Here is a 144,179-nt window from a genome sequence, read left to right as displayed (position 1 = left end):
TTTTTTATCTTCCTTTCCCAGGTGTGGCATCTGTCACTCTGGATACAATACATGGGAGCGTAATGGGTATGGAAAGAAGCATTGTACTTCTGGCACTCTCAGCACAAATGGAAGATATGTGGTAGTCCCCACTATGAGAAGACATGACTGTGATACAAGTTTACAATTACTTGGTTTTCCAACTTCAGTGGGAACTCACCAACAAACTCTCATTGGAGAAAAACATGATTACCAGGAATATGGAAATTCATCTGTCTCTGCTGGTTCACTGTGCATATGTAATGTGGCTCACAGTATAAGAAAATGTTATAAATGCAATCCGTGTGGTCAGACCCTGAGTTCTTCAAGTTCTCTTCAAAGATGTGAAAAATCTCATGTGGGAAGAGAAAATAATAAATGTGAGTCATCTACTAAATGCTTTAGGCTTAACAGGCATCGTCAAACACACCAAAGAACCAATAATGAAGAGGCTCTCTATGAATGTAGTGAACATGATAAACCCTTTATATCTGATTGCTCTTTAGAAAAACACCAAAAAACTCATTTGGAAGGAAAATCCTATGAGTATAATCAAAGGAATAAAGCCTTTGCATGTGACAGTCTTCAGCATCAAGTACAGAGAATTCAAACTCCAGAAAAATGCTATGAATATAATCAATGTAGTAAAGCCTTTATACAGATGAGTGATCATTACAGACATGATTCCCTTCATACTGGAGCGAAACCATATGAATATAATCAATGTAATAAAGCCTTTGCAGAGATGAGAAATCTTAACAGTCATGAAAGATTTCATACAAGAGAAAAACCCTGTTTATATAATCAATGTGTTAAAGCCTTTACAAGAAAGAATAGTCTTCACAGTCATGAACGAATTCATACTGGAAAGAAACTCTATGAGTGTAATGAATGTGGTAAAACATTTGCACAAAAGAGGAATCTTCAAAGTCATGAAAGAATTCATACTGGAGAGAAACCATTTCAATGTGATCAATGTGGTAAAGTCTTTGCACAGAAGAGTCATCTTGTATGTCATGAAAGAATTCATACTGGAGAGAAACCGCATGAATGTAATCAATGTGGTAAGGCCTTTGCACTGAAGAGTTATCTTCTCCAACATGAAAGAATTCATACTGGGAAGAAACCCTATGAATGTAATCAATGTGGTAAAGCCTTTGTACAGAAGAATAACCTTCTAGCTCATGAAAGAATTCATACTGGAGAAAAGCCATATAAATGTAATCAATGTGGTAAAACCTTTGCACATAAGATTTCTCTTCAATGTCATGAAAGAATTCATACTGGAGAGAAACCCTATGAATGTAATCAATGTGGTAAAGCCTTTACACAGAAGAGTTATCTTCTCACCCATGAAAGACTGCATACTGGAGAGAAACCCTACAAGTGTAACCAATGTGGTAAAGCCTTTGCAGTGAAGAGTCGTCTTCACAATCATGAAAAAAATCATACTGGAAACAAACTGTATAAATGTGTCCAATGTGGTGTAGGCTTTGCACAGAAGAATGCTCTTCAAATTCATAAAATAATTCATATAGGAGAGAAACCTTATGAATGTAGTCAATATAGCAAAGCCTTGGTACAGAAGAGTAGCCTTCTAAGTCATGAAAGAACTCATACTGGACAGTAACATATGAATGTAATCAATGTGGTAATTTTAGATGTAAGCTGCCATGTGGGTGCTGGAAACTGAATTGTGTTTTCTACAAGAATTACTTGCATGGAGTCCAGTTTCATATGGGTTCACGTCCCAAAGAATAGATCAAGCATCAGTCGAGGATGGAGACTGCCATGATCTGAGCATGAAGCAATATGGCAGCTGCTTCATTGAAAAACCACTACACATTTTATGCTCTATAACTGAATCTTAGTTTAACTCAAGCAGGTTAAAAACAGACTTAATGATTCCAGGATAAAAGTAGCCATCATCATCATTACAGCATTTTTCCTGGGGCAAAAAGTGATAAATTCAGCAAGTATCTTCATTCCTTTCTGGATGTGAGCCCATTGTTTCCCTTCATAGTTGCTTTCATCCTTGGAACTAGGTGTATCCAGTTAATAAATCTTTAAGTTCTATTTTTGGTATAATCAGGGGAACATAATGGGGCTTCTTGTTTGGGAGTAGGAATAGTAATCACATTGTGTGGTTCCATGGTGGTGGGATTTTTCCAAGAATTTTGTTTAAAGAGACTACCTTGCCTATGTATATGTTCCCATCTTCCAGTGTAGCCAGCAAAAGAAATTTCCCACAGTAAAAGGCATAAGGAAACTCCACAACATATAGTGAGAATTATTAAAATTTAAATAAAAATGATGCTGGAGAATTAAGATTGGCAAAGAGGAAATGCTGGAACTTTGTCAAACAGCAATGGTCACTGTGCAGTCCACGCCAGGTGGTAAACTGCTAAACAATTTCTCATCCCTTTTCATTTCTTTTAAGATTCATTTTATTATTGTTACCTTTGTGAGTCAACATTAACAATATACTTTGAAACCAGATGTCAGCTTGTGTAACCCAGTTCTTCCTTTCTACCATGTGGGTTCTGAGGACCACACCAGGTCCATCAGTCTTGGTAACAAGCACATTTACCTGCTGATTCATGCCATGATGAACACTGAGCACTGATACTTTTTTGTTAACCGTTGAATTTTTGTTTGTTTGTTTGTTTTTTAAAACAGGCTGATGAAATTGAGGCTGACCTTGAACTTCAGACCTTTTTGCTTCCACCTCCAGTTACTGGGATGATAGGTTTTACTTCTATGCCCTGTGTATGCAGAGGTCTTTTGTGTGCTGAGCAAGTATTCTATCCAGTGACCACCATTTGATATGAAAACATTGACATAACTGAGTTTTTCATATACAGGTCTACACTGAGAACCTGCCTCAAAACCAAACCAAAACTGCAAACATAAACTTTTGTTAAAATAAACTCTGTGTGTGTGTGTGTGTGTGTGTGTGTGTGTGTGTGTGTGTGTGTGTGTGTGTGTTGTGAGATGGAATCTCAGTTGCCTAGACTGGCCTAGAACTCACTGTAGCCCTAGAATCCTGCCCCTTGGCCTCGGCTTCCTAAGTACCAGGAGAACAGGGCTCGACTAGGGAGTGAAGAAGCCAGAGCACAGAGTGGACTACCTGTGTGTCCTGGGGCTCACAGGTAGTAGCCAGAGGTGCTTGACAAGATCAGAGTATTTCTAGGGTTGGATTATATTCCATAACCTTGCTTGAAATGGAATGCCAGCATTTCAGCATGGAAGGATGGGAAGAGGCCCATGTTTCAATCCTCTTTGAGGTCGAAGTGTCCTGAGAGTCTCATGTGCGTTAGGGCCACAAATGCAGTGTGAGGCATTGCTTATGAAGAGATAGATATACACTACCAAGACCATGGTCATGGCTCAGTTGTACCTTCAGTGGCCTCATAGAGATGGTGAGTAAGCATGCCAGGGCTAGAGCTGTGCCCAGGAGTCCCTGAACAAGGACAAGGAAATGGTGGAAAAGAGACTTCCTTCTTGCTCACTGGTGGAGCACACTAAGCTGAGATTACACAAAATTGAAAATCCTCCCAGGTGGTAAAGTATTGCAAACTCCTTCCACTTCCACATGGGAAACAAACATAGAAGGAAGGCAGTCGTGGCTAGAGCAATTCTGGGTATTGTTGTAACTGGTTATTGTAACTATGGTAACAATTGTGCTGCACTTACATCTGTCTGAATAACAGGCATAGGGAGGTGAAGTCACTCAAAGGCGAAAGACAAAAAATGGACAATTAGCAGGATTTGAACCCGTGTATCCCATGTGTACTCTTATAAAGTTTTTAAGACTGCATGTATTTATTAATATAGGAGGGAGGGCATGCATGTGTGGGAATCAGAGGACAACTTACCTGATTCCATTTTCTCCTTCAACCATGTTGTTCCCAGGGAAGGAACTCAGATAGAAAAACAGGCTTGGCAGCAAGTATCTTTACCACCAGAATCATCTCACTAGCCCTCAGTTGTATCATTTTGTGTGAATGTGCATGTGTGGAGGTCACAGGTCAATACTGGGCATTTCATAATTGATATTATTCTCCAAGTTGACTTTATGAGTTATTGGGTATTGAAAGGCATCTCCGGACTCTAGAATTCCCGAAGATGTGCCATTTGAGACCATAAGGACAGGGGAGCCATTATGGCTTTCTATCTGAGCCAAATAGACAAAGTATTTGCTGACCTGAAGTTCAGCCAGTGGACAGTGCCTGGTTTATTTGTGCTGTGAGTACACAGGGCCTTGAGTCATTAAAAGATAATCTGTGTTTTTGATTGTGGTAACAAATCACATCCTCATAAATTCATGGCTGTATTGTCCACATATTGCTTTAATTTTCCTGTTTGTTCTTCTGGCCCTATATATCCCACCCCTTTTGTACTTTGTTTTACTTGAGATCAAGTTCAAATCCCTAGAAGCTGAATATTTCCCTCCTGAAGAGGCCAATCTATATGCCATGATTTGAAGAACATCAAAACATGATCTGTTATCCTGTCAAGGGTAACAAAATAATTGTTTGAATTCTTACCTTCCCAAACATTTAAATGAGGAACATTTTCAGCACCTGGGGTATTCAAACACAAGTTCTGAGATGGATCAGCTCCTGTCCTGAATCTGGTACCCTGTAATGAGTTCCAGTGAAAAGTTCCCTGTTTGCATCCTGTATCAGGGTGGCCACTCCTAAAAACCCTGTCCCCTCCAGATTATAGAATTTGCCAAAGAAGTCTTTCTGCTAAATGACACTTTGAAGGTGCAGCAGGTTATCCTGGCTAGCTCTTGGAGGAGGAGGCACTGAGAGGCCAAATGTCAGTCTTGCTGCAGAGAATCTAGTTGCTACTGGCTCTGTGGAAAACAGTGAGGTGTTGGGACATAGAGAAAACTGTCTCTGTGCAAAGAGGGAATGCTTGCTGGATCTAGCCTGGGCCAGATGCCTCAGGGACATATCCCTGCTGCAGCCATCTATGACCACTGAAGTTTGGGTTTTGATTTGGGTGCAGAGGTGTGTGGTTGTGTCTTGCTATAGATTCAGCTTTTGCAAGCTCAGGGCTGTTGAGACACTCAACCATTCTGCCTCCATCATTCACCTCTGCAAGATAATTCCTATCGTGGACTCTAGGTGTCCAGCCCCTCGATAGTCCCCTCCCAGGGTCTGGGAAGAATCTATAACGAGCGATTATTACTCTTTAATGAGAAGAAATGAATGTATGTACATGATAGTCCTTAGTTCATACACTTTATTAGTCTGTGATAATTCTCTACATAGCTTCTATTCTGCTCTCATGTTTAGCTCCTTCCTTGCCTGATTTCTCTATATTTGTCTACTGTCCCCTCTAGGTTCTATCTTAATTCCCTCATCTAGTTCTGTCCCTTCTAGTTTCTCATCTATCTAGTTCTTTCCCCTATCAGCTCCTCTCCCATCTCCTGTCTCATCTGACTCTTCCTCATCTTGTTCTTCCCCATCTGACTTTTCCTTATCTTCCATCTCGTCCCTCTTGTCCTCTCTTCTAGCCCTTCAATCTACTTCTTCCCCATCTCAGTTTGTTCCTCTCAAGTTCTTACCCATCTAGTTCTTCCATTCTCTTTTCTCTTCTCTGACTTTTGCCCTGGAAGTCCCGGTATATAAAGGGAGGGTCCAAGCTAAATTGTGTAAAGTTATTACTTAATGTCCACCTCTCCTAGGTGGTGTCTCCTTGTGGAATTTACCATAAGTCAGGAGACTTGCATGTGGGCTGTTATCATTGTTAACCACATGCGACTAACAATGGATGCCCACCTGGGTGGTGTTTCCTGTAGTCCTTGAAAGTGTCTAAGGCAGATAATCTGATTCCAGAGAAAGCCTTTCCTGAGGCTGTTCTCCAAATACCTGGAATGTGTTTGTCCAGAGAGTGATCGGTCTACATTGTTAGTCCTTCTTAGGGGAAAGTTAATTGGAAAAACTATGAAGGCACACATGATTTTCAAAACAGAAGACAGCTGATATATAACAAGCCAAATAACACCAAAAACTCCTTGGGATTTGGCTTCCTCTGGAGGAATTCCCTGATTCCTCCAGAAGTGGCTTTGCCATAACCAGCTGAGTTCTTAGGATATTCCTGCGGCCCGCTGAAAAAGCCTTAGGGACCACCTTCCTCAGCCTGCTGGATGATTACCAGGACTCCTGTACTGGGAGATCAGCCTGGACTTCACCAATGTTGCTCAGCTAGTCCCATCTCACCATGACTCCCTACACTCTCCCTGTGAATCCCAGACTCTGCAACACTTCACATGTTACAACTTCTGATGTGCCACCAATATCACAAGTATACACCAGGGAGTGTAAGCTCACTGTGAAAGGGAAAAATAACCAGCGTGGAACATGGGGGTGATGGCAGGAGGGTTGTAGATGGACTTAGTAGATAGTTTTGAGCTTCTGGACCAAAAGTCAGTATGGCAGTGAACATGAGTACAGTGCAATATTTAACAAAGGCAGGGAATGTTATGGATAGAACATTCTGCATAGAATGCCCATCAATTTTTTCTAGAGATAATTCAAAAATGTCTGAGCCTTCTGGAGTATGCGGAAAGTGTGGCATAGGCTGTCATTGTACTTCTGAATTGAGATCATGAAGGGACAGACATGGTAACCCTTTGACATTGGGAAATGTTCTGAGTGGGCATTTTGGAGGCTCCAATATCAAATTTGATCCAATCATTATCTGTCAGTATCAGAACCCCCAAAGTTACATTACACAGTGGTTTATTAACTTCAGATTTTTACATGCCCATAAAAACAGACAATAGGTACAGAGAGATACTGTATAGTACAAAGAACTTCTGAATTGAATTAGTTTGTATATGTGTGCTATTTATTCAGTCTTGTGTAGATCATTTATTCTTCATGTTGATCTTTTTTTATTTTTTCTGTTGTTGATACCATTAACAGCTAGATATTTTATTGGACTTTTGTTGAATCTATACCCTGTAGCTAGAGTTTTCCTGCCTTGCCCACAGTCAGCACAAATCTTTGTCACCCGCCAGTCCCACAGCCGCTCAGACCCAACCAAGTAAACACAGAGACTTATATTGCTTACAAACTGTATGGCCGTGGCAGGCTTCTTGCTAACTGTTCTTATAGCTTAAATTAATCCATTTCCACAAATCTATACCTTGCCACGTGGCTGGTGGCTTACCGGCGTCTTCACATGCTGCTGGTCATGGCGGCGGCTGCAGTGTCTCTCCGCCTCAGCCTTCCGCTTCCCAGAATTCTCCTCTCTCCTTGTCCCACCTACTTCCTGCCTGGCCACTGGCCAACCAGTGTTTTATTTATTGACCAATGAGAGCAATTTGACATACAGACTGTCCCACAGCACTTCCCCTTTCTTTTTTTTTTTTAAAAGGAAGGTTTTAAGTTTTACACATCTCCAAAGTCAGCTTGGTATATTTGGGAATTTGGGCGTAGCTTCTCTTACTACTTCCTGCTGGAAGGGGGTGCTGTATCTTATGGGGACACAAAGAAAATTTTAGGATCACGGAGTAGTCCGTGAGACCGTATCGTCTGAGCCAGTTGCCTTGAAACGATTCTGGATGCTGGATCATCTGGGCCATGGTGTCATCGGAGACCTTTCAGGTGGTCTTGGCTGGTCAAACCTGATGTATCTTAATGTGGAACAAATCCATAGCCTCTGGCTTTCTGTGGAAACAAAAGCAGAGCCTCCTTTCCAAAGCAACATATCCTTACATCCAAATTTTGAAGTTAAGGTACCTTTCAAATACACATTTTGGCATAACTCAACAGCTTTTGCAATCAAATGTTTTTCTTCAGTTACGAATATCAAAGAGAACATAATCCAGATTCTCTGTGTGGTAGCCATCTTTATGTGGCTTATTTTTTATATTACCTTAAGCCTATTGCTTTAAACTGCAGCCTTTTAAGCCTGAAACGGCGCTGTGGCTGCTGGCTCCGCCCACTTCAGCTTTCCAACATGGCGGTGGTACGTTTTCCGCCAGCTCTGGGAGCCATCAACTAACTCTCAGAAATAGTGGGTCTATGCTTCTTATCAAAGCAGCGTTTAGCCCAGAAACCTCTTTTTGTTTTGTACTAGCAAAGGCTAAATCCACCATGCAGCTTAATGTGCCACTTGCAGAGGCCTCATTCCCGCCATACTGCAGATCGAGCGCACACGCCAGGAACCCGCCAGTAACTCAAACCGGCAACTGCTGCTCATTTGAGAGAGACAATTAGGAAGCTGTTTTTAGCTCCGTTTTAGAATCTTTTCTCAGGTTTTAGGTGGAAACTCTTGCCAACACGTTGGGCGCCATTTGTAGCTAGAGTTTTCCTGCCTTGCCCACAGTCAGCACAAATCTTTGTCACCCGCCAGTCCCACAGCCGCTCAGACCCAACCAAGTAAACACAGAGACTTATATTGCTTACAAACTGTATGGCCGTGGCAGGCTTCTTGCTAACTGTTCTTATAGCTTAAATTAATCCATTTCCACAAATCTATACCTTGCCACGTGGCTGGTGGCTTACCGGCGTCTTCACATGCTGCTGGTCATGGCGGCGGCTGCAGTGTCTCTCCGCCTCAGCCTTCCGCTTCCCAGAATTCTCCTCTCTCCTTGTCCCACCTACTTCCTGCCTGGCCACTGGCCAACCAGTGTTTTATTTATTGACCAATGAGAGCAATTTGACATACAGACTGTCCCACAGCAATACCCCAAATTTGTACTGACATAGTAATGAAGCTTTCTGTGTACAGTCATGGAATTTTATCCTTTTACCTACTTCCTTGATTCTTTTAATTAGTAATTTATAGTTTTACCTAGAGATATTTGTCACATTTCTGTTTCTCTGGCTGTTTATCCATGGTGACGTTTAAGAGATTTGTGTGTTTTTTTAATCTACTGAATTTCCTTATTTTATTTCAACTGTATGGGTGTTTTGCATCCATGTATGCATGTTCTCCTCGAGTGTTTGGTGTGCACAGAAGACAGAAGAGGGCATCAGATCCTCTGCAAGACGATGTAGGCATGATTGTGCATCACCATGTTAGATCTGGGGATGAAACTCATGTCTTTTCCAAGAGCAATATGTGGCCTTCACTGCTGAGCCATTTCTCTACTCCTAAACTTGACAGATTATCAGAATTGTGTGTGTGTGCATGCAGAATCTCACCGTGAAAACTGAGTGTTCAGAGAGTTGAGGTTTGATTAAAATTGGGTGTTTTGTCGCTGGAGATGATTCAGTAGGTATCAGATTGTCATGTAGGCAAAGATTGTCCCCTTTCATTGTAAATCTCCACAAGACTGACCACAAATAACCACTGTGTAGAATAAATACTAGTCTGTCTTGAAATCTCTTCTCCCAATGCCATTAATCTAAACCTCTTCTATTTAGCCTCCTTCAGAAAGCAGGGCCCAAAGTGACCACATTCTTTGTCACAATACCACTGGAATGGTCTCTATGGCACTTACTGATATTCTCCACTCACTTCTCTTGAGCAGGACCATCATTGTCTACATTTTTCTCTGCACCTCTGCCTCCAAGCTCTTTCTAATATGGCCCACTATCCCTCCCTTAAAACATTCAGCCACTTTCCTAATCCAAAGTGCCAAAGTCCACAGTCCACCAACAACCATCATTCTGGATTGAGTGTAGTTGTTCTTGTTGGGGCCCCATCCTCCTTCTGGAGACTTCAGAGATTGCTATTGGAAAAACTTAATTTTTATCAAAATGAAAGTTTGGATTTAAAGATGACATGACATGTAAGAAAGGATTCTGAGAAATCAAGAGTAAGAGAAAGGACCCATTCAGTATTCTTTATGAATTTTATTCTCTTGCTTTTGGGATAATGGTTATTAATCTCTCCCAAAAGGTTACTGCAGGCTCTCTGCCAGTATTCATTATCTTTCCATAGTGATGAAATTTCCTCATTAGTTAAAGGTACTCCAATTTCTGTTGGGTGCATTCCTGTCAACTGGTGAAGTCTTAATTTACCTTTTTGAATCAAATCAGGGATCTTTTCTATATAAGTCTTTAATTTCTTATTTGGTTTACGTGGTAGGAATATCCATTCCAATATAATATCTTCCCTCTGCATCAAAATACCTGTGGGGGAATGTCTGGATGGGGAAAATGACAAGAATGCATTTAAGTTCTGGATCTACATGATCCACATGTGCTTCTGGAATTGTCTTTTCTACTAGAGCCAATTCCTTCTCAACTTCGGCTGATAATTCTATTGGACTATTTAATTCTTTGTCCTCTTCTAGAGTATTATTAGCCAAATTTTGTAGTCCATCTTTGGGTATTCCCACGATACCCAGTAACTTGGAAATGCTTCCTAACAACTTTTGAAAATCCTTAAGAGTCTTCAGTCGATCTCCCCTTAGTTGTACCTTTTGGGGTCTATTTTTTGTAGCTCTATCTTATATAATAAGTAATTAGTAGAAATCTACTCTTTGTATTTTTTTCAGGAGCAATTTCCAGTTCCCAGCGAAGCAAAACTTTTTTTTTTTACTTCTTCAGAAATGCTTTCTAATGTGTCTAACTTTGGATTGGCTAATAGGATATCATTCATATCCTATTAATATAAATTATGGATTGTGGAAACTTTACATGAATTATCTCTAATTGTTTTTGCACAAAATATTGGCACAAGGTAGGGCTGTTTAACATTCCCTGTGGGAGGACCTTCCATTGATATCACAGTATAATTAGGGACTTTGAAGGCAATTTTTTTCTCTTTCATTTTCTTTTAAGGGTATGGTAAAGAAACAGTCTTTTAAGTCAATAACTATTATATGTCATTCTTTGGGTAGCAGATAGGTCAAGGGCATCCCAGTCTGTAGGGAGCCCATTGGCTGAATTACTTTGTGAATAGCTCTCAGATCTGTCAGCATTCTCCAATTACCAGACTTTTTTAAAATGACAAATACAGGAGAGTTCCAAGGGCTGGTAGATTCTTCAATGTGTTGAGCATTTAACTGCTCTTGAACCAGCTGTTCTAAAGCTTGTAACTTCTCTCTTCAAAAGCCATTGTCCAACCCAGACAGGTTTATTAGTTAGCCATTTTAAAGGTAAGGCAGTTGGTAGTTCTGGGAGTTCAACAGCATTTGTGCTCTGTTTGTGTACAGATTGAATAGTTGGTGACTTTTTTTATAGCATGTTATGATGTTATTCCTAGGAACATGTGTTGATCTGTATTCCTTTTCTGAGAGTGTAGGAATTTTAATCTGGGTATTCCACTGTTGTAACAGATCTCGGCCCCAAGGATTTACTGCTACATTTGCTACATATGTCTTCAGCCTTTCTCTCTGTCCTTCTGGCCCTATGCATTCAACCTATCTCAAATTCTGTTTTATCTGAGATAGGATTCCATTCCCTAGAAGTTGGACATCTACCTCTTTAAGAGGCCAATTCCAATGCCATGGTTTTGGTATAATTATAATCACAGCTGTACCTGTGTCTACCAGGCCCTCCAGAACCAGGCCATTAATTTGAATTGTAAGCTTTGGTCTTGGTTCATTTATGAAAGTCAGCCAAAATATTTGTTTTGTTTTGTTTTTTGGAAATTGTGATTTATCTATCAGAGGTGTTTTATCATGCATTGCAGTATTGATTTTTACATTAGGCATTGGTTTATTCAGTTGTCCTGGAGAGGAATTTCTTGCACAGTGGCTGGAAAGGTTTGTAGCATGTTTGATTTTGGGGCCTTTAAGAGGCCCCCTGTGATGACAGGTTGTTGTGTGTTTACCCACCAACCCCACAGCTCTCCATGGTTTTCTTGAGTGTGAGCAGCAGGAAATAGTAGATAGAAGGAATTATATTGTGGAGAATATTGCGGAGATAAGTAGAAAATAAAGGATAGCCTCAAGAGGGCCTGGAACCCTTTCCAATGGGCCCTGACTATCTCTGCCTCAGGGTATTTATAGAGACACCAAGGGGGTGGAGCAAACCCTCCCCCAGATCAGCCAAGTGCAGACCATCTCAGACACCTGTACTGAGGCCTGTGGTCCTAATCATCCTCTATGTGGACATGCTGGGTAAAGCCACAAGGAACCCAAAAATGGGCTCCCACAGGTCCCCCTTTCTGAATATATAAAAAATAACTAATTATTAATGGCTTACAGCAAACTCCAAGCTGTTACACCTCTCAGTATGGAGTAGAGGATGATAAAGATGGCATTTCTCTTTTGAATTAGGTCCAAGTTGACTACAGCAGTCTTAGCTGCCTCAAGCCCTTTCTAAACCAAAAACTCTTAAGTCAACTACAAACTTAAAGAATCCCTTAGCTTCATGATTACCATTAACAGGTTAATATAAATAATGCTATACATAGTCACAATCTCCCAATCTTACAACACAAAGCAAACTCCTAACAGAATCATTTGAATTAGCATATATGGTGCAATATATAGTTAATAATTTTTTCACTCTTACAACTTTAACTCTTAATCATTTGAATTTTCTTGCTAACAGAACATAGGAAAAACTTCAGTGTATTCACATCAAACTTAAATATTTCCTTAACTCCACAAAACCAGTGTGCATTAATATCAATAGGTTAAACATAATTTCTGCAAACATACATTCAACCTTAATTCACTCATAACTCCTTCTTTATATTTTTTAAAGAAAATCTCAAACCTAGTTAGAGGAACTGAAACTTACACAATTTATATAAACCCATATTGAAATGCAGTATTCCCAATCTAACCATTAACACTTTGAAAACTTTTAGCAAAACATCCAAAAGCAGTTTCATAAAACTCTTTACACTTTAAAAATAGTCTTAGTATACCCCACTTGCATTTCTTACTAACAAAACATGACATTAATCCATTCAAAAAATTTTTTTAATTAAGTAGACTAAGGAATATTAACTCTCCCTTTTCTTTATAATTTTTTTTAAGTAAAATCACAAGCTTAGTTAGAAAACCCAAACTTTTCCATTTATAACACAAAAACAGTTCGATAAGTCATTCCATTTTTACATAAACAGTTTCACAAAACAATTGCATTTTAAACACAGAACAATTCATGGATCACCAGCATATATGCATACACAAAACTGCATCTTGAGCAAGGTAGAAACAATAAATTTCTTCATTTAAACAGTTCCATTTTTAACCCAATTCCAGAAAACAGTTCTTTGGTTATTATTATAAGTAAACTCAAAATTGTCCCATTGCAATGAAATCTCTGTTGTTCATTTCATCTCTTAAGTCCCAAAATTCAAATGATAAATTCTGGTACTAGCCTTCCAAATATGAAGAAATCCATAATTAAAATCTTTTTGTAGTCTTATCTCATTTTAAGTTCCAAAAGTTCAAAGAAGAAATAAATTCTAGTATCAGGCTTTCACTTCCAAATATGAAGAGACATTTATGAGCAAAACTTTTGCAGTTACCAATTTTAGTTCAAACAAGCTTCTCTACAACTTTTGCTCTCACAGACAGAGACCTTTCTAGGTAAAGTAGTATTCTAAACCACACCATTTTTGATGTTAGCTCAGGTTTTTCTGTGTTGCATTGATATTCCACAGATCTCAGCTCCAGATGCCTTGTGCTGGTTCTGGCGTCCACCATTCTTAGCTTCTTAGCGGCTTCTGGAGCTTTTGAAACCATTGAGACTGCCTACTTTGCAGTCTACTAGACACTACCTTCTGTGTCTCAGGTTCTTTTATCATATACATTAAGCATAGATTCACACTCAATATTTACACTTTCACAAACTCACATATAACATGTGCTTAAGCATAAACTCACACTCAACATTTACACATTTTTACAAACTCACATAGAACATATTAACATCTACTTATTTATACTCTTTAAGGAAAGTATAGAAATACTTTAGCAAATACATTTCTTATTACTTCTTATATACTTCTTATATTCATTCCATCTTCTTATTTAAACTTACATTTACAAGTGGTATCTTACAAGTTTATTGCTACATGTCTTAAAACTACCTTAGATACTTCTTGCACGCTTATATTCTTAAAGGAACTCTATAGATCTATTTTACAAACTTATATAGGGCTACCATTAGCATATATCTAATTTAGCAAACACCCAAAGATTTCTTAACACAGAGATCTAACAAGAGAATAATTTCTACAAACTCACATATCTTATTTTCATCTTTTTCTACTTCTTACTCTTAATTATTATCACTATCTCTATTAGAAAGATTCTCTTAACTAGACAGGAAGTATGTACATCATTTCTAATGTTTAGAGTTTATAGTCAGCTTTGCTATACAACACTGGGATTCAGTGAGTGTTGTCATTATAGAGTTGTGATACTTGTTGCTAGGGGACTGTAACATTCTCGGGAACAAGCCACACCCCAAAGTTGCCAGTTCTCTCAGCCATTCCTGAACCGGCAGAGATGCACTGTCAGCGGTAAATGGATTTAGCTAGAGGCTGTCCCTTCACCCAAATTCATAATAGCTCCCCTAAGTGCTTCAATTCAGACAAATGTTTCTATTACAGCAGTACTTTTGGTTTGTTCTACAGAAAAACTTCACTTCACGCTGAGGGTGAAATTACCTTATTTAGCTACTGTAATGCTCTTCGCCAAAGACTGCACAGCTATTAGGTGATATAAAGTATTTTTCTAAAGGAGCTAGTAAAGCCAAAATCGGCACAGCTCAGAACTCTATTTCCTCACTGTTTGCATTAAACCATGACAAAACCTCAGAAACACTAATTGAGCCACTTTCGTTCTGGTTCCTTTATAGGTTTTTTGCTTTTGCAATGGGAGATGTGAACAAGCATTTTACATTTTCAACTATGGGACATTGGGAGGTTTCTGGTCTTTCCTAAGCTGGCCAACAGATGACTCTCCTTCATTTGACACTGGCCCCAAATCAGAACTGCACCTGCCTCATTAGCCGGCTTTGAGGCTGGCATTTCTGATCACAACTTTCCTAGGGCCTTATGTTTGCCTTAGTCAGTCAGTGAAAAAAAAAAAAACAAACAAACAAACAAAAAAAAAAAACATTTACAACAGAACTTTTCAATAGCTCCTTCAGAGACATTTTCTCCCACTGATAGATCTTTATCATATTTTACTTGTTTCTTTCCCCTCCTGTAAATGTAACCAACTGTCTTATTAAATAAGAAACACAGAACCAATGCAAAGAAGAAAGCCAAGAGATCAAAGCTACTGCCTTACCCGCCTGCTGCAGCTAGCCTCTTCAGCCAAGAGACCTCTCCCTAGAAGACCTACTTCCTGTGTGTTTATCTTTGTATAGTGTTTCTGTTCTGCTTTCTCTTTGGCTGTAAACCCAACCACATGACTGCCTCATCACTGCCTGTCTGTTCAGACTTCCAGGTCTTCTATGGTTGGTATTGACATTAAAGGCATATGTCTCCAATGCTGGCTGTATCCTTGAACACACAGAGATCTACCTAGCTCTGCCTACCAAGTGCTGGGATTAAAGCCGTGCACCACCAATGCCCAGCTTTTGCTATGGGTCTAATAGCTCTGACCCCTGGGCAACTTTATTTATTAACATACAATTAAAATCACATTTCAGTACAAATAAAATATCACCATATTTCTCCTTTTATATTTTAATAAAAAGAAAAATGGAAAAAGGTTATAACTAACATAAGAAAAACTATATACAAAAGTACAATAACTATATACAATATATACAAATAATAAATACCTAAACAATGTCTAGTCACTTGGTATTTGACAAATTCAGAGAAAATAATTCCATTATCTATCCTATTTTTGTAAGTCCAAAATGTACCTAATTCACTTTCTATCCTAACTATTCTTCAAGTATAACTAACTAATCTTCAACTCCCTCAGAGATCCATGATGGAAAATAATATTACCTAACAAAAGTAAAAACAGCAAGTGCATGCAAGCAACTTTCAAAAAATTTGTGAGTTGACAGAAACAGCTAGCTGCCTGGACATTCACCCAAGGTTTCTCCACAGTGTTGGTGCATCATCTTCAGCCTATGGGCTTAGCATATCTGACAGACTCATTTGTGAAGTAGGGTGTACACAAGGTCAATAGTTCGACCTCACATTGGGTGAGAGCAGTCCATGTACCAGAAACACCTGAATTCTACTAGTGTCCTGTTATGATTCAGGATTTTAAATTCTGGAAATTGTTGATGTTTTTTGAATTTAGCTGTCCATTCTTCTTGCCTGTGTATATGTGGCTTCATCTCAGCATCCCGTTCTTCACATCCCTCTATTAAATGCCAGTCTACTATTGAGAGGTGTGAGCTTAGTTACTCTTCAAGAATAACTGTTTCAGCTGCTGTTCCATTGCACAACAGAAGCCATCGGCCCACTGCCTGTTCAGCTGCCTTCAAAGAAAAGGGCACTGTACCTTTTCCGGGTTGCAAAGGCCATTTCAGGGATGGTGCCATATTGTCCTGGCCTCAGAAGATGCCTTTTGATAAAGCCATAACCACACTTGTTTTGGAAAGAATCAGTAGTTCTTTGTTTCATTTCCTGTCTGTCCATTTTGTCCTGTTTTTTCAAGGATACTATGTTGTCCAGTGGCTAACTTTTGCCACAATGAAAGTTAACTCCATGTGCAGTTTCTACAATGCCCATATTTTCTCTGAAGTAGATTGGTACTGCCAGGAGCTGACGTGTCTCAGAGTCATAACAACAACAAAAAATTTCTAAGTTATTAAAACATTTTAAATGCCATATTCTGTAGGTCTGTGAAGGGTTTGCAGATGACCTGTCTGTATAAAATATATCTGCTCAATTTTTAAAACATACCTAATATGGCTACAAGTTCTATTATACTGTCTAACTACTAACTGTCATTTCTTTATATCCTAATAGGTTGTAATAATAACATTTAAGGATCAGAAAATTGCATTACATTGTTAAATGAATGATATTAGTACAAAAGAAATATACATATAGCATTTTCTAACAATATCAATTTCAATATATATAATTTGCATACAATATAAAACAATCCAATCCAATGTAAAGTATTTAAAACTAGTAATTGTCTTTTTCTTTTTCTTTTCTTTTTTTTTTTTTAACAAGAACCTTACATCTAATCTTTGGTTAGCCTTTTTCCTAACCTCTCAGGAGAACTCAGCTAGGTCTACCTCCAGCAACCAGGGTCCAGGAACCAAAGAGCTGTCCTATCTGGATCTCAGGTCTTCAGTGTCCTCTCTCAGCACCACCTTGTAGGCATGACAATTACCTAAGCCTCAATGGGGGTTGGAGCTTCCAGATCAAAGCTGGAATGACTACCCTCTACAATAATCTAATTTTATTGATTGAATTTTTGATATAACTCCCCAGTGATCTCCTAGGAGATTTGAAAACATACAATTATGGTTTCATTTTTTTTGGCCATCATATTATCAAGAATGGGGGAGCCCATTTTCGGGTTCCTCGTGGCTTTACTCAGCATGTCCGCATTAAGGATGATTAGAACCACAGGCCTGAGTGCAGGTGTCTGAGATGGTCTGCACTTTGCTGTGCTGGGGGAGGAGATCTTTTGCTCCTCCCCTTGGTGTCTCTATAAAAACCCTGGCACAGAGACAGTCAGGGCCCGTTGGAAAAGGTTCCAGGCCCTCTCGAAGCTATTCTTTATTTTCTGTCTGTTTATCTCCACAATAAATCCTTCTATCTAGTATTTCCTGCTGTCCACACTCAAGAAAACTTTGGGAAGCTGTTGGTGGGTAAACAGCTCACACAAGCTGTGTGTGAGGGGTTGGTGGTTAAACACTCCACACAAGAAGAAATCCTTTAAAAACTTTCTTGATTTCAATTTACTCCTGTTTTTAAAAATGTGTCCATGTTTGTTCATGTTGTTTGTTATCACTCATTTTTTGTTATTTTGTACAAAAATGTAAATTTCAAAAAACCATTTGATAATAAAACACTATAAAATTTCTTTTTCTAAAGGATCTATTTATTAGATATAATTTCTTATTTTCCTAGTGAGTTATTAGATAGATGCATAATTTCATCAACAACCAGCTATTCACTATACCTGATTTTAAGCCAACTTTTTTTTTTAGTTAATTGTTTGAGGCCTAAGATGAGAACATATATAGAAGGGCAAAACTTGTTTTTAAAATGAATCTTATTTCTCCTCGGCAAGACTACAAGTTAGCTTTGAGCACTTTAAAGGATTTGATCCTCATATGGTGATTGGTCATTACATGTCTTAATTATCTTTAACAGTTTACAACAAGCTTGTAGCTTTCATAAGATTAAGATTTTATAATTTTAGACAGAGGTCTCTAAGTTAACTCTTCTTAGTTTGAATATAACTTTGTAACCTTAGGAATTTATCTTTGTATAAAACTCCATTCTAATCTAAAATAATTGGGAGATTTGCTGTTGCTTCTCAAGTTTGAAAGAAGATGTAATAATGAACAGAGGACACATTAGCACTAAGGAATGTCAGAGTTGCCGCCCTTTTCCAGTAACAGTCAGAGCTGCTCCTGGCTTTCCTCCTATACATGTTTCTCCTGTTAGTGTTTTCATGAGATGGAGGTGCCACAGGTTCAGTATTACTGTCATGCTTCAATAAGGTTTTATTTATTTATTTATTTATTATTTATTTATTTATTTATTTATTATTTTATAGCAAGGAAACTGAGGGGAAGCAACACATTGAGCCTTTTTTCCACTTTTTGTCTCCTTTCCATTCCTGTTCCCAAACAACGAAGGTTTCATCCATTCCAACTTTCTGTTAAGTAGACTTCAGACTCAAGTAACTCATTCCAAATGTTTCCTCCTACTATATCCTTTCTACATTCAGAATCCTTCTGCAACTTTCTTTTTCTTTCACACTAGCCCTCTCTCATTTTTTTAAGTAGCTATATGTATTAATTTTGTGACTTGATAATTCCACAAATGTATGCTTATATGGAACCATTATATTGCCTTTCTATATATAAAACTTGTAAAATATTTTACATATTAACTATAGTTTTGCCTCCATGCCCTCCTCCCATTACCTCTCCCTACTCCCAATATTCCCCTTTTCCCATCCACTTCTCTCTGTTTTAATTCAGAAAGGGACAAGACACCTATGGTCTTAAACAAAAAATAGTACATCAACTTGAGGCAAGTCTGAGCTCCTTCCATGGAATAATGCTCTTTCAGGTAATTCAACAAGAGGAACAGGTTCCCAAAGCTATCTAAGCACCAGAGACAGGTCCTGATCTCATTGCTAGGAACCTTACAAATAGACCAAACTACACAGCTATCATACACATGCAGAGGGCCTAGGTTGGTCCCATAAAGGCTCGCTAATTGTTGGTCCAGAGTTTATAAGTTCCTACCAGCTCAGGTCAGCAGTCTCTGTAGGTTTCTCCAACATGACCTTGATCCCCCCCAAACCCAGGCTTTCTTCAGGAAAATTCCTGGCACTTGTTCTAGTGCTTGCCTGTGGATCTCTGCATCTCTTCCATCAGTTATTGCATAAAGGCTCTCTGATGACAATTAGGGTGGTCACCAATCTGGTCACAGTACATGGCCAGTTCAGGCACCCTCTATACTATTGCTAAGGGTCTTAGCTGACATCATCCTTGTGCATTCCTGGGAAAATTCATCACCATGTGGATCAAACACCTCAACATAAATCCAGTAACAACCAACTTGATAGAAGAAAAGGTAGGAAGTAGCCTTGAATGCATTGGCATAGAAGCTACTACCTGATTACAACACTAGTGACACAGACGATGAGATCAACAGTTAATAAATGGTGCTCCCTGAAAGTCAAAAGCTTCTGTAAAGTAAAGGACACTGTCAGTGAGATAAAACAGCATCTTACAGAATGGAAAAAGATCTTCACCAACTCCACATCTGAAAGAGGGCTGATCTCCAAAATATGTAAAGAACTCAAGAAACTAGACATGAAAATACCTTTTCACGCTGAGAATGTGTATTTTGGTTTCTTTACTGCACCCATTTTCATTCATGGTACACTATAAAAGGATCAGTAAAGTTGCCAGCCTCTATATGGACTATAATGAGGCATAAAAGTTTTATTTTGATACTAAAAGAGCTGCAATACAAAACCATTTTAAGGCAAAATCCTAACAGGGATGGAACATATATTCCTACTCGTATGAAAGTTACTCACTTATTGTAACCTGTTAGGGATGCCAGTTAATGGTCAGTCACCTTTAATCCAATTGAAATGTAAAGTCTTAGTCTTATGAAAGCTCCTAACTTATTGTAATTTTTAGAGATAATTAAGAAATATAAGTTAATGGTTAGTCACCTTTTAAATGATAAAATTCTTAAATATTCTCAGAACTATACTTATAGTCATTCTATGCACTAATATAATTAATTATAAGAATAAGCCTTATTTAGCCCCATGTATATATTTTCAAAGTTAATCCTAAAATAAGTGACTAGAAGCAAGCAAAGTTTCTCTACTCAGACATACCTAATAGACATACCTAATAGGTTCTCAAATGCTTCAGAGATCTGCAGAATATGGCATTTAAAATGTGTAAGCTCTTGAGGCCAGCCTGGTCTACAGAGTGAGTTCCAGAGCAGGCACCAAAACTACACAGAGAAACCCCATCTTGAAAAACTAAAGAAAAAAAAAGTTTAAGCTCCTTATTAAGATAGAATTGCACCAACATAGATGGACCCATTAAGCTATCTGAAGAATATAGATAGCACAGGTCAACTCTGTCTGGATTGTGGTAGCACTAACTGCTAATGGACATATCTTTCCCTCCTGCTTATTCCTAAATAACCACTCAGAGGCTTATATTAATGATAAACATTTAGCTGATGGCTCAGACATATTATTAGCTAGCACTTACATTTAAATAAACCCATTCCTATTCATTGATGTATATTTGCAGGTTCTGCCCTGACCCCACCCTTCCTCATTCAGTACTTAGTTTGAATGGATTGCCTAACCTTATTCTGCCTGGCATTGGGACAAAATAGCTTTATTTATCAACCAACAAGAGCAACACATATTCACAGCATGCAGAAAGACCATCCCACAGCAACTAACCACTAGGAAAACTGCTCTATGCCTTACCTGCTGTCAGGTCTCTGCTCAAACTGAATATTTTTGGATTCATTGCCGTTCTTTGCCTAGTAAAAATAATGTCACTCCCGCAAGTTGCTCCTCCACAGAACAAAATTTCAGACTTGTGTCTGACAGCCAAAGCAATGTGTATTGTGGGAATTCATTCCATTTAGCCAATGGCTTTGGCCCACAAGAGATAGGCTGTGGCTTTGTCTGCATATGTGACCCCTTAGGAGCTGAGGGAGAGTTGTCATTTATATTCTTGGATCATCAAGACTGGGTCAGGTGGTGGAGAATGGCTTTCAGTTGGTCCCCATTGGTCTTGAGGTGATTGGAATCTGGTTCAGCAGCAGATCAAAAGTGTGTCTACCTTGCTTTGTATTAGTGAGTCTGTATTCCCATTGCACCCCTTAATAAATTGAGATATATACATTTGTGGGCTCTTGCTACACCTATGCTGTCTTGTATGACAGCTGAAGACCTAAAACTACTGTCCCCACTGAAACTGTGGAGACTACTACAGTGCTGTGGGATATCTTTCTGTGTGCCATGAATATATGTTGCTCTGATTGGTTGATAAATAAAGCTGTTTAGCCTATGGCAAGGTAGCTTAGAAGCAGGCAGGAAATCCAGGAAGAGACAGGAGGAAGAAAGGCAGAGGCAGAGGAGCCATCCTGCTGTCCAGGGAGCAGCATGTAATGGCACACAGGAAAATCCATGGAACAGTGGCAACATAGAGATTAATAGAAATGGGCTGAGTTCAGTTATAAGAGCTAGATAGCAAGAAAATTGAGTCATAGGTCATGGCCATACAGTTCATAATTAATATGAGCCTATGAGTAATTATTTTATAAGTGGCTGTGGGACTGCAGGCTAGGTGGGACTGGAGAAATCTTTCCACTACACTGCAGATTATGGTAACCTGTATAGATAAAGGGTCACTCTCATTTTATTTGATACATAGATCATTTAGATTATATTTCCAGTTATAATGTATCCTAGTTAAATCTCTGAGGATATTGACTGACTAGGTTTATCAGCAGCAAGCACCCAGCTGCTTTCCCAAGGCTTCAGCTGCCTTCTCTGTTCTCTTCATATGTAAAAATATGCCCACAGGCTTCACTTTCCTGGAGTTACTAATGAGTCTAGTCACCATTTACCCTGTTATCAGACTCCAAAGGAGAGAAACTCACAAAACCTATTTCAGTGTAATTTTTGCTTTTTTAAAAAAGGATAATTGTGTAACAATGACCTCTGTCTCATTGTGAATGTTTGGAATGAAAAAGGTGTAACATTTGAAGCTTAAGTTTTGAAGATCTTTGAAATGTTTTAAGGAAGGGGTTTTGAATTGTGTAAATGCAAGTTTATATAAGGTGTGAAGATGTCAAAGTTTAAATTATGATAAGATATTGATGTAAGGGATATAAAAAGAATGAATAATGCTTCAAATTTCTGTCTCTCACCATGCTACATTTATGTTAAGACTTCAAAGCTCAAAGTCTTATTAATCAATGCTGTTCTGATAAGCTATTAATCTAGCCCTGGGAAAGCTTTGCTTCTATTGTTAGAGTCACAAGCTTGAGATTTTAAATTCCATTTGGATGTTTTTGAGGTACAGACTTAAAAGTTCTTCTTATTGAGCTAAAACACCAGAATAATCTACATACATCCAGACTTCTGGATAGAGAGAAGAGACCCTGCTTTTTTTCATATTTAAAATCAAGATCAAGTGAGCTATTGCCCTTCTGCTCCACAGAATGTTCCTGTCCTCTCTGAGATCACCTTAAAGAGTGAGTGTTCATGCTTTTAACCCTGAATTATTTTGGATCCCCAAGGTTTTACCATGACATAAGGGCGTGAGTCTACTGTGCTTCCTACAATGTGATATTAGTACATATTACAGATAGTAGTAATGCTAACATATCTACAACTTGTGCCTCTTTATATAAATTTTAAAAAGTCTTGTAAGCTTCAGGTCATCTACTTTCACCCACCTCTCACATGTCAAATGGACTCAAGACAAATGCTCTTGTCAATCAATGGCCTGCTTCCCCACCTGACTATTCCTGAGGGTGGAATCTTCCCCTTTCTCTGGTCTTGGGACTCCCCTCCCAGAATGACAAGGACTGTGGACCTAAAGGTTTCAAATGGACACCTAAGAAACAAATTTCCCCCTAACCTCCTCAGCTTTATCTTCTGTTGCTAATATGTGTCTCTTCCAGCAGATTTCCAAGAAATCAAATGCTGCAGACTGCTCTAACTGCTGCCTGATTTTCTATCAACAAAAGGCTGGGATGTTAAGTTTCAAGCTTGGGAAAACCAGCTGAGGTGACTATTTATCATAGCATATCTGCATTTGGTCACCAGTTTCTCCCAGAATCTTTCAGTCTCTACCTGTTACAGGGTATGGCTGGCATACTGAACCCCCTACCCTGAACTCTTCTGCCCAGAGGCTGGGCTATCCTCCCCCCAGAGGCTCTTCCATATGTAATTTAGACATTTTGTTCACCTGTCTCTTTTGTATGTTTGGCCTCCTGACTGCTCCACCCGGTTCCCATCTCTTCTCCTCTCCTCCCACTCTCTTTACATGTCCCAGCTCAGTGTGATTTTATCCACTCTGGCCTCCCTCAGATATTCCTGTCTCTGGCTATGCTCTCCCACACAACTACAGTAAACTTTCTCCTCCACCATCCTTAGGAGCACTCATGTCCTTTTCTTTTGATTCTTTTTCTCATTCAAGCACACCCAATGATACAGTTCAAAATTATAAAATTTGCTTCATTAGTTCATATACCATGAAATTAAGCATTCATTTAAGCATTAACTAAAGGATCAGGAGAAGAGATCTGAGTTTTAGTCAGATCTTGTGAAAGGAGAAGTCCCAAAGCTCCATGGCTGGTATGGAAGTCTAATGGTCTAGAAACGATTTGGTCTTTGTGGCCAAGATGTGTCCAGAAGAAAATTCCCTCTCTCCCCTTTATAAAAACTCTTTGACAGGGACTTTAGTGCCAGAGTCCAGCTCTGTCGAGGTTCAGGTCCAAAATTGGAGGTGTGGAGTTGGTGAGGGAAGCAGACTGACAGAATCTGAGGGTGAATCTCAACAGCTGCTGTTTATTTCATTAGTAACTGTGCAGAATTACTAGAAGTCATGCAGAGTGGAGCAGCCCTTTAATCTAGCACTGTAAAGCAGAGGCAAACTTTTCTTTATGATTCTTATGCCAGTCTGGTCAGCAGATCAAGTTCCTGTCCAGTCAGGGCTGCAGAGTGTGACCCTGATAAAAAAATGAAATAATAGTATGATATAAAAATAAGTATTCTTAATTTGCTTTACTTATTTTCACTAATGATGCAGAAGTAAGAGAAAACAAATCTATTGACTGTAACACGAATCTTAAAAGGTCTTATTAATAAAAACAAAGCCAGAGCTAAGTATTGGGGTGAAAACAGAAAGATCTGAGAAACAGAACAAGCCACATCCAACCTCACGTTGCCAATTCCTCAGCTGATCTTGTTTGCTCAGACTGAAAGCTTCTGAGTCCTCATGGGAATGGATCTCAGTTGAACTGCTGCTGAAAGCTAAAAGCTTAAAAAGACTAGTTTATGGTGATCTTTTATTTAAAATGTTTTTAGTATGTTAATAAATAAAGTTGCCCGGGGGTCAGTGCTATTAGCAAGCCATAGGAACGCAGGTCAGTGGTTGTGTATGCTTGTAATCCCAACACTTGGTAGGCAGAGGTAGGTAAGTCTCTATATTCAGGGATACAGCCAGTATTGGATACACATGCCTTTAATCTCAATACCAAACATTGAAAACCTGGAGGTCTATACAGACAGGCCGTGATGAGGGGGTCATGTGTTTGGGTTTACAACCAATGAGAAGACTGAACAGAAACTCTATATAAAGACTTTAACACAGGTAGTAGCTCTGGTTCACGAGAGGTAGGACCACCACAGGAGGAAAGGTAAGGTTTTAGCTCTTAGCTCTGACCTCTTGGCTTTCTTCTTTGCATTGGCACTGTGTTTCTTATTTAAAAAGACGGTTGGTTACATCTACATTAGTTCCTGATTCATTCCTTATATACCTTTCTGCTTCCTGCCATCACTTCCTGGGATTAAAGCCATGTGTCACCATTCCTGGCTCTATCCAGTGTGGCTTTGAATTCACAGAGATCTGGATGGATCTCTGCCTCTGGAAGGCTAGGATTAAAGGGTTGTGTGCTCTCATTTTCTGGCCTCTATGTCTATGTAGTGGCTGTTCTATTTTCTGACTCCAGATAAGGTTATTAGGGTGCACAATATATTGGGGACACAATATCACCACAATAGACTCCTATGTCAAATGGGCAATTATACATATATATGCTTATTTAAATATATAAATTATATATTATTTAGTCATTAGACTATTGAGGTTCTCTAGTAAATATCATTATAAGTAAAAAAGCTCACTCTGATCCCATAGTTTTACTTCTCTAAATCCTGTATTTACATTGATAGGCCATTTCCACAGAATAATAGTTTGAGTGCATATTAGTGTATCGTTTTTTTAATTACATTTTTTTTTACACAAATGAAAATCATAGCACGTTTTCTATAGCACATCTGAGGTATTGTTAGTTCAGAAAGTGGCAGGTTTTCTTTGTCCTTTCTCAGTTCATAGCAAAACCTAATTCCCCAGAAAAGAGTCCTCCTGAGGGCAGGAAGAGTTCAGGGAAGACTTTGCAGTCTTCAATGTCAATTTCTGCATGAATGTCAATCTCTTCAGGTCTGGGGCAGTTCAAGCACCTGGGGTGAAAGCCAGGGATGCCAATCCTTGGTCTTCCTCACTTCACAGCACTGTCCCTAAGGGAGCTGTTCAGATCACTCAGGCCTCAGTAGCCAGTCAGGAACTCCAGATGGACTGTCAATCAGAATGGGGAGGGCACTTCCGGTCCGCCCTGCAGGATGGTTTGTGGCTGGGTGATTAAAGGTGGATCTTCTGTTCTGTGTGCTGGGCTGTGATAACTGCCATAAGGAGAGAGTGTGAGCATGTAATCTGTCATGGTGAGTGAGTGGCCACCATCCCTAATGGGGAGAAGCCTCGGGAGCCAGTCAGGGGTCGCCCGCCCCCCCCACCCCCCGCCCGGGGCTGTGGAAATGACCTCAGGATGCAGTGTCTGGAGTGATTCCCTTTGGTCCCCTGAGGTCCCTGCAACTCCCAGGCAAAAGCGGGACCTCTGAGTGATTTATTGCTGGTTTTGGCACCTTCACAGAGCATGGGGGAGTGTGAGCTTTTGTGCGGAAATACCCTAGTCACTATGCAAAGCATGGTGATCATGGTGATCATTTTTTTATTTCATTCAGTAAAATCTGTCGCCAGAGAGGGCAGATTTGCTAACTTCCAGAGCCTTGGTCACTCTAGTGTCTTCTAAAAGTTCTGCAGTTGGCACTGAAAATTCAGGTGTAGGATCCGTCTGCAGTTAATTCTGTGCAGGTGTAAAGTCTGTGTCATTAACACATTTGCATGTAGATGTCAGGGTCGTCAGGTCACGTGTGTCAGTAAGGCCAGACTTACTATGATTCCTGGCCTCATGTGGCAAAATTGACTCTATATTTGTTGTGGTTTTATCATGTTCTGTTGATCTCTTTATTCTTTGCCAGACTACACAGTCCCCCCAACACACACACCATATGTTTTTTCTGTGTAGCCTAGGCTGTCCTGGAACTCACTCTGTAGATCAGGCTGGCCTCAAACATCCAAGTGCTTCGTTAAACAGTGTATGCTGCCACCACCGCCCAGTTCAGTGCAGTCTTTATTTCAATTTCATTCAAAGTTGGAAGTCAGATGGTGTCACAGTGTTTATGTACTGTTTATTCAGTCGTGTGTTGATCAAGTTTTCATTAATGATGACATTTTCTCATGTAATTTTTGTTTCTCATGCAATTTAGTTTGTAGCATAAATTGTTAGAGTTTAATTGAACTTTGCTGTATCTGTAGCTCAAATTCTGCATTGTCATAATATAATAGTGACATGATAGACACATGGTTGCTTTCTACTCAAGGTTAGTCCTGCTCCCTGCTAAGGCAGCCCATCCTCCATTAGGCACAGTTCCCAGTGGGATCCCCAACTCTCCATGGTTAAATCGTACTGTTTTACCCTTTCCTAAAAAGACTCTTTAATTAGGTTTGCATGCATGTAGGATGAGATGGTCCTTGTATCCTAGGCAGGTAAGCCCCATGCAGCTAGGGAACAGAGGAAAGAATTCCATGGCTCCAACAAGAGACAGCTGAATCCATTGACGAGTTTCACCAACTGATTGTAACAGTTGAAGCCAGTTGTTGTCATCCAGGTCTTTCACCTTCTCCTTAGTCCCCAAACACAAGATGTTGCTTGGCCCCATTTTCTCCCAAATGAGTCTGATCTAGGCTGTGATCAGACAGATGTGTGACTCTCCATGTTTCCTGGACTGAAGTCTTTTGGGTTTAATTTGTTAAAATGTTTAAATCAGTGGTAGTGTTGCTTGCTATTAATCCCAGCACTTGAGATGCAGAGCCAGACAGATCTGTGAGTCTGAGGCCTGCCTGGTCTACAGAGTGAGTTCCTAGGACAGCCAGGTCTGTTACATAGAGAAACCCTGTCTGGAAAAACAAAAACAAAGAGTTCCCTTGGACATATTCTTTCACAGCAAGGGAAAAGTCAGTAAGATAGGTTATGTAGTATTTTGTTATATTATGCCTGTATTCTCCACATGCCCTGGGAAATCAAGTCAGGCTAAATGAAAGAGTAATGTGCTGTGGAATATTATCTTAACTGGACAAAGATTTGTTACCTTTGTTTATGATGTGGAATATTATCTCATGTGAAGATGTTATATGTGTACCTGCTGCATTTGTTTAATGATGCAAGGATGTGTTACATTTGTTTATCCTGCATTTGTTTAATTATGAAGAGATGTGTTGCTGTTTCACCATGCCTGTCTAAGGCACCTGAGTGATCTAATAAAAAGCTGAATGGCCAATACCTGGGCGGAAGAGGGATACACAGGTGGGCAGAGAGAATAAACAGGAGCAGAATCTATGCTCCAGAAGAAAGAGAGGGAGGAAGAAAGGAGAGAATCAGGTGGAAAGAGAGGGACACACCCAGGGCCAGGAGCCTGGCAGCCCCCAGGTAGACATGGAGACAGCAGGAAAGATATACAGAAAGAATGAAAGGCACAAAGCCTGGGGGCGTAAGGCAGATAAAGAGAAACAGGTTAATTTAAGTTGAAAGAGCTAGCCAGAGGTGAACCTCGGCTAGGCCAAGCATTCAAATCTAATAATAAGTCTCTATGCCATGGTGTGGGAGCTTGCTGGTGTCTACCTTAAAAGTACCTGGTACATTTGGTGTTTCAGTGTGGAGCACGGAATTTCCACATACAGCCTGAGAAAGGTGGGAAAAAAACAGTAAAAAGAAAACAACAACAACAAAAAACCCTGATCCAGTTCCTTTAAGAGGTTCTGCCATAGAAAAAGCATTTAAAGAGCCCTTTTCACCTGGACAATCAAACAGTATTGGACTATCACATAATATGGGGATCTTTGAAATCAGACTAAATGCATTGTGCATCATGATTTGACTGTGAACCTGTCATGACCTGTGTCAAAAGGTTGAGGGTTGAATGAAAAATCTTCCAGGTAGTGTGCTGACTTTGAGCATTTGTCTTTGGTGTGAGCCTTCATTGGTGACATACAATAACAATTGGCAACTTCTCCTTAGGAAGAGGATCCTTGTAGATGAACGGTCTTGTTAAATAAGAAACCCAGAGCCAATGCAGAGATGAAAGCCCAAGAGGTCAGAGCTAAGAACCTTACCCTTCACTGCTGCTGTGGTCCTCTTCAGCCAGAGAGCTACTTCCTGTCTGTCTTTATAATAGACTTTCTATTCTGCCTTCTCCTTCATCATAAACCCAACCACATGACCTCTTCACTGCCTGTGAACTACTCCAGGTCCTCTATGGTTGGTATTGAGATTAAAGGCGTGTGTCTCCATGCTGGCTATATCCTTGACCAAACAGAGATCTACCTAGCTCTGCCTCCCAAGAGCTGGGATTAAAGGCATACACCACCAATGCCCAGTTTCTGCTCTGGCAAAAGAGCTATTAGCTCTGACCCTCAGGCAACTTTATTTATTAACATACAAATAAAATCATATTTCTTCTTTTCTATTTTAATAAAAAGGAAAAAGGTTATAACTAACATAAGAAAAACTATATACAAAAGTATGATAACTATATACCATATGTACAGTAACAAATACCTAAACAGTGTCTAGTCCATTTGTATTTGAAATATTCAGAGAAAATAATTCCATTATCTGTCCTATTTTGGTAAGTCCAAAATGTACTTAATTCACTTTCTATCCTAACTAATCTTCAACTATAACTAACTAATCTTCAACTATAACTAACTAATCTTCAACTATAATGAACTAATCTTCAAGTCCCTCAGAGACCCAAGAAAGAAATAATATTACCTAATAAAAAATAAAGACAGGAAGTTCATGCAAGCAGCTTCAAAAAAATGTGAGTTGACAGAAACAGCCAGCTGCCTGGACAGTCACCCAAGGTTTCTCCACAGCATTGGGGCATCATCTCCAGCCCATAGGCTTAGTGTATCTGAGAGATTCATTTGTGAAGCAGGATGTACACAAGGTCAATAGTTCGACCTCACATTGGGTGAGAGCAGTCCATGTACCAGAAACACCTGGATTCCACTAGTGTCCTGTTATGATTCAGGATTTTAAATTCTGGAAATTGTTGATGTTTTTTTATTTCAGCTGTTCATTCTTCTTGACTATGTGTGTGTGTGGCTTCATCTCAGCATCCCGTTCTTCTCCATATCCTTCTATTAAATGCCAGTCTACTATTGAGAGGTGTGAGCTTAGTTACTCTTCAAGAATAACTGTTTCAGCTGTCATTCCAGTGCACATCAGAAGCCATCAGCCCACTGCCTGTTCAGCTGCCTTTGAAGAAAAGGGCACTGTACATTTTCTGGATTGCGAAGGCCACTTCAGGGAAGGTGCCATATTGTCCTGGCCTCAGAAGATGCCTTTTGATAAAGCCATAACCACACTTGTTTTGGCAAGAATCAGTAGTCCTTTGTTTCGTGTCCTGTCTGTCCATTTTGTCCTCTTGTCAGCAGTTGTTTCAAGGATACTTTGTTGTCCAGTGGCTAATTTTTGCCACAATGAAAGTTAACTCCATATGCAGTTTCTTCAATGCCCATATTTTCTCTGAAGTAGATTGGTACTGCCAAGAGTTGGCATGTCTCATAGTAATAACAAAAAAAATTTTTTCTAAGTTATTAAAACATTTTAAATGCCATATTCTGTAGGTCTCTGAAGGGTTTGAAGATGACCTGTCTATCTGAAATATATCTGCTCAATCTTGAAAACATACCTAATATGACTATAAGTTCTATTGTAATGTCTCATTACTAACTTTCATTTCTTTATATCCTAATAGTTGGTAATAATAACATTCAAGAATCAGCAATTTGCATTACATTGTTAAATGAATGGTATAAGTACAGTATCTTGAACAAAATTAGAAATATACATATAGCATTTTCTAACAATATCAACTTCAATATATATAATTTGTATACAATATAAAAAAACAAATCCAATGTAAAGTATTTAAAACTAGTAATTGTCGTTTTCTTTTTTTTTTTTAAAAATGACCTTAAATCTAATCTCCTTTGCTTAGCCCCTTTTTAATCATTAACAACAACTTGTAACCAACCCTCCTAAACAATGAAAATTATCCCAGACCCAAAATCCATTAAAAGGCCAAAAAACCCACCCACCCCACACCACCTCTTTGGGAATGTGGGCATCGTATTCTTAAAATTACTTCCTGCTGGGTATGGGTGAAGGCATCTTTATCCTGAAAAGAAAAATTGTGGGTTAATTGTCAAATTCTAGGGAAGGTAGCTATATCCTTCGTTATCCAGTCTGTGCATAGTGCCAAAGTTCAGGGTTTATCTCAAGTCCTTATTCAAGTAATCTTTGAAACTGGATCATCTCAGCTAGTCCTCTCAAAATTGCTCTGAGCACTTTCTAGTCCAAAGCTGATCTGTAGATGATGTTTGTCAGCTTAGTGATATTATAGTCCACGTGGGATTGTTGTTGTTGTGGGGCCCCATCTTCCTCCTGGAGACTTCAGTTGACGTTAGGCCTGGCCATGATTTCCTGCAGAAAACTGATAAGAGACTCGAACACAAAGACATATATATGCAGCTAATTGAAGCCTTATTTCTAGAATTAGTTAGTACTCTGTATGACCATTCATATCTTAACAAAGTTTAAAATGTATATATATGTACATATATGTATATTAATGTTGTAAATTTTGATATAAAATTCATACTTTAAGAAAAGTTTAAAGAATTAGAATAGAATCAAAGAGTTGAGATTAGTAGTAGACTAGTCTTTTAATTAATTTAGTTTTTTTCCTGTCCCATAGCAGAAGATGTCTCTTTTCTTCTGGCATGATACAGGGAGTTTGCATTTTCCTTTTAACAACATGCTTGAGTTTAAAAAAGGAGAGAGCCATTCTCAAACTCCAAAGTCAGCTTTCAATTTTAATTGAACTGGGACTACAAGAAGACCAATAGTGTTAAATGTCTTTAGAGAAGAGCAGAAACAAACATTTAGGAAGACATATAAAATTGTATAGATGATATACTATGAGGGACTATGGTGTTCCAGCCCCTCAATAGTCCCCTCCCAGGGTCTGGGAAGAATCTACAACCAGCTGATAATTAATCTTTGATGAAAAGAAATGAATCTATGTACACAAAACTCCTTAGTTCATACATTTGATTATTCTGTGATAATTCTCTCTCTACACAGCTTCTATTCTGCTCTCATGTCTAGCTCCTTTTCTGCCTGATTTCTCTATATTTATCTACTGTCCCCTCTAGGTTCTATCTTAATTCCTTCATCTAGTTCTGTCCCTTCTAGGTTCTCATCTATCTAGTTCTTTCTCCTATCAGCTCCTCTCTCGTCTCCTTCTCTTGTTGCTAGAGTTTGCCGCCTTGCCCACAGTCAGGACAAATCTTTGTCACCCGCCAGTCCCACAGCCACCCAGACCCAACCAAGCAAACACAGAGACCCACATTGCTTACAAACTGTATGGCCGTGGCAGGCTTCTTGCTAACTGTGCTTATAGCTTAAATTAGTCCATTTCCATAAATCTATACCTTGCCACGTGGCTGGTGGCCCACCGGCATCTTCACATGCTGCTGGTCATGGCGGCATCTGGCAGTCAGTCCTTCTGCCTTCCTGTCCTTTTATTTCTCCTCTCTGTTAGTCCCGCCTATCCTTCCTGCCTAGCCACAGCCGATCAGGTTTTATTTATTGATCAATCAGAACAACTTGACATACAGACCATCCCCCAGCACAGCCAAGTGCAGACCATCTCAAACACCTGCACTCAGGGCCATGGTCCTAATCATCCTCTATGTGGACCTGCTGGGTAACGCCAGAAAGAACCCAAGAAGGGCTCCCACAGGACATACAGAACATCGCACAGCATTCTCTCTCACCTGGCTCTTCCTCATCTAGTTCTTCCCCATCTGGCTCTTCCTCATCTTCCATCTCGTTCCTCTAGTACTGTCTTCTAGCCCTTCAATCTAGTTTTTCCCCATCTCAGTTTGTTCCTCTCAAGTTCTTTCCCATCTAGTTCTTTCATTCTGTTTTCTCTTCTCTGACCTTTGCCATGGAAGTCCCGGTATATAAAGGGAGGGTCCGAGCTAAATTGTGTAAAGCTATTACTTAACATCCACCTCTCCTAGGCGGAGTCTCCTTGTGGAATTTACCTCAAGTCAGGAGAGTTGCCTGTGGGCTGCTATCATTGTTAGTCCTCCAACCTTGCCCCCGCCCCCCCCCCCGGAGTGTTTCCTGTAGTCCTTGAAAGTGGCTAAGGAAGATATCTGATTCCAGAAGAAGCCTTTCCTGAGGCTGTTCTCCAAATACCTGGAATGTGTACAGAGAGTGATCAGTCCACATTGTTAGCCCTTCTTAGGGAAAAGTCAATTGGGAAAACTATGAAGGCACACATGATTTTCATAACAGAATACAGCTGATATATAACAAGCCCAGTAACACCAAAAACTCCTTGGGATTTGGCTTCCTCTGGAGGAATTCCCTGATCCCTCCAAGTAGTGACTTTGCCATAACCAGCTGAGTTCTTATGATATATTCCTGTGGCCTGCAGCAATACACCAATAGGCCATTTTACTCTGTTTCCTCAGGTATATGATTTGTCCTTTTCTTCAGTTGTCTCATTTGTCCAGTGTTCTCCAGATTTCTTAACTTTCATTCTCCAAAAAGACAAAAATAAAAACCTTTCCCCAAGACTAATTTTGGGGACATTCCTTTTTGGCAAGTTATTATCTGATTAAATGTAGGCATGTGTTGCTGGTACAAGTTAGTTTAATTTGGATGTTCATGCTGGTTGATCAACTATCACCTCCTCTAATTAAGAGGTCTCTCTTGTTCCAATTGAACTTTTATCAATTTTGGTGGTATCCACAGCTTATCTTCTCCTGTAGAAACAAAAGCAAAACCTCATCCCCAACGTAACACATATCCTGGTTTTCATTCTGAGATCAGTACATCCTTAAAGTATATAGGCTGATTTAATTCTGTAGTTTTTTTCTATTATCCAATGTTTCTCTGCAGCTGCTGTTCCTTTCTCATTGACATTGAGAAAATTCAAAGTTAATAGAGCAATATGCAGTCTCTTTCTGGGGATTTTGTTACCCCTTTCTGTTTATTTAGCATATCCTTAAGAGTTCTGTTTGATCTTTCTATAATGGCTTGACCTGTAGGATTATGTGGTATGCCTGTAATATGCTTTATACTGTAATAAGCAAAAAACTATATCATTTTAACAGAGACATATGATGGAGCATTGTCAGTTTTGATTTGTGCAGGTATGTCTATGATGGCCATAACTTCTAGCAAATGAGTGATTACAGAATCAGCTTTGTCAGAATTCAAAGCAGTTGCCCATTGAAATCCTGAATAAGTCTCGATGGTATGGTGTACATATTTCAATTTTCCAAATTCTGCAAAGTGAAACACATCCATCTGCCAGATTTCATTCCTCTGAGTACCCTTTGGGTTACATCCTGCTTGGAATGGTGTTTGATTGTAGAAGAAACAAGTAGGACATTTCTTTACTATTTCTTTGGCTTGTTACCAGGTTATGGAAAAATCCTTTTTTAAACCTTTACTATTGACATGATGTTTGTAATGAAATTCTGAGTCTTCCACATTTCCTATCAATAATTTATCAGTCTCACTATTGCCTTGTGCTAGAGGGCCTGGCAGACCAGTATGGGATCAGATGTGAGTTATATGTAAAGGATGACTCCTTTTCCTGATTGTATCTTGTAATTGAATAAATAGTGAAGTTAATTCTCAAGCATCAGGGATAAATTCTGCAGTCTCAACATGTAACACCACTCTTTCAGCATACTGAGAGTCAGTTACTATGTTGAGAGGTTCTGAAAAATCCATTAATACCAACAAAATAGCATACAGTTCCAATTTTTGAACTGATTTATAAGAACTTTGAACCACTTTACTTAAAATTTCTGATTTGTAACCTGTCTTTCCTTGTTTGTTGGCATCTGTATAAAATGTAGAAACTCCAGATATGGGTTTTTCCTGTACAATTTGCGGCAAGATCCAACCAGCTCTCTTTATAAGATCAATTCTATTACTTTTTGGATATTTGCTGTTAATTTCTCCCAAAAAATTACTGCAAGCTCTTTGCCAAGGTTCACTTTCTGTCCATAATTTTTTAATGTCCTCCTTAGTTAAAGGTACCACAATTTCTGCTGGGTCTATTCCTCCTAATTAACCAAGTATCAATTTTCTTTTCCAAATCAAATCAGATATTTTTCCACGTAAGTTTTTAATTTTTATTCGGTTTATTTGGTAAAAATATCCATTCCAATATAATATCTTCCCTCTGCATTAATATTTCTGTTGGGGAATGCCTAGAAGGTAAAATAACCAAAGTGCAATCCAGCTTTGGATCAATATGATCCATGTGCCCTTCATGTACTTTCTTCTCTACCAAGCCAATTCTTTCTCAGCTTCAGGTGATAATTCTCTTGGACTATTTAAGTCCTTGTCACCTTCTAAGGTTTTGAACAAATTATTCAGTTCATCATTTTTTACCCCAACAATAGTTCATAGATGAGAAATGTCTCCAAATAATCTTTGAAAGCCATTAAGAGTGTGTAGTCTATCTTTCCTAATTTGCACCTTTTGAGGTCTAATTTTTTGTAGCTCTATTTTATATCCTAAATAACTAATTGAATCTTCTCTTTGTATCTTTTCAGCAGCAATTTGTAATCCCCAGCAAGGCAAAATTTTCTTTATTTCTTCAAACATTTCTTTCTAAAGTATCTGCATTTGAGTCATCTAGTAAAATATCATCCATACAATGATAAATTATGGATATAGGGATTTTTTTACATATCACTTTCAATGCCTGTTTAACAAAATATTGGCACAAAGTTGGGCTATTCAACGTTCCCTGTGGGAGGACTCTCCATTGAAATCTTTTAACCTGTTGAGAATTATTGTAAGTAGGCACTGTGAAGGCAAATCTTTCTCTGTGTTTTTCTTGTAAGGGTATTGAAAAGAAACAGTCTTTTAAATCAATAACTATGAGAGGCTATCCTATGGAAATCCCATTGGCTGAATTACCTTGTTAATTGCTCTAAGATCTGTTACCATTCTCCATTTACCAGATTTCTTTTTAATAACAAATACAGGAGAATTCCAAGGGCTGGTTGATTCTTCAATATGTTGATCATACCAGCTTCTTCTACCAGCTCTTCTAAAGCCTGGAGGTTCTCTGTTGTTAAAGGCCATTGCTGGACCCATACAGGCTTGTCTGTTAACCATTTTAAAGGCAGAGCTGTTGGTGTCTTTGGAAGATCATCAGTTGTTGTGCCCTGTTCTTGTATAATATGGATGGCTGGTGACCACTCATTAGAATAATATCTTCTAATATTTCTCTCAGAAACATGTGCTAGTTTATGATTTGTTTCTGAGATTGGAGGGATGTTATTCTGAGTATTCCATTGTTGCAACAGGTCTTGACCCTACAGGTTCATAGCTATGTTACCCACATATGGTTGTAATTTTCTTCTCTGTCCTCCTGGACCTATACATTAGAGCCATCTTGCACTCTGTTTCACTTGAGATAATGTTCCAATTCCTAACACTTGAACATTTACCTCCTGAAGAGGCCAAGTTGGATGCCAAAATTCTGGTGCAATTATGGTAATATCAGCACCTGTGTCTACCAGAGCAGACAACAAAACACCATTTATTCTTACTGTTAATTTTGGTCTTTGTTCATTTATTGTGGTGGTATTGTGTTCCCCAAAATATTGTTTACCTTAATAAACTTATCTGGGGTCAGAGAACAGAAAAGCCACTAGGTAGGCAGTGATAGCACACACCTTTAATCCTAGCATTCCAGAGGCAGAAATCCATCTGGGATCTCTGTGAGTTCAAGGCCACATTGGAAACATTGAGGCATGGTGACTCATGCCTTTAATCCCAGAAAGCGAGCATTTAATCCTAGGGAGTGATGGTAGAAAGCAGAAAGGTATATAAGGCACGAGGACCAGAAACTAGAAGCATTTATCTCGTTAAGCATTTGGCTTGTTAAGCTTTCAGGCTTTGACACAACACAATTCAGCTGAGAGCCATTGGGATGAGGACACAGAAGCTTCCAGTCTGAGGAAACAGGACCAGCTGACCATCCGGTGAGGTGAGATAGCTTTGGATTGTTCTGTCTCTCTGACCTTCCAGTATTCACCCCATAACTGGCCCTGGGTTTGATTTTATTAATAAGAACTTTTAAGATTCATGCTACAATTTATAGAAGTTTGCCAAAATTTTTTCTTTATGTTTTCTCCTGAATTTTCTATTCTCTCTGTTTCATCATCCTGACCAGCATGACTTATTCCAATAGGCATTTGTTTATTTAATTGCTCTGAGTAGGGGTTTTCTCTGTGACTGCAGGAATGGTCTGAACTGGATTTGCTCTGGGGACCTGCCTGAGGCCCCTCTGGTAGTTTCCAAAAGAACAAGGCAAAATATTACCTTGCCTGTCCCTTGGTGATCTACATTCATTGGTCCAGTGTTTTCCTTTACCACACCTTCTGCATACTCCAGAAGGAAGGGGCATTCTGTTGCCATTATTCCTTGAAGAAACATTGTTTCTAGGAATGCCCTGTTTACAGTCCCTTTTCAAATGTCCTTGCTTTCCACATCCAAAACATCTAACATTCCTCAAACCTTTTGAAATTGCTTCTCCTACCCACATATCATCTTGGTCATGAGCCTCTACATTAACTATGTCTCTAATCCAATCTTCCAAGAGTACAGATCTTGCTTTTAACAGCCTGATTATTCTCTTGCATGCTGCATTTGCTTTCTCAAAAGCCAGAGACTCAATTATTATCTGACTAGCTTCTGAATCCTGGACCATTCTCTTTACTGCTGAAGCCAGTCTTTGTAAGAAATCTGTGAAAGATTCTTTTGGGCCCTCTATAACCTTTGTAAATGACTCAGTTTTCTTCCCTGGTTCCTCAACTCTGTCCCATGCATTCAAGGCTGCCATTTGACATAGAATTAAGTTTTGGATATCATATAAACATTGTGTTTGTACTGCAGCATATTGGCCTTCTCCAACAAGCTGATCCTGGAAGACTTGTATTCCTTTATGCCTCCATTGTTTTTCTATGTTTGCAGCCTCCTCTTTGAACCACATTTGCCACTGGAGCTGTTGTACAGGTTCCAGAACAGCATGTGCCAGCTCCTGCCAGTCCTGTGGTATAATCTTATTATAAGTTGACGGCATGTTTAACATTTGCTTTACATATGGGGAATGCATGCCATAAGATATTATTGTCTACTTAAACCTTTGTAAATCTAACATTTGAATTGGAGTCCAAATATTTTGTGTATTCACTTGATCAGCTAACTGCTGTATGGTTCCTGGATAAATTAAGGGTGACTGTGTGAAAACAGGCTTTCTTTCTGTAACCTTATGATCCAATCTTGAAACAACTTCACTGTTAATTTCTTCTGACTGAATTTGAGTTTCTCTGTAATTTATTTTAACAGGTTTTCCTAAAACTTTTATCCTGGCACTTAAATTGACTATCTTTTTAAATATTAATATGAGGATAAGAAAAATAATAAAGTGCATAATTTGATCAACATTAATCTTCTCATATAGTTGTTCCATTGTCAGACTGCCTATTTAAACAAAGCCCAATTTTCTTCCAATGTACACATAAAACCCATTTTTTTTTTTGTTTTTTCAAGACAGGGTTTCTCTATGTAGCTTTGCACCTTTCCTGGAACTCGCTTGGTAGACTAGGCTGGCCTCGAACTCACAGAGATCTGCCTGCCTCTGCCTCCCGAGTGCTGGGATTAAAGGCGAGCACCACCACCGCCTGGCAAAACCCATTTTTTTAAATGTAAAAAAATAATTTCTCTTTTAAATAGTTTTCTTTAAAATATCTGATATCTTAAATGACTTACCAAGTCTGCATAGAAAGGTAGAAATCCGAGGAAATTTCAAAACAGCTACCTAGTGTCTAAGGTGTGATTCCAAAGAAAGAGAGAGAGAGAGAGAGAGAGAGAGAGAGAGAGAGAGAGAGAGAGAGAGAGAGAGAGAAGCAAGAAAGTGTAGCAACAAGTAGTTCTGGCTAAAAGTTTAAATCCAGCCTGGGCTCTGGCTTTCTTAAACTCTGACCACAGCAATTAGTGGTAGCTCTGGCAGGGCAAGCCTGAGTTGTTTGTAGCACCAGCTTTAAGCAAGTAGCTCCAGCTGTGGGTAACTGCTTGGGGCTATAGTCAGTGTGGCCTGAGACTAAACTGACCTGGGCCTGAGCTAGGGAGCCAGGCCGCCTAGGCGGGAAACTGGACCTGCTGCCAAGCCAAGCCAAGTGGTATTTAATGAATTGTTGCCCCATGGGTGCCAAATGTAGATGAACGGTCTTGTTAAATAAGAAACCCAGAGCCAATGCAGAGATGAAAGCCCAAGAGGTCAGAGCTAAGAACCTTACCCTTCACTGCTGCTGTTGTCCTCTTCAGCAAGAGAGCTACTTCCTGTCTGTTTGTGATTTTTATAAACTTTCTCTTCTGACTTCTCATTGGTCATAAACCCAACCACATGACCTCTTTACTGCCTGTGAACTACTCCAGGTCTTCTATGGTTGGTATTGAGATTAAAGGCATGTGTCTCCATGCTGGCTGTATCTTTGAATACACAGAGATCCACCTAGCTCTGCCTCCCAAGAGCTGGGATTAAAGACGTGCACCACCACTGCTGAGTTTCTGCTCTGGCTTGCTATTAGCTCTGATGCCCAGGCAACATTATTTATTAACATACAAATAAAATCACATTTCAGTACAATTAAAATACCACCATAGATCCTTTATGGAGGACTATAGTCTCACCATATATCTTTGTTTTGTTGAAAGTGAGCAGCCCCCTTCCTTCTCATGTAGGCATGCCATCAGCAACAGTAGAGACTCCATTCTGAAATAATGTAAGGTAAAGTAGAAGCAATTGCTTTTCCTTGCCAATCCATATTTCATGCCTGATATTTTCATGTTTATATTTTTGGCAGATTGAATCAGGTTTTTGTACATGTCAGGCATTTGCTCTTGTGCTGAACTTTAGCCCTGTAATGACTTAGAACTTTGGCATTGGTTTCATTTTTCAGAGCAAAAATCCATTCATTCATGAAATTAATAGTGATCTCCTGAATCACTGAATTGTCAATGTGTAACATTGTCCCTACCTTTGTGTATGTTTTTATATTTTTACATTATTTTCAAATGTGTGATCATATCTGTTGACCCATCCGTATATACTCCTTCCCTTTTGGTGTTTGTTTTACTGTTTTAGGATCAGCATTTACTTTACTAATATTCTTGAGAACTCATTAATCTTTCAGACAGCAACTGAATAAAAATGCTTTGCTTCTTGGGAATTATTAGTTTTACCTGTTAACAGACAAATATAGAACTGGCATGAATGTTTAACTCTAGGGAGAAATTTTGAGTGAGGCCTGAGTGCTTTCTGTTTTTTTTTTTTTTTTTTTTTTTTGTTAGAGACAGGGTCTCACTATGTACCTTTGTCTGTCCTGGCAATCTCTGAATAAACCAGGCAGGCTTGGAAATCACAAATTTCACCTGTCTCTGCCTCCTGAGGGTTGGGATTAGAGTTGTGCACCACCCACCCTTATTGCCCATCCTTTCTTGAAGTTAATTTTGATAAAGTTCTGCTGATGTATACTAAATAGTGTTACTCTGTTTGCATGTCTCTCTGTATAAATCCCTAGGCATTTCTCCTGCTGTGCCGTAATCTATTCTGTGGACAGTGGAATGGAAGGTGTCATTCTCTCTTGATGTTTCCTTTCAAAATGAGTTGGTGACTGCATTTGCTATTGACTGACCCATGTCAGAGAATGTATCAAGCACATGGAATTATGTAAATATATTCTCAATGAAGTGTACATTTGCAATGCAGTCAGTCTCACCATTTCTATTATGTACATATATGGGATACTTTAGGATGCAGTGACCTATGAGGATGTGCATGTGAACTTCACTCATGAAGAGTGGGCTTTGCTGGATCCTTCCCAGAAGAGTGTCTACAAAGATGTGATGCTGGAAACCTACTGGAGCCTCACTATTGTAGGTAAGAATGTGAGCTTTCTGTCAGTTTTTAACTTAAGGGAAGAAGCCTTTCTTGGAGATTGGTGATCTCCTATAGTTTTGAATGTTAAAGAAGAAAAACATCTGGTGAATATATTGGGCATTGTTCTAAGGTTCTTGAAAGACATTAATTTCAATTGTTCCTAATTTCCAGTAATATATCACATTTTCTGGTACTGTATTTTAGGGTACAAATGGGAAGACCACAATATTGAAGAACATTATCAAAATTCTCCAAGACATGGCAAGTAATTTTCAAGTGTAAGCTGATATATATGTATGTCTGTGATAAGTACTGGATTCCTGGTTGCTGGGTTCCTCTTTCACTGATGCAATAAGTCAAATCAAACCAAATTAATAAATCCAGATTTAATAAATAGAGCATAGTAAAGCAGAGCACTCCAGGGTCTCTCAAGAAGGCATGAGACAGAAGAGGAGAGCACCCATGGCAGCTCTATGGGCCAGGTCTTAAATAGCCAGTAGGCATGGGCATGGTCCCAGGCATCTCTGGGGGGAGGAGCTGCCAAAGGTGGGCTTTCTGGAATGAGGCCCCCTCAGCTGGAGATTCTGAACAACACAAATTTTTGGTTATGTATGTGTAGCAGGTTTTTTAACAATTCTTATTATTAAAATCAGACCTGAGGCCAGTTATTGGGCTGAATGCTTGTTGATCAGATGCAGAACAAGCCACAGCTATTTCACCTTGCCAGTTCCTCAGCTGTTCCTATATTCTCAGACTGGAAGTGTCTGTTTCCTCATTCCAGTGGCTCTCAGCTGAACTGCTGCTCCAAAACCTGAAAGCTTAATGAGCCAAAATGCTTAACCAGGCCAAATGTTTCTAGCTTCTAGTCTTCACACAGTATATACCTTTCTGCTTTCTCCCACCACTCTCTGGGATTAAAGGCTTGCTTTCTGGGATTAAAGGCGTGATGAGTCACCATGCCTGTCTGTATTTTTTAACACATGGATTTCTGCCTCTGGAATGCTAGGATTAAAGGTGTGTGCTACTCCTACCTATCCATTATGTTTAATATTGTGGCTCCTCTGTCCCTGACCCCCGATAAGTTTATTTGCATGCACAATATTTGGGGGAATACAATACCACATATATGGGTGCAGGTTCAAGTCTGTCTACTTACTGTTAGCATGGGACCATGTGTGTCAGAAGGAGTTGGGAGTCAGGTGGGCCCATGCTCAGCTGGGGTATGGGTGGAGAAGCATTTGGATAGCTGCCATCCAGGAGACCTCATGCATCTGTTCTTGAGGCAGAGAATGCAGGTTGCTAGGAGAAAAACAATAGCTTTTTATCACTGGCCTTATGAACAGGGATCCCATTGGTAGTAGGAAGAATGATAGAAAGAATGGAACTGAGAAGTGTCCTGATTGTACAGAAGAGTCAAGGGTGAATGAGTGAGGCATGAGGGCAGATATGCCCTTAATTGGGACATCTTGGAAAACAAGGTTTGAGTTGCTGGGTAGGTGCCCACTTGTGTCTGTAGAGGTGGTACCAGCAGTGAAGTCCCTGGAGCTTGGGGAGATGGCATGCTAAATCAGGGATGATGTTTTCCAGGAGTACTGGAGTCATAGCATCTGCTGTTTTTCTGGAGGTTGGGAGAGCACCCATCCTGCAAATGTGTCAGGAAGAGTTAAGAGATATGGAGCCTTTTTATGAGCAGGCATGTGGGTGAAATCCACCTGTTAGTATTTGTCCAGTTGGCATCCTTGGTTGGTGGTTGGCACCCTCAGAGCTGTTCTAGGAACTGGTGTATCTGCAGGTCCCCTGGGGGTTTGGCCTTGGCCCTGGCAGGAGGAGTGAACCTACAGAATATGCTCCAAAATGGTTGGGGTGAAAAATAGGCTCTGGAAACAGAAATTAACTTCCATTAAGTCAGACTTCTTTATAAAGTTCCAGGGCCCTTTTCCCAGGAACCTTCAGGTGTCTGTAAAACTACTGGAGCAGATTTACATCTTGGTGTCATAGTACAAAGCTATGGATTTAGGTTAAAAGGCATGAATAATTTTAAGTCTAAATTCACTGAAGAAAGGAGGTTGTGTGAGTGAAGGAGGAGGGAGTTGAACATGCCTGCAGGGTTCTAGATCCTCTCTAATGCTAACCTAGCTCTAAAAGCTGGAGCAGTAAAATCCACAGAAATTTAAGGACCCCTGAAAACTGTTTGTAATCAATGCTTTATTAGTTTGTCAAAACTGAATTTATCAAAGCTAAAACTTTGAACCTCTGAAGTTATATCTGAAACCAGTTTATCCTGTACCATGGAGTCTGGGAATGAGGTACACCTGTATGTGTTTTTAACAGGAAACATACTAATGAGCTACTAAGGTGCTTATAGGTTTGGGGTTGGTTATGGTGTTAAACTGGCAAATCTCTTAGTACCCTAGTCATCAAACACCATCAGATCTGAGAAGGATAAGTAAATGAGCAGGAGTGAGCAGGCTTTCCAGTTACCCAGGCAGTCCCAAGTCTTTCCATGTCCACTGGGTGACAAGTCCCAGAGGTAGCACTTGTTCAGATGCCAAGCTCAGAGGATCTGACAGATTCTCTGTAGAGTAGAAATTTGGGGAAATCAGCCTACCTGTCTTGGAAGATTTGCACAATTGTTCCCCCAATGTTCCAACTATTCATAGTCTGGAGATGATCTCAGCAGCAGTTAATGTTGTAAAGCAGCTTTTGTCTGTGTGGCTGGCTTTGTTACTTTTGAGGCAAGCCTCGAGGTGGAAGTTCTTCTGTGGCCATCCATCTTCTTGGAGAAGATACAGGATACTTCCAGGAGTTGGCATGTCTCTCCTAAAAAGCTTTTCTATTAGATGCCATATTCCCAGATCTCAGAGTGTTTGAGAATGGGGGAACAAAATCTATTAGGTATATCTAAATTAGACAAATGTTGTTTAGGTTTAACTTTGAGGGCATATGTAAGTTAAGTCTAAACATACAGTTTACCCAATTAGTTGTAGCTTACCAATGTTAGTAAAAGCCAGAAGATTCAGTCTGTAGTTTTCAGTGGTGATCCTAAGATATATCAGGCAAAACCAAGTTTTAACCTTGCAAACAATTTGTATGTTAATATCAATGATCAAAACCAGCATTGTTTTAAATCCTGTTTAATAATCCTTGTTTTTAGGACAGGACAGAAATTATCAAACAGAAATATATCCTAACCCAAATGATATTGGAGTCCTAATGTCTCCTTGGTGGGGCCAGTCCAAGTGGTTACCCTTACCAAAGATGATGGTGAAGTATTTCTTTAACCTCAATCAATATGGCAGCTGATGATGTTCTTCAGAACAGTTTTGATCTGGAGTCACAAGCCTTACAGATTTTAAAACATACCCAATTAGCAAGACACATTCAGGACACGTAAACTCAGGCATTCAAAACTAGTCAGAAACACACTTGTGTGGCCACACCATTCACACATTTCCACCACACATAAGAAGTAAACAGGATCATTAACAGAAACAATTTTTTTTTAATGAGTATCCTAGCAGTCCAGGCATCCTGATACCCGGATCCCAGGGAAGGCACTGCAGAGGGAAACTGAAAAACAGAGAAGCAACACATGCTGCCCAGTTGAGTAAGTCAGAGCAGCCGGTTGAGAATTTTGGAGAAAGATTTTTATGATGGCAGATGGTGTAGCAGAGTGTACTAAAGGAGAACAGTTTTAAGGTTGGAGTGGGCAATCAGAATTTTAGGGGTGGGGAGTATGGGAACAGGGACCCCCCTGGGCTGAAGCGAAGTTGTGGCAGTGGTGGTGGCAATGGTGGTGGTGGGCGTGAAATTGGTGGAGGCCGCAGTGAAGATGGTGGTGGAGGTGAAGGCAGTGGTAGTGGTGGAGATGATGGAGGTGGTGATGAAAGTCGTGGTGGTGGTGGAGGTGGTGGTGGAGGTGAAGGCAGTGGTAGTGGTGGTAGTGGTGGAGATGATGGAGGTGGTGATGAAAGTGGTGGTGGTGGTGGAGGTGGTGGAGGTTAGGGGTGGTGGTGACAGCATCTCTGGTGGGAGGGAGGAAGAAAGAGGAAGCAAACAGTTACACCAACAAGGAGGAGACATTTATGCAGTAGTTCAGGGTGTGAGAATAGACAGGAATACAGAGAATGGATGCATTGTGATGAGAATCCCAGTGTGACCAGATCATATTTCAGGAAGGAGAGAGGCTGGCAGACAAACAGTACTGGGGAAGGAAAGGAATGGGAGCATTAGAATCACAGTGTGGCCGATCTATATCCTGGGAACAGGATGCAGAGTAACAGGGAAGAGAGAGGAATGGGGGCAATATTCTTGCAGCCCCAATTTGTAAGAGACAACCCCAGAGTTTCTGGGGACTGAACTTGGACTTAGAAAGCATTCATTCACAAGCCATTTGCAGGGGATGTGGTTGTGAGGGCAGGTACACAAATCGCATCTTGGAGCTGTGTGTGGGGTGGACTCTGATGAAGTCTGTGTCACACAGGGGAATTCCAAGGGCAGCAACTGTTTCTTCCCTGAAACAGGCTGGAGTAGCCTGGCACTGCAGTGGCTCAGCAGGCAGTCTGGAAGTTGGAAGAGGTCCTGAACCTCTTAAGACATTTTTGTTTGGGAAGGGAGGCTAACTGAGCGGTTCATTCAGTGTGGCAAAAGTAGAATGGGGAGAGAGAATGAATGGCCTTCCACAGCCACACCACATGGTTGTGGAAGGACTACTCACCCTGGCCAGTGCACCAAAGATAAGTATTGAATCTCTGGTTGGTGGGTTCCTCCGTCACCAATGCAATAAGTCAAATCAAACTGAATTAACAGGGCAGCCCAAAGGAGAGCACTCTCAGGTGGCTCTCAGGAAAGCTGGAGTAAGATCATGAGAGCACCCATGGCAGATGTATGGGATGGGTCTTAAATAGCTGGTAGGCATGGTCCCAGACATCGCTGGGGGAGGAGCCATGGATGGCGGGCTTTCTGCAATGGGGCTGCCTGAGCAGGAGATTTCAAATAATTTGAAAAAATGTTAATATGCCCTGAATTTTTAATGAGAAGCAACTGTGTAAATAGGCATAGCTGTGTGAGGATTATTAAATTCTCACAACACCATTCACTCCAGTGTTAAGTAGCTGATCACTGTTTGCAAAGCATTCCTTTAAGTACAAGACAAGAAAACAAAGCCATAATAGATGTCACAATTTCAATCATAGCCATGTGAGAGGCATGCTGCAGAACTGTCCAACCAATTACCATCATGCCTTCCCATTATCATATCATTGATGAGGGATTAGTGTATGGCCAAGACCTTTTATAAGCAAAGCTTTGGTATTAAAGCTAGTGTTGCTCATATACTTGTAGTGATTGATTTAGCATAGTTTAGTGAGAGGAGCACTTTATGAGAGACTAGGAGGTTGTCTTGGTGTAGAAACATGAATCTCTTTTCCACATCTGTATGACACACAAAACATTTGACTATGGGAATGCAATGTGAAAATCCTTTATTTGTTATCTTCCTCTAGCAGGCATGTCATCTGTCACTCTGGATACAATCCATGTGAGCATAAGGGGTATGGAAAGAAGCATTGTATTTCTGGCACTCTCAGAACAACTGGAAGATATGTGGTAGTCCCCACTATGAGAAGACATGATGACTGTGTTGCAAGTTTACAATTAATTGGTTTTCCACGTTCATTGGGAATTCATCAACAAACTCTCATTGCAGAAAAACCTTATGAGTACCAGGAATATGGGAATTCACCTCTCTCTACTGGTTCACTGTGCATATGTAGTGTGGCTCACAGTATAAGAAAATGTTATAAATGCAATCAGTCTGGTCAGACCCTGAGTTGTTCAAGTTCTCTTCAAAGATGTGAAAAATCTCATGTGGGAAGAGAAAAAAATAGATGTGAGTCATTTACTAAAGGCTTTAGGCTTCACAGCCATCATCAAACACACCAAACAGACAATAACGAAGAGGTTCTCTATGAATGTAATCAACATTTTAAACCCTTTATATCTGATTGTTTTTCAGAAGTATACCACAGAACTCATTTGGAAGGAAAACCCTATGAGTATAATCAAAGGAATAAAGCCTTTGCATGTGACAGTCTTCAGCATCAAGTACATAGAATTCAAACTCCAGAGAAATGGTATGAATGTAATCAATGTAGTAAAGCCTTTGTGCAGATGAGTAGTCTTCAAAGACATGAAAGAATTCATACTGGAGAGAAACCCCATGAATGCAATCAATGTGGTAAAGCCTTTGCAATGAAGAGTTATCTTGTCAACCATGAAATAATTCATACTGGAGAGAAACCTTATGAATGTAATCAGTGTGGTAAAGCCTTTGCACAGAAGAGAATTCATACTGGACAGAAACCCTATGAATGTAATCAATGTGGTAAAGCCTTTGTACAGAAGAGTAACCTTCTAGATCATGAAAGAATTCATACTGGAGAGAAACCATATAAATGTTACCAATGTGGAAAAGCCTTTGCACAGAGGATTAATCTTCAAAGTCATGAAAGAATTCATACAGGAGAAAAACCCTATGAATGTAATCAATGTCGTAAAGCCTTTGCAACAAGAAGTTATCTTCTCAACCATGAAAGAGTTCATACTGGAGAGAAACCATATAAATGTGACCAATGTGATGAAGCCTTTGCACAGAAGAGTTATCTTCTCAACCCTGAAAGAATTCATACTGGAGAAAAACACTATGAATGTAATCAATGTGGTAAAGCCTTTGTACAGAAGAATAGCCTTGTAGGTCATGAAAGAATTCATAATGGGGAGAAATCCTATAAATGTGACCAATGTGGTAAATAAAGCATTTGCAAAGAAGAGTAATTTTCAAGTCATGAAAAAATTCATACTGGACATTACCATGTGGATGTAATCAATGTGGTAATTTCAGATGTGAGCTGATGTGAGCTGCCATGTGGGTGCTGGAAACTGAATTGTGTTTTCTACAAGAGGTACTTGCTGGAGTCCAGTGTCATAAGGCTTCAGGTCCCAAAGAAGAGATCACTCATTAGTAGAGGAAGGAGACTGCCATGATCTGAGCATGAAGCAGTATAGCTGCTGCTTTATTGAAAAACGACTATATATTTTATGCTCTATAACTGAATCTTAGTTTAGACTCAAGCAGGTTAAAAACAGACTTAATGATTCCAGGATAAAGGCAGCCACCAACCTCATTACAGCATTTTCCCCAAGGCAACAAGTGATAAATTCAGCAAGTATCTTAATGCCTTTCTGGATGTGATCCTATTTTTTTCTTTCATAGTTGCTTTCATCCTTGCAACTAGGTGTATCCAGTTAGTAAATCATTAATTTCTCTATTTTTGTTGTAATCAGGTGGACTCAATGGGGTTTCTTTGGGGGAGTAGGCATAGTAATCACATTGTGTGGTTCCTCGGTGGTGGGATTTTTTCCAAGAATTTTGTTTAAAGAGACTGCCTTTCTCTATGTATATGTTCCCATCATCCAGTGTAGCCAGCAAAGTGAATTTCCCACAGTAAAAGGCATAAGGAAACTCCACAACATATAGTGAGAATTATTAAAATTGAAATAAAAATGATGCTGGAGAATTAAGATTGGCAATCAGGAAATGCTGAAACTTTGTCAAACAGCAATGGTCATTGTGCAGTCCACGCCAGGTGGTAAACTGCTAAACAATTTCTCATCCCTTTTCATTTGTTTTAAGATTCTTTTTATTATTGTTACCTTTGTGGGTCCACATGAGTAGTATAGTTTGAAATCAGATGTCAGCCTGTGTGACCCAGTTCTTCCTTTCTTCCACGTCTGTTCTGAGGACCACACCAGGTCCATCAATATTGGCTGCAATCACTTTAACCTGATGAGCCATGCCATGATGAACTGTGATATTTTTTGCTAATCGTTGATTTTTTTGTTTGTTTTTTTAAACAGCCTGATGAAGTACAGGCTGACCTTAAACTTCAGCCCTTTCTGCTTCCACCTCCAGTTACTGGGATAATAGGCTTTACTTCTATGCCCAGTGTATGCAGAGGTCTTTTGTGTGATGAGCAAGTATTCCATCCAATGACCGCCATCTGATATGAAAACATTGATGTAGCTGCGTTTTTCATATACAAGTCTACACTGAGAACCTGCCTCAAAACCAAACCAAAACTGCAAACACAAACTTTTGTTAAAATAAACTGTATGTATGTGTTTTGAGATGGGGTCTATCTCAGTTTCCTAGACTGGCCTAGAACTCACACTGTATCCTGCCCCTTGGCTTGCCTTCCTAAGTACCAGGAGAACAGGGCTGGACTAGGGAGTGAGCAATCCAGAGCACAGAGTGGACTACCTGTGTATCTTGGGGCTCACAGGTAGTAGCCAGAGGTGCTTGACAAGATCAGAATGTTCCTAGGGTTGGGTTATATTCCAGAACCTTGCTTGAAATGGAATGCCAGCATTTCAGCATGGAAGGATGGGAAGAGGCCCAGGATTCAATCCTCTTTGGGGTAGAAATGTCCTAAGAGTCTCATGTAGACTAGGGCCACAAGTGCAGTGAGAGGCATTGCTTATGAAAAGAGAGATATACACTGTCGAGTCCATGGTCATGGCTTAGGTGCATCTTCAGTGGCCTCATATAGTGGGTGAGTGAGCATGCCAGGGCTAGAGCTGTGCCCAGGAGTCCATGGACAAGGAAAAGGAGAATGATGGAGAAGAGGCTTCCTTCTTGCTCATTAGTGGAGCACACTAAGCTGAGGTTACACAAAATTAAAAAACTTCCCAGGGTGCAAAGTATTGCAGAATCCGTCCACTTCTCACATGGGAAACTGAAACAGAGAAGGAAGAAAATCATGGCCAGAGCAATTCTGGGTATTGTTCCAATTAGTTATTGTAACTATAGTAACAATTGTGGTGCACTTACATCTGTCTGAATAACAGGCATAGGGTCGGGAAGTCACTCAACAAAGGTGAAAGACAATAAATGGACCATTAGTAGGATTTGAACCCATATATGCCATGTGTACTTGTATAAAATTTTTAAGTTTCCAAGTATTTATTAGTGTAGGGGCGAGAGAATGCATGTGTGGCAATCAGAGGACAACTTACCTGAGTCCATTTTCTCCTTCAACCATTTGGTTCCCAGGGATGGTTCTCTGATAGAACAGGTTTGGCAGCAAGTATCATTACCACCACAATCATGTCTCTAGCCCTCAGTTGTATCATTTTGTTTATGTTCTTTGTGTGAATGTGCATGTGTGGAGGTCACAGGTCAAAATTGGGCATTTCATAAATTGATATTATACTCCAAGTTGACTTTATCGTTATTGGGCATAGCATGGCATCTCCAGACTCTAGAATTCCCCAAGATGTTCCAATGGAGACCGTATGGACAGTGGAGGCATTGTGGCTTTCTATCTAGAGCCAAATAGATAAAGTATTTGCTGCCCTAAATTTGAGACAGTGGACAGTGACTGGTTTATTTGTGCTGTGAGTAAACAGGGCCTTGAGTCATTAAAAGATAATCTGTGTTTTTGATTGTGGTAACAAATCACACCCCCATAAATTCATGGCTGTATTGTCCACATATTGCTTTACTTTTCCTGTTTGTCATTCTGGCCCTATATATTCCACCCCTTTTGTACTTTGTTTTACCTGAGATCAAGTTCAAATCCCTAGGAGCTGAATATTTCCATCCTGAAGAGGCCAATGGATGCCATCATTTCATGAACATCAAAACATGATCTGTTATCCCTTCGAGAGTAACAAAGTAATTGTTTGTATGTTTTTCTTACCAAACATTTAAATGAGAAACATTTTCAGCACCTGGGGCATTCAAACACAAGTTCTGAGTTGGAACAGCTCCTGTCCTGAATCTGGTATCTTGTACTTAGTTCCAGTGAAGAGGTCCCTGGTTGCATCCTGGCTCAGGGTGACCGCTCATAAAACTGCTTCCCCCTTCAGATTACAGAACTTCCAAAGAAGCCTTTCTGCTAAAGGAGGCCTTGAGGTACAGCAGGCTATCCTGGCCAGGTCTGAGGAGGAGGAAGAGGAAGAGGAGGAGGTGAAGCCCTGAGAAGCCAAATCACAGACTTGCTGCAGACAATATAGTTATTACTGGCTCTATGGAGCATGGTCAGGTGATGGAACATAGTGAAAACCATCTCTGTACAGAGAGGGATAGTTTGCTGGGTCCAGCCTGGGCCAGGTGCCTCAGGGACATGTCCCTGCTTCAGCCATCTATGACCAATGAATGTGGGGATTTGATTTATGATCATAGTTGTGTGAATGTGTCTTGCTATAGATGCAGCTGATGCAAGCCCTGGCCTGTTGAGGAGACAGCTCAGCCATTCAGTCTCCATCATTGACCTCTGCAATATAAAACCTTAGGGACCACCTTTCTCGGCCTGCAGAATGATGACCAGGACTCCTGCACTGGGAGATCAGCCTGAACATTAACAATTGTGCTCAGCCAGCCCCATCACACCATGACTCCCTACACTCTTCCTGTGATTCCCATTACTCTGCAACACTTCACATGTTACAGCTTCTGATATGCCACTTACATCACAAGAATACACCAGGGAGTGTAAACTCACTGTGAAAGGGAAACATAACCAATGTGGAACATGGGGTGATTGCAGAAATATTGTAGATGGGCTTAGTAGATAGTTTTGAGCTTCTGGACCCAAAACTCAGTTATGACAATAAACATGAGTACAGAACAATATTTAAGAAATCCAGGAAATGTTGTGGCTCATGGGTAAAGCCCCTGCATAGAATGTGCATCATTTTTTCTAGAGATAATTAAAAAAGGTCTCAGCCTCCTGGAGTATGCAGAAGGTGTGGCAAAGGCTGGCTTGGTAATGCTGAATTCAGATATTGAAGGGACAGACAAGGTAAACCTTTGACATTGGGAAATGTTCTGAGTGGGACTTCTGAAGGCCCCAATATCAAATTTGATCTAGTCACTATCTGTCAGCATCAAAACTCCCAATGTCAGATTACACAGTGGTTTATTAACATCAAATTTATATATGCCCTTGAGAATAGACAATAGGCACAATGAGATAATGTATAGTACAAATAACTTTTTAATTAAATTAGTTTGTATATTTTAAAGATGAATTAACCTCAGAATGGAAACTGGGATATGTGTTCCATTGGGGAAGAAATTTTACCTTTGCTTTCACCGGAGAAAAATAGCGGGGAATACTATCAGGATTGATAAAGGTAAGGTTTGAATAGGAAGGACCTGCTCAATAAGAAGAGGTGACAGTTCATCAGCTTGGTCATTCAATCCAAACTAATATGAAGACTAATAAATGCCCCTCATGTGATCAGACAAGAAAAAATTTAAAAAAAAATTCAAATGATAATTTACCAACATCACACTTGTCTTACTGGCATGAAATGAAACATGGGTTTTCTTGTACCACATGTCTGAATTCCATGCTACAGTATTAGACTGTAGATTGTAACGTGACCCATGACATTTTGGACATCAGCTTTTGAGTTTTCTTCTTAAACAAAAAGGACAATTTTATTATTTGCTGTTAAAAATTACAGTTAAGAGATTTAAGATTTTTAAAGTAAATTCAAAGGGTTACTTCAGCTCAAACTGTTTTTCTAAATCTCTCAGAGTTAGATTGGGAGCTAAGATGTTTGAGAGAGCAGTGATAGCCCATGCTCTTTATCCCTGCAGAGACAGACAGATCTCTATAGCTTACTTGTTTCTTAAAGGGGTGGTAGTTCACCTTTTTAATGCCACTACTCAGGGTCAAAAGTCAGATACAATGTCTATAGGTTACTGTAATAAATCCTCTACAGAATTACTAGAAAGGCAGCTAATTTCCAATGGGGACAGGAACAAAGAGCAGCTTTTGTGGCTGCCTTTATGCTCTTCTCTGTGCATGCAACCTTGACCACTGTTTAACCAGATGGTATCCTGATGATAGATATCATCATATTTATTGCTTAATTGGCATCTATGGACTCTTCATAAAGCAAAAAGAGTCCACCTACATTTACCATATGGATTCTATTGCAAACACTTTCCATATAAGGAGAATAAATATCCTTTCAGAAAAAAAATCCACATTTTTTTTTGAGGCATGGAGAACCTGATAGTGAAGGCCAACTATCCTATGGTGATGTGGGCACTCCTTATAATGCTGGATTGGACCTCTTCAAAGTCTGAGTCCTCAGCATGGAAGGAAAGGTATTACAGTGGAAATAGTACATATCAGAATTCCTTAGACTAGGATATGGGTAGCACTGAAGAAATAGTTCAGAGCCTAAAGTGGTCACCCCTCCTCCAAGAGAGGCAACTATGAACTGCAGGAACCTACAGAATGGTCAAATCATTTGGCTAAGTCATGGTTTACTGATTGCTCATCAACCATTGATGGATCACAAACTAAAATAGAAAGTGTCAGCCTCTAGACTTGAGATGGAATGGCCAAGTTTGAGGAAGAAGACACCACAAAATCATTAAACCACAATTATATTTAGGACAAACAGCTAAAGAATGCCAAAGGAACATCTGCAGTTCACGGGGCCTGTGCAGTAGCATAGTTATATGGCAATCAAATGGAAAAGCACTCACTGGCAGGTGAATGGCAAAGACAGCTGGTTATGGGAGGCATGGATGGAAATGGCAGCACTGGGCAAAGAGGATCTATGAGGTTATGTGAGAGTTTCCATGATGACCCACGTGGTCTTATGAGGTTCCTTGAGGTCCCATGACTTCCCATGGTGACCAGTGAGGTCCTGTGGGTTTCTCCAAGGAAACATGAAATCCTTTGAGGTGGGTTTCATATCCTCATTTGTCAACACCGACTACATTTTTATTGTATCTATTTCTAAGGTTTTTCTGCTATTCTGTTAATGTCTTTATTATTTTCCAAATAGTACAGTCTTATTGTAGGTAAATGGGAAGTTTTCAAGCTATTTGATGTCACTATGTGTGCTATTTACTTAGTCTTGTGTAGATCATTTGTTCTTCATGGTGATCTTTTTTCATTTTTCTGTAGTTGAGAGCATTAGTAGTTAGATATTTTGTTGGACAATTGTTGAATCTATAGCTTAAATCTGTACTGACATAGTAATGAAGCTTCCTGTCTACAGTCATAGAAATCTATCCTTTTATCTAATTCCTTGATTCTTTTAATTACTAATTTATAGTTTTAGCTACAGATATTTGTCACATTTCTATGTTTCCCTGGCTGTTTATCCATGATGATGTATAAGAGATTTGGGGGTTGTGTTTTTAATTTACTGAATTTCCTTATTTCATTTCAACTGTATGGGTGTTTTACATCCATGTATGTATGTTCTTGACGAGTGTTTGGTGCCCATAAAAGACAAAAGAGGGCATCAGATCCTCTGCAGGAAGATGTAGGCATGATTGTGCATCACCATGTCAGATCTGGGGATGAAACTCATGTCTTCCCCAAGAGCAATATGTGGCCTTCACTGCTGAGCCATCTCTCCACTTCTAAACTTGACAGGTTATCAGAATTGTGTGTGTGTGTGCATGCAGATGCTCACACTGAAAACTGAGTGTTCAGAGAGTTGAAGTTTGATTAAAAGTGTGTGTTTTGTCGCTGGAGATGATTCAGTAGGTATCAGAGATTGATATGTTGGCAACGATTGTTCCCTTTCATTGTAAATCTTCACAAGACTGACCACAAATTACCACTGTGTAGAATAAATACTAGTCTGTCTTGAAATCTCTTCTCCCAATGCCATTAATCTAAACCTCTTCTATTTAGCCTCCTTCAGAAAGCAGGGCCCAAAGTGTCCACATTCTCTGTCACAATACCACTGGAATGGTCTCTATGGAACTTACTGATATTCTCCACTAACTTCTCTTGAGCAGACCATCATTGTCTACATTTTTCTCTGCACCTCTGCCTCCAAGCTCTTTCTAATATGGCCCACTATCCCTCCCTTAAAACATTCAGCCACTTTCCTAATCCAAAGTGCCAAGGTCCACAATCCACCAACAAGCAGCATGGTCTGGCCTGTCACAGCTGTACCCTGTTCCCTGCACCAGTTCCTGTCTCAGTCAGTGTTCTCTTCCTGTGAAGAGACAGCATGACTAAGGCAAGTATTTTAAAGAAAGCATTTCATTACAGTTTCAGATGTTTATTCTATTATCATCATGGTGAGGAGTGTGGCAGCACCCAGGGAGCCATGGTAGCTGATACTTCTACCTCCAGATCCACATGCAGCAGGAAAAGTGAAAAGCAGTGGGCCTGGCTGTGGCCCTTGAAAGCTCAAAGCTCATTCCCAGTGATAGACTTCCTCCACCAAGACCACACCTTCTCCAACAACACCTCACCCCCTAATTCCTCCTTAGTATCATCACTCCCTGATGTCTAAGCTTTCAGACATATGGGCTAAGGGAGGCCATTCTCATTCAACACACCACAGTACCTCTCTTTTTTATTGCATTTTTTGTACATAATGTCAATAATTTGTGTTTCCTACATTTCTGATGTCTCTCAGTCATTAGAAACTTCTTTTGATTTTCCACAAATTGCTATTTATTTCTTTTTAGAGCAAGTTTTCAGGTAGGTGTCTTAGTTTTGGATTATTTGCTGTGATGAGTCACCATGAGAAAAAATACATATTGGGGAGGAAACGGTTTATCTGGCTTACATTTCCATGTCATCAAAGGTAGTCAGCACAGGAACTCAAAGAGGGCAGAGATTTGGAGGAAAGAGCTGATGCAGAGGCCATGGAGGGGTGCTCCTTATTCTGTTGCTCTCCATGACCTGCCCAGGCTTCTTTCATATAGAACCCAGGAACACTAGGTTTGAAATATCCCCACTGACCGAACTGGCTGTTCCCTATCAATCACTAATTAAGAACAAGCCTTACAATCCAGCTTACTACCTGAGCATGCAGAGGAATTCGTTTTCAATATCGGTCCCTGGTTCCCAGGTGATTTCAGCCTGTATCAAGTTGACACCAAACAACCCAGTCCATTAGGCCAGATGTGCCTTGTCATTGAGAATTGCTTTGAACACATCAAACTGCATGTGTCACTCAGTGCTGGGAACAAAGGAATGCAGGTCAGCAAGGAGAGTGAGACAAGGGAATGAATGTCCTCATAAAGCCTCGGCCATCTTTTAAAACCTGTAAATTCTGATTAGCAGATTCCAGAGAGAGAATCTTTTTCTGTAAGCCTTCATTGCTATCTTTGATAGCCTCTAAATCCTGGTTAGCAGATTCCAGAGAAAGAATCCTTTTATGTGAGCCTTTATTGCTATCTTTTAAAGCTTGTAAATCCTGGTTACCAGAGTCCATGGAGAACATCTTTTTCTGTAAGCCTTCACTGCTATCTTTGAAAGCCTGTAAATCCTGGTAGCAGATTCCAGAGAGAGAATCTTTTTCTGTAAGCCTTCACTGCTATCTTTGAAAGCCTGTAAATCTTGATTAGCATATTCCAGAGAGAGAATCTTTTTCTGTAAGCCTTCATTGCTGTCTTTTAAAGCATGTATCAGTCCCAATAATGACTAATCTTTGTTCTTATTATTAAACCAGTGTTTGAACACTGTGTGAATTATTATGATGAAGGCCAAAATGGTACAGGCCAGATATGCCTTAGGAAGGTCATATATTTCCAGGAAAATGTCATTCATCATACAGGCAAAAAGGTTTTTAGGTTTTTGTGAGGTAGTGTTGTCGGCCATATTACAAGAATTACTCAAAATTTGTTAGTCAGTTTTAAGGTGTAATATTATCAAGTACTTTAACTTGAAATAAGTCGCTGGTTTGCCTATCTAACTTTCAGTGGTTTTGGGGCGTGTAGTAGCACTTTTCAGCCAGCAGGAGGCGTTGGCATAGCTCCAAAGCAGGTCCTGTTGAATGCCTTGGCAGGTGGCAGAGTGAGCACAGGCAGGAGGCAGTTCTTCTGGTGACTCCCTGGAGCTTCAGTGCATGGAGAATTCCAGGCTGAGGAGAGTTCCAGGCCACTCTAAGCCACTCTCTTCCACAGGACTTCCACAGGAGGTCTGCCAGCACGCATGGCTCCAAGCCCTCCTTGTGCCTAAGTAGGGTGCCAGCAGGGACAGTGCCAGTGTCTATTTTAACTAGGTGAAACTGTGGAAGCTTCAGAATAGGGCAGGGAGCCAGCACTCAAGGAGGAGGGGGGATGTCTCACTCACATCAGTTTCGTAAGTCTGGGAGTTAAACTTGCCTTAGAATTGAGAAGGGATTAGCTCTTTTTCAGAAATGAAATCATGTAGTTTTTCCTGGTTTTCCAGAGCTCTGCAGGTGATCCCCTGCTGCTTCAAGTGCCTGCCAGCCAGGGGAGGAAGATGAGGGTGGGAGCCACCCAGGCCGTTGGAATTTGTCCCAGGTGAGCACCAGATATTGGTGAAAGTATTAAGGCTATTCCCTGTAGTTAAAAGGGAGGTTTATTTTGTGGGGTAACTTACAAGTGAAGGGATAGGTAACAGGGTCTGGTAAAGGACACTGTCAGTGAGACAAAATAGCAGCTTACAGTATGGGAAAAGATCTTCACCAACTCCACATCTGAAAGAGGGCTGATCTCCAAAATATGTAAAGAACTCAAGAAACTAGACATGGAAATACCTTTTCATGCTCAGAATGTGTATATTGGTTTCTTTACTGCACCCATTTTCATTCATGGTACACTATAAAAGGATCAGTAAAGTTGCCAGCCTCTATATGGACTATACCAAGGTTAAAAGTTTTATTTTGATACTAAAGAGCCCCAATACAAAAACATTTTTAAGGCAAAAACCTAACAGGGATGGAACATATATTCCTACTCTTACAAAAGTTACTACTCACTTATTGTAAACTTTTAAGGATGATTATGAAATGCCAGTTAATGATCAGTCACCTTAAATACAATTGAAATGTAAAGTCCTAGTCTTATGAAAGCTCCTAACTTATTGTAACTTTTAGATAATTAAGAAATATAAGTTAATGGTTAGTCAACTTTTAAATGATAAAATTCTTTAATATGCTCAGAACTATACTTATAGTCATTCTACGCACTAATACAATTAATTATAAGAATAAGCCTTATTTAGCCTATTGTATACATTTTCAAAGTAAATCCTAAAACAAGTGACTAGAAGCAAGCAAAGTTTGTCTATGCAGACATACATAATAGACAGGTGGTTCTCAAATACTTCAGAGATCTGCAGAATATGGCATTTAAAATGTTTAAGCTCTTGAGGCCAGCCTGGTCTACAGAGTGAGTTCTAGGACAGGCACAAAAACTACACAGAGAAACCCTGTCTTGAAAAACTAAAAAAAAAAGTTTAGGCTCCCTATTGCAGATAGAATTGCCCCAACATAGAAGGAACAATTAAAGTATCCGAAGAATATAGTGAGCACAGGGCAACTCTGTCTAAATTGTGGTAGCACTAAAGTTAGTGGACGAATCTTTCCTGCCTGCCTGTTCCCAAGTAACCACTCAGAAGCTTATATTAATGATAAACATTTGGCTGAGGGCTCAGACATATTATTAGGTAGCTCTTAAACTTAAATTAACCCATTTATATCCATCGATGTATATTTGCATATTCTGCCCTGACCCCATTCTTCCACATCCAGTACTTAGTTTGATTGTAATGCCTAACCTTATTCTGCCTGGCATTGGGACAAAATAGCTTTATTTATCAACCAATAAGAGCAATACATATTCACAGCATGCAGAAAGACCATCTGTCAGCACCTAACCACTGGGAAAACTGTCCCACCCCTTATCTGCTATCAGGTCTCTGCTCAAACTGAATATTTTTGGATTCATTGCCATATTTTGTCTAGTAAAAGTAATGTCACTCCCCCATGTTGCTCCTCCACAGAACAAAATTTCAGACTTGTGTCTGGCAGCCAAAGCAATGTGTATTGTGGGAATTCATTCCATTTAGCCAATGGCTTTGGACTACAAGTCATAGGCTGTGGCTTTGTCTGCATATGTGACCCCTTAGGAGCTGAGGGAGAGTTGTCATTTATATTCTTGGATCATCAAGACTGGGTCAGGTGGTGGAGAATGGCTTTCAGTTGGTCCCCATTGGTCTTGAAGAGATTGGCATCTGGTTCAGCAGCAAATCAGTAGCATGTCTACCTTGCTTTGTATTAGTGAGTCTGTATTCCCATTGTACCCCTTAATAAATTGAGATATATACATTTGTGGGCTCTTGCTACACCTATGCTGTCTTGTATGACAGCTGAAGGCCTAAAACTACGGTCCCCACTGAAACTGTGGAGACCACTGTAGTGCTGTGGGATATCTTTCTCTATGTGGTGAATATGTGTTGCTCTGATTGGTTGATAAATAAAGCTGTTTGGCTTATGGCAAGGCAGCTACCTTAGAAGCAGGCAGGAAATCCAGGAAAGAGACAGGAAGAAGAAAGGCAAAGGCAGAGGAGACACCCTGCTGTCTAGGGAGCATCATGTAATGGTACACAGGTAAAGCCACTGAACAGTGGTGACATATAGATTAATAGAAATGGGCTGAGTTCAGTTATAAGAGCTTGCTAGCAAGAAAATTGAGTCATAGGTCATGGTCATACAGTTCATAATTAATATGAGCCTCTGAGTAATTATTTTATAAGTGGCTGTGGGACTGCAGGCTAGGCGGGACTGGAGAAATCTTCCAACTATACTGCAGTCTATGGTAACCTGTTTAGGTAATGGGTCACTCTCATTTTAATTGATACACAAATGATTTAGATTATATTTCCAGTTATAATGTATCCTTCTCAAATCTCTGAGGATATTTACTAGCTAGCTTTATCAGCAGCAAGCACCCAACTGATTTCACAAGACTTCAGCTGCCTTCTCTGTTCTCTTCATATGTAAAAATATGCCCACAGGCCTCACTTTCCTGCAGTTACTAATGAGTCTAGTCATCATTTACCCTGTTATCAGACTCCAAAGGAGAGAAACTCACAAAACATTCTTCAGTATAAATTTTTACTATTTTTTAAAAGGATAATTGTGTTACAATGACCTCTGTCTCAATGTGAATATTTGGATAGAAAAAGGTGTAACATTTAAGATTAAGCTTTCAGGATCTTTGCAATATTTTAAGGTCCAAAAAAAGGGGGTTTTGAGTTGTGTAAATGTAAGTTTATATAAGGTGTGAGGATGTCAAGGTTTAAATTGTGATAAGATATTGATTTAAGGGATATAAAAAGAAGGAAGTGCTTCAAATTTCTTTTTCTTACCATGCTACATTTATGTTTAGACTTCTAAGCTCAAAGTCTTATTAACCAATGCAGTTCTGATAAGCTATTAATCTAGCTCTGGGAAAGCTTTGCTTCTTTTGTCATAGTCACAAGCATGAGATTTTAAATTCCATTTGGTTGTTTTTGAGGTACAGACTTAAAAGTTCTTCTTATTGAGCTAAAACACCAGAATAATCTATATACATCCAGTATTCTGGATGGAGAGATGAGGCCCTGCTGTTTTTCATATTTAAAATCAAGATCAAGTGAGCTATTGCCATTCTACTCCACAGAATATTTCTGTCCTCTCTGAGATCACCTTAAATAGTGTTCATGCTTTTAATCCAGAATCATTTTTGGGTGCCCAACCTTTTACCATGAACCAAGGGCATGAGTCTACTGCTCTTCCTACAATATGGATATGAGTACATTATTACAAACTGTAGTAATATTAACATATCTAAAACTTGTACCTCTTTACATAAACTTAAAAAAGTCTTGTAAGCTTCAGGTCATCTACTTCCACCCACCTCTCACATGTCAAATGAACTCCAGATATATACTCTTGTCAATCAATGGCCTGCTTCCCCACCTGACTATTCCTGAGGGTGGAATCGTCCCCTTTCTCTCGTCATGGGACTCCCTTCCCAGGGTGACAAGGACTGTAGAACTAAAGGTTTCAAATGGGCACCTAAGAAACAAATTTCCCCCTAACCTCCTCAGCTTTATCTTCTGTTGCTAATATGTGTCTCTTCCAGCAGATTTCTAAGGAATCAAATGCTGCAGACTGCTCTAACTGCTGCCTGATTTTCTATCAACAAAAGGCTGGGATGTTAAGTTTCAAGCTTGGGAAAACCAGCTGAGGTGACTATCATAGCATATCTGGATTTGGTCACCAGTTTCTCCCAGAATCCTTCAGTCTCTGCCTGTTACACGGTATGGCTGGCATACTGAACCCCCTACCCTGAACTCTTCTGCCCAGAGGCTGGGCTATCCTTCCCCCAGAGGCTCTTCCATATGTAATTTAGACATTTTGGTCACCTGTCTCTTTTGTATGTTTGGCCTCCTGACTGCTCCACCTGGTTCCCATCTCTTCCCTTCCCTCCCACTCTCTCCACATGACCCAGCTCAGTCTGGTCTTAAACACTCTGGACTCCCTCAGATATCCCTGCCTCAGACTATGCTCTCCCACACAACTACAGTAAACTTTCTTCTCCACCATACTTAGGAGCACCCATGTCCTTTTCTTTTTATTCTTTTTCTCATTCAAGCACACCTAATGATACAGTTCAAAATTATGAAATTTGCTTCATTAGTTCATATACCATGAAATTAAGCATTCACTTAAGCATTAACTAAAGGATCAGGAGAAGAGATCTGAGTTTCAGTCAGATCCTGTGAAAGGAGAAGTCCCAAAGGTCCATGGCTGGCCTGGAAGTCTAAAGGTCTAGAAACGATTCGGTCTTTGTGGCCAAGATGTGTCTGTAAAATGAATCTTAAAGAGTCTTATTAATAAAATCAGACCTGAGGCAGGTATTGGGGTGAACACTGGAAGATCAGAGAGACAGAACAAGCCACAACTAACCTCACCTGGCCAACTTCTCAGCTAATCTTGTTTCCTCACACTGGAAGCCTCTGTGTCCTCATATCTGAATGGATCTCAGCAGAACTGCTCTGCTTGAAAGCCTGAAAGCTTAACCAGCCAAATGCTTCTAGTTTCTGGTCTTCATGCCTTATATATCTTTACTTTCTACCATCACTCCCTGGGATTAAAGGTGTGAGTCACCATGCTTGGCTGTATCCTTGAACAGATGGATTTCTGCCTCTGGAATGCTAGGATTAAAGGTGTGTGCTACCACTGCCTATCCCCTATGCTCTGATCCCAGATAAGTTTATTAGGGTGCACAATATTTTGGGGAACACAATACCACCACCTTTGTCCAGCAGAAAATTCTCTCTCTCCCCTTTCTAAAAACTCTTTGACAGGGACTTTATTGCCAGAGTCCAGCTCTGTTGAGGTTCAGGTCCAAAAGTGGAGGTGTGGAGTTGGTGAGGGAAGCAGACTGACATGATCTGAGGCTGAATCTCAACAGCTGCTGTTTATTTCATTAGTAACTGTGGAGAATTACTAGAAGTCATGCAGAGTGGAGCAGCCCTTTAATCTAGCACTCTACAGCAGAGGCAAACTTTCCTTCATGATTCTTAGGCCAGTCTGGTCAGCAGATCAAGTTCCTGTCCAGTCAGGGCTGCAGAGTGAGACCCTCATAAAGAAAATGAAACAATAGAAGCGTGATGTAAAAATAAGTATTCTTAATTTGCTTTACTTATTTTTACTAATGATGCAGAAGTAAGAGAAAACAAATCTGTAGACTGTTACATGAATCTTAAAAAGTCTTATTACTAAAAACAAAGCTGGAGCTAAGCTATTGGGGTGAACACAGAAAGATCAGAGAAACAGAACAAGCCACATCCAACCTCACCTTGCCAAATCCTCAGTGATCTTATTTCCTCAGACTGAAAGCTTCTGAGTCCTCATGGGAATGGATCTCAGTTGAACTGCTGCTAAAAGCTAAAAGACTTAAAAAAGACTCTTGTTGCCTCTCTTCATGCCTTATATACCTTTCTGCTTCCTGTTATCATTTCCTGGGATTAAAGGCATGTGTCACCATGCCTGGCTCTTTCCAGTGTGGCTTTGAACTCACAGAGATCTGGATGGACTTCTGCCTCTGAAAGGCTAGGATTAAAGGGGTGGGTGCTCTCTTTTTCTGGCCTCTATGTCTATCTAGTGGCTGTTCTGTTTTCTGACCCCAGGTAAGTTTATTAGGGTGCACAATATATTGGCGGACACAATATCACCACAGTAGAATCCTATGTCAAATGGCAATAACGTATATATTTATTATTTAAATAATGAAAAAATAAGTTTATATATTATTAATTAAATAAATATATAAGTTATATATAATTTAGTCATTAGAGTATTGGCGCTCTCTAGTAAATATAGGTATAAGTAAAAAGCTCACTCTGATCCTGTAGGGTTTACTTCTCTAAATCCTGTATTTATATTGATGGGCCTTTTCTATAGAATAACAGTTTGAGAGTGCATATTAGTGTATAGGTGTTTTTTAATCATATATATTTTTTTTTACAAAAATTAAAATCATAGCACATTTTCTACAGCACGCCTGAGGTATTGCTAGTCCAGAAAGTGGCAGATTTCCTTTGTCCTTTCTCAGTTCATAGCAAAACCTAATTCCCCAGAAAAGAGCCCTCCTGAGTGCAGGAATACTTCAGGGAAAACTTTGCAGTCCAGCCCTAAGTTCTGAATGAATGTCAATCTCTGCAGGTCGGGGGCAGATCTGTGCCTGCTGTGAAAGCCAGGGCTACCAATCACTGGGCTCCCTCACTTCACAGCACTGCCCCTAAGGGAGCTGTTTAGATCACTCAGGCCTCAGTAGCCAATCAGGACCTCCAGATGGACTGCCAAACAGAATGGGGAGGGCACTTCCGGTGCGACCGGCAGCTTAGTCTGTGGCTGGGTGGTTAAAGGTGGATCTCCTGTTCCGTGTGCTGGGCTGTGACTGCCTGCTGGGAGCCAGGAGGAGAGCGGGTGAGCATGGAATCCGCCATGGTGAGTGAGGGGCCACCGTCCCATGTGAGGAGAAGCCGCGGAAGCCGGAGTGGGGTCCCCCGCCCCGGGGCTGTGGACATGGCGTCAGGACGCGGTGTGTGGAGTGATTCCCTTTGGTGTCCTGAGGTCTCTGCAACTCCCAGGCAGAAGCGGAACCTCTGAGTGATTTATCGCTGGGGTTTGTGCCTCTCAGAGCATGGGGGAGAGTGAGCCTTTGTGAGGAAATACCCTAGTCACCATGCAAGGCATGGTGATAATTTTTTTCATTTCTTTCAGTAAAAACTGGCCAGGGAAGGCAGATTTGCTAACTTGCAGAGCTCTGGTCACACTGCTGTCTTCCAGAAGTTCTGCACTTGGCATTGAACATTCATGTGTAGGATCCGTCTGCAGTTAATTCTGTGCAGGGCATAAAGTCTGTGTCATTAACACATCTGCATGTAGATGCCAGGGTGGTTCATTTACCTGTGTCATTAAGGCCAAACTTACTGTGATTTCTGGCCTCGTGGTAAAATTGAATTTATATTTATTGTGTTTTTATTTCTAAGTTTGCTTTCATGTTCTGTTGATCTCTTTATTCTTTCCCAGACAGTACAGTTCCCCCCATCCCCCCCGACACACACATACGTTTTCTCTATGTAGCCCAGGCTGTCCTGGAACTCACTCTGTAGACCAGGCTGGCCTCAAAAACCAAGTGCTTCATTTAAAGGTGTGTGCCCCGACCACCACCCAGTTCATTGCAGTCTTTATTGCAATTTCATTCAAAGTTAGAAGTCAGATGGTGTCACAGTGTTTATGTACTATTTATTCAGTCGTGTGTTGTTCAGTTTTTCATTCCTGATGACATTTTCTCATGTTATTTTTGTTTCTCATGCAATTTACTTTGTAGCATAAATTGTTAGACTTTAATTGAACTTTTGCTGTATCTGTAACTCCAATTCTGCATTGTCATAATATAATAGTGACATGATAGACACATGGTTGCTTTCTACTCAAGGTTAGACCTGCCCCCTGCTAAGGAAGCCCATCTTGCATTAGGCACAGGTCCCAGTGGGGTCCCCTAGTCTCCATGATTAAAAGTGTGTGGTTACACCCTTTCCTTAAAAAGACTCTTTTAATTAGGTTTGCATGTATGTGGGAGGAGATGTTCATTGTGTCTATGCAGGTAGGCCCCATGCAGGTAGGGAACAGAGGAAAGAATTCCATGATGCCAACCAGAGACAGCTGAATCCATCAACGAGTTTTACCAACTGATTGTAACAGTTGAAGCCAGTTGTTCTCATCCATGTCTTTCACCCTCTCCTCAGTCCCCAAACAAAAGATGTTGCTTGGCCCCATTTTCTCCCAATTGAGTCTGGTCTGGGCTGTGATCAGACAGATTTGTGACTCTCCATGTTTGCTGGACTGAAGTCTTTTGGGTTTAATTTGTTAAAATATTTAAATCAGTGGTAGTGTTGCTTGCTATTAATCCCAGCACTTGAGATGCAGAGCCAGGCAGATCTGTGAGTTTGAGGCCTGCCTGGTCTACAGAGTGAATTCCTAGGACAGCCAGGTCTGTTACATAGAGAAACCCTGTCTGGAAAAACAAAAACAAACAAAAAAAGTTGCCTTGGTCATAGTGCTTCACAGCAGTAAGACATGTTATGTAGTACTTTGTTATATTATGTCTGTATTCTCCACATGCCCTGGGAAATCAAGTCAGGCTAAATGAAAGAGTAATGTGCTGTGGAATATTATCTTAACTGGACAAAGATTTGTTACCTTTGTTTATGATGTGGAATGTTATCTCATGTGAAGGTGTTATATTTGTATCTGCTGCATTTGTTTAATTATGTAAGGATGTGTTTCGTTTGTTTATCCTGCATTTGTTTAAATATGAAGAGATGTGTTGCTGTTTCATTTTGCCTGTCTAAGGCACCTGAGTGGTCTAATAAAAAGCTGAATGGCCAATACCTGGGCGGAAGTGGGATACACAGGGCTGGTGGGCAGAGAGAATAAACAGGAGCAGAATCTATGCTCCAGAAGAAAGAGAGGGAGGAAGAAAGGAGAGAATGAGGGGGAAAGAGAGGGACACACCCAGGGCCAGAAGCCTGGCAGCCCCCAGGCAGACATGGAGACAGAGGAAAGATATACAGAAAGAATGAAAGGTACAAAGCCAGGGGGCATAAGGCAGATAAATAGAAACAGGTTAATTTAAGTTGAAAGAGCTAGCCAGAGGTGAACCTAAGCTAGGCCAAGCATTCAAAACTAGTAATAAGTCTCTATGCCATGGTTTGGGAGCTTGCTGGTGTCCCCCTAAAAATGCCTGGTACATTTGGTGTTTATACGTGGTGCATAGAATTACCACATACAGCCTGAGAAAGCTGAAAAAAATAGTAAAAAGAAAACAAAACAAAACAAAAAAGAACACAAAACCAGATACAGCTCCTTTAAGAGGTTCTGCCTTACAAAGAACATTTAAACAGCCCTTTTTATGTGTTTATATTCAAAGAGTATTGGGACTATCACATAATATGTGGATCTTTGAAATCAGACTAAATGCATTTTACATTGTGGTTTGACTTGAGCCTGTCATGACCTGTGTCAAAATGTTGAGGATTGAATGAAAAATCTTCCAGGTAGTGTGCTGAGTTTGAGCATTTGTCTTTGGTGTGAGCCTTCATTGGTGACTTACAATCACAATTGTGACTTAGATTCATAATTGGTGACTTCTCCTTAGGAGGAGGATCCTTTCTGGAGGAATATAGTCTCACCATAAATCTTTGTTTTGTTGAAAGTGAGCAGCCCCCTTCCTTCTCATATAGACATGCCATCACCAACAGAACAGACTTCATTCTGAAATAATGTAATGTAAAGTAGAAGCAATTGCTTTTCCTTGCCAATCCATATTTCTTGCCTGATTATTTTTATGTTTATATTTTTGGCAGTGAATCAGGTTTTTGTACATGTCAGGCATTTGCTCTTGTGCTAAACTTTACCCATGACATGAGTTTTGAACTTTGCTATTGGTATCATTTTTTAGAGCAAGAATGCATTCATTCATGAAATTAATAGTGATCTGCTGAATCACTGAATTGTTGTTTAATATCGTCCCTACCTTTGTATATATTTTTACACTTTTATATTGTTTTCAAATGTGTGGTCTTATCTGTTGACCCATCTGTCTATACTCTGTTCCTTTTTGTGTTTGTTTTACTGTTTTAGGATCAGCATTTACTTTACTAATGTTCTTGAGAACTCATTGATCTGTGAGACAGCAACTTAATAAAAATGCATTGCTTCCTGGGAATTATTAGCCTTACAGTTCAATAGATAAATATAGAACTGGCATGAATGTTTAACTTCTGGTGAGAAATTTTCAGTGAGGCCTGAGTGCTTTCTGTTTTTTTTTTTTTTTTTTTTTTTTTTGTTAGAGACAGGGTATCACTATGTAACTTTGGCTGTCCTTGCGATCTCTACATAGACCAGGCAGGCTCAGAAATCACAAATTTCACCTGTCTCTGACTCCCAAGAGTTGGCATTAGAGTTGTGCACCACCCACCCTTATTGTCTATCCTTTCTTGAAGTTAATAATTTTGATAAAGTTCTGCTGATGTATACTAGATAGTGCTACTCTGTTTGCATGTCTCTCTGTATATATTCCTAGGCATTTCTCCTGCTGTGCCGTAATCTATTCTGTGGACAGTGGAATGGAAGGTGTCATTCTCTCTTGATGTTTCCTTTCAAAATGAGTTGGTGACTGCACTTGATATTACTCACCCATGTCAGAGAATGTGTCAAGCACACAGAATTATATAAATATATTCTCAATGAAGTGTACATTTGCAATGTAGTCAGTCTCACCATTTCTACTATGTACATAAATGGGATACTTTAGGAAACAGTGACCTATGAGGATGTGCATGTGAACTTCACTCATGAAGAGTGGGCTTTGCTGGATCCTTCCCAGAAGAGTGTCTACAAAGATGTGATGCTGGAAACCTACTGGAACCTCACTATTGTAGGTAAGAATGTGAGCTCTCTGTCAGTTTTTAACTTAAGGGAAGAAGCCTTTCTTGGAGATTGGTGCTCTCCTATAATTTTGAATGTTAAAGAAGAAAACAATGGTGAATAAATCAGGCATTGTTCTAAAGTTCATGAAAGACAGTAATTTCAATTGTTTGTAATTTCCAGTAATTTATCACATTTTCTGGTACTGTATTTTAGGGTACAAATGGGAAGTCCACAATATTGAAGAACATTATCAAAATTCTACAAGACATGAAAGATAATTATGTATGTCTCCGATAAGTACTGGATTCCTGGTTGGAGGGTTGCTCCATCACTGATACAATAAGTCAGTCAAACCAAATTAATAAATCCAGATTTAATAAACAGCACAGCAAAGCAGAGCACTCCAGGGGCTCTTAGGAAGTCAGGAGACAGAACAGCAGAGCACCCATGGCAGCTCTATGGGCCAGGTTTTAAATAGCCAGTAAGGATGGGCATAGTCCCAGACATCTCTGGGGGAGGAGCCATTAATGGTGGGCTTTCTGCAATGAGGCCACATCAGGTGCAAATTGTAAACATCCCAATTTATTTTGGGCATATATGGGAGCAGGTTCCGGTCTGTCTACTTCCTGCTAGCATGGGACCATGTGGGGAGGGGGAAGGTTCAAGTCAGGTGGACCCATGCTCAGCAGGGGTATGGGTGGTGAAGCACTTGGATAGCTGCCATCCAGGAGGCCTCAGGCATCTGTCCTTGAGGAGGCGTAGAATGCGGGTTGCTAGGAGAAAAAAGCATAGCTTTTTATCACTGGCCTTACGAACAGGGATCCCATTGGTAGTAGGAAGAATGATAGAAAGAATGGAACTGAGAGGTGTCCTGATTGTACACAAGAGTCAAGGGTGAATGAGTGAGGCATGAGGGCAGATATGCCCTTAATTGGGACATCTTGGAAAACAAGGTTTCAGTTGCTGGTTAGGTGCCCACTTATGCCTGTAGAGGTGGTACCAGCAGTGAAGTCCCAGGAGCTTGGGGAGATGGCATGCTAAATCTAGGGATGATGTATTCCAGGAGTACTGGAGTCATGTATCTGCTGTTTTTCTGGAGGTTGGGAGAGCATCCATCCTGTAAATGTGTCAATAAGAGTTAAGAGATATGGAGCCTTTTTATGAGCAGACATGTGGGTGAAATCCACCTGTTAGTATTTGTCCAGTTGGCACTCTTGGTTGTTGGTTGGCATCCAAAGAGCTGTTGCAGGAGCGGGAGTATCTGCAGGTCCCATGGGGGTTTGGCCTTGGCCCTGGCAGGAGGAGTGAACCTATAGAATATGCTCAAAAATGGGTGGGGTCAAAAATAGGCTCTAGAAACTGTTATTATTTTCCATCAGGCCAGACTTCTTTACAAAGTAGCTGAGCCCTTTTTTCAGGAAGCTTCAGGTGTCTACAAAATTAGTGGAACAAATTTACATCTTGGTGTCATAATAAAAAGCTATGGATTTCGGTTAAAAGGCATGAATATTTTTAAGTCTAAATTGTGTGAGTGGAGGAGGGAGTTGAACATGTCTGCAGGGTTCTATATCCTCTCTAGTGCTAACCTATCTCTAAAAGATGGACCAGTAAAATCCACAGAAATTTAAGGACCCCTCAAAACTCTTTGTAATAGGTGCCTTAATAGTTTGTCAAAACTGCATATATCAAAGCTAACACTTTGATCCTCTGAAGTTATATCTGAAACTAGTTTATCCTGTACCATGGAGTCTGTGAATGAGGTACACCTGCATGTGTTTTTATCAGAAAATGTACTAATGAGCTACTAAGATGCTTTTAGGTTTGGGGTTGGTTGTGTTTTTAAAATGGCAAATCTCTTGGTACCCTGGTCATCTAACACCATCAGATCCGAGAAGGATAAGTAAATGAGCATGAGTGCACCAGCTTTCCAGTTACTCAGGCAGTCCCAAGTCTCTCTATGGTCACTGGGGGACAAGTCCCAGAGGTAGCACTTGTTCAGATGCCAAGCTCAGAGGATCTGACAGATTCTTTGTGGAGTTGAAATTTGGGGAGATAGACTTACCTGACGTGGCAGAGTGGCACAATTGTTACCCCATTGTTCTACTTATTCATAGTCTGGACATGATCTCAGCAGCAGTTAATGGTGTAAAGCAGCTTTTCACTGTGTGGCTGGCTTTGTTACTTTCGAGGCAAGCCTCCAGGTGGAAGTTCTGTGGCCATCTATCTTCTTGGAAAAGATACAGGATGCTTCCAGGAGTTGGCCTGTCTCTCATAAAAAGCTTTTATATTAAATGCTATATTCTCAGTTCTCTGAGCATGTTCGAGAATGGGGGAAAATCTATTAGGTATATCTAAATTAGACAAATGTTGTTTCGGTTTAACAATCAGAAACACACATGTGTGGCAACAGCATTCACACAATTCCACCACCCATAAAAAGTAAACAGCATCATTAACAGAAACAATTTTTTATAATGAGGCTCCTAGCAGTTTGGGCATCCTGATACCCAGATCTCAGAGAAGGCACTGCAGAGGAAAACTGAAAAACAGAGTAGCAGCACATGCTGCCCAGTTGAGTAAGTCAGAGCAGGGAGTTGAGAATTTTGGAAAAAGAGATTTTTAGGAGGGAAGAAGGTGTAGCAGAGTGTTGTACTGAAGGAGAACAGGTTTAAGGGTGAAGTGGGCAGGTAGAATTTTAGCGGTGGGGAGTATAGGAACAGGGAACGCCCTGGGCTGCAGCGTGGTGGTGGCTGTGGTGGTGGCTGTGGTGGTGGTTGTGGTGGTGGTGGCAACGGTGGTGGTGGCAACGGTGGTAGTGGAGTTAGTAGATACAGTGGTGGAGGTGGTGCTGGAGGTGAAGGCAGTGGTAGTGGTGGTGGAGATAATGGAGGTATTGATGGTGGGGGAGTTGGTGGAGGTTATGATGGAGGTGGAGGTAGTGGTGGAGGTGGTGGAGGTTAGTGGTGGTAGTAGTGGTAGTGTGGTGGTGGTGGCAGCATCTCTGGTGGGAGGGAAAGAGGGAGTGAGGAAACAGACAGGCTGGAGACATTTATGCAGTAGTTCAGGGTGTGAGAGCAGAGAGGAACAGAGAGAATGGATGTATTTCAGGGAGAATCCCAGTGTGACCAGATCATATTTCAGGAAGGAGAGAGGCAGAGAGACAAACAGAGCTGGGGAGGGAGAGGAATGGGAGCATTAGAATCACAGTGTGCCCACACTGTACACTGGGAACAGGATGCAGAGTAACAGGGAAGAGAGAGGAATGGGGGCAGTATTCTTGCTGGGCCAATTTGGAGGAGCCAACTCCAGAGGTTCTGGGGACAGAAATTGTTTTTAGCAAATACTTATTCACAAGCCATTTGCTGGGGATGTGGTTGTGAGGGCAGGTACACAAGTCGCATCTGGGAGCTGTGTGTGGGGTGGACTCTGTGGTGAATTCTCTCTCACACGGGAGAATTCCAAGGGCAATGACTGTCTCTACCTTGAAACAAGGTGGAGTCACCTGGCACTACAGTGACTCAGTAGGCAGTCTTCAGGTTGGAAGAGGTCCCGGACTTCTTTTTTTTTTTTTTTTTTTTTTTTTTTTTTTTTTTTTAGTTACCTCAACTTTATTCCAGAGTATAGGTTATATATAGGATTGGGGTGGTATCTGGGGCAAATCTAATTTGCATTAGGTGGCACACTCCTACCACAGAGCTGGATTAGTAGCAGCACAGCTCCATGAAAATAGCTAGAGTCTGCTACTTAATTACCAGCTGGGCAGCAGGGGAAGAGCATTTGCAGGGAACTGTATCAAGTGTCATTCTTGAGGTAAGTCAGGCATCCAGGCCTAGAGGCATCCTTCAGATAAGGCTAGGTAGAGATCAGGAAGCTCCCACTGGGGTTTAGAGAGTCCTCCATATTGTTTTGAGCCCGAGGAGAGCTGCTAAGCTATGGTAGACTGAAACTTCTGACTAGTGGGGCCTCCCAATATCTCTCTCTGTTTTATTTTATAATGGAGAAGTGTCATCCTAAGCCTTGAAGAGCCTGTTGTCTTCATTGGATGGGTCTGGGGCTTGGTAGTAAACCTGATTGGTGGTGGTGTTAGACATAGCGGTGTTCTGCTGCTGGAGGAACTGAATAAGGCAAATAAAATATAGCACAATTGGATGACTGATAAGGGGTTTCTAAAGCCAGGAAAACAAGGGGTTACTGAACCAGATAAGTTGCTCTAGGGGCTGGAATTTTGAGAGCCAGTCATTGTGGAGATTGAGAGTTTTGCTGGGTATAATAGTCTGGGTTGGCATCCATGGTCTCTTAGTGTCTGCATAAGATTTGTTCATGATCTTCTAGCTTTCATTGTCTCTATTGAGTAGTCTGGTGTTATTCTGATGGGTTTGCCTTTATATGTTACTTGGTCTTTTTCCTTTGTGGTTCTTAATATTTTTTCTTTGTTCTGTGTGTTTAATGTTTTGATTATTATGTGGCAAGGGTTTTTTTTTTTTTTGGATCCAGCCTATTCAGTGTTCTGTAAGCTTCTTGTATCTTCATAGGTATTTCTTTCTTTAGGTTAGGAAAGTTTTCTTCTATGGTTTTGTTGAATATATTTTCTGTGCCTTTGAGTTGGTATTCTTCTCCTTCTTCTATCCCTATTATTCTTAGGTTTGGTCTTTTCATGGTGTCCCAAATTTCTTGAATGTTTTGTGTTATGACTTTTTTTGTCTTTAGTGTTTTCTTTGACTGACAAATCTATTTTCTCTATCGTGTCTTCAGTGTCAGAGATTCTCTGTTCCATCTCTTGCAATCGGTTGGTTATGCTTGTTTCTGTAGTTCCTGCTCGTTTAGTCAGGGTTTCTGTTTCCATTATTCCCTCAGCATGTTTTCTTTATTGTCTCAAATTCATTTTTCAGATCTTGGAAAGTTTCTTTCATCTGTTTAATTGCTTTTTCTTGGTTTCTTTGATTTCTTCCCATTTTTTGTTCATTTTTTCTTCCATTTCATCAAGGGAGTTTTTTATTTCCTCTTTAATGTAGTTTTTCATTTCCTCTTTAAGGAAAGTTTTTATTTCCTCTTTAAGGCAAGTTTTTATTTCCTCTTTAAGGGAATGTTTTAGTTCTTCTTTAAGGGCCTCTATTGTCTTCTTTAAGTAATTTTTTAGGGTTGATTTCTTCTGTTTCTTCTGTCTTGGTATGTTCAGGTCTTGCAGGTTTAGAATCACTACGTTCTGATGTTGCCATATAGGTCTTTATGTTTTTGCCTGTATTTTTGCACTGGCGTCTACTCATCTCTTCCTCTGCTCGGTGCAGGTGGTGTCTGTGTCTGAGAGTGCCTCTCATTCTAATTTCTAGTCTTGGTTCAGTAGGAGTTCTTGGTTAAATTGGTGCTATTGGGTCGTTTTTTCAGGAGCAGATGATCTCAGTCGGTGAATTATATACACATGATTCTGGTTTGGTGGCTGGGCAGCGCCTTCTTCTGTGTTCCCAGATCACGTTTTGTTCATTCGTCAACTCCTCAGCTGATCTTGTTTCTTCAGACTTCAAACTGTAGGGATGTGAATCCTCTCCCGGATGGATTTCAGCTGAGCGGGGTAGTCTCACCAACACCTCCAAGTTGTTGGGTTTTGCAGGATCAGCATCTTGGCCCTGGGTTGGCCTCAGATGGAGTGTTCATATTCGTTCTGGTTCTGTCACAGGGAGATAGCTTCTTCCCCAGGTTAGAGGCATCCCTGTTCCAAGGTTTTGATTAAGAGTTTGTTTTCACTAGCTCTTCAGCGGGTAATAGCTCAGTTTCTGGTCTTTATTGCAATTGTGTTTTAGCCGCCGCCTGGTGTGCCAGCCTGCCTCTGCCGGGCCAGTATACCTCTGCTGGCTGCCACCGTGGGCCTACCTGCATCTGCTTGTCTCCGCCGCCGGGCTTGTATGTCTCTGCCGGCTGCCACTGCCGCGCTTATCTGCCTCTGCCTGTTGCCACCACTAGGCCTGTATGTTTCTGCCGCTGCTGCTGCAGGTCTACCTGCCTCTGCTTGTCGCCACTGCTGTACCTGTCTACCTCTGCGGCCGCTGCCGGGCCTGTAAGTGTCTGCCAGCTGCCGCCAGGCCTGTATGTCCCTGTCGGCCGCTGCCGCTGGGCCTGTCTACTTTTGCGGGCCGCCGCCAGGCCTGTATGTCTCTGCTGCCGCCGCTGTGGGCCTACCTGCCTCTGCCTGTTGCCTCCGATGGGCCTGTCTGTCTCTGCAGGGCGCCGTCAGGCCTATATGTCTCTGCTGGCTGCCGCCGGGCCTGTATGTACCTGCTGGCTGCGGCCGCTGGGCTCACCTGCCTTTGCCTGTTGCTGCCGCCAGGCCTGTCCATCTCTGCTGCCTGCCAGCGGGCCTGTATGACCCTGCTGGCTGCCTCCGCCGCCAGGCTTACCTGCCTCTGCCTGTTGCCACCGCTGGGCCTGTCTATCTCTGCTGGCTGCCACCAGCCTGTAGGACCCTGCTGGCTGCGGCCGCCACTGCCAGGCTTACCTGCCTCTGTCTGTTGCTGCCGCCGGGCCTGTCTGTCTCTGCGGGCTGCTGCCAGGCATCTATGTCTCTGCCGCCACCTCTGCAGGCCTTCCTGCATCTGCTTATCGCCGCTGCCGTGCCTGTCTACCAGTCCCGGACTTGTTAAGACATTTTTATTTGGGAATGGGAGGCTTACTGAGCTGTTCATTCCGTGTGGTAAAAGTGGAATGGGGAGAGAGAATGAATGTCCTTCCATAGCCACACCACATGTTTGTGGAAGGACTACTAACCCCGCCCAGTGCACCAAAGATAAGTATACAATCCCTGGTTGCTGGGTTCCTCTGTCACTGATGCAATAAGCCAAAGCAAACTGAATTAATAAACCCAGATTTAACAAACAGGACAGCACAAAGGAGAGCACTCTCAGGTGGCTCTCAGGAAAGCAGGAGAAAGATCATGAGAGCACCCATGGCAGATGTATGGGCTGGGTCTTAAATAGCTGGTAGGCATGGTCCCAGACATCTCTGGGGGAGGAACCACGGATGGCGGGCTTTCTGCAATGGGGCTGCTTGAGCAGGAGATTTCAAACAGTTTGAAAAAATGTTAATGTGTCCTGAAATTTTAATGTAAAGCAACTGTGGAAATAGCCATAGCTTTGTGAGGATTATTAAATTGTCACAACACCATATACTCCAATATCAGGTAGCTGATAACTGTTTTCAAAGCATTCCTTTAAGGACAAGACAAGGAAACAATTACATAATAGATGTCAGTTTCAATCATAGCCATGTAACAGGGATGCTGTAGAACTGTCCAACCAATTACCATCATGCCTTCTGATTATCATATCATTGATGAGGGATTAGTGTATGGCCAAGACCTTTTGTAAGCAAACCTTTGGTATTAAAGCTAGCGTTGCTCATATACTTGTAGTGAGTGATATAGCATAGTTTAGTGAGAAAAGCACTGTATGAGAGACCAGGAGGTTGTCTTGGTGTAGAAACACGAATCTCTATTCCGTCTCTGTATAACACACAAAATATTTGACTATGAGAATGCAATGTGAAAACCCTTTATTTTTTATCTTCCTTTCCCAGGTGTGTCATCTGTCACTCTGGATACAATCCATGTGGGCATAATGGGTATGAAAAGAAGCATTGTACTTCTGGCACTCTCAGAACAAATGAAAGATATGTGGTATTCCCCACTATGAGAAGACGTGATGACTGTGATATAAGTTTACAATTACTTGGTTTTCCAACTTCAGTGGGATTTCACCAACAAACTCTCATTGGAGAAAAACCTAATGAGTCCAGGAATATGGAAATTCATCTCTCTCTACTGGTTCACTGTGCATATGTAGTGTGGCTCACAGTATAAGAAAATGTTATAAATGCAATCAGTCTGGTCAGACACTGAGTTCTTCAAGTTATCTTCAAAGATGTGAAAAATCTCATGTGGGAAGAGAAAATAATAAATGTGAGTCATCTACTAAAGGCTTTAGGCTTGACAGGCATCGTCAATCACACCAAAGAACCAATAACAAAGAGGCTCTCCATGAATGTAATCAACATGATAAACCCTTTATATCTGATTGCTCTTTAAAAGAACACCAAAAAACTCATTTGGAAGGAAAACCCTATGAGTATAATCAAAAGAATAAAGCCTTTGCATATGACAGTCTTCCACATCAAGTACAGAGAATTTAAACTCCAGAGAAATGCTGTAATGTAATCAATGTAGTAAAGACTTTGTACAGATGAGTGATCATCACAGACATGAAAGAATTCATACTGGAGAGAAACCATATGAATATAATCAATGTAATAAAGCCTTTGCAGAGACAAGAAATCTTAACAGTCATGAAAGATTTCATACAAGAGAGATACCCTATTTATATAATCAATGTGTTAAAGCCTTTACAAGAAAGAATAGTCTTCACAGTCATGAACAAATTCATACTGGAAAGAAACTCTATGAGTGTAATGAATGTGGTAAAACATTTGCACAAAAGAGTAATCTTCAAAGTCATGAAAGAATTCATACTGGAGAGAAACCATATGAATGTGATCAATGTGGTAAAGCCTTTGCACGGAAGAGTCATTTTGAAAGTCATGAAAGAATTCATACTGGAGAGAAACCGCATGAATGTAATCATTGTGGTAAAGCCTTTGCAATGAAGAGTTATCTTCTCAACCATGAAAGAATTCATACTGGGGAGAAACCCTATAAATATAATCAATGTGGTAAAGCCTTTGTACAGAAGAATAACCTTCTAGGTCATGAAAGAATTCATACTGGAGAGAAACCATATAAATGTAATCAATGTGGTAAAACCTTTGCACATAAGATTTCTCTTCAATGTCATGAAAGAATTCATACTGGAGAGAAACCCTATGAATGTAATCAATGTGGTAAAGCCTTTACACAGAAGAGTTATCTTCTCTCCCATGAAAGACTGCATACTGGAGAGAAACCCTATAAATGTAATCAATGTGGTAAAGCCTTTGCATTGAAGAGTCGTCTTCACAATCATGAAAGAATTCATACTGGAGAGAAACCGTATAAATGTGACCAATGTGGTAAAGCCTTTGCACAGAAGAATACTCTTCAAAGTCATGAAAAAATTCATACAGGAGGGAAACCCTATGAATGTAATCAATATAGCAAAACCTTTGTACAGAAGAGTAGCCTTCTAAGTCATGAAAAATTCATACTGGACAGTACCATAAAATAAACTGTGTGTGTGTGTGTGTGTGTGTGTGTGTGTGTGTGTGTGTGTGTTTTGAGATATAGTCTCTCTCAGTTGCCTATACTGCCCTAGAACTCACACTGTAGCCCTTGAATCCTGCCCCTTTGCCTCGGCTTCCTAAGTACCAGGAGAACAGGGCTCGACTAGGGAGTGAACAAGCCAGAGCACAGAGTGGACTACCTGTGTGTCCTGGGGCTCACAGGTAGTAGCCAGAGGTGCTTGACAAGATCAGAGTATTTCTAGGGTTGGATTATATTCCATAACCTTGCTTGAAATGGAATGCCAGCATTTCAGCATGGAAGGATGGGAAGAGGCCCATGTTTCAATCCTCACCATGACTCCCTACACTCTCCCTGTGATTCCCAGACTCTGCAACACTTTACATGTTACAACTTCTGATGTGCCACCAATATCACAAGTATACACCAGGGTGTGTACACTCACTGTGAAAGGGAAAATAACCAGCGTGGAACATGGGGGTGATGGCAGGAGGGTGGTAGATGGACTTAGTAGATAGTTTTGAGCTTCTGGACCAAAAGTCAGTTATGGCAATGAACATGAGTACAGTGCAATATTTAACAAAGGCAGAGAATGTTGTGGATAGAACATTATGCATAGAATGCCCATCATTTTTCTAGAGATAATTTAAAAATGTGTGAGCCTTCTGGAGAATGTGGAAAGAGTGGCAAAGGCTCTCATTGTACTACTGAATTCAGATCATGAAGGGAGAGACAAGGTAACCTTTTGACGTTGGGAAATGTTCTGAGTGGGCCTTTTGGAGGCCCCAATATCAAATTTGATCCAATCATTATCTGTCAGTATCAGAACTCCCAAAGTTAGATTACGCAGTGGTTTATTAACTTCAGATTTTTACATGCCCATGAGAACAGACAATAGGTACAGAGAGATACTTTATAGTACAAAGAACTTCTGAATTGAATTAGTTTGCATATGTGTGCTATTTATTCAGTCTTGTGTAGATCATTTATTCTTTATGGTGATCTTTTTTTATTTTTTCTGTTGTTGATACGATTTACAGGTAGACATTTTATTGGACTTTTGATGAATCTATAGCTCAAATCTGTACTGACATAGTAATGAAGCTTTCTGTCTACAGTCATGGAATTCTAGCCTTTTATCTACTTCCTTGATTCTTTTAATTACTAATTTATAGTTTTACCTACAGGTACTTGTCACATTTCTATGTTTGCCTGACTGTTTGTCCATGGTGACATATAATTCATTTGGGGTTAGTGTTTTTAATTTGCTGAATTTACTTATTTTATTTCAACTGTATGGGTGTTTTGCATCCATGTATGCATGTTCTCCACGAGTGTTTGGTGTGCACAGAAGACAGAAGAGGGCATTAGATCCTCTGCAAGAAGTTGTAGGCATGATTATGCATCACCATGTTAGATCTGGGGATGAAACGTCTTCGCCAAGAGCAATATGTGGCCTTCACTGCTGAGCCATTTCTCCACTCCTAAACTTGACAGATTATCAGAATTGTGTGTGTGTGTGTGTGTGTGTGTGTGTGTGTGTGTGTGTGTGTGCATGCAGAATCTCACCGTGAAAACTGAGTGTTCAGAGAGTTGAGGTTTGATTAAAATTGGGTGTTTGGGCGCTGGAGATATTTCAGTAGGTATCAGATTGTCATGTAGTCAAAGATTGCTCCCTTTCATTGTAAATCTCCACAAGAGTGACCAGAAATAACCACTGTGTAGAATAAATACTAGTCTGTCTTGAAATCTCGTCTCCCAATGCCATTAATCTAAACCTCTTCTATTTAGCCTCCTTCAGAAAGCAGGGCCCAATGTGGCTACATTCTTTGTCATAATACCACTGGAATGGTCTCTATGGCACTTACTGATATTCTCCACTAACTTCTCTTGAGAGGACCATCATTGTCTATATTTGTCTCTGCACCACTGCCTCCAAGCTCTTTCTAATATGGCCTACAATCCCTCCCTTAAAACATTCAGCCACTTTCTTAATCCAACGTGCCAAAGTCCACAATCTACCAACAAGCAGCATGGTCTGGCCTGTCACAGCTGTACCCTGTTCTCTGCACCAGTTTCTGGCTCAGTGTGTTCTATTGCTGTGAAGAGACAGCATGACTAAGACAAGTATTTTAAAGGAAAGCATTTCATTAGAGTTTCAGAAGTTATTCTATTATCATCATGGTGGGGAGTTTGGCAGCACCCAGGCAGCCATGGTAGCTGATACTTCTACCTCCAGATCCACATGCAGCAGGAAAAGAGAAAAGCAGTGGGCCTGGCTTTGGCCCTTGAAACCTAAAAGCTCACCTCCAGTGATAGACTTACTCCACCAAGACCACACCTACTCCAACAACACCTCACCCCCTTATTCCTCCTTAGTAGCATCACTCCCTGATGACTAAGCTTTCAGACACATGGGCTAAGGGAGGCCATTCTCATTCAACACACCACAGTACCTCTCTTTTTTATTGCATTTTTTTTGTACATAGGTCACCAATTTGTGTTTCCTACATTTCTGATGTCTCTCAGTCATTAAGAACTTCTTTTGATTTTCCACAAATGGTTATTTATTTCTTTTTAGAGCAAGTTGTCAGGTAGGTGTCTTAGTTTGGTTTATTTGCTGTGATGAGACACCATGAAAAAAATACATATTGGGGAGATAACAGTTTATTTGGCTTACACTTCCATGTCATCAAAGGTAGTCAGGACGGAACTTGATCAGGGCAGAGACCTGGAGGAAAGAGCTGATCCAGAATCCATGGAGGGGTGCTCCTTATTCTATTGCTCTCTATGACTTGCCAAGGCTTCTTTCATATAGAACTAAGAAGGACAACACTTATATTGTCAGCAGTTGAGGCAAGGGTAGTTCTTTGCTCATTAGGCCATTTTGTACCAAGAACACAAACTTCCAAATGGAAATGTCTTAGAAGCCCGATGTTCTCTTGGGATGAAATTATTTCTGCCAGGAGCAATTGTGCCTCATGTCAACAGAATTCTGTTATTTAAATGCCATCTTCTGTAGGTCTATGAAGTGTTTGAAGATTACCTGTCCATCTGACATATGTATCTCTAAATCTGGATAACCTAACTAACATAACTATAGAGAGGACAAGCATAGGTGACTATAAATCTCTAAGTCTTATCCACCTAAATACTCTAAGGACTAAGGCTTCATGTAAACAAGGAAAAAGGTTTATAAGCAAATGTATAGTAAAGGACGATGACTTCAAAATTGTGACAATACACAAGATATGTATAACAGAGGTAGGAATGTATAGTGCAATATGCTGTATGATAATAACCTTAATTAGATATAAATATACAGAATTTCCTAAAAAGAAGTAGAATATACATACAGTATGACAGATGTAAATTTATATTTGTATCAATATATAAATATTTCAATAAGAGTAGAAATATATGTACATTATAACAAATATAGTTCTGTATTTGTATCAATATACAAATTATTTAAACAGGAATATAAAAATAGTGTACATTAGTATCCACATATAAGAATCCATAACAGTGCAAATTACAGTGCAAATTATCTAAGACTGCTATTTTACTAAATTTGTTTACTAGCATATACAATGATCTACCATAATATCTTCTTCCTATCCATTCTATTCCTTCTTTCCCGTTTTTGAGACACTTTTTCTTTTCTTAAGGAGAATACTGAGTTTAATATTTTCTTCCACCCCCAACCCTATAACCACCACCCACAACCCTGAGAAATATGAAACCTTAGGGAGAAGGGGCATCATTTTCTTAGAATTCCTTCCTGCGGTTTAGGGGGTGATGGTATCTCTTTTGGGTAATATAAGAAAGCTAAAACATAGTTAAATCTCAGACTAACTGTAGATTCCACAGCAAGTCTCAGAGTAATGCGTAAGATTGTCTGAAATTTTGGCAAGAGTGTAGTATGATGATGATTATCATGGCATCATTCTGGATTGAGTAGAGTTCTTGTTGGGGCCCCATCTTCCTTCTGGAGACTTCAGAGATTGCTATTGGAAAAACATATTTTTGATCAAAATGAAAGTTTGGATTTAAAGATGACATGACATGTAAGAAAGGATTCTGAGAAATCAAGAGTAAGAGAAAGGACCCATTCAGTATTCTTTATGAATTTTATTCTCTTGCTTTTGGGATAATGGTTTTTAATCTCTCCCAAAAGGTTACTGCAGGCTCTCTGCCAGTATTCATTATCTTTCCATAGTGATGAAATTTCCTCATTAGTTAAAGATATCTTCCCTCTGCATCAAAATACCTGTGGGGGAATGTCTGGATGAGGAATATGACAAGAATGCATTTAAGTTCTGGATCGACATGATCCATATGTCCTTCTGGAATTGTCTTTTCTACTAGAGCCAATTCCTTCTCAGCTTCAGTTGATAATTCTGTTGGACTATTTAATTCTTTGTCCCCTTCTAGAGTATTAGCCAAATTTTGTAGTCCATCTTTGGGTATTCTCACGATACCCAGTAACTTGGAAATGCTTCCTAACAACTTTTGAAAATCCTTAAGAGTCTTCAATCGATCTCTCCTTTGTTGTACCTTTTGGCATCTATTTTTTTTGTAGCTCTGTCTTATATACTAAGTAATTAGTAGAAATCTCCTCTTTGTATTTTTTCAGGAGCAATTTGCATTTCCCAGCAAAGCAAAACTTTTTTTTACTTCTTCAATAATGCTTTCTAATGTGTCTAACTTTGGATTGGCTAATAGGATATCATTCATATACTATTAATATAAATTATCGAATGTGGAAACTTTACATGAATTATCTCTACTGTTTTTTGCACAAAGTATTGGCACAAGGTAGGGCTGTTTAACTTTCCCTGTGGGAGGACCTTCCATTGATATCACAGTATAATTAGGTACTGTGAAGGCAAATATTTCTCCATCATTTTCTTATAAGGGTATGGTAAAGAAACAGCCTTTTAAGTCAATAACTATTATATGTCATTCATTGGGTAGCAGAGAGGGCAAGGGCATCCCAGTCTGTAGGGAGCCCATTGGCTGAATTACTTTATTAATACCTCTCAGATCTGTCAACATTCTCCAATTACAAGACTTTTTTTAAATAACAAATACAGAAGAGTTCCACGGGCTGGTAGATTCTTCAATGTGTTGAGCATTTAACTGCTCTTGAACCAGCTGTTCTAAAGCTTGTAACTTCTCTTGTCAAAGGCCATTGTCTTTGTATAATAAACCAGACAGGTTTATTAGTTAGCCATTTAAAGGTAAGGCAGTTGGTACTTCTGCGAGTTCAACAGCATTTGTGCTCTGTTTGTGTACAGATTGAATAGTTGGTGACTTTTTTATAGCATGTTATGATGTTATTCCTAGAAACATGTGTTGATCTGTATTCCTTTTCTGAGAGTGTAGGAATTTTAATCTGGGTATTCCACTGTTGTAACAGATCTTGGCCCCAAGGATTTACTGCTACATATGTCTTCAGCCTTCCTCTCTGTCCTTCTGGCCCTATGCATTCAACCCATCTTGAATTCTGTTTTATCTCAGGTAGGGTTCCAATCCCTAGAAGATGGACATCTACCTCTTTAAGAGGCCAATTCGGATGCCATGGTTTTGGTGTAATTAAAATCACATCCGTACCTGTGTCTTTCAGGCCCTCCAGGCCATTAATTTGAATTGTAAGCTTTGGTCTTGGTTCATTTATGAAAGTCAGCCAAAATATTTGTTTTATTTTGTTCTTTAGAAATTGTGATTCATCTATCAGAGGTGTTTTATCATGCATTGCAGCATTGATTTTTACATTAGGCATTGGTGTATTCAGTTGTCCTGGAGAGGAATTTCTTCCACAGTGGCTGGAAAGGTTTGTAGAATGTTTGATTTGGGGGCCTGGAAGAGGCCCCCCAGGTTGTTTTGTGTTTACCCACCAACCCCAGAGCTTCCCAGGGTTTTCTTGAGTGTGAGCGGCAGGAAATATTAGATAGGTTTTATATTGTGGAGAATATTTTGGAGATAAATAGAAAATAAAGGATAGCCTCGAGAGGGCCTGGAACCTTTTCCAATGGGTCCTGAATGTCTCTGCCCCAGGGTATTTATAGAGATGCCAAGGGGGTGGGGCAAAAGTCCTCACCCCCAGCACAGCCAAGTGCAGACCATCTCAGACACCTGCACTGAGGCCTGTGGTCCTAATCATCCTCTATGTGGGCATGCTTGGTAAACCCACAAGGAACCAAAAAATGGGCTCCCACAGGTCCCCCTTTCTGAATATGTAATTAATAACTAATTTTTAATGGATTACAGCAATCTCCAAGCTGTTACATCTCCCAGTATGGAGTAGAAGATGATAAAGATTGCATTTCTCTTTTGAATTAGGTCCAAGTTGACTACAGCACTCTTAGCTACCTCAAGCCCTTTCTAAATCCAAAACTCTTAAGGCAATTACAAACTTAAAGAATCTCTTAGCTTCATCATTACCATTAACAGGTTAGCATAAATAATGCTATACATAGTCACAATCTCCCAATCCTACAACACAAAGCAAACTCTTAACAGAATCATTTGAATTAGCATATATGATACTATATATAGTTAATAATTTTTAGTCTTACAAATTTAGCTCTTAATCATTTGAATTTTCTTGCTAACAGAACATAGGAAAAACTTCAGTGTATTCACATCAAACTTAAATATTACCTTAACTCCACAAAACCAGGGTGCATTAATGTCAAGGTTAATCATAATTTCTGAAAACGTACATTCAAACTTAATTCACTCATAACTCCTTCTTTTCTTTATTTTTTTTAAACAAAATCTCAAACCTAGTTAGAGGAACTCAAACTTACACAATTTATATAAACCGATATTGAAATGCAGTATTCTCAATGTAACCATTAACACTTTGAAAACTTTTAGCAAAACATCCAAAAGCAGTTTCATAAAACTCTACACTTTAAAAATAGTCTTAGTATACACCACTTGCATTTCTTACTAACAAAACATGACATTAATCCATTCAAACAATTTTTTAATTAATTAGACTAAGGAATATTAACTCTCCCTTTTCTTTATAATTTTTTATGCAAAATCACAAGCTTAGTTAGAAAATCCAAACTTTTCCATTTACAACACAAAACCAGTTCCATAAGACATTTCATGTTTACATAAACATTTCCACAAAACAATTACATTTTGAACACAGAACAATACATGGATCACCAGCATATATGCATACACTAAACTGCATCTTGAGTCAAGATAGAAACAATAAATTTCTTCATTTAAACAGTTCCATTTTCAACCCAATTCCAGAAAACAGTTCTTAGGTCATTACTATAAACAAACTCAAAATTGTCCCATTGCAATGAAATCTCTGTTGTTCATTTCATCTCTTAAGTCCCAAAATTCAAATGATAAATTCTGGTACTAGCCTTCCAAATATGAAGAAATCCATAACCAAAATCTTTTTGTAGTTTTATCTCATTTTAACTTCCAAAAGTTCAAACAAGAAATAAATTCTGGTATCAGGCTTTCACTTCCAAATATGAAGAGACATTTGTGACCAAATCTTTTTGCAGTTAACAATTTTAGTTCAAACAAGCGTCTCTACAACTTTTGCTCTCACAGACAGAGACCTTTTTAGGTAAAGTAGTATTCTAAACTGCATCATTTTTGATGTTAGCTCAGGTTTTTCTGTGTTGCATTGATATTCCACAGATCTCAGCTCCAGATGCCTTGTGCTGGTTCTGGCGTCCACCATTCTAAGCTTCTTAGCAGCTTCTGAAGCTTTGGAAACCATTGAGACTCCCTACTTTGCAGTCCACTAGACACTACCTTCTGTGTCTCAGGTTCTTTTATCATATACATTAAGCATAGATTCACACTCAATATTTACACTTTTACAAAGTCACATATAACATGTGCTTAAGCATAAACTCACACTCAACATTTATACATTTTTACAAACTCACATATTACATATTAACATCTACTAATTTATATTCTTTAAGGAAACTATAGAACTACTTTAGCAAATATATTTCTTATTACTTCTTATATACTTCTTATATTCATTCCATATTCTTATTTAAACTTACACTTACAAGTGGTGTCTTACAAGATTATTAGTACATGTCTTAAAACTACCTTAGATACTTCATTCAAGCTTCTATTCTTAAAGGAACTCTACAGATCTATTTTACAAAGTTATATGGGGCTATCATTAGCATATATCTAATTTAGCAAACACCCAAAGATTTCTTAACACAGAGATCTAACAAGAGAATAATTTCTTCAAACTCACATATCTTATTTTCATCTTTTTCTGGTTTTTACTTTTAATTATCACTATCTCTATTAGAAAGATTCTCTTAACTAGACAGGAAGTATGTACATCATTTCTAAAGTTTGGAGTTTATAGTCAGTTTTGCTATACAACACTGGGATTCAGTGAGTGTTGTCATTATAGAGTTGTGATACTTATTGCTAGGGGACTGTAACATTCTTGGGAAGAAGCCACACCCCAAAGTTGCCAGTTCTCTCAGCCATTCTGGAACAGGCAGAGATGCAGTGTCAGTGGTATACGGTTTTTAACTAGAGGCTGTCCCTTCACCCAAATTCATAATAGCTCCCCTAAGTGCTTCAATTCAGACAAACGTTTCTATTACAGCAGTACTTTTGTTTTGTTCTACAGAAAAACTTCTCACTGAGGGTGAAATTACCGTATTTAGCTGCTGTAAAGCTCTTCGACAAAGACTGCACCACTATTAGGTTATATAAAGTATTTTTCTAAAGGAGCTGGTAAAGCCCAAATCGGCACAGCTCAGAACTCTATTTCCTCACTGTTTGCATTAACCAGTGACAAAACCTCAGAAACACAAATTGAGTCACTTTTATTCTGGTTCCTTTATAGGAACATCATTGGATCTGACCCTCCCTTAGTTCCACGCTTCTTACCAGATGCTCTGCTCCCAGTAACCACCGAGCTTCATTCTCCTCTTGTGAAAAAACACAAACATGTCCTGACCACATATTGAAACAGGATCAGGACCCTTCCATAATCCTGAGCAGGGGTCTTTCCATTTCACTTGAGCAAAAGTCACTTGGATGCCAAAATCTAAATGCGGCAGACTGTTCATAGATATCCATATTCAAAAAGTTCAGAACAAAAAGAGCATGATTTAATGCATTATGTGGAGATTGAGGGTAAACTTCTTTCTTTTTCATTTTTATATTTAGAAGTTGTACTTTAAGACTGCTATGAGCCCTTTCCACAACACCTTGTCCCTGAGGAATATAAGGAATACCTGTTTTATGCACGATTTCCCATTGGGTACAAAATTGTTGAAACATGGGCTGGAGAGATGGCTCACGGCTTAGGAGTGCTGACTCTTCTTCCAGAGGACCCGAGTTCAATTCCCAGCACCCACATGGCAGCTTACACCTGTCTTTAACTCCAGTTTCAGGGGACCCCTGACACCCATTTCAAAAACACCAATGCACATAAAAATGAAATAAAATATAAAAAAATTGTTGAAATGCCTTATTACTATATCCAGAACCATTATCAGTTTTAATAATTTTTTCATATACCCATATATGAACAATACTTCAAGCAGTGAATAATTACATGTTTTGTAGCTTCCCCAGGTTATGCACTAGCCATTAGAAATCCTGAATAAGTGTCAATGGTCACATGTACATATCTTAATTTGCCAAATTCTGCAATATGCATAACATCCATTTGCCATAGATGATTGGTAAGAAGACCTCGAGGGTTTACCCTAAGTGAAGGCCAGGAAAATATTTTGGACATACCCCTCATCATTTAACTATTTGATGAGCTGCTTCTTTGGTAAGATTGAATTGCTTTCTTAATCTTTTGCTATTTTAATGAAAAGCATGTGACTGTTGAGTTATTTGCACTTGGGATACTGCTCAGCCATTGCATTACCCTCAGCTAAAGGACCAGGAATACTGGAGTGAGCTCTAATATGGCCCACAAAGTATGGCAGCTTTCTTTTGTGAATAGTGTCTTGAATTTGTTGAAACATTTTTACTTGCTTGTTGTTAGTTCCAATATTTCCAAAACTGTTACTATTCAAAGGACTCAAGAATAGATGTTCTTTCATGAAACATTTTCTTTATTAGCTTACTTTGAGAAAAAGCATTTTCAGGATTTAGTATTTCCACTTCATTAGCTTTAACTCCTGATATTAGCAACTGTGACATTTAGCATTGATTTCTTTTAAGGAACTTTCAGGTGAAGCAACTCTTTTGTAAGACATAGATTTTCTGGAGTTTGTTCCCATCTATAAAGCAGTCGTTTCTTTTTGAAGGCCTGTCTCCTTGTCTCCTTATTAGATTTGCAAAGGAATTACTCATTGCAGGCCGTTTGTAAAAAAGGCAAAGTTTCTTCATATCTAAGACGACATCCAGTATATAAACTGCTTTCCCTTGTTTTAAGGATTTTAAAGTGGCTTGTTTGCTCTTAAAGGTAGCATTTTGTCATCCAACTACCGTAAAAAATTTGCACAGCTATTAGGGTTAATAAGACATTTTACTAATGGAGCCGCAAACTTCGAAGCACCTAGTTCCATATCCTTTCAATTTTTCATTGGAACTGACAAACTCTTAGATGATTTTCCTCCTCCTTATTTTTATAAAAGCTGTATTTTAAGTTTACCATGAACGTATTTTCGAGCTGACAAAAATGTTTCAGAGCAATGTCGCTGTCTTTTTTGGAAAATCTACCTTTCCCAGAATGCATTTCCCTTATTGCAAGCTAGCCTTTTGACTTCATTTCCCTTAGTTCTTTCGGGTCTGAGAGTCAACTGGATCTCTTTTACCAGACTTGCTTACAAATTCTTGCCTGGGAGGTTTGAACAAAGTTTTTTGCTTTTGCAATGGGAGAATGTGTACAAATATTTTACATTTTCAACTATGGGACATTGGGAGGTTTCTGGTCTTTCCTAAGCTGGCCAACAGGTGTCTCTCCTTCATTTGACACTGGCCCCAAATCAGAACCGCACCTGCCTCATTAGGAGGCATTGAGGCTGGCATTTCTGATCACAACTTTCCTAGGGCCTTATGTTTGCCTTAGCCAGTCAGTGAGAAAAAAATTTACAACAGAACTCTTCAATAGCTCCTTCAGAGACATTTTTTTTCTCCCATTGATAGATCTTTATCATATTTTGCTTGTTTCTTCCCCCCACCCGTAGATGTAACCTACTGTCTTATTAAATAAGAAACACAGAACCAATGAATGCAAAGAAGAAAGCCAAGAGATCAAAGCTAGTAGCCTTACCCGCCTGCTGCAGCTAGCCTCTTCAGCCAAGAGACCTCTCGCTAGAACACCTACTTCCTGTGTGTTTGTCTTTGTATTGTCTTTCTGTTCTGCCTTCTCATTGGTTGTAAACCCAACCACATGACTGCCTCGTCACTGCCTGTCTGTACATATTTCCAGGTCTTCTATGGTTGGTATTGAGATTAAAGGCATGTGTCTCCAATGCTGGCTGTATCCTTGAACACACAGAGATCTACCTAGCTCTACCTACCAAGTGCTGGGATTAAAGGCATGCACCACCAACGCCCAGCTTTTGCTATGGGTCTAATAGCTCTGACCCCCGGGCAACTTTATTTATTAACATACAATTAAAATCACATTTCAGTACAAATAAAATATCACAATATTTCTCCTTTTATATTTTAATAAAAAGAAAAATGGAAAACGGTTATAACTAACATAGGAAAAACTATATACAAAAGTACAATAACTATATACAATATATACAAATAATAAATACCTAAACAATGTCTAGTCAATTTGTATTTGACAAATTCAGAGAAAATAATTCCATTATCTATCCTATTTTGGTAAGTCCAAAATGTACTTAATTCACTTTCTATCCTAACTAGTCTTCAACTATAACTAACTAATCTTCAACTCCCTCAGAGATCCAAGATGGAAAATGATATTACCTAACAAAAATAAAAACAGCAAGTGCATGCAAGCAACTTTCAAAAAATTTGTGAGTTGACAGAAACAGCCAGCCTTCTGGACAGTCACCCAAGGTTTCTCCACAGTGTTGGGTCAGCATCTTCAGCCTATAGGCTTAGCATATCTGACAGACTCATTTGTGAAGTAGGATGTACACAAGGTCAATAGTTCGACCTCACATTGGGTGAGAGCAGTCCATGTACCAGAAACACCTGAATTCCACTAGTGTCCTGTCATGATTCAGGATTTTAAATTCTGGAAATTGTTGATGTTTTTTGAATTTAGCTGTCCATTCTTCTTGCCTGTGTATATGTGGCTTCATCTCAGCATCCCGTTCTTCTTCACATCCCTCTATTAAATGCCAGTCTACTATTGAGAGGTGTGAGCTTAGTTACTCTTCAAGAATTACTGTTTCAGCTGCTGTTCCATTGCACAACAGAAGCCATCGTCCCACTGCATGTTCAGCTGCTTTTGAAGAAAAGGGCACTGTACCTTTTCTGGATTGCAAAGGCCACTTCAGGGATGGTGCCATATTGTCCTGGCCTCAGAAGATGCCTTTTGATAAAGCCATAACCACACTTGTTTTGGCAAGAATCAGTAGTCCTTTGTTTCATTTCCTGTCTGTCCATTTTGTCTTGTTGATTCGAGGATACTATGTTGTCCAGTGGCTAACTTTTGTCACAATGAAAGTTAACTCCATATGCAGTTTCTGCAGTGCCCATATTTTCCCTGAAGTAGATTGGTACTGCCAGGAGCCAACATGTCCCATAGTCATAACAACAAAAAAAATTTCTAAGTTATTAAAACATTTTAAATGCCATATTGTAGATCTCTGAAGGGTTTGAAGATGACCTGTGTATCTAAAATATATCTCCTCAATTTTTAAAACAAACCTAATATGACTACAATTTCTATTATAATGTCTAACTACTAACTTTCATTTCTTTATATCCTAATAGTTTGTAAAAATAACATTTAAGGATCAGAAAATTGCACTACATTGTTAAATGAATGGTATGAGCACAAAAGAAATATACATATAGCATTTTCTAACAATATCAATATATATACTTTGTATGCAATATAAAACAATCCAATACAATGTAAAGTATTTAAAACTAGTAATTGTCTTTTTCTTTTTCTTTTCTTTTCTTTTTTTTTTTTTTAAACAAGGACCTTAAATCTAATCTCCTTTTAGTCTTTTTCCTAACCTCTCAGGAAAACTCAGCTAGGTCTACCTACAGCAGCCATGGTCCAGGAACCAAGAGAGCTGTCCTATCTGGATCTCATGTCTTCAGTGTCCTCTCTCAGCACCAACTTGTAGGCATGACAATTACCTAAACCTCAATGCTGGTTGGAGCTTCCAGATCAAAACTGGAATGGCTACCCACTGCAATAATCTAATTTTATTGATTGAATTTTTGATATAACTCCCCAGTGGCCTCCCAGGACATTTGAAAACATACAATTATGGTTTCATTTTTTGGCCATCATATTATAAAGAATGGGGGAGCCTGTTTTCAGGTTCCTTGTGGCTTTACCCAGCATGTCCGCATTAAGGATGATTAGGACCATAGGCCTGAGTGCAGGTGTCTGACATGGTCTGCACTTGGCTGTGCTGGAGGAGGAGATCTTTTGCTCCACCCCTTGGTGTCTCTATAAAAACCCTAGGGCAGAGACAGTCAGGGCCCATTGGAAAAGGTTCCAGGCCCTCTTGAAGCTATCCTTTATTTTCTGTCTGTTTATCTCCACAATAAATCCTTCTATCTAATATTTCCTGCTGTCCACACTCAAGAAAACTCTGGGGAGCTGTGGGGTTGGTGGGTAAACGCTCCACACAAGAAGAAATATTTTAAAAACTTTCTTGATTTCAATTTACTCCTGTTTTTAAAAATGTGTCCATGTTTTTTCATGTTGTTTGTTATCACTCATTTTTTGTTATTTTATACAAAAATGTAAATTTCAAAAAACCATTTGATAATAAAACACTACAAAATTTGTTTTTTAAAGGATCTATTTATTAGATATAATTTCTTATTTTCCTAGTGAGTTATTGGATAGATGCATAATTTCATCAAGCAACCAGCTATTCACTATACCTGATTTTAAGCCCACTTTTTTTAGTTAATTGTTTGAGGCTTAAGTTGAGAACATATATAGAAGGCCAAGACTTGTTTTTAAAATGAATCTTATTTGTACTTGGTATGACTACAAGTTAGCTTTGAGCACTTTAAAGGATTTGATCCTCATATGGTGAATGGTCATTAATTTACATGTCTTAATTATCTTTAACAGTTTACAACAAGCTTAGCACTTTTATAAGATTAAGGTTTTATAATTTTAGACATAGATCTCTAACTCTTCTTAGTTTGAGTATAACTTTGTAACCTTAGGAATTTATCTTTGTATAAAAATACATTCTAATCTAAAATAATTTGGAGATTTCTGTTGCTTCTCAAGTTTAAAAGAATATATAAAAATGAACAGAGGACACATTAGCACTAAGAAATGTCACAGGTGCTGCCCTTTTCCAGTAACAGTCAGAGCTGCTCCTGGCTTTCCATCTATGCAGGTTTCTCCTGCCAGTGTTTTCATGAGATGGAGATGCCACTGGTTCAGTATTACTGTCATGCTTCAATAAGGTTTTATTTATTTATTTATTATTTTATAGCAAGGAAACTGAGGGGATGCAGCACATTGAGCATTTTTTCCCACTTTTTGTCTCCTTTCCATTCCTGTTCCCAAACAACGAAGGTTTCATCCATTCCAACTTTCTGTTAAGTCGAATTCAGACTCAAGTAACTCATTCCTAATGTTTCCTCCTACTATATCCTTTCTACATTCAGAATCCTTCTGCAACTTTCTTTTTCTTTCACACTAGTCCTCTCTCATTTTTTAAGTAGATATATGTATTAATTATGTGACTTGATAATTCCACAAATGTATGCTTATATGGAACCATTATATTGCCTTTCTATATATAAAACTTGTAAAATTTATTTTACATATTAACTGTAGTTTCTCCTCCATGCCTTCCTCCCATTGCCTCCCCCTACCCCCAATATCCCCATTTTCCCATCCACTTCTCCTCTGTTGTAATTCAGAAAGTGACAAGACACCAGTGGTCTTAAACAAAAAATAGTACATCAACTTGAGGCAGGTCTGAGCTCCTTCCATGGAATAACGCTGGTTGAGGTAATTCAACAAGAGGAACAGGTTCCCAAAGCCATCTAAGCACAAGAGACATGTCCTGATCTCATTGCTAGGAGCCTTACAAACAGACCAAACTACACAGCTATCATACACATGCAGAGGGCCTAGGTTGGTCCCATAAAGGCTTGCTAAATGTTGGTACAGAGTTTATAAGCTCCTACCAGCTCAGGTCACCAGTCTCTGTAGGTTTCTCCAACATGACCTTGATTCCCCCAACCCCAGGCTCATACAATCCCTCCTCCCTTTCTTCAGGAAAATTCCTGGCACTTGTTCTAGTGCTTGCCTGTGGATCTCTGCATCTCTTCCATCAGTTATTGCATAAAGGCTCTCTGATGACAATTAGGGTGGTCACCAATCTGATCACAGTACATGGCCAGTTCAGGAACCCTCTATACTATTGCTAAGGGTCTTAGCTGATGTCATCCTTGTGCATTACTGGGAAAATTTATGACCATGTGGATCAAACACCTCAACATAAATCCAGTAACAACCAACTTGATTGAAGAAAAAGTGGGAAGTAGCCTTGAATGCATTAGCACAGGAGGTTACTACCTGATTACAACACCAGTCACACAGAGATTGATAGTTAATAAATTGTGCACCCTGAAACTCAAAAGCTTCTGTAAAGTAAAGGACACTGTCAGTGAGATAAAACAGCATCTTACAGAATGGAAAAAGATCTTCACTAACTCCACATCTGAAAGAGGGCTGATCTCCAAAATATGTAAAGAACTCAAGAAACTAGACATGAAAATACCTTTTCATGCTCAGAATGTGTATTTTAGTTTCTTTACTGCCCCCATTTTCATTCATGGTACACTATAAAAGGATCAGTAAAGTTGCCAGCCTCTATATGGACTATACTGAGGCATAAAAGTTTTATTTTGATACTAAAAGACCCCCAATATGAAAACATTTTTAAGGCAAAAACCTAACAGGGATGGAACATATATTCCTACTCTTATGAAAGTTACTCTCTTATTGTAACCTGTTAGGGATGATTACAAAATGCCAGTTAATGGTCAATCACCTTTAATCCAATTGAAATGTAAAGTCTTAGTCGTATGAAAGCTCCTAACTTATTGTAACATTTAGATAATTAAGAAATATAAGTTAAGGGTTAGTCACCTTTTAAATGATTAAATTCTTACATATTCTCAGAACTATACTTATAGTCATTCTACACACTAATATAATTAATTATAAGAATAAGCCTTATTTAGCCCCATGTATATATTTTCAAAGTTAATCTTAAAATAAGTGACTAGAAGCAAGCAAAGTTTGTCTACTCAGACATACCTAATAGACAAGTGGTTCTCAAATGCCTCAGAGATCTGCAGAATATGGCATTTAAAATGTTTAAGCTATTGAGGCCAGCCTGGTCTACAGAGTGAGTTCCAGAGCAGGCACCAAAACTACACAGAGAAACCCTGTCTTGAAAAACTAAAAAAAAAAAAAAAAAAAGTTTCAGCTCCTTACTACAGATAGAATTGCCCGAACAGAAAAGGAACCATTAAGCTATCTGAAGAATATAGATAGCACAGGTCAACTCTGTCTAAATTGTGGTACCACTAACTGCGACATATTCCAAAATAACCACTCAGAGGCTTATATTAATCATAACCATTTGGCTGATGGCTAAGACATATTATTAGCTAGCTCTTACATTTAAATTAACCCATTTCTATCCATTGATGTATATTTGCAGGTTCTGCCCTGACTCCACCCTTTTTCATCCAGTACTTAGCTTGAATGGAATGCCTAACCTTATTCTGCCTGGCATTGGGACAAAATAGCTTTATTTATCAACCAACAAGAGCAATACATATTCACAGCATGCAGAAAGACCATCCCACAGCAACTAACCACTGATAAAACTGCTCTATGCCTTACCTGCTGTCTGGTCTCTGCTCAAACTGAATATTTTTGGATTCATTGCCATTCTTTGCCTAATAAAAGTAATGTCACTCCCCCAAGTTGCTCCTCCACAGAACAAAATTGCAGACTTCTGTCTGGCAGCCAAAGTCCTGTGTATTTTGGGAATTAATTCCATTTAGCCAATGGCTTTGGGGCACAAGTCATAGGCTATGGCTTTGTCTGCATATGTGACCCCTTAGGAGCTGAGGCAGAGTTGTCAATTATATTCTTGGGTCATCCAGACTGGGTCAGGAGGTGGAGCATGGCTTTCAGTTGGTCCCCATTGGTCTTGAAGAGATTGGCAGCTGGATCATAAATGGATGAACAGTATGTCTACCTTGCTTTGTATTAGTGAGTCTGCATTCCAATTGCACCCCTTAATAAATTGAGATATATACATTTGTTGGTTCTTGCTACACCTATGCTGTCTTGTTTGACAGCTGAAGACCTAAAACTACTGTCCCCACTGAAACTGTGGAGACCACTGCAGTGCTGTGGGATATCTTTCTGTATGCTGTGAATATGTGTTGCTCTGATTGGTTGATAAATAAAGCTGTTTAGCCTATGGCAAGGTAGCTTAGAGGCAGGCAGGAAATCCAGGAAGAGACAGGAGGAAGAAAGGCAGAGGCAGAGGAGCCATCCTGCTGTCCAGGGAGCAGCATGTAATGGCACACAGGAAAAGCCATGGAACAATGGCAACATATAGATTAATAGAAATGGGCTGAGTTCAGTTATAAGAGCTAGCTAGCAAGAAAATTGAGTCATAGGTCATGGCCATACAGTTCATAATTAATATGAGCCTCTGAATAATTATTTTATAAGTGGCTGTGTGACCGCAGGCTAGGCAGGACTGGAGAAATCTTCTGACTACACTGGAGACTATGGTAACCTGTATAGGTAAAGGGTCACTCTCATTTTGTTTGATACATAGATCATTGACATTATATTTCCAGTTATCATGTATCCTTCTCAGATCTCTGAGGATATTGACTAGCTAGCTTTATCAGCAGCAAGCACCCAGCTGCTTTCCCAAGGCTTCAGCTGCCTTTTCAGTTCTCTTCATATGTAAAAATATGCTCACAGGCCTCACTTTCCTGGAGCCACTAATGAGTCTAGTCACCATTTACCCTGTTATCAGACTCCAAAGGAGAGAAACTCATAAAACCTATGTCAGTGTAATTTCTGCTATTTTTTTTTTAAGGATAATTGTGTTACAATGACTTCTGTCTCATTGTGAATGTTTGGATGGAAAAAGGTGTAACATTTAAAGCTTAGGTTTTGAAGATCCTTGAAATATTTTAAGGAAGGGGTTTTGAATTGTGTAAATGCAAGTTTATGTAAGGTGTGAAGATGTCAATGTTTAAATTATGATAAGATATTGATGTAAGGGATATAAAAAGAATGAATAATGCTTCAAATTTCTGTCTCTCACCATGCTACATTTATGTTAAGACTTCAAAGCTCAAAGTCTTATTAATCAATGCAGTTCTGATAAGCTATTAATCTAGCCCTGGGAAAGCTTTGCTTCTGTTGTTAGAGTCACAGCTTGAGATTTTAAATTCCATTTGGTTGTTTTTGAGGTACAGACTTAAAAGTTCTTCTTATTGAGCTAAAACACCAAAATAATCTACATACATCCAAACTTCTGGATAGAGAGAGAAGACCCTTCTTTTTTTCATATTTAAAATCAAGATCAAGTGAGCTATTCCCCTTCTGCTCCACAGAATGTTCCTGTCCTCTCTGAGATCACCTTAAACAGTGAGTGTTCATGCTTTTAACCCTGAATCATTTTGGGTCTCCAAGTTTTTACTATAACATAAGGGCATGAGTTTACTGTGCTTCCTACAATGTGGATATTAATACATATTACAGATAGTAGTAATGCTAACATATCTAAAACTTGTGCCTCTTTATGTAAATTTTAAGAAGTCTTGTAAGCTTCAGGTCATCTACTTGTATCCACCCCTCACATGTCAAATGGACTCCAGACATATACTCTTGTCAATCAATGGCCTGCTTCCCCACCTGACTATTCCTGAAGGTAGAATCTTCCCCTTTCTCTGGTCTTGGGACTCCCCTCCCAGAGTGACAAGGACTGTGGACCTAAAGGTTTCAATGGACACCTAAGAAACAAATTTCCCCCTAACCTCCTCAGCTTTATCTTCTGTTGCTGATAGTGTCTCTTCCAGAAGATTTGTAAGGAATCAAATGCTGCAGACTGCTCTAACTGCTGCCTGATTTTCTATCAACAAAAGGCTGGGATGTTAAGTTTCTAGCTTGTGACAAATACCTGAGGTGACTGTTTATCATAGCAAATCTGGATTTGGTCACCAGTTTCTCCCAGAATCCTTCAGTCTCTATCTGTTTCAGGGTATGGCTGGCATACTGAACCCACTACCCTTAACTCCGCTGACCAGAGGCTGGGCTCTCCTTCTCCCAGAGGCTCTTCCATATTTAATTTGGACATTTTGGTCACCTGTCTCTTTTGTATGTTTGGCCTCCTGACTGCTCCACCCGGTTCCCATCTCTTCTCTTCCCTCCCACTCTCTCCACATGACCCAGCTCAGTCTGGTCTTAAACACTCTGGACTCCCTCAGATATCCCTGCCTCAGACTATGCTCTCCCACACAACTGCAATAAACTTTCTCCTCCACCATCCTTAGGAGCACTCATGTCCTTTTCTTTTTATACTTTTTCTCATTCAAGCACACCCAATGATACAGTTCAAAATCATGAAATTCGCTCCATTAGTTCATATACCATGAATTTAAGCATTCATTTAAGCATTAACTAAAGGAACAGGAGAAGAGATCTGAGTTTCAGTCAGATCCTGAGAAAGGAGAAGTTCCAAAGATCCATGGCTGGCATGGAGGTCTAATGGTCTAGAAACCATTTGGTCTTTGTGGCCAAGATGTGTCCAGAAGAAAATTCTCATTCCCCCTTTTATAAAACCTCTTTGTCCGGGACTTTATTGCCAGAGTCCAGCTCTGTTGAGGTTCCCCTCCAAAAGAGTGGAGGTGTGGAGTTGGTGAGGGAAGCAGACTGACAGCATCTGAGGCTGAATCTCAACAGCTGCTGCTTATTTCATTAGTAACTGTGCAGAATTACTAGAAGTCATGCAGAGTGGAGCAGCCCTTTAATCTAGCACTGTAAAGCAGAGGCAAACTTTTCTTTATGATTCTTAGGCCAGTCTGGTCAGCAGATCAAGTTCCTGTCCAGTCAGGGCTGCAGAGTGAGACCCTCATAAAGAAAAAGAAACAATAGAAGTGTGATATAAAAATAAGTATACTTAATTTGCTTTACTTATTTTCACTAATGATACCGAGGTAAGAAAAAACAAATCTGTAGACTGTAATACAAATATTAAAAGGTCATATTACTAAAAACAAAGAGCGAGCTAATTATTGGGGTGACTGCTGAAAGATCAGAGAAACAGAACAAGCCACATCCAACCTCACCTTGCCAATTCCTCTGCTGATCTTGTTTCCTAAGAATGAAAGCTTCTGAGTCCACATGCGAATGGATCTCAGCTGAACTGCTGCTGAAAGCTAAAAGCTTAAAAAAGACTCTAGTTCCTGGTCTTCATGCCTTATATACCTTTGTGCTTCCTGCCACTACTTCCTGGGATTAAAGGCATGTGTCAAGATGCCTGGCTCTTTCCAGTGTGCCTTTGAACTCACAGAGATCTGGATGGACCACTGCATCTGGAATGCTAAGTTCAAAGGGGTGTGTGGTATCATTTTCTGGTCTCTATGTCTATCTAGTGGGTGTTCTGTTTTCTGACCCCAGATAAGTTTATTAGGGTGCACAATATATTGGAAGACACAATATCATCACAGTAGACTCCTATGTCAAATGGACAATAACATATATATATATAATATAAGTATTTAAAAATTTGTATATTCATTATTATTTAAATAAATATATAAATTATATATGAATTAGTCATTAGAGTATTGAGGCTCTCTAGTAAATATACATATAGGGGAAAAGCTTACTCTGATTTCATAGGGTTTACTTTCTCTAAATCCTGTATTTATATTGATGGGCCTTTTCTACAGAATAACTGTTCAAGAGTGTGCATATTAGTGTATAGTTGTTTTTTTAATCATATAATTTTTTTTTTTTTTTTTTTTTTTTTACAAAAGAAACCATAGCATGTTTTCTACAGCACACCTGAGGTATTGCTAGCCCAGAAAGTGGCAGGTTTCCTTTGTCCTTTCTCAGTTCATTGCAAAACCTAATTCCCTAGAAATGAGTCCTCCTGAGGAAAGGAAATAGTTCAGGGAAGACTTTGCAGTCCAGCCCCAAGTTCTACATGAATGTCAATCTCTGCAGGTCTGGGGCTGTTATGTGCCTGGGGTGAAAGCTAGGGCTGCCAATCATTCGCCTCCCTCACTTCACAGCACTGTCCCTAAGGGAGCTGTTCAGATCACTCAGGCCCCAGTAGCCAGTCAGGACCTCCAGATGCACTGCCAATCAGAATGGGGAGGGCACTTCCGGTCCGCCCTGCAGGATGGTTTCTGGCTCAGTGGTTAAAGGTGGATCTCCTGTTCTGTGTGCTGGACTGTGACTGGTGGCTGGGATCCATGAAGAGAGCGTGTGAGCACGGAATCCGCCATGGTGAGTGAGGTGCCCCCGTCCCACGTGGGGAGAAGCCGCCCGAGCCAGTGTGGGGTGTTCCCCAGGGCTGTGTATATGCTGCAGGACACGGTGTCTGGAGTGATTCCCTTTGGTCCCCTGAGGTCCCTGCAACTTCCAGGCAGAAGCAGGACCTCTGAGTGATTTAGCGCTGGGGTTTGCACCTTCACAGAGCATGGGGTAGTGTGAGTCTTTGTGCGGAAATATCCTAGTCACCATGCAAAGCATGGGGATCATGCTGATGGTTTTTTTCATTTCTTTCAGTAAAAACTGTGGCCAGGGAAGTAAGATTTGCTAACTTGCAGAGCTCTGATCACCCTAGTGTCTTCTAAAAGGTCTGCACTTGGCACTGAATATTCAGATGTGGGATCCATCTGCAGTTAATTCTGTGCAGGTGTAAAGTCTGTGTCATTAACGCATTTGTATGTAGATGCCAGGGAAATTCATTTACCTGTGTCATTAAGGCTGGACTTACTGATTCCTGGCTTCGTTTGGCAAAAATGACTCTATATTTATTGTGTTTTATTTCTAAGATTGATTTCATGTTCTGTTGATCTCTTTATTTTTTCCCAGAGACTACAGTCTTATTTTTTTTCCCTGATATGTTTTCTCTGTGTAACCCAGGCTGTCCTGGAACTCACTCTGTAGACCAGGCTGGCCTCAAACAACCAAGTGCTTCGTTTAAAGGTGTGTGCCACCACCACCACTCAGTTCATTGCAGTCTTTATTGCAATTTCATTCAAAGTTGGAAGTCAGATGGTGTCACGGTGTTTATGTACTATTGATTCAGTCGTGTGTTGATCCATTTTTCATTCATGATGACATTTTCTCTTTTTATTTTTGTTTCTCATGCAATTTAGTTTGTAGCTTAAATTGTTAGACTTTAATTGAACTTCTGCTGTATCTGTAGCTCCAGTTCTGCATTGTCATAATATAATAGTGACGTAATAAACACTTGGTTGCTTTCTACTCAAGGTTATTCCTGCTCCCTGTTAAGGAATCCCATCGTCCATTAGGCACAGTTCTCAGTGGGGTCCACACATCTCCATGGTTAAATGGGCACTGTTACACCCTTTCCTTAAAAAGCATCTTTAATTAGGTTTGAATTTATGGAGGAGGAGATGGTCCCTGTGTCCTAGGCAGGTAGTCTCCATGCAGCTAGGGAACAGGGAAAGAATTCCATGACCCCAACCAGAGACAGCTCAATCAATCGACGAGTTTCACCAACTGATTGTAACAGTTGAAGCCAGTTGTTGTCATCTAGGACTTTCACTCTCTCCTCAGTCCCCAAAGAAAAGATGTTGCTTGGCCCCATTTTCTCCCAATTGAGTCTGGTCTGGGCTGTGATCAGACAGATTTGTGCCTCTCCATGTTTGCTGGACTGAAGTCTTTTGGGTTTAATTTGTTAAAATGTTTAAATCAGTGGGAGTGTTGCCTGCTGTTAATCCTAGCACTTGAGATGCAGAGGCAGGCAGATCTGTGAGTCTGAGGCCTGCCTGGTCTACAGAGTGAGTTCCTAGGAGAGCCAGGTCTGTTACATAGAGAAACCCTGTCTGGAAAAACAAAAACAAACAAAAAGAGTTGCCTTGGTCATAGTGCTTCACAGTAAGGGAAAAGTGAGTAAGACAGGTTATGTACAGAAATTTTGAGTGAGGCCTGAGTGCTTCATGTTTTGTTTTTTTTTGTTTTTTTTTTTTTTTCTGTTAGAGACAGAGTCTCACTATGTACCTTTGGCTATCCTGGCAATTTCTCCATAAACCAGGCAGGCTTGGAAATCACAAATTTCACCTGTCTCTGCCTCCTGAGCGTTAGGATTAGAGTTGTGCACCACCCACCCTTATTGTCCATCCTTTCTTGAAGTTAATGATTTTGATAAAATTCTGTTGATGTATACTAGATAGTGTTACTCTGTTTGCATGTCTCTCTGTATATATTCCTAGGCATTTCTCCTGCTGTGCCGTAATCTATTCTGTGGACAGTGGAATGGAAGGTGTCATTCTCTCTTGATATTTCCTTTTAAAATTAATTGGTGACTGCATTTGATATTTACTCACCCATGTCAGAGAATGTATCAAGCACATGGAATTATGTAAATATATTCTCAATGAAGTGTACATTTGCAATGCAGTCAGTCTCACCATTTCTATTGTACATATATGGGACACTTTAGGATGCAGTGACCTATGAGGATGTGCATGTGAACTTCACTCATGAAGAGTGGGCTTTGCTGGATCCTTCCCAGAAGAGTCTCTACAAAGATGTGATGCTGGAAACCTACTGGAATCTCACTATTGTAGGTAAGAATGTGAGCTTTCTGTCAGTTTTTAACTTAAGGGAAGAAGCCTTTCTTGGAGATTGGTGCTCTCCGATAATTTTGAATGTTAAAGAAGAAAAATTTGGGTGAATATATCAGGCATTGTTCTAAGGTTCATGAAAGACAGTAATTTCAATTGTTCCTAATTTCCAGTAATATATCACATTTTCTGGTACTGTATTTTAGGGTACAAATGGGAAGACCACAATATTGAAGAACATTATCCAAATTCTACAAGACATGGCAGGTAATTTTCAAGTGTAAGCTGATATATGTATTTCTGTGATAAGTACTGGATTCCTGGTTGCTGAGTTCCTCCATCAATGATGCAATAAGTCAAATCAAACCAAATTAATAAGTTCAGATTTAATAAACAGAGCATAGCAAAGCAGAGCACTCCAGGGGCTTTCAGGAAGTCAGGAGACAGAACAGGGGAGCACCCATGCAGATCTATGGGCCAGGTCTTAAATAGCCAGTAGGTATGGTCATGGTCCCAGGCCTCTTTCAGGGAGGAGCCACCAATGGTGAGCTTTCTGGAATGAGGCCCCCTCAGTTGGAGATTCTAAACATCCCAAATTTTGGGTATATGTGGGTGCAGGTTCAAGTCTGTGTACTTCCTGCTAGAATGGGACCATGTGGGTAGGGAGGAGTTGGGAGTCAGGTGGCCCAATGCTCAGCAGGGGTATGAGTGGAGAAGCATTTGGATAGCTGCCTGCCAGGTGACCTCATGCATCTGTTTGGAGGAGGCGGAGAATGAGGGGTTGCTAGGAGAGAAAAGAATAGCTTTTTATCACTGGCCTTATGAACAGGGATAGCCATTGGTAATAGGAAGATTGCCAGAAAGAATGAAAGTGAGAAGTGTCCTGGTTGTACAGAAGAGTCAAGGGTGAATTAGTGAGGCATGAGTGCAGATATGCCCTTAATTGGGACATCTTGGAAAACAAGGTTTGAGTTGCTGGGTAGGTGCCCACTTGGGCCTGTAGAGGTGGTACCAGCAGTGAAGTCCCAGGAACTTGGGGAGATGGCATGCTAAATCTAGGGATGATGTTTTCCAGGATTACTGGAGCCATAACATCTGCTGTTTTTCAGAATATTTAGAGAGTATCCATCCTGAAATTTGTCAATAAGAGTTAAGAGACATGGAGCCTTTTTATGTGCAGGCATGTGTGTGAAATCCACCTGTTAGTGTTTTCCATTTGGCATCCTTGTTTGGTGGTTGGCATTCTCAGAGCTGTTGCTCAAGCTGGTGTATCTGTAGGGCCCCCTGTGGGTTTGGCCTTGGCCCAGAAAGGAGGAGTGAACCTAGAGAATATGCTCCAAAATTTGTGGTGTCAAAATTAGGCTTTGGAAACAGAAATTAATTTCCATTAAATCAGACTTCTTTATAAAGTAGCAGAGCCCTTTTCCCATGAGCGTTCAGGTGTCTGTAAAACTACTGGAACAGATTTACATCTTGGTGTCATAGTATAAAGCTATGGCTTTGGGTTAAAAGGCATGAATATTTTTAAGTCTAAATTCACTGAAGAAAGGAGGTTTGTATGAGTGAAGGAGGAGGGACCTGAACATGCCTCCAGGGTTCTCTATCTTCTCTAATGCTAACCTAGCTCTAAAAGCTGGACAGTAAAATTCACAAAAATTTAAGGAACCCTGTAAACTCTTTGTCATTATTTTTTTATCAGTTTGTCAGAACTGCATTTATCAAACCCAAAACTTTGAACCTCTGAAGTTATATCTGAAACTAGTTTATCCTGTACCATGGAGTCGGTGAATGAGGCACACCTGTCTTTATTTTTAACAGGAAATGTACTAATGAGCTACTAAGGTGCTTTTAGGTTTGGGGTTGGTTGTGTTGTTAAACTGCAAAATCAATTAATACCCTAGTCATCAAACACCATGAGATCTGAGAAAGATAAGTAAATGAGCAGGAGTGAGCCAGCTTTCCAGTTACCCAAGCAGTCCCAAGTCTCTCCGTGGTCACTGGGCGAAAAGTCCCAGAGGTAGCACTTGTTCAGAGGCCAAGCAGAGAGGATCCAACAGATACTTTCTGGAGTAGAGATTTGGGGAAATCAGCCTACCTGTCTTGCAAGAGTTGCACAATCGTTCCCCCATTCCCCCCCTTATTCATAGTCTGAACATGATCTCAGCAGCAGTAAAGGTGTAAAGCAGCTTTTCATTGTTGGCTGGCTTTGTTACATAAGAGGCAAGCCTCCAGGTGGAAGTTCTTCTGTGGCCATGCATCTTCTTGGAGAAGATACAGGATGCTTCCAGGAGTTGGCATGTCTCTCATAAAAAGCATTTCTATTAAATGCCATATTCTCAGATCTCAGAGTGTTTGAGAATTGGGGAACAAAATCTGTTAGGTATATCTAAATTAGACAAATGTTGTTTAGGTTTAACTTTGAGGGCATATGTTGGTTAAGTCTAAACATACAGTTTACCCAATTAGTTACACCTTAACAATGTTAGTAAAAGCCAGAAGATTCAGTCTGTAGTTTTTAGTGGTGATCCTAAGATATATCAGGCAAAACCAAGTTTTAACCTTGCAAACAATTTGTAGTTTAATATCAATGATCAAAATGAGCATTGTTTTAACTCCTGTTTAATAAACCTTGTTTTTAGGACAGGACAGAAATTATCAAACAGAAATATATCCAACCCAAATTATATTGGAGTCCTAATGTCTCCTTGGTGGTGCCAGTCAAAGTGGTTACCCTTACCAAAGATGGTGGTGAAGTATTTCTTTAACCTCAATCAATATGGCAGCTGATGATGTTCTTCAGAACAGTTTTGATCTGGAGTCACAAGCCTTACAGATTTTAAAATATACCCAATTAGCAAGACACATTCAGGCATTCAAAACTAGTCAGAAACACACATGTGTCCACACCATTCACACATTTCCCCCACACAAATAAAGTAAACAGGATCATTAACAGAAACAATTTTTTTAATGAGGCTCCCAGCAGTTTGGGCAGCCTGATACCCAGATCCCAGAGACGGCACTGCAGAGGGAAACTGAAAAAGAGAGAAGCAGCACATGCTGCCCAGTTGAGTAAGTCAGAGCAGCAAGTTGAGAATTTTGGAAAAAGAGATTTTTAGGAGGGAAGATGGTGTGGCAGGGTGTACTGAAGGAGAAAATGTTTAAGGGTGGAGTGGGCAGGTCAAATTTTAGGGGTGGGGAGTGTGGGAACAGGGAACCCCCTGGGCTGCAGCGAGGTGGAGGCCATGGTGGCAGTGGTGGTGGTGGTGGTGGAAGTTAGAGGTGGTGGTGGTGGTGGTGGTGGTGGTGGTGGTGGTGGTGGTGGTGTGGTGGTGGCAGCATCTCTGCTGGAGGGAGGAAAGAATGAGGGAGCAAACAGTCAGACAAACAAGCTGAGGATATTCATGCCGTACTTCAGGGTGTGAGAGCAGACAGGAACAAAAACAATGGATGTTTTACGGGGATAATCCCGGTGTGACCAGATCATATAAGAGGAAGGAGTGAGGCAGGCAGACAGACAAACAGAACAGGGGAGTGAGAGGAATGGGAGCATTAGAATCACAGTGTGGCCAAACTGTACACTGGGAACCAGATGCGGAGTAACAGGGAAGGGAGAGGAATGGGGGCAATATTCTTGCAGCCCCAATTTGGAGGAGACAACACCAGAGATTCTGGGGACAGAAATTGGACTCAGCAAGTACCCTTTCACAAGCCATTTGCTGGGGATGTGGCTGTGAGGGCAGGTACAGAAATTGCATCTGGGAGCTGTGTGTGGGGTGGACTCTGATGAAGTCTCTCTCACACACGGGAATTCCAAGGGGGGCGACTATTGCTCTCTGAAACAGGCTGGAGTAGCCTGACACTGCAGTGGCTCAGCAGGCAGTCTGGAAGTTGGAAGAGGTCTGGACCTCTAAGACAATTTTGTTTGGGATGGGAGTCTTACTGAGCTGTTCATTCATTGTGGCAAAGGTGGAGTGGGGAGATGGAGTGAATGGCCATCCACAGCCACAACACATGGTTGTGGAAGGACTACTCACCCTGGCCAGTGCTCCAAAGATAAATATTGGATCTCTGGTTGGTGGGTTCCTCTGTCACCAATGCAATAAGCCAAATCAAACTGAATTAATTAATCCAGATTTAATAAACAGGGCAGCACAAAGCAGAGCACTCCTAGGTGGCTCTCAGGAAAGCAGGAGTCAGATCACGAGAGCACCCATGGCAGATTTATGGACTGGGTCTTAAATAGCTGGTAGGCACGATCCAGACATCTCTGGGAGAAGAGCCATGGATGTCGGGCTTTCTACAATTGGGCTGCCTGAGCAGGAGATTTCAAACAGTTTGAAAAAATGTTAATGGGTCCTGAACTTTAATGAAAAGCAACTGTGTGAATTGGCACAACTTTATGATGATTATTAAATTGTCACAACACCATTCACTCCAATGTCAGGTAGCTGATCACTGTTTGCAAAGTATTCCTTTAAGGACAAGACAAGAAAACAATGCCATAGTTGATGTCACAGTTTCAGTCATAGCCATGTGAGAGGCATGTTTTAAAACTGTCCATCCAATTACCATCATGCCTTCCAATTATCATATCATTGATGAGGGCATTAGTGTATGGCCAAGAACTTTTATAAGCAAAGCTTTGGTATTAAAGCTAGTGTTGCTCATATACTTGTATTGCGTGGTTTAGCATAGTTTAGCGAGAGGAGCACTTTTTCAGAGACCAGGAGGTTGTCTTGGTGTAGAAACATGAATCTCTATACCACATCTGTATGACACACAAAACATTTGACTATGTGAATACAATGTGAAAATCTTTTATTTGTCATCTTCCTTTAGCAGGCGTGTCATCTGTCACTCTGGATACTATCCATGTGAGCATAAGGGACATGGAAAGAAGCATTGTACTTCTGTCTCTCTCAGAACAACTGGAAGATATGTGGTAGTCCCCACTATGAGAAGACATGATGCTGGTGATACAAGTTTACACTTAATTGGTTTTCCAACTTCAGTAAGAATTCATCAAGAAACTCTCATCAGAGACAAACTTTATGAGTACCAGGAATATGGAAATTCATCTCCCTCTTCTGGTTCACTGTGCACATGTAGTGTGGCTCACAGTATAACAAAATGTTATGAATGCAATCACTGTTCTCTGATTTCTTCAAGTTCTCTTCAAAGATGTGAAAAAGCTCATGTGGGAGGAGAAAATAATAAATGTGAGTCATCTGCTATAGGCTTTAGGCTTGACAGGCATCATCAAACACACCACAGAACCAATAACAAAGAGGCTCTCTATGAATGTAATCAACATGCTAAAGCCTTTAGATCTGATTACTTTTTCGAAGTATACCAACGAAGTCATATGAAAGGAAAACCCTATGAGTATAATCAAAGTTATAAAGCCATTGCATGTGACAGTCTTCAGCATCAAGTACATAGACATCAAACTCGAGAGAAATGTTATGAATGCCATCAGTGTAGTAAAGTCTTTGTACATATGAGTGATCTTCAGAGACATGAAAGAATTCATACTGGAGAGAAACCATATGAATATAATCAATGTGATAAAGCTTTTGCAGAGTCAAGAAATCTTCACAGTCATGAAAGATTTCATACAAGAGAGAAACTCTATGAGTGTAATCAATGTGGTAAAGCGTTTACACAAATGAGTAATCTTCAAAGTCATGAAAGAATTCATCTTGGAGAGAAACCCTATGAGTGTAATCAATGTGGTAAAGCCTTTTCACGGAAGAGTTGTCTTCAAAATCATGAAAGAATTCATACTGGAGAGAAACCCCATGAATGCAATCAATGTGGTAAAGCCTTTGCAATGAAGAGTCATCTTCACAACCATAAAAAAATTCATTGTGGAAAGAGACCTTATGTATGTAATCAATGTGGTAAAGCCTTTGGAGTGAAGAGTAGTCTTCAAATGCATGAAAGAATTCATACTGGAGAGAAACCCTATGAATGTAATCAATGTGGTAAAGCCTTTGCAAAAAAGAGTTATCTTCTCAACCATGAAAGAATTCATACTGGAGAGAAACCCTATGAATGTAATCAATGTGGTAAAGCCTTTGCAAAAAAGAGTTATCTTCTCAACCATGAAAGAATTCATACTGGAGAGAAACCCTATGAATGTAATCAATGTGGTAAAGCCTTTGCAAAAAAGAGTTATCTTCTCAACCATGAAAGAATTCATACTGGAGAGAAACCCTATGAATGTAATCAATGTGGTAAAGCCTTTGGAGTGAAGAGTAGTCTTCATGTTCATGAAAAAATTCATACTGGAGAGAAACCGTATGAATGTAATCAATGTGGTAAAGCCTTTGCAAAAAAGAGTTTTCTTCTCAACCATGAAAGAAGTCATACTGGAGAGAAACCCTATGAATGTAATCAATGTGGTAAAGCCTTTGGAGTGAAGAGTAGTCTTCAAATTCATGAAAGAATTCATACTGGAGAGAAACCCTATGAATGTAATCGATGTGGTAAAGCCTTTGGAGTGAAGAGTAGTCTTCAAATTCATGAAAGAATTCATACTGGAGAGAAACCCTATGAATGTAATCAATGTGGTAAAGCCTTTGCAAAAAAGAGTTATCTTCTCAACCATGAAAGAATTCATACTGGAGAGAAACCTTATGAATGTAATCAATGTGGTAAAGCCTTTGCACTGAAGAGTAGTCTTCAAATGCATGAAAGAATTCATACTGGAGAGAAACCCTATGAATGTAATCAATGTGGTAAAGCCTTTGCAAAAAAGAGTTATCTTCTCAACCATGAAAGAATTCATACTGGAGAGAAACCCTATGAATGTAATCAATGTGGTAAAGCCTTTGCACTGAAGAGTAGTCTTCAAATACATGAAAGAATTCATACTGGAGAGAAACCTTATGAATGTAATCAATGTGGTAGAGCCTTTGGAGTGAAGAGTACTCTTCAAAGTCATGAAAGAATTCATACTGGAGAGAAACCCTATGAATGTAATCAATGTGGTAAAGCCTTTGCACACAAGATTAGTCTTCAAATTCATGAAAGAATTCATACTGGAGACAAACCCTATGAGTGTAATCAATGTGGTAAAGCCTTTGCAACAAAAAGTTATCTTCTCACCCATGAAGGCATCCATACTGGAGAGAAACCCCATGAATGTATTCAATGTGGTAAAGCCTTTGCAATGAAAAGTTATCTTCTCAGCCATGAAAGAATTCATACTGGAGAGAAACCCTATGAATGTAATCAATGTGGTAATGCATTTACATGGAAGAGCAGTCTTCACAATCATGAAAGAAGTCATACTGGAGAGAAACCCTATGAATGTAATCAATGTGGTAAAGCCATTGCAACAAAAAGTTATCTTCTCAACCATGAAGGCATCCATACTGGAGAGAAACCCCATTAATGTATTCAATGTGGTAAAGCCTTTGCAATGAGGAGTTATCTTCTCAGCCATCAAAGAATTCATACTGGAGAGAAACCGTATGAATGTAATCAATGTGGTAAAGCCTTTGCAATGAAGAGATATCTTCTCAGCCATGAAAGAATTCATACTGGAGAGAAACTGGATGAATGAAATCAATGTGGCAATGCATTTACATGGAAGAGTAGTCTTCACAATCATGAAAGAAGTCATACTGCAGAGAAACCCTATGAATGTAATCAATGTGGTAAAGCCTTTGCAAAAAAGAGTTATCTTCTCACCCATGAAATAATTCATACTGGATAAAAACCCTATGAATGCAATCGATGTTGTAAAGCCTTTGCATTGAAGAGTATTCTTCACAGTCATGAAAGAATTCATACCAGAGAGTAACCTTATGAATGTAATCAGTGTGGTAAATCCTTTGTACAGAGGAGAAGCCTTCTAATTGATGAAAGATTTCATACTGGAGAGAAACCATATAAATGTGACCAATGTAGTAAAGCCTTTGCACAGAAGATTAGTCTTCAAAGTCATGAAAGATTTCATACTCAAGGGACCGTATGAATGTAATCAATGTAGTAAAGCCTTTTTACTGAAGAGTAGCCTTCTAAGTCATGAAAGAATTCATACTGTGGAGAAACCCTATAAATGTGACCAATATGGTAAAGCATTTGCAAAGAAGAGTAATCTTCATAGTCATGAAAATATTCATATTGGACAGTACCATATGGATGAAATCCATATGGTAATTTCAGATGTGAGCTGATGTGAGCTGCCATGTGGGTGTTGGAAACTGAGTTTTGTGTTCTACAAGAGGTACTTGCTGGAGTCCAGTGTCATAAGAGTTCAGGTACCAAAGAAGAGATCAGGTATCAGTAGAGGAAGGAGACTGCAATGATGTGAGCATGAAGCACTATGGCTGATGATTTATTGAAAACAACTACACAGTTTATGCTCTGTAACTGAATCTTAGTTTAGACTCAAGCAGGTTAAAAACAGACTTAATGATTCCAGGATAAGGGCAGCCATCAACCGCATTACAGCATTTTTCCAGAGGCAACAAGTGATAATTTCAGCAAGTATCTTAATGCCTTTCTGGATGTGCACCCATTGTTTCCTTTCATAGTTGCTTTCATCCTGGCAACTAGGTGTATCCAGTTAGTACATCATTAAGTTCTCTATGTTTGGTGTAATCAGGGGAACACATTGGGGACTCTTATGTGGGAGTAGGCATAGTAATCACATTTTGTGTTTGCAAGTTGGTTGGGATTTTTTCCAAGAATTTTGTTTAAAGAGACTGCATTGCCTATGTATATGTTCCCATCCTCCAGTGTTGCCAGCAAAATAAATTTCCCACAGTAAAAGGCATAAAGAAACTCCATAACGTATAGTGAGAATTATTAAAATTGAAATAAAATTGATGCTGGAGAATTAAGATCGGCAATGTGGAAATGCTGGAACTTTGCCAAAAAAGCAATGGTCACTGTGCAGTCCACACCAAGGGCTAAACTGCTAAACAATTTCTCATCCCCTTTTATTTCTTTTAAGATTTATTTATTTTTGTTATCTTTGTGAGTCCACATGAATAGTATAGTTTGAAATCAGATGTCAGCCTGTGTGACCCAGTTCTTCCTTTCTTCCACTTCTATTTTGAGGACCTGACCAGGTCCATCAGTCTTGGTTGCAATCACTTTTACCTGATGAGCCATGCCATGATGAACACTGAGCACTGATATTTTTTTCTTAATTGTTGATTTTTTTTGTTTTTTTAAACAGGCTGATGAAGTTCAGGCTGACCTTGAACTTCAGACATTTCTGCTTCCACCTCAAGTTACTGGAATGACAGGTTTTACTACCATGCCCTGTTTATGCAGAGGTCTTGTGTGTGCTGAACAAGTTTTCTATTCAATGATCTATTCATCTGATATGAAAACATTGATGTAGCTGAGTGTTTCATATACAGGTCTACACTGAGAACCTGCATCAAAACCAAACCAAAACTGCAAACACAAACTTTTGTTAAAATAATCTGTGTGTATGTGTTTTGAGATAGGTGTCTATCTCAGTTGTCTAGACTGGCCTAGAACTCACACGTTAGCCCTTGAACCTTGCCCCTTGGCTTGGCTTCCTAAGTACCTAGAGAACAATGTTGGACTAGAGAGTGAGCAAGCCAGAGCACAGAGTGGACTAACTGTGTGTTCGGGGGCTCACAGGTAGTAGCCAGAGGTGCATGATGAGAGCAGAATGTTTCTGGGGTTGGATTATATTCCAGAACCTTGCTTGAAATGAAATGCCAGCATTTCAGCATGGAAGCATGAGAAAAGGCCCAGGATTCAATCCTCTTTGGGCTTGAAATATCCTGAGAGTCGCATGTAAGCTAGGGCCACAAATGCAGTGTGAGGCATTGCTTATGAAGAGAGAGATATACACTGCTGAGTCCATGGTCATGGCTTAGTTGCATCTTCATTGACCTCATATAGAGGGTGAGTGAGCTTGCCAGGGCCAGAGCTGAGCCCAGGAGTCCCTGGACAAGGACAAGGAGAATGATGCAAAAGAGGCTTCCATCTTGCTCGCTCGTAGAGCACACTGGGCTGAGATTACACAAAACTGAAAAACTTCCCAGGTGGCAAAGTATTGCAAAATCCTTCCAATTCTCACATGGGAAACTGAAAGAGAGAAGGAAGACAGTCGTGGCCAGACCAATTCTGGGTATGGTTTCATCTGGTTATTGTAACTATAGTAACAAGTGTGATGCACTTATGTCTGTCTGAATAGCAGGGATAGGGAGGTGAAGTCACTCAATAGAGGTGAAAGACAATAAATGGACCATTAGCAGGATTTGATCCCATGTATCCCATGTGTACTCATGAAATTTTTAAGTCTGCATGTATTCATTAATGTGGGGTGAGGGCATGCATATGTGGGAATCAGAGGACAACTTATCTGAATCCATTTTCTCCTTCAACCATATGGTTCCCAGGGATGGTTCTCAGATATAAAACATGTATGGCCACAAGTATCATTACCACCACAATCATGTTTCTAGCCCTCAGTTGTATCATTTTGTGTGTGTTCTTTGTGTGAATGTGCATGTGTGGAAGTCACAGGTCAAGTTTGAGCATTTCATAAATTGATATTATACTCCAGGTTGACTTTATGGGTTATTGGGCATGGCAAGGCATCTCCAGACTCTAGAATTCCCCAAGATGTGCCAATGGAGACTCTAAGGACAGGGAAGGCATTGTGGCTTTCTATCTAGAGCCAAATAGATAAAGTATTTGCTGACCTGAAGTTCAGACAGTGGACAGTGCCTGGTTTATTTGTGCTGTGTGTACACAGGGCCTTGAGTCATTAAAAGATAATCTGTGTTTTTGATTGTGGTAACAAATCACATCCCCATTAATTAATGGCTTTATTGTCCATATATTGCTTTACTTTTCCTGTTTGTCATTCTGACCCTATATATTCCACCCCTTTTGTACTTTGTTTTATCTGAGATCAAGTTCAAATCCCTAAAAGCTGAATATTTCCCCCCCTGAAGAGGCCAGTCTGGATGCCAAGATTTGATGAATATAAAAACATGATCTGGAATCCCTTCAAGGGTAACAAAATAATTTTTTGAATTTTTTCCATTCCAAACATTTAAATGAGAAAAATTTTCAGCACCTGGGGTATTCAAATACAGGTTCTGAGTTGGGTCAGCTATTGTCCTGACACTCGTACCCAGTACCAAGTTTTAGTGAAGAGGTCCCTGGTTGCATCCTGACTCAGGATGGCCACTCATGAAACCCCAGGCCCCTCCAGATTACAGGACTTGCCAAAGAAGCCTTTCTGCTAAAGGAGGCTTTGAAGGTACAGCAGGTTATCCTGGCTAGCTATTGGAGGAGGAGGCAAGAGAGTCCAAATGACAGACTTGCTGCAGAGAATCTATTTAGTATAGGCTCTGTGGATCACGGTCAGGTAATGGGACATAGAGAAAACTCTCTGAACAAAGCTTGCTGGATCCAGCTTGGGCCAGGTGCCTCAGGGACATGTCCCTACTTCAGCCATCTATGACCACTGAAGTTTGGGTTTTGATTTAAGTACAGAGGTGTGTGGTTGTGTCTTGCTTAAGATGCAGCTGATGCAAGCCCAGGGCTGTTGCGGAGACAGCTCAGCCATTCAGTCTCCATAATTCCCCTCTGCAAGATAAAGCCTTAGGGACCACCTTCCTCAGCCTGCAGGATGGTGACCAGGACTCCTGTACTGGGAAATCAGCCTGGACATTACCAATGGTGCTAGCTAGCCCCATCACACCATGACTGCCTACACTCTTCCTGTGATTCCCATTACTCTGCAACACTTCACATGTTACAACTTCTGATATGCCACCTACATCACAAGTATCCACCAGGGACTGTAAACTCATTGTGAAAGGGAAACATACATGTGTGGAACTTGGGGTGATGGCAGGAATGTGGCAGATGGGCTTAGTAGATAGTTTTGAGCTTCTGACCCAAAACTCAGTTATGGGTCTAGAAGCATATAAACATGAATACAGTGCAATATTTAATAAATCCAGGGAATGTTGTGGCTCATGGGTAAAGCCCCTGCATAGGATACCCATCATTTTTTCTAGAGATAATTAAAAACGATCTCAGCCTCCTGGAGTACGCAGAATGTGTGGCAAAGGCTGGCATCGTACTGTTGAATTCGATCATGAAGGGACAGACAAGGTAACCCTTTGACATTGGGAAATGTTCTGAGTAGGCCTTCTGGAGGCCCCAATATAAAGTTTGATCCAATCATTATCTGTCAGCATCAAAACTCCCAAAGTTAGATTACACAGTGGTTTATTAACTTCAAATTTTCATATGCCCAGGAGAACAGACAATAGCACAGAGAGATACTGTATAGTACAAAGAACTTCTGAGTTAAATTAGTTTGTATATTTTAAAGATGTGTTAACCTCAGAATGGAAACTGAGATATGTGTTCCATTGGGGAAGAGATTTTACCTTTGCTTTCACAGGAGAAAGAATAGTGTTGAATACCATCAGGATTGATAAAGATAATTTTTGAATTGAAAGGACCTGCTTAATAAAAAGAGGTGAGAGTTCATCAGACAGCTTGGTCATTCAATTCAAGCTAATACAAAAACTAACAAATGCCTTTCATTTGATCAGACCAAAAAAAAAATTTAAAAATTTTTCAAATGATAATTTACCAATGGCACACTTGTCTTACTGGCATGAAATGAAACATGTGTTTTCTTGTGCCACATATTTCAATTCCATGCAACAATGTTAGACTGTAGATTTTAACGTGACCCATGACATTTTGGACATTAGCTTTTGAGTTTTCTTCTTAAACAAAAAGGATATTTTTATTGTTTGCTGTTAAAAATCACAGTTAAGAGATTTACATTTTTTTAAAGTAAATTCAAAGGGTTACTACAGCTCAAACTGTTTTTCTAAATCTCTCAGAGTTAGTTGAGAGAGCAATGATCGCCCATGTTTTCATCCCTGAAGAGACAGACAGATCTCTATACTTTACTTGTTTCTTAAAGGTATGGTAGTTCACGTTTTTAATACCACTCAGGGTCAAAAGTCAGATGCACTGTTTACAGGTTATTGTTATAAATCCTCTACAGAATTACTAGAAAGGCAGCTAATTTCCAATGGGGACAGGAAGAAAGAGCAGCTTTTGTGGCTGCCTTTATGCTCTTCTCTGTGCATGCAACCTTGACCACTGTTTAACCAGATGGTATCCTGACATTAGATACCATCATATTTATTGCTTAATTGGCATTTATGGACTCCTCATAAAGCAAAAGGAGTCTACCTTCATTTACCATATGGATTCTATTGCAAACTCTTTCTATATAAGGAGAATAAATATCCTCTCAGAAAAAAAATCTGCACATTTTTTTGAGGCATGGACAACCTTAAGGCCAACTATCCTATGGTGATCTGGGCCCCCCTTACAATGATGGATTGGATCTGTTCAAAGTCTGAGTCCTCAGCATGGAAGGAAAGTTATTACAGTGGAAATGGTACATATCAGAATTTCTTAGTGACTGAGATATGGTTAGCACTGAAGAAATAGTTCAGAGCCTAAAGTGGTCACCCCTCCTCCAAGAGAGGCAACTATTGAACTGCAGGGACCAACAGAATGGTGAAATCATTTGGATAAGGCATGGCTCATCAACCATTGATGGATCTCAAACTAAAATGGAAAGTGTCAACCTCTAGACTTACTCCACCAAGACCACACCTGCTCCAACAACACCTCACCCCCTAATTCCTCCTTAGTAGCATCACTCCCTGATGTCTAAGCTTGTGGACATATGAGCTAAGGAAGCCATTCACATTCAACATACCACATTACTTCTCTATTTTATTTCATTTTTTTGTACATAGGTCTCTAATTTGTGTTTTCTACATTTCTGATGTGTCTCATTCATTAAGAACTTCTTTGGATTTTCCACAAATGGTTATTTATTTCTTTTTAGATCAAGTTGTCAGGTAGGTGTCTTAGTTTTGGTTTGTTGTGATGAGACACCATGGAAAAAAATACATATTGGGGAAGAAATGGTTTATCTGGCTTACAGTACCATATCATCAAAGGGAGTCAGGACAGGAACTCAAGCAGGGCAGAGACTGATGCAGAGGCCATGGAGGGGTACTCCTTATTCTATTGCTCTCCATGACCTTCTATCAGGGACAAGGACAGAACCTCTAGTTAATGGAAAAATACAGACCCCTGATAAGACAGACAACTAGAATATCTTAAGGTCAGGTTGCCTAGCGACAAGACATTGAGTCAGAGCCCTTGACCTTTTCACCCTGTCAACATCCTGCATAAACATCCTACGCAAACATCCTGTTAGCTTGCCCCACCCTATGCTGATAACAGCTTCTTTCTCCCATGACACTGCAGGAACTATATAAACCCTCCTTGAAAAAAATAGAGTTGCATCTTGATCAGAATCTTGTCTTGGTGTATTCCTTTGTGTGTCCTGCTCCTATCATTCCATCCTTAGGGTGGTTGAGTTCCCATTGAAGCACTGCTGGCCAGGGCGACTGGCACCCAACATGAATGAAACCACCTCTTGAGGGTCCAGAATCCTCGTCTCCCGGAGGAAAGACCAAGACCTTGCTGAACTTGTTGGATCCCCCTGAAATCACCCATTTCAGGATGCGATCCTGGAGGAGAGCAAAGGCGACACAGGTAAGAAAGTGATGAGCCATGGGACAGGCAACTTCGTCACAAGATTTATTCCTTTTTGGCCTAAAAGAGGCACTCAAGACACGAGGAACTAGGGTAAAGAAAAAAGATCTTAAAGCCTTTTTTGATTATATAATGGACAAATGTCCTTGGTTCCACCAAGGGCAAACCATAGATGAAAAAAGATGGGGGAGCAAGTTGTCAGGTAGGTGTCTTATTTGCGGTGATGAGACACCATGAAAAAAATACATATTGGGGAGGAAACAGTTTATCTGGCTTAACAGGGCAGAGACTGATACAGAGGCCATGAAGGTGTGCTCCTAATTCTATTGCTCTCCATGACCTGCACAGGATACTTTCATGTAGAACGCAGTAACACTAGATTTGAAATAGCCCCACTGAATGAACTGGCTCTTCCCTATCAATCACTAATTAAGAAAATGCCTTACAATCCAGCTTACTACCTGATCATGCAGAGGGATTCTTTTTCAATATAGGTTCCTGGTTCCTAGGTGATTTCAGCCTGTATCAAGTTGACACCAAACAACCCAGTCCATTAGGCCAGACATGCCTTGTCATTGAGAGTTGCGTTGAACACCTAAAACTGCCTGTGTCACTCAGTGCTGAGAACACAAGAATGCAGGTCAGTGGGAAGGAGAATGAGACAAGGGAATGAATGTCCTCCTACAGCCATGGCTATTGTTGTGGTGTTGCAATTGCATAGGGACCTGTGTAAGAATCAGAGTCTATTGTCTGCTTGCAAGTTGGTAGAGTCAAGAAAATTAATTTTTGATGAAAAACTTCCAAATAATCTATTGGTGAAATTATTAAGGCCACTCCACATAGTTAAAAGGCAGTTTAATTTTGTGGGGTAACTTACAAGTTAAGGGATTGGTAACAGGTTCTGGGAAAGGTGTGGCACAGTCCAGAGGTGTTCTCTGGAGAACTCTGCTTGGTCTACCTCAAGTGACCAGGGTTCAGGAATCAAGAGAGCTGGCCCATCTGGATCTCAGGTCTTCAGGATCATCTCTTAGCCCCGCTTTGTAGGCGTGACAGCTACCAAAGCCTCAGTGGGGGTCGGAACTTCCTGATCCAAGCTGGAATGGCTGCCCCCTACATATCCTTCTTTAGTCTAAATAAGAAAGTTCTTACCTAATACAAGACTATATCCAAAGGAATAATTATCAAATATTGCCAAGGTGTAATGAGGGATAATGTCTTAGATAAGATGGAACTACAACCAATGTGAACAATATCAAGCAAGAAACACATACTAAAATCCAGAGAAGTCTAGAGCATAGGTAAATGGCGTGTTACAAAGATCATTCCAAAGGTGTCCTATCCTAAAGAACCCAAATCTAATACTTAATATGTTCTATCTAAGATATTATATATATATATATATATATATATATATATATATATATATATATATGCTAAGTTGTAACTATTAATTGCTAGTCTTCATTGCCATCAAAGACCTGAGAAGGAATATCATGGTACCTGAGAAATGGAAGATGGATGCAAGCAACTCTCGGGAATCTTGCAAGAGTAGACAGAGACAGCTGGCAGCCTGGACAGTCACCTAATGTTTCTCAGCCTTGTTGGCATATTCAAATTGGCAATAGGCCCAGAGTATCTGACAGACAATTTTCAGAAGCAAGAAATCTGAAAGACCATCTTACCCTGTATTGGCAGAGTTCAGACATCACTCTTTTTTGTATCCTGCTTGTTCAGAAGGACAGCACTCATATTATGGGCAGTTGAGGCAAGAGCAGTTCTTTGCCCAATAGGCCATTTTGTGCCAAGAAGACAAACGTCCTAATGGAAATGTTCTGTGTGTCATATAGGAGCCTGTTCTTGGGTTCCTCGTGGCTTTACCCAGCAGGTCCACATAGAGGATGATTAGGACCATGGGCCTGAGTGCAGGTGTCTGAGATGATCTGCACTTGCCTGTGCTGGGGGATGGTATGTATGTCAAGTTGCTCTGATTGGTCAATAAATAAAACACTGATTGGCCCTTGGCTAGGCAGGAAGTATAGGTGGGACTAACAGAGAGGAGAAATAAAATAACAAGAAGGCAGAAGGAGTCTGCCAGCCACCCGCCAGGACAAGCAGCATGTGAAGATGCCGGTAAGCCACAAGCCATGTGGCAAGGTATAGATTTGTGGAAATGGATTAATTTAAGCTATAAGAACAGTTAGCAAGAAGCCTGCCACAGCCATACAGTTTGTAAGCAATATAAGTCTCTGTGTTTACTTAGTTGGGTCTGAGCGGCCGTGGGACTGGTGGGTGACAAAGATTTGTCCTGACTGTGGGCAAGGCAGGAAAATTCTAGCTACAGAAATGTCTTAGAAGCCCAATGTTCTCTCGGGATCAGATTGGTGCTGCCAGGAGCAATTGTGTCTCACATCAACAGAATTCTAAGTTATTTAAGTGCCATCTTCTCTAGGTCTATGAAGTGTTTGAAGATGACCTGTCCATCCGACCTATGTATTGGTAAATCTGGATAACCTAACTAACATAACTATAGAGATGACAAGCATAGGTGACTATAAATCTATAAGTCTTATCTATCTAAATAACCTAAGGACTAAGGCTTCATGTAAACAAGGTAAATGGTTTATAAGCAAATATACAGTAAAGGACAATGACTTAAAAATTGTGACAATGCACAAGATATGTATAACAGAGGGAGGAATGTACAGTGCAATATGCTATATGACAATAATCTTAAATATATATCAATATACAGAATATAATAAACAGAAGAGAAACATACATACAGGATGACAGATATAAATTTACATTTATATCAATATACAAATATTTCAAATCAGAGTAGAAATATATGTACATTATAACAAATATAGTTCTGTATTTGTATCAATATACAAATTATCTTAAACAGGAATATAAAAATAGTTTACATTTTTATGAACATATAAGAATTTATAACAGTAAAAATTACAGTGCAAATTATCTAAGGCTGCTACTTTACTAAATTTGTTTTCTAGTACATACATTAATCTACCATAATATCTTATAACTATCCATTCCATTTCTTCTTTTCCCTTTTTTTGAGACAATTTTTCTTTTCTTAAGCATGATACTGAGGATACTATTTTCTTTCACCCCCAACCCTATAATCATCATCCATAACCATGAGAAATATGAAACCTCAGGGAGAAGCGGCTTCATTTTCCTAGAATTGCTTCCTGCTCTTTAGGGGGTGATGATATCTCTGTTGGGTACTGTAAGAAAGCTCAGATAGTTAAATCTCAGTTAGACTAACTGTAGATTCCACAGAAAGTCTCAGTGTAATCGAGAAGATTGTGTGAAATTTTGGCAAGAAGTAGAGTATGATGATGATCACCATGGCATCATCTAGATTGGATAGAGTTGTTGTTGTTGGGGTCCCATCTTCCTTCTGGCGACTTCAGAGATTGCTATTGGAAAAACATTTTTTATCAAAATGGAAAGTTTGGATTTAAAGATGAGATGACATGGAAGAAAGGATTCTGATAAATCAAGAGTAAGAGAATTAGAATTGTGAAGACAATGGTCCCTTTTTATTGGTTTCCTTCTGACCCACACCAGAGGGCTCTTCTGAGATGGGACTGAGAATCTCTCAAACTTTTCTTCTAGCAATATGCTTGGGTTTAGAGAAGGAGTGAGCCAATTCCATCTCCAAAGCCAGCTTGGTTTATAATTGAATTGAAACCACAACTTTTCTTTATTGATAGAGATATAGATGTTAGACAGTGAGATTTAACCTTGTGTAGATTGATACCAATAGATTCTTTCTTTCTGCTGTAAACTTCCAGATATCCAAGGCCTTATGATTTCTGAAAGATGGGTATTTCCATTATCCTAGAAAGACAAAAACAGAATCCAACCCCAATCTTTGATTCTTAAATTTTTCTTATAACTTGTAGAGATGTCACATTGGTGGATGAGCTTTTACTTCTCCTCATCAAGGGGTTTCTCCTGTTCAAATAAAATTTTTATTAATTTTGTTGGTATCCATAGCTTTTTTTCTCCTGCAGAAAAAACAAAACCCCTTCCCCAACATTGGACATATCCAGGTTTCCATTCTGATGTCAACACATCTTTAAAATAAACCGGTTGGTTTAACTCAGGAGTTTTGTCTGTCATCCAATGTCTCTCCACAGCAGTTGTTTGTAGCAGGAATCTTAAAAGTTCTTGTTAATAAAATCAAACCCGAGGCCAGTTATTGGGGTCAATGCTGGTAGATCAGAGAGACAGAAAAAGCCACAACTATCTCACCTTGCCAGTTCCTCAGCTGGTTCTGTTTCCTCAGACTGGAAGCTTCTGTGTCCTCATCCCAATGGCTCTCAGCTGAACTGCTGCTTCAAAGCTTGAATGCTTAAGCAGCCAAATGCTTAACCAGCCAAATGCTTCTAGTTTCTGGTCCTCATGCCTTATATACCTTTCTGCTTTCTACCATCACTCCCTAGGATTAAAGGCTTGCTTCCTGGGATTAAAGGCGTGAGTCACCATGCCTGGCTGTTTCCAATGTGGCCTTGAACTCAGAGATCCCAGATGGATTTCTGCCTCTGGAATGCTAGGATTAAAGGCGTGTGCTATCACTGCCTAACTAGTGGCTTTTCTGTTCTCTGACTCCAGATAAGTTTATTAAGGTACACAATATTTTAGGGAACACAATACCACCACAGTTGTTCCTTTCTCATCAGCATTGAGAAAATTCAAGGTTAATAAAGCACTATGAAATCTATTTCTAGAAGTCATTGCTACCAGTTGCTGTCTATTTATCATATCCTTTAAAGTTTGATTGGATCTTTCTATGACTGCTTGGCCTGTGGGATTGTGTGATATACCTGTAACATGCTTTATATTGTGATAAGCAAAGAACTGTCTCATTTTATTGGAGACATAGGCTGGGGCGTTGTCTGTCTTTATTTGCACAGGTATTCCCATGATGGCCATAACTTCTAATAGGTGTGTAATCACAAACTTTTCAGAACTCAAAGGAGTTGCCCACTACAATCCTGAATAGGTATCAATGGTATGGTGTACATACTTTAATGTTCCAAATTCTACAAAATGAAACACATCCATCTGCCAAATTTCATTTCTTTGTATACCTTTTGGATTGCTCCCTGCAGGTAATGGAGCCTGGTTATGGAAGGAACAAGAAGAACATTTTTTTTTCACAATATCCTTAGCTTGTTGTCAAGTGATGGAGAAATCCTTCATTAAACCTTCGCTATTTATATGGTGTTTCTTATGAAATTCTGAGGCTTCTAGCACATTACCTATTAGTAACTTATCAATCTCGTCATTACCTTGTGCTAGAGGTCCTGGAAGACCTGTATGGGATCTGATATGTGTTATATATATAGAATGTTCCCTTTTTCTGATGATTTCCTGCAATTGTATGAATAATGAAGTTAATTCTGCATTATCAGTAATAAATTCAACAGTTTCAATATGTAAAACTGTCTCTGCATATTGAGAGTCAGTGACTATATTGAGGGGTTCTGTGAAGTCCATCAGTATTATAAGAATGGCATATAGTTCTGCCTTTTATACAGAGTTGTATGGACTTTGTACCACTTTACCTAAGTCTCCTGATTGGTATCCTGCTTTCCCTGATTTATTTGGATCAGTATAGAATGTGAGGACTCTAAAAATTGACTTTTGTCATACAATGTGAACAAGGACCCATTCAGTCTTCTTTATGAATTCTATTCTCTTGCTTTTGGGATAATGGTTATTAATCTCTCCCAAAAAGTTACTGCAGTCTCTCTGCCAGTATTCCTTAAGTTTCCATAGTGATGAAATTTCCTCATTAGTTAAAGGTACTCCATTTTCTGTAAGATGCATTCCTGTCAACTGGCAAAGTTTTAATTTACCTCTTTGAATGAAATCAGAGATATTTTCTATATAAGTCTTTAATTTCTTATTTGGTTTATGTGGTAGGAATATCCATTCCAATATAATATCTTCCCTCTCCATCAAAATATCTGTGGGGAAATGTCTGGAGGGGGATATGACAAGAATGCATTTAATTTCTGGATCCACATGATATACATGTGCTTCTGGAATTGTCTTTTCTACTAGACCCAATTCCTTCTCAGCTTCAGCTGATAATTCCCTTGGACTATTTAATTCTTTGTCTCCTTCTAGAGTATTAGCCAAATTTTGTAGTCCATCTTTGGGTATTCCCATGATACCCAGTAAGTTGGAAATGCTTCCTAAAAACTTTTGAAAATCATTAAGAGTCTTCAATCGATCTCTGCTTTGGTGTACCTTTTGGGGCGTAATTTTTGTAGCTCTATCTTATATCCTAAGTAATTAATAGAATCTCCCATTTGTATTTTTTTCAGGAGCAATTCGCAGTCCCCAGCGAGACAAAACTTTTTTAACTTCTTCAAACATGCTTTCTAATGTGTCTAACTTTGGATTGGCTAATAGGATATCATCCATATAATGATAAATTATGGATTGTGGAAACTTTACACGAATCATCTCAAATGATTTTTGCACAGAGTATTGGCCCAAGGTAGAGCTGTTTAACATTCCCTGTGGGAGGACCTTCCATTGATATCACAGTATAATTAGGTACTGTGAAGGCAAATTTTTCTCTATCATTTTCTTATAAGGGTATGGTAAAGAAACAGTCTTTTAAGTCAATAACTATTACAGGCCATTCTTTGGGTAGCAAAGAGGGAAAGGGCATCCCAGCCTTTCGGGAGCCCATTGGCTGAATTACTTTGTGAATAGCTTTCAGATATCTCAGCATTCTCCAATTAGTAGACTCTTTTAAATAACATATACAGAAGAATTCCAAGGGCTGGTAGATTCTTCAATGTTTTGAGCATTTAACTGCTCTTGAACTAGCTGTTCTAAAGCTTGTAACTTCTCTTGTCAAAGGCCATTGTCTAACCCAGACGGGTTTATTAGTTAGCCATTTTAAAGGTAAGGCAGTTGGTACTTGTGAGAGTTCAACAGCAGTTGTGCTTTGTTTGTGTACACCCTGAATGGTTGATGACTGTTTTTTATAGCATGTTATGATATTATTCCTAGAAACATGCATTGATGTGTATTCCTTTTCTGAGAGTGTAGGAATTTTAATCTGGGTATTCCACTGTTGTAACAGATGTCGGCCCCGAAGATTTACTGCTACATTTGCTACATATGACTTTAGCCTTCCTCTCTGTTCTTCTGGCCCTATGCATTCAACCCATCTCAAACTCTGTTTTTTCTGAGGTAGGGTTCCAATCCCGAGAAGTTGGACATCTACCTCTTGAAGAGGCCAATTGGGATGCCATGGTTTTGGTGTAACTATAATCACATCTGCACCTGTGTCTACCGGGCCCTCCAGAACCAGGCCATTAATTCAAATTCTAAGCTTTGGCCTTGGATCATTTATGGAAGTCTGACAAAATTTGTTTTATTGTGTTCTTTGGAAATTGTGATTCATCTATCAGAGCTGTTTTATCTTCCATTGCAGTATCGGTTTTTACATTAGGCATTGGTGTATTCAGTTGTCCTGGAGAGGAATTTCTTCCACAGTAGCTGGAAGTTTGTAACACGTTTGATTTGGGGGCCTGCAAGAGGACCCTGGGGGATGGGGAAAGGGTTGGCTTCTATATCTATTTTTGATGAGCACTCACTGGTCCAATGTTGGCCTTTTCCACATCTTCTACATGACCCAGGAGGTTGGGGTCTCCTGTTTGGGGTATTTCTAGAAGTAGTATTACCTCTAGGAGCACTCCATGTATAGTTTTTTACTTATATGACCTGGTGTACCACATTTAAAACATTTGGTACCACAGGGCCTTCTTTCACCTCTGGGATTTGTCTCTCCTATCCAAGCCTCATTACTGTAGTTAAGAGACTCAACACCATTAGTATACTGAATCCATACTTCCAAAGGAGCTGATCTGTATTTTAATGGTGTAAGTATTCTTTTGCATTCTGCATTAGCATTGTCGAATGCCAAGGACTCAGTTAATACTTTTCTTAATTTTTTTTATCTTACACAGCTTTTGTTCTAGTTGCGTTCAGCCTTTATAGAAAATTAGTGAAGGTTTCATGCTCTCCTTGAAATATCTTTGTGTATACCTCAGTTGGTTTTCCAGGTTATGTAATTTTTTCCGAAGCGTTTAGAGCTGCTGTATGGCATAGGGATATTGTATGCTCATCATAGCTGGTTTCTACATTCCTGTCTGCAAAACATGCCTTGCCAAGTATTTGATCTTGGGAGATCACAAAACCTCTGTGTTGTTCTAAATTTCTTGACTCTTCTCTCAACCAGCTTTTCCACTGTAACTGCTGGCTATATTCTAAAACAGCTGAAATTATGTGATGCCAGTCATCTGGAATGATTCTATGTGAGGTAGACCTCAAATTTAACATGTGTTTTACATATGTGGATTATATCCCATACGTAACTACTGTTTCCTATATATTTTCATAGTCCCTTGTTGAAATTGTTTGTAATGTATATGTCATATATGGGTCAGAGTGTGTATCATCTGCTGGCTTTTCATGGATGATGACAGGATAACCCATTGTTTGAGAGCTATTTGGAGATGTTACAACCTGTATCGTCTTACCCTTCTGCTTATTAGGTCCCTTGTCATGTTTACTGAACGTTTCTTCCAGGGCTTGCAGTCGAATACCTAGGTTCTGTTGTAGGGAGTGAACCTCCTCTCTTGCAAGGGATTCTAGATTTCTCATGGAATCATGAAATTTTTTTTTTTTTTTTTTTTTTTGGTTTTTCGAGACAGGGTTTCCCTGTGTAGCTTTGCGCCTTTCCTGGGACTCACTTGGTAGCCCAGGCTGGCCTCGAACTCACAGAGATCCGCCCGGCTCTGCCTCCCGAGTGCTGGGATTAAAGGCGTGCGCCACCACCGCCCAGCGGAATCATGAAATTTTTTATGTTCTTCAGAAACACATGATTCCATGGACCTTATTTTATCAATTAATGATAATCTTTCTTCCTTATACAGTCTGTAAGTACCCACAATTTCACTCTGACAGTTAGTGTTCTAACCATTAAATACTCATGTTTATTATCAATAAAATCAATTTTAGGTACAAGCCTGTTTTTTTTTTTTTTTTTTTAAACCTGGTTTTCAGATTCCAGAGAGAGAATCTTTTTAGGTGAGCCTTCATTGCTGTCTTTGAAAGCCTGTAAATTCTGATTAGCAGATTCCAGAGAATTTTTTTGTAAGACTTCATTGCTATCTTTTAAAGCCTGTCTCAGTCCCAATAATGACTCATCATTGTTCTTATTTTTAAACCAGTGTTTGAACACTGTGTGAATTATTATGATGAAGGCCAAAATAGTACAGGCCAGATATGCTTTAAGAAGATCATATATTTCCAGGAAAATGTCATTCATCATACAGGCAAAAAGGTTTTTAGGTTCTCGTGAGGTAATGTTGTTGGCCATATTACAAGAATTACGCAAAATTTGTTAGTCAGTCTTAAGGTGTAAAATTATCAAGTGCTTTAACTTGAAATAAGATACTGGTTTGCCTATCTAACTTTCAGTGGTTTTGGGGGGTGTTAAGTAGCACTTTTCAGCCAGGAGGAGGCATTGGTATAGCTCCAAAGCAGGTCCTGTTGAATGTTTTGGTTGGTAACAGAGTGAGGACAGGAAGTAGGCAGTTCTTCAGGTGACTCCCTGAAGCTTCAGGGCATGGAGAATTCCAGGCCAAGGAGAATTCCAGGCTCTAAGCCCTCTCTGCCTCTGCAGACATGAGGTCTGCCAGCAGGCATGGTTCCAAGCCCTCTCTGTGCCTAAGTAGGGTGCCAACAGGGACAGTGCTGTGTCTATTTTAACTAGGAGAAACTGTGGAAGCCTCAGGCTAGGGTTGGGAGCCAGCACTAAAGGAGGAGGGGGACACCTCACTCACAGCAGCTTCGGCTTCGCTGGTCTGGGGTTTTAACTTGCCTTGGAGTTGAGAACAGATTAGCTCCTCTTCAGGAATGAAACTGTGGAGGTTTGTCCTGGTTTTACAGAGCTCTGTGGGCAGTATCCTGCACCTTCCAGTGCTTGCCAGCCAGGGGAGGAAGCTGAGGGTGGGAGCCACCCAGGCCTTTGGAATTTGCCCCACATGAGCACCGGATATTGGTGAAATTATTAAGGCCATTCCACATAGTTAAAAGGGAGGTTTATTTTGTGGGGTAACTTACAAGTGAAGGGATAGGTAACAGGGTTTGGGAAAGGTGTGCCACAGTCCGGAGGTGTTCTTCTGGAGAACTCAGCTTGGTCAACCTCCAGCGACCAGAGTCCAGGAACAAATAGACCTGGCCCATCTGGACCTCAGGTCTTCAGGGTCCTCTCTTAGCCCCTTGTTGTAGGCATGACAATTACCTAAGCCTCAATGGGGCTTGGAACTTCCAGATCAAAGCTGGAATGGCTACCCCCTACAATAATCTAATTGCACTGATTGAATTTTTGTGTATAACTCCCCATTGGCATCCTAGGAGATTTAAGAACATACAATTATGGGTTCACTTTTGGGCCATCATATTATCAAGAATGTGGGAGCTCATTTTCATATTCCTTGTGGCTTTACCCAGCATGCCCACATAGAGGATGATTAGGACCATGGGCCTGAGTGCAGGTGTCTGAGATGGTCTGCACTTGGTGTGCTCGGGGCGAGGTCTTTTGCTCCACCCCTTGGTGTCTCTATAAATACCCTGGAGCAGAGACAATCAGGGGCCATTGGAAAAGTTTCCAGGCCCTCTTGAAGCTATCCTTTATTTTCTATCTCTTTATTGCTACAATAAATCCTTCTATCTAATATTTCCTGCTGCTCACACTCAAGAAAACTCTGAGGAGCTGTGGGTTTGGTGGTTAAACACCCCTAGAATGGCGCCAAGAAAAAAAGGGGGGACTAAAGACAAAAAAAGGGGGACTAAAGACAAATGAACAGGGACTAAAGACAAAGTAATAGGGACTAAAGAAAAAGGAAAATAATAGTTTTATTACAGAGTTTTTGGTGAAAGTGTGGGTTAGCCCTGCCAGTGGAAAGGCATGCCGGTGTTATGGAATATATATGTGTGTGTGTGTGTGTGTGTGTGTGTGTGTGTGTGTGTGTGTGTAATTAAGGGGCAGGGGTTTTTATCCTCTAGAAAAAAGGAAAACAGACTGGAAGGATGTCTGATGCTGCAGCGCAAAATTCCCTTCTGTCAAAATTTTCTATCTTCTATCCCTTTCTTAATTTCTTTTTGTGAAAAATAAGTATAAGGTATAGGGTAGTGATATACTGTCAGAAATACTTAGAAGTGTAAGACCATGTAGGAAAAAATAAGTAAGGCAATTAGACAGAAAAACTCTTCAATTTTCTAACTTTGGGGGCTATGAATGCAAACTGGGTGAAAAAATCTTTCTTTGGGCTTTACAGGTAGTAAAAAAGCTCTTCTCTGAGCTTATGGGGAAGAAAAAGTTTCCTATAGAAGCTTTTGTCCTGAAGACAGCTGAAATGCTAAGTCCAAGCAGCAGGAGAAAGAGTTTTCTCCCTGAGGCAAAAATGGGGTTATAAAAAGCCAAAAAGTTTAAAGTTCAAACATTTTAGGAAAAGTTGGTCTTTCTTTCTTGGGAAAAAAAATCTTTCTCTTAAACTAAAAAGCTTTTCTTGGAAAACTTGGGGGAGGGGAAATCTCCCTAAAAAGCCTTAATCTTTCTCAAAAGCTCTCAAACTTAAAAACTTTCAGAACTCTCTCTCAGAAGGACAAAAATTAGAATTACCCGAAGATATTAGTATGGGGACCACCTGTGATTAGCTCTAAGGGAAAACAACAAACCTCTTAAGACAGCAAAACCTCTCTAAAGTTCTGTCTTTCAAGCTTTAAAATTCCTCCCTGCAATACAGGAGGCAAGGATGGAGTTCCTAAAAACCTCTCTTCTAAGCTCTGTCTCTTCAAGCTAGTAAAAGACAGTGTGTCAAAGTCCCCTGAGGGAAATGCTTGGGGTGTGTAAGGGTGAAGAACTACAGAGAGCCCAAAAGGGCAGGAAACTTTACCTGAGAAAAGCAAAAAAGCCAAGCTTTTCAGTTACAGCCCAGCTGAGGCATCAAGGGTTTTGTTTCTGAGTGAGCATTTCAGAATGAAAAGGTGCTCCTAATCATCCTAATGCAAAGATCCCCTGAAGCAATGCAAACTGTTAGCATTGCATCCTCACTTCTGACCAAATACCCAGAGGTGACTGGCCAGTGTCTCTGAGTAGGAGTGCATTTCGGGGATAATAGGGTTCGTGCAGTTGTAAACTTCCTAGAGCACAGAGCTGAGGCAGGAAGGTGCAGGACCCAAGGGAAGATAGCTAATGAACAAAGCAAGCTAAAGCCGGTGGGCACAGTTGTCTGCTTTCCTACAAGTCCTGGGTTGATAGGTCCACAGCTGCAAAAAGAAATCTGAGAAAAGGCTTTCCTATTAGAGAAAGGGCCTTTCTGGGGAAACAGTAAAGCTGAACTGTGTCTGAGGCAGTCGTGCTGCCGAGTCAGAACGCTGTCTGGGGAAAGAGCCCAGCCAGGGCAGAAGAGAACTATCCAGGAGTAAAGCTTTCTTTTCTGTCTGAGAAAGCATCTCTTTGAGAAAAGCTTTGTTTCAACTGACTCCATGAGATGAGGGAGTGTAGCCCTAAGTGGTGATTGCCTCTGGCATGAGCTCTTTCCTTGAGCACCCAGACAAGCAAATGCAAGCCACTGGGGGACTGGGCCAGGTGAAGGCCTGATGAAGCAAAACACCTGTCCTACTGTGAGCTTAGAACTGGCAAAACCCTCCTTTGTTAGATTTTCAGTCTGTGTGCAAACCACACAGACCCGGAAAACAGAAACAGACAAGAAACCCCTACCTTCTGTAGCAGGGAAAGCTGCCAATCTAGTGTTGGAAACTGTTTCTGGGGTAGAGGGGATAAACTGAGACCAAACTGGATACTGTCAGGGAGAAAGACTCTGAAGAAACAGAGGAGACAGATTCCTCTCCAGAAAATATATGACTTAAAAAAGCTGCTGAATTTGAGGCAGATTGGGGGAGAAAAAAAAGCCCCTACCTCCAAAGGCAGCTAGCAGAGGTACAGAGACACAGACAGATACCTGAAGCTCTGCATCTGGTGGGGAAGGAACAAGCAAAATGAGAATAAAATCAGTGGGAGAATATCTCTGAAGGAGCTATCGAAAAACTGTTGTAAATGATCTTGTTTCTCACTGACGAAGGCAAACACAAGCCCCAAGGAAAGTTGCTATCAGAAATGCCAGCCTCAATGTCTGCTAATGAGGCAGATGAGGTTCTGATTTGGGTCCAGTGTCAAATGAAGGAGAGACACCTGTTAAAGCCAGCTGAGGAGAGAATAGAAATCTTCCAATGTCTCATAGTTGAAAATGTAAAATGCTTGTTCAAATCTCCCATTGCAAAAGCAAAAACTTTGTTCAAACCTCCCAGGCAAGTATTTGTAAGCAAGTCTGTTAAAAGATTTCCAGTTGACTCTCAGACCCGAAAGAACTATGGGAAATGAAGTCCAAAATCTATGATATAAGGGAAATACCTTCTGGGAAAGGTTGTAAAACCACTAAAGTCGGCGACATTGCCCTGAAACACTTTTGTCAGCTTGAAAATACATTCGTGGTAAACTTAAAATACATCCTTTAAAAGAATAAGGAGGAAAATCGTCTAAGAGTTTTAAGTGTCAGTTCCAATGAAAAATTGAAAGGATATGGAACTAGGTGCTTCACAGTTTGGGGCTCCATGGGTAAAATGCCTTATTTACACTAATAGTTGTGCAAAGTTTTTATGGTAGTTGGATGACAAAAAAGCTACCTATAAGAGCAAACAGGTCACTTTAAAATCCTTAAAACAAGGGAAAATGGTTTATACATTATGGTGATATTTTATTTGTACTGAAATGTGATTTTAATTTTATGTTAATAAATAAAGTTGCCCTGGGGTCAGAGCTATTAGAGCCATAGCAAGAGCATGGTGCTTAGAAGAGCTAGGTAGATTTCTGTGTGTTCAGGGATACAGCCAGTATTGGAGACATATGCCTTTAAGACCTGAAGGGCGGTACTTACAGGCAGTGATAAGGCAGTCATGTGGTTGGGTTTACAACCAATGAGAAGGCAGAACAGAAAGACTATTTAAACACAGACAAACAGGAAGTAGCTCTCTCTCGGGGAAGTTAGGAGCAGTGCAGGAGGTAAGATTTTCTCTCTGAGCTCTGACCTCTCGGCTTTCTCTTTTACTATAGATGTAACCAACCGTCTTATTAAATAAGAAACACAGAAACAATGTAAAAGAGAAAGCTGAGAGGTCAGAGCTCAGAGCTAAAATCTCACCCTTCCTCCTGCTGTCCCAGCTTCGCGAAAAGAGACCTACTTCCTGTCGGTTCATTTTTTTATAGTGTGTTGTTCTGCCTTCTCATTGGTTGTAAACCCAAACACATGACTGCCTCGTCACTGTCTGAATGTACAGCCCCCTAGGTCTTAAAGGCATATGTCTCCAATGCTGGCTATATCCCTGAACACACAGAGATCTTATGGGATTAAAGGTGTGTGCCACCACCGCCACACTCTTGCTATGGCTCTAATAGCTCTGACCCTGAACACACGGATATCTATGGGATTAAAGGCGTGTGCCACCACCGCCACACTCTGTCTATGGCTCTAATAGCTCTGACCCCCAGACAACTTTATTTATTAACATACAATCAAAATAATAATTCAGTACAATTAGATTACCACCACATTTCCCCTTTTCTATTTTAATAAAAAGAAAAAAAAGCAAAAGGTTATAACTAACAAAAGAAAAACTATATACAAAAGTCCAATAACTATATACAATATATACAAGTAATAAATACCTAAACAGGTATTTGACAAATCAGAGAAAACAATTCCATTATCTATCTATTGTATCTAATGCACTTTCTATCCTAATTAATTTTCAACTATAACTAACTAATCCTCAACCATAACTAACTAATCTTCAACTCCCTCAGAGACCCAAGAAGGGAATAATATTAGCTGTTATGCCCAGATTGTGACCCCCCAAAGAGTCCACCGTAGACCTTTGGATGTCCAGAATGCAACAGCAAGGTTTATTCTACAGATACAAGTCTAGACAGGGACTCATTCCTACACCCAATACAGTGAGGCAGGGAGGAGTGCCTCTTTCTTGGGGAAGTTAGTTTTTATAGGCAAAACCCATAAAATTTCTTAGAGGGGAGGGGGTTAGTACGGGTCCATCCTTGATTGGTCAAGTTTTCCCGGGCCTGGACTTTATCTTATTTTAGCTTGTCTGTTTGCCTTGTCAGGAGTTTTACAACTTCTCTCCGGGGTCCGGTCTTGTTATCTCTGGAGAGGGGCATCTCGTGGTTAATTGGTTACCATCAGACATCCTGACTCTGTTCTTTTGTTCCTGGGGCTGGCGCCATCATTTCTGGGGACTTGAAACTGGCCTGGCCTAAATCACAGTCCCCAAAGCCCCCACTGAAGACTTTAGGTACAGAATGCAAAAGTAAGGTGTTTTCTAAGTTTACAAGTCTCCAGGGAGGCTCTTCCAAACCTCTCACTCACAGCAGGGAGGTGGGAAGGAGCTCTCCCCTTTCTTTGTGAGGCTAGTTCTTAAAGACACAGACCATATAATTTATTTTAACCCGCCTCCCTTTTTAGTCTTTTGGTCGAATATCCTGACTGTTTTCCAAAGTCCCTGTAGCAGATACAGCCACCTGGGGAAAAGGGGTCTAAGTTCTTATCTACACTTAGGAATCCTGGTTTAAGCTTCTCTTTGTCTGTAGGGGATAGAGTGGGGGGTTTTACTGAGGTATCACATTTCCCCCCTTTCTTTGTTCCTAGAGGGGCTCAATCATGAGCCCCTAACTTGCTCTAATTTAAGAGATTCCCATGTTCTCACTTCGGGGTCTGCACATGACTCGTATTCAGTGGTCCTGACTTGTGTATAACCCCATTGTACCATGAGTTATATGCTGCCTAGCCTCTGTTTTATAAATTGTACTAGTCTGTTAAGTATATAGGGCCTGAGTAAGATAATGAAGATCACAGTGGGCCCTATTAGACTTGCCTCTATGTTAGGGAGCTTTTGTGGACCCAGCATTTCAGCCTTACTGAAGAGGGAAAATGGACGAAGTGTTTTCTTCTGGAACTGCTTCAAGCTGGCACTGGGGCGCAGTTGTCGGGCATGGGGCAGAAAGCTGAAATGCTGGTCAAAGACTGGGCAAGGAGCATTTGTCAGAAGCATGTAGCTGCCTGACCCCATAGGGACAGGGAAGAATCATGTTAGCTGGGCTGGTCCACGTCAGCTTTTAGCAAGTCTGGAGCTCACAGTCGTCTGGAGCAATGCAGTCAGCAACTGAAGCTTGGAGGTGACTGCCAGCCAAATGGAGATCTGTTGAGACAAATTTAAACTAGAAACAGAAGTTAAAATTTATGAACTTATTTGGAACCCCTAGGTCCATATCTTTAGTAATGGGAAAAGCACTAGTCCCAAAACCATGAGAGAGGAAAATATTATCTTTAGGAATACTTATCTGGGGTCCTTCCGACCTCTGTGAAGTGGATCTAGATTTTATGACTCTTTTTATCCTTTGAGGCCTGCTTACAAAATGACATAAAAGTTTTAGATACATTAGTATTATTAAACTGTACTGAAATCCATATTGTAAACAAAGCAGGCAAAGGGTATCTGTAAAACAGCAGAAGTGGACTCATACCCTTGAGTCCCAACAAGAACTACAGATTTGGGTTAAAAGCTTGTGCATTTTTCTTCTGTCCAGAAAGCCAGGTATAAATTGGACAGAGATTTTTGGCCTCATGAGAAGCACTTTTAGGTTTATATTTACATATATTTAGATGACATCTAAAACAAATTTAAAATGTTGAGCTTGTAACTGAACAATAAGTAGTCATTGCTCTACCAGCTCATCAGGGCTCCTAAATGTTAAGCTCTGAACCATAGAACAAGAGAGTAATCTGAAATATATTTTATCTTAAATCATTATTTTTTGAGATCATCAAAGCTTAGAAGTTTTTTTTTTTTATCGTAAAAGTGAACTAACAAGCTAGTTATCTCCTTGCAGAAGGATCTGGTTGATGCTCCCATGCTGACAAAGTTAGAGCTAGCCTAGCCATCAGTACTATCAGAAATCTGAGAAGGATAATATCTGAGTGCAGACCAAGAAGCTTCCAATTCTATAAATTACAGGGACCAATCCCTACCCAGGTCTCTAGAGCGTTGGAGGCACCAGTCAGAACAGCATCAATCTTTTTTCACCATCCGGCCCATTACGATCCTGTTTCCTGACTTCAGCACCAGCAGTTCCATCACAAGCTTCCCATCAGTTCCTTTACCAGGCTCTAATGTGACCATCATTTTTTCATCAGGCTGGGGGATGCTTCGGAAGAGACAATGTTGCTCCCAGATGAACTGTCCAGTCAACTTGATATCTATATCTACCTGGCCAACCCTGGTGACATTATCTTTGATGTGGTAGGGAAGACATTCAGATATCAAGGGGTCCTCATTTAGATTTACCAGGTAGGGAGTCTTTTACAGTACAGTACCATCTTCTCGGACAGCCATGCCCATCTTAGCCAGCAATGTTTTTTTCTCCATTCTGAGGGCTTTTGTCTTAGGAGGCTTTTTTTAAGTCTCATTTATCTTGGCAATAATCTTTTTTATCTCCTGTAGCCTCTCTATGGCCTCCTCAGGCCCAATCTGTGGCTCAGCACTGGGGGAGAAGGAGGGCTCCAGCTCCCCATTGTGTGGAGGAGGAGACTAGGGTGAAGCTGGGGTGGGAGGAGATGATACCACTGACAGAGCATCTCCAGGAATGTTCTCTTTTACCTTTAGACCTCTTAGGGCAGAGGCTGAGAGTCCCTGAGCCATCAGCAGCTCCCAAAAATGCGCCACTTCCTTCTGCAGCTCTCGGGTAAACCAGGCATTGGGGCATCTTGCCCTGTGGTCAGTGTAGCCATGACCCAGGCAGAGACGTTGTGGTGCCTTGTATGTAATCTTCTTTGGAGACCTTGGGTCACTGCTAGGATTGGAAGCCTGTCTGATATAATAAGCTTTTAGATCAACATTTAAATGCCATATTCTGCAGATCTCTGAAGTATGAGGGCTGTCCAAATGTATCTGAATAGACAAACTTTGATTCTAGTTACTTGTTTCAAGCTCAACCCTGAAAACATATGCAAAGGACTGAGTAAATAAGTAAATATATCCCTGTAATATTATATCAGTATTTATTTATCCTGATTATAATTTAAAAAAAAACTCAATTATTTATGACTGTCTATTTATGTTCTTTAATAGTCTACAATAAGTAGCCTAAAAACAATGTTTTTAAGTTGAAGCTCTTCTAGCATCAAATGCAGGTTCAGTAAAGAAACCAAAATAAAATATCATTATATAACATTCTGAAGCCTGAACATACCTTGGGTAAGAAGAAACATTTTTTAAGCCATTGGTTTTTAACTATAAAAACTGTTCTTAAAAGACTGAGATCTCTCAAATGTCTTTCACCACTGCAACTAGACTGTTTTTGGAACTCTAGTCCTGCCATACATTTGCAAACCTCAGCTGTTTCCTATGATTCCTTTATGTTGCAAAGTTTGGCTGCCAGAGCAAGGTATATTCCTGTATATAAAAGCATTGATGTGCAGTTTTAATATTAATTAAATACCTTATTTATTAAACATATGTTACCATCTATTTAAATTCTCTAGAAACTTGCTGTTGAACACTTGGTAAAGACATAAGTATTAGGTATTAACCCGAGTAGATCTTTATAACCTTAGTAAAAGATGGCTGCCAGCCACATGGCTGCCCATGAGGTCACCAGCCAAGATGGAGGGAGCCATGTGGTTGCTGTTTAAAGCTCGTTTTTTTTTTTAAACAATAATTACTTGCACACATACACACAGTTGGATCCAAGTTACATATATACATACAGTTAAAGCTTGCTTTCATTTTCAAGTCACATGCCTGTATACATACATATATAAGCAGTTTGCAGAATCATTAGCCATTTTTAAGATGAAAACAAATAAGAATTAACTTTTAAATTCAGTATTTGCAGGTATAAGAAACCATAACAAACAGTTTACATCACATCCCCTCTGACCTTCTACGACCTTCCATGTACCTTCAGTCCATTCCTTTGATCCCTCAAACATTTACGCTAGACAAATTTTTTTTTTCCTTAAAACAGTAACTCTTACCAAAGTCCTTCTTGTGATTTCCCTCAGTACTCTAGAATGTATTGTAAAGTTGCAATATTTTAAACAAGAACAGAAATACATGCATATACCATAACAAGAAGAACTCTGAATTTGCATCAGCACTATACCATAAACAAGAAACTGTTAGTTAAACTTATAACATAGCCATGGTAGCTTATCAATCATAGGCAGTGACATTTTATTCTTGGAGCCAGACCTTTATAACTTATTTTAATAGCTTGCATTTTATATAAAATCTTTATATCTTAGACCCTATATAAACCTTATTTAAATCTTATAATTTATTTAAACTTTAAAGTTGAACTTTAAAGTTTTATATTTTTATATCTTTTAACTATTTATTTAGACCCAAAATATCATATATTTAAACACTCATGACATGTTTAAGCCTTTAAATTTTTATATCTTAAACTGTTTTTTAAATCAAAAATCATTTATTTAAACTTTTATCTTAACCAACAATAATTTGAAACCAATTTTTTAAATGATGGCAAGTATTTGTAACACATTGAACTCAAATGACCAAAACCCATGTAAATTTTTGTTTTTCCTGTGGAAACAAAAGCATAATTTTCCTAATATCTTGAACTGGTAACCTTTTTTTTTTTTTTAAGCAAAACCAGGACAGAGAAGGGTTAACAAGAGAAATTCCTGGCTGGCAGAAGAAACCTTGAAGTTATCACAGTAAAGGAAGGGAGGGGGAGCAGTGGTCATAAAGTATGTCCTTGGCTGCCAGTGTTCCTGAAAAAAAAAGTTTTTGTTAACTCCTCTGACTAAAGTCAGATTCTCTGTTCAGTGTTCACACAGTTGTCAGTTGCAGGCAGCCATTGTCCTGTCCAGAGCAGGACATGAAAATCTTAGCCCGCCTGTACCGAGAGCACGCACCCCCACCCTCGTGAGAGCAGCCAGCTGCCTGCAGTCCTGATAGCAAGAGAGCTAGGGAGGGAGGGAGGTGAGTAGCAGAAACAGATGACCTTTACACAGACAATTTAAGTACCAGCACATCAGCACTGAGATGATGATGGCCTCACTCACAGCTAGCAAGCCCCTCGATTGTGGCTCACACATCCCTCCAGTGGGCTAGGCAAAGGTCTAGTGGAGAAGGAGGGGACTGTCCCATAGCGTCCGTCACAGTCAAGTCAACAATGAGAACAGTTAACACACTACACACAAGACCAAGGGCACACAAAAGAAAAACTTTGCCCCAACGAGACAAACAACAAAGCTCCAAGAACAATGACAGCCTGATGTGCTCTGTGGAGAGTGACCCTCCAGTCTCAATCATACCATAAACAATCCAGACTGGAGGATCTCTGTCCTTGATCAAACAGACATCAGGGGGCTTTTACATCCCTGTCAATCAGACATGTACCTTATTTCTTGGAAGAGAAACAGAGTGTAAAGTAACAATGACCACAATAAAACATACAAAAAACCGCCACAAAATGGCTCTAACAATTTCCCGGGACAAAATACAAAGTGGCACTTTTTCCCACCATGGGGAAAGGTACCAAAAGATGCTCCTCTCCTAAGCACTCCCTGGAGGAGACTCCCAAAATCAAATGGTCACCTCTGAGGTGGCCCCAAATGGCTCGGGACTAGGGGGTCCCTTGCCCAAATGAGGGAATGAGACGTCTCTCTTTCCCTCCCAGGATCACTGTCCGGACACGTCTGTCCCAGTGAGAGCCTGCAAAGTACAAATCGAGCCTGCAAAGTACAAATCCTGCCAAGTACAAATCAGTCGACCGGCGCAAAACATAACGAGACAAGACAGAGACAGAGACAAGACAAAGAGCGCTCTTACCGGTAGATGTCAATAAACCTCTGGACCCTTGAGGGTCCCGGTGGGGTCTCTGGAGTTCCCGGCCAATGCACCAAATGTTATGCCCAGATTGTGACCCCCCAAAGAGTCCACCGTAGACCTTTGGATGTCCAGAATGCAACAGCAAGGTTTATTCTGCAGATACAAGTCTAGACAGGGACTCATTCCTACACCCAATACAGTGAGGCAGGGAGGAGTGCCTCTTTCTTGGGGAAGTTAGTTTTTATAGGCAAAACCCATAAAATTTCTTAGAGGGGAGGGGGTTAGTACGGGTCCATCCTTGATTGGTCAAGTTTTCCCGGGCCTGGACTTTATCTTATTTTAGCTTGTCTGTTTGCCTTGTCAGGAGTTTTACAACTTCTCTCCGGGGTCCGGTCTTGTTATCTCTGGAGAGGGGCATCTCGTGGTTAATTGGTTACCATCAGACATCCTGACTCTGTTCTTTTGTTCCTGGGGCTGGCGCCATCATTTCTGGGGACTTGAAACTGGCCTGGCCTAAATCACAGTCCCCAAAGCCCCCACTGAAGACTTTAGGTACAGAATGCAAAAGTAAGGTGTTTTCTAAGTTTACAAGTCTCCAGGGAGGCTCTTCCAAACCTCTCACTCACAGCAGGGAGGTGGGAAGGAGCTCTCCCCTTTCTTTGTGAGGCTAGTTCTTAAAGACACAGACCATATAATTTATTTTAACCCGCCTCCCTTTTTAGTCTTTTGGTCGAATATCCTGACTGTTTTCCAAAGTCCCTGTAGCAGATACAGCCACCTGGGGAAAAGGGGTCTAAGTTCTTATCTACACTTAAGAATCCTGGTTTAAGCTTCTCTTTGTCTGTAGGGGATAGAGTGGGGGGTTTTACTGAGGTATCACATTAGCTAACAAAAATAAAAACAGGAAGTGCATGCAAGCAACTTCCAAAAAATTTTGTGAGTTGACAGAAATAGCCAACTGCCTGGGCAGTCACCTGAGGTTTCTCCGCAGTGTTGGGGCATCATCTTCAGCCTATAGGCTTAGTGTATCTGACAGACTCATTTGTGAAGTAGGATGTACACAAGGTCAACAGTTCAACCTCACATTGGGTGAGAGCAGTCCACGTACCAGAAACACCTGAATTCCACTAGTGTCCTGTCATCATTCAGGATTTTAAATTCTGGAAATTGTTGACAGTTTTTTAATTCAGCTGTCCATTCTTCTTGGCTGTGTATATATGGCTTCATCTCAGCATCCCCTTCTTCTCCACATCCTTCTATTAAATGCCAGTCTACCTTTGAGAGGCATGAGCTTTCAGCTGCTGTTCCATTGTACAACAGAATCCATCGGCCCTCTGCCTGTTAAGCTGCCTTCGAAGAAAAGGGCACTGTACCTTTTCCGGATGAGAAGGCCACTTCAGGGATGGGGCCATATTGTCCTGGCCTCAGAAGATGCCTTTTGATAAAGCCATAACCACACTTGTTTTGGCAAGAATCAGTAGTCCCTTGTTTCGTGATCTGTCTGTCCATTTTGTCCTGTTGATTCGAGGATACTTTGTTGTCCAGTGGCTAACTTTTGCCAGAATGAAAGTTGACTCCATATGCAGTTTCTTCAATGCCCATATTTTCTCTAAAGTAGATTGGTACTGCCAGGAGCCGACATGTCTCAAAAAAGAAAAATTTTCTAAGTTATTAAAACATTTTAAATGCCATATTCTGTAGATCTCTGAAGGGTTTGAAGATGACCTGTCTAAAACATCTCTGCTCAATTTTTAAAACATATCTAATATGACTACAAGTTCTATGATAATGTCTAACTACTAGCTTTCATTTCTTTATATCCTAATAGTTGATAATAATAACATTCAAGGATCAGAAATTTGCATTACATTGTTAAATGAATGGTATAAATACAATTAGAAATATACATATAGCATTTTCTAACAATATCAATTTCAAATTTGTATACAATATAAAACAATTCAATCCAATGTAAAGTATTTAAAACTAGTAATTGTCTTTTTCTTTTCTTTCTTTTTTTTCTTTCTTTCTTTCTTTCTTTCTTTCTTTCTTTCTTTCTTTCTTTCTTTCTTTCTTTCTTTCTTTCTTTCTTTTTTTAAACAAGAACCTTAAATCTAATCTCCTTTGCTTAGCCTTTTTCCTAACCCTTGACAATAACTTGTTACCAACCCCCTAAATACTGAAAATTATCCCAGACCCAAAACCCATTAAAAAGACCAAAAACCCACCCGCCCCACACCACCTCTTTGGGAATGTGGGCGTCGTATTCTTAAAATTGCTTCCTGCTGGGTATGGGCGAAGTTTTCTTTATCCTGAAAGAAAAATTTTAGGTTAATTGTCAAATTCTAAGAGAGGTACTATATCCTTCATTATCCAGTCTGTGTATAATGCCAAAGCTCAGGGTTTATCTCAAGTCCTTATTCAAGTAGTCTTTGAGACTGGATCATCTCAGCTAGTCATCTCAAAATTGCTCTGAACATCTTATACTTCAAAGCTGATCTATGGATGATGTTTGTCAGCTTAATGATATTATTATTGTCCACGTGGAATTGTTGTTGTTGTGGGGCCCCATCTTCTTTCTGGAGACTTCAGTTTATGTTAGGCCTGGCCATGATTTCCTGCAGAAAATTGATAAGAGACTCGAACACAAAAACATATATATGCAGCTAGCCTTTTTTCTAGAATTAGTTAGTACTCTATGTGACCATTCATATCTTAACAAAGTTTAAAATGTATATATATATATATTAATCTTGTAAATTTTGATATAAAATTTATACTTTGAGAAAAGTTTAAAGAATCAGAATAGAATCAAAGAGTTGAGATTAGTAATAGAATAGTCCATTAATTAATTTTGCTTTTGTCCTGTACCGTAGCAGAAGATGGCTCTTATTCTGGCATGATACAGGGAGTTTGCATTTACCTTTTAACAACATGCTTGATTTTAAAGAAGGAGAGAGCCATTCTCCAACTCCAAAGTCAGCTTTAAATTTTAATTGAACTGGGACTGTTAGAAGACCAATAGTGTTAAATCTTTAGAGAAAAGCAGAAACAAACATTTAGGAAGACATAAAATTTTTTTAGATAATATATACCCATACACCGTTTCACTCTGTTTCTTGGGATAGATGATTTGTCACTTTTCTTCAGTTGTCTCATTTGTCCTGTGTTCTTCAGATTCCTTAACCTTCATTCTCCTAAAAGACAAAAACAAAAACCTTTCCCCAAGACTAATTTTGGGGATGTTTCCTTTTGACAAGTTATTATCTGATTAAATGAAAAGGCATGTGTTATTGATACAAGTTAGTTTAAATTGGATGTTCATGCTGGTTGATGAACTATCACCTCCTCAATTAAGAGGTCTCTCTTGTTCAAATCGAACCTTTATCAATTTTGACAGTACCCACAGCTTATCTTCTCCTGTAGAAACAAAAGCAAAACCTTGTCCCCAATGTAATACATACCCTGGTTTCCATTCTGAGGTCAGCACATCCTTAAAGTATATAGGCTGATTTAATTCTGTAGTTTTTTCTATTATCCAATGTCTCTCTGCAGCTGTTGTTCCTTTCTCATTGGCATTCAGAAAATTCAAAGTTAGAAGAGCATTATGCAGTCTATTTCTGGGGGTTTTTGTTACCCATTTCTGTTTATTTAGCATATCCTTTAGAGTTCTGTTTGATCTTTCTATAACTGCTTGACCTGTAGGATTATGTGGTATGCCTGTAATATACTTTATATTGTAATAAGCAAAAAACTGTTTCATTTTAACAGAGACATATGATGGAGCATTGTCAGTTTTGATTTGTGCAAGTATACCCATGATGGCCATAACTTCTAGCAAATGAGTGATTGCAGAATCAGCCTTTTCAGAACTCAAAGCAGTTGCCCATTAAAATCCTGGAAAAGTATCAATGGTGTGGTGTACATATTTCAGTTTTCCAAATTCTGCAAAGTGAAACACCTCCATCTGCCAGATTTCATTTCTCTGAGTACCCTTTGGGTTACATCCTGCTGGTAATGGCGTTTGATTGTAGAAGGAACAAGTAGGACATTTCTTTACTATTTCTTTGGCTTGTTGCCAGGTTATAGAAAAATCCTTTTTTAAACCTTTACTATTAACGTGATGTTTTTTATGAAATTCTGAGGCCTCCAGCACATTTCCTATCAATAATTTATCAATCTCATCATTGCCTTGTGCTAGAGGGCCTGGCAGACCAGTATGGGATCGAATGTGAGTTATATATAAAGGATGACTCCTTTTCCTGATTGTATCTTGTAATTGAATAAATAGTGAAGTTAATTCTGAAGCATCAGGGATAAATTCTGCAGTCTCAATATGTAACACCACTCTTTCAGCATACTGAGAGTCAGTTACTATGTTGAGAGGTTCTGAAAAATCCATTAATACCAACAGAATAGCATACAATTCTGATTTTTGAACTGAATTATACAGACTTTGAACCACTTTACTTAAATTTTCTGATTTGTAACCTGCCTTTCCTTCTTTGTTGGCATCTGTATAAAATGTACGAACTCCAGATATGGGTTTTTGCCGTACAATTTGAGGCAAGATCCATTCAGCTCTCTATTGCTTTTGGGATATTTGCTGTTAATTTCTCCCAAAAAATTACTGCAAGCTCTTTGCCAAGTTTCACTTTCTGTCCACAATTTTTCAATGTCCTCCTTAGTTAATGGTATGACAATTTCTGCTGGGTCTATGCCTGCTAATTGACGAAGTCTCAATTTTCCTTTGTAAATCAAGTCAGAGATTTTTTCCACAGAAGTTTTTAATTTTTTATTTGGTTTATTTGGTAAAAATATCCATTCCAATATAATATCTTCCCTCTGCATTAATATTCCAGTAGGAGAACGCCTAGAAGGTAAAATAACCAAAATGCAATCCAGCTTTGGATCAATACGATTCACGTGTCCTTCATGCACTTTCTTTTCTACCAAGGCTAATTCTTTCTCAGCTTCAGGTGATAATTCTCTTGGACTATTTAAGTCCTAGTCACCTTCTAAGGTTTTGAACAAATTAGTCAGTTCATCATTTTTTACCCCAACAATAGTTCGTAGATGAGAAATATCTCCAAATAATCTTTGAAAGGCATTAAGAGTCTGTAGTCTATCTCTCCGAATTTGCACCTTTTGGGGTCTAATTTTTTGTAGCTCTATTTTATATCCTAAATAATTAATAGAATCTCCTCTTTGTATCTTTTCAGGAGCAATTTGTAATCCCCAGCAAGGCAAAATTTTCTTTACTTCTTCAAACATTATTTCTAAAGTATCTGCATTTGAGTCAGCTAGTAAAATATCGTCCATATAATGATAAATTATAGATTTAGGAAATTTTTTACGTATCACTTCCAATGGCTGTTGCACAAAATATTGGCACAGAGTTGGGCTATTCAACATTCCCTGTGGGAGGACCCTCCATTGAAATCTTTTAACTGGTTGAGAACTATTAGAAGTAGGCACTGTAAAAGCAAATTTTTCTCTGTCTTTTTCTTGTAAGGGTATTGAAAAGAAACAGTCTTTTAAATCAATAACTATGAGAGGCCATCCTTTTGGTAACAGAGTAGGCAAAGGCATCCCAGATTGTAGAGAGCCCATTGGCTGAATTACTTTGTTAATTGCTCTAAGGTCTGTTACCATTCTCCATTTACCAGATTTCTTTTTAATAACAAATACAGGAGAATTCCAAGGGCTGGTTGATTCTTCAATATGCTGAGCATTTAACTGTTCTTCTACCAGCTCTTCTAAAGCCTGGAGTTTCTCTGTTGTTAAAGGCCATTGCTGGACCCATACAGGCTTGTCTGTTAACCATTTTAAAGGTAGAGCTGTTGGTGTCTTTGGAAGATCATCAGTTATTGTTCCCTGTTCTTGTATAATATGGATGGCTGGTGACCACTCATTAGAACAATATCTTCTAATATTTCTGTCAGTAACATGTGCTAGTTTATGATTTGTTTCTGAGATTGGAGGGATGTTAATCTGAGTATTCCATTGTTGCAACAAGTCTCGACCCCACAGGTTCATAGTTATGTTAGCCACATATGGTTTTAATTTTCCTCGCTGTCCTTCTGGACCTATACATTCGAGCCATCTTGCACTCTGTTTCACCTGAGATAATGTCCCAATTCCTAACAGTTGAACGTTTACCTCCTGAAGAGGCCAAGTTGGATGCCAAAATTCTGATGCAATTATGGTAACGTCCGCACCTGTGTCTACCAGACCAGACAACAAAACACCATTTATTTTTATTGTTAATTTTGGTCTTTGTTCATTAATAGAAGTTTGCCAAAAAATTTTCTTTATGTTTTCTCCTGAATTTTCTATTCTCTCTGTTTCATCATCCTGACCAGCATGATTTATTCCAATAGGCATTTGGTTATTTAATCGCTCTCCAGAGCAGGCATTTCCTCTATGGCTGCAGGAAAGGTTTGAACTGGATTTGCACTGGGGGCCTGCCTGAGGCCCCTCTGGGAGTTTCCCGAAGACTGAGGCAAAGGATTCCCCTGTCTGTCCTTTGTTGATCTACATTCGTTGGTCCAGTGTTTTCCCTTACCACACCTTCTGCATACTCCAGAAGGAAGGGGCATTCTGTTGCCATTGTTCCTTGAAGAAACATTGTTTCTTGGAATGACCTGTCTACAGTCCCTTTTCAAATGTCCTTGCTTTCCACATCCAAAACATCTAACACTCCTCAAACCTTTTGAAATTACTTCTCCTACCCATGTATCATCATGCTCATCAGCTTCAACATTAATTGTTTCTCTAATCCAATCTTCCATAGGTGCAGATCTTGCCCTTAATGGCCTGATTATTCTTTTGCATGCTGCATTCGCATTCTCAAAGGCCAAAGATTCAATTATTGCCTTACTAGCTTCTGAATCCAAGACCATTCTCTTTACTGCTGAAGCCAGTCTTTGTAGAAAATCAGTAAAAGACTCTTTTAGGCCTTGCATCACCTTTGTAAATGACTCAGATTTTTTTCCTGGTTCCTCAACTCTGTCCCATGCATTCAAGGCTGCCGTTCGACATAAAATTAGGGTTTGGACATCATATAAACATTGTGTTTGTGCTGAAGCATATTGGCCTTCGCCCATAAGCTGATTCTGGCAAACTTGTATTCCTTTATCCCTCCATTGTTTTTCTATGTTTTTAGCCTCCTCCTTAAACCAAGTCAGAAATTGAAGTCTCTGGCTGGGTTCCAGAACACCTTGTGCAAGGTCCCGCCAGTCCTGTGGTACTATCCTATTATATGTTGACCAAGAGTTTAACATTTGCTTTACATATGGGGAATGCATGCCATAAAATACTATTGCTTCCTTAAACCTTTTTAAATCCAACATTTTAATTGGAGCCCAATTATTTTGTGTAGCCATTTGATCAGGCATCTGCTGTACGCTTACAGGATAAATTAAGGGTGACTGTGTGAAAACAGGCTTTTTTTCTGCAACCTTATGATCCCGATTTGAAACAACTTCACTGTTAATTTCTTCTGTCTGAATTTTTACAGGTTTAACAAGTTCTTCTAAAGCTGTTGTCCTGGCACTTAAATTGACTATCTTT

At 39.9% G+C, this 144,179-nt stretch overlaps 4 protein-coding genes and 1 pseudogene across 6 annotated transcripts in view; all 5 read left to right on the top strand.

Annotated features, from left to right (window-relative positions):
• The window catches only part of LOC143270306 (uncharacterized), a 17,331-nt gene extending 14,383 nt beyond the window's left edge, over positions 1-2,948 (top strand). For both annotated transcript variants that reach the window (XM_076559735.1, XM_076559736.1), the window contains one exon: positions 22-2,948. In XM_076559735.1, coding sequence (XP_076415850.1) covers positions 22-1,648 — 1,627 coding nt within the window. In that variant the 3' untranslated portion in view covers positions 1,649-2,948. The remainder of the gene's footprint in view (positions 1-21) is intronic.
• Positions 2,949-46,371: 43,423 nt separating this feature from the next.
• On the top strand, positions 46,372-47,673 carry LOC143270307 (uncharacterized). Its single transcript, XM_076559738.1, has one exon. It carries the CDS (start codon positions 46,457-46,459, stop codon positions 47,648-47,650), a length of 1,194 nt encoding a protein of 397 aa, XP_076415853.1. The 5' UTR covers positions 46,372-46,456; the 3' UTR covers positions 47,651-47,673.
• A 15,859-nt stretch (positions 47,674-63,532) lies between these two features.
• Positions 63,533-109,684, top strand: LOC102926602 (uncharacterized). 2 transcript variants are annotated; one of them, XM_076559706.1, is made up of 4 exons: positions 63,533-63,658; positions 100,781-100,907; positions 101,111-101,171; positions 105,747-109,684. In XM_076559706.1, the coding sequence occupies exons 1-4, from the start codon at positions 63,644-63,646 to the stop codon at positions 108,307-108,309; spliced, it is 2,766 nt and encodes a 921-aa protein (XP_076415821.1). In that variant the 5' UTR covers positions 63,533-63,643; the 3' UTR covers positions 108,310-109,684. The 2 variants fall into 2 exon arrangements, with proteins under 2 accessions (XP_076415821.1, XP_076415822.1); XM_076559707.1 differs by lacking the exon at positions 63,533-63,658 and adding an exon at positions 98,494-98,592.
• Positions 74,944-75,823, top strand: LOC143270290 (uncharacterized; annotated as a pseudogene).
• LOC143270308 (uncharacterized) lies at positions 75,874-78,900 on the top strand. Its single transcript, XM_076559739.1, has one exon. It carries the CDS (start codon positions 75,874-75,876, stop codon positions 76,849-76,851), a length of 978 nt encoding a protein of 325 aa, XP_076415854.1. The 3' UTR covers positions 76,852-78,900.
• Positions 109,685-144,179: the final 34,495 nt, after the last annotated feature.

This window comes from Peromyscus maniculatus, chromosome 22 (assembly GCF_049852395.1).
Source record: "Peromyscus maniculatus bairdii isolate BWxNUB_F1_BW_parent chromosome 22, HU_Pman_BW_mat_3.1, whole genome shotgun sequence".
Lineage (NCBI taxonomy): Eukaryota > Metazoa > Chordata > Mammalia > Rodentia > Cricetidae > Peromyscus > Peromyscus maniculatus.
This window is presented reverse-complemented; position numbering and strand designations above follow the sequence as displayed.

Bases quoted from the DNA above. Each gene is read 5' to 3' on its own strand.
- LOC143270307 (XM_076559738.1), top strand. From the start codon at position 46,457: ATGAGAAGACATGATGACTGTGTTGCAAGTTTACAATTAATTGGTTTT.
- LOC102926602 (XM_076559706.1), top strand. The intron at 100,908-101,110 runs GTAAGAATGTGA...ACTGTATTTTAG, and splicing joins CTGGAATCTCACTATTGTAG to GGTACAAATGGGAAGACCAC. The intron at 101,172-105,746 runs GTAATTTTCAAG...ATCTTCCTTTAG, and splicing joins AATTCTACAAGACATGGCAG to CAGGCGTGTCATCTGTCACT.
- LOC143270308 (XM_076559739.1), top strand. From the start codon at position 75,874: ATGAGTGATCATCACAGACATGAAAGAATTCATACTGGAGAGAAACCA.